We start from the raw sequence: 121,896 nt of genomic DNA, 5'->3' as shown, positions 1-121,896 counted from the left end.
GATTTGTAAGGAGAAATGTGCAAAGTGAATTATTTATAAAGTATGTACATCATTGGTGAATTTAAAGCAAAATAATACATAAATTGGGATTAAATACCTACATATTATGAAATGAAATGATTAACCGGTAGCACTTTATTTTACAGTCCTGTTCCTCATGTACATACTATGTACTTATTATAGTACTTACAATAACTATGTAATAACTAGGTACTAACCCTAAACCTACCCCCTAAACCTAACCCTACCCCATGTAGTTACCCTGTATTACCAGAACTTTCTTAGATAAATACACTGTAAGTACACTATAAGTACATGTTAGTACACGTACTGTAAAATAAAGTGCAACCGATTAACCAGGAAGATAAACACTCTGTGCCCAAGTTGAGTCTTTAACATATATTTTAATACAAATCATGGCTCTTCGCCAGTATTCAATGTTTTATCCTCTTATTTTAACACAAATTAACATCTAACATTACACAGGGAACACTTTTCCCTTAAAGACGGATAAAGACCTTTTGCACCCTACTTAAAAATTCATGAATTTTTAATGTTTTTCGATGTGAGCTAAAATGGATAAGTGGCAGAGTTTCTGAGGACAACCAGCTCTGAACTCGCAGTTTCGCCGTTTAAAGTCCGCGCATCACCCTATCTGCAATATTATGTCATCATAAGGCAGTATTCAGATTCCTTCGCAGGGTAGCTCGACTGAGGTATCATTTTAGCATTTATAATAAGCGGTCCGACAACGAACAACGTTTATTTAATATAAGGCTTTTCTAAATGCACAGTAGCCTATAACATGTATTTAACAGCATCACGAATGCAGTAGGCTATGCTGTAGTCCGGGTACCGCTTCTAGTCACTTCCTTGTCCTGCGGAGAGCAGAAAGCAGTGACGTCGGCGGACCGGTCTGCAAGGTGGCTCTAAAAGACCGCAGAGAGGAACCCGAGGAGAACCCGGAGAAACGACCCACGCCGGCGTGCGCAGACAGACCAGACACTTCATCTGTTCGGCTCGACGTGTCACGCGCGCTGAATCCTAAAAAATGTTTTGCTGTGGACCACGACGATAGGCTGGCGGTTACCAAGCGACGCTAGACCGGGAGAACAGCCGTTCCCAGCTGCCCCACGGTCTATGTGTCCGTGTCCGTGTGCGGTGCACCGGTGACCATGTCCTTGGTGAAGAAGAGTGAAGAGGATCAGCGATGGCTGCCAACGCACGTGCAGGTAACTGTGCTACGGGCCCGAGGGCTGCGCGCGAAGGGAAAACACGGTACAAGCGACGTTTACACCATCATCCAGCTGGGCAAAGAGAAATATTCCACGTGCTTAATGGAGAAGACCACGGACCCGGAATGGGGCGAGGAATGCGCGTTCGAGCTGCAGCCGGGGATCCTGGAGGAGGGAGGGCGAGACGCGTACCCACCCGGTAGTGGCGACCTGACTCTCACCGTGATGCACAGAGCTCTCATAGGACTGGATGTGTTTCTGGGCCAGGCTGTTATACCTCTGGACGAAGCCTTTCACCAGCGGAAAAGCATGAAAAATGAGTAAGTTTGCGTGTAGACAACTGTTTGGTATGTATTCGTTGTCATTATTACCAGTGTCAGTCTGAAACAACAGTTGTGGCTTTTTATTTGAATTTTAATTTAATTTTTACTTTGGTTATAGGAATGAGAATGAACATTGTGCAATTAGCCCAGTCGGATATGTCTCACTCAAGAGTGCTGCAATGTGTTCCTCTGCAGACACGCCCTCTTAAACGGGCCTGTATGTTGACAGAGGAAAGTAGGGACATTTTTCTGTGCCCTTTTCCTCAAGCCTCTTAATGGGTCGCATCTTGTCATCAAACACGCCTGATTCAACTCTTCAGCTTATTAGTAGAGGCTCCATGACCTCAACTGGGTGTGTCCCATCTGGGAGACATCCAAAATGTGTAGTGTTGGGGGGCCTCCAGTATTAGTAATGAGTAACACTTGTGTAGATGGCCTGTGTTTTACATCTGTCTGATTCAGGTTGCTAAAATTGCATACAAAGTATTGGATGTGACATTGTTTATTTGTATGAGCCGTTTAGCTTTGCTCTGTCAACTTTCTGATTATGTAAGACTAAGGCACAAGCAAGGCATACGACTTGGGTCATGTGTTTTCTCTTTAAATGTATTTTTCTCTGTTCTTCACCAACACAGTCTTTTGGCAGTTCATAGTTCATAGCATTTTGGCCAATTTGTATGAATTTGTACCATCATTCACACGGTTTTAGTACAGTCTGCTTACACTCCAGTGATGATCATGTTTAGATGGTGGATCTTCATGCTTGCTTTTTTCTAAAAAAAATATGTTTTAAAATACGAAATTGCTAGGTTTTCTCGTGAGATGAGGTTGACTTCATAGGTCTATCGATTAAGATCCATTACAAATATACAAACGAATGTTGTTCGAACCTCTTCTTTAGGTTATACTATAATCTTAGTAACTCAAAGATGGTTAAGATTGAAGTTTACTAATAAAATAAAAGTACCACACTGTTTAATTGCATTACCACTGCACCAAAAATAGTTTGCCAGTTAACATGACCTGCATGTAATGTGCAAACTCTGTTGCATTACAAACTGTTTGAAAAATCAATTTTTTATACTGACAAAGTTTATTTGCCAAATATTTAAATTAAATATTCAATGCAAAAATGTGCTTTAAAAATGGCCTTAATAAATAAACGGTTAACAGAACCTTTTTTTTTTTTTGGTTTAGAATAAAAATTAATGTCATGTTATTTTTCAGCTGCTCATTATACGATTATTAAGATATTGTTCTCCAAAAGTAACCAATAGTTTTATAGAGTGATACCAGAAGCAGCTGTGGTGCTAGATAACAGAAACCAGAAGCTAAGAATAACTCAAACTAGACATTAGATCAGACCAGTGGAGCATGACTTACACATTTCTCATCCAGACTGAGACAAAAGAAAACACATTCTTATGTTTTTCTGTAACATGCAAAGGAAAGTGTTTCAAGGTGTCTTTAACCTGTGTGTAGAGTGTTTGTGCATATATTTATGGGTCTAATTCTGAGGAAATATATTTTCCTGAGTAGCTGTGGGTGAGTGAGGCTCTATATCTAGAATCTAACACTATAGCTGTGAGAGGTTTATTCTCAGTTCACGCCCCACTTCCTGTAACAGGCAAGCAAATAAGAAATAATTTATTTGTATTATATAGAGGACCTTCAGTGATGCTCTCTATAGCTCTTTGGGTATCACTTCTGTAGAGAAATAACTGGAATTGATGTGTTTAACTTATTTGAGGAAGTCCCTTTTTTATGAGACAAGTGATACTCTGACAGGGTCAAGACTATAGGTAATGTGAGACAATTACAATTATTTTGTAACCGTGCACTGTAGTGGAAGCCTACATAATCCACCAAATTAGTGCACTACACACAGTCATTAAATGGTAGCCTGAATTAGACTGTAACTCAAATCAGTCAAATTTTAGGAAAAATCGTGATAAGTCAAAATCGCTCACACTTCTAATATATTTAGTACGCCAGTAATCCATTGCACCATTTGTAATTCACCCCAAAATAAAAATGAGCTGAAAATTTAGAAGATATAGGCTTAATAGTTAAATATAATACTTAAATAGTAAAATAAAAAATATATAAAACTTAGCACTTAATACTTAAATAGTTTCTTCATTGGAACCGATTTGGAGAAATGTATCATTTGTTTCATAAAAATATGCAGCTTTTCACTTTACAAGATGTTAATTGATTGACTGGAGTTGGGTGGATTACTTGTGGATTATTGTGATGGTTTTCTCAGCTGTTTGGACGCTAATTCTGATGGCACCCATTCACTGCAGAGGATCCATTGGCGAGCAAGCGATGTAATGGTAAATTTCCCCAAATCTGTTCCAAATCAGCGATTAATTTTTTTTGGTGAAATAACACATTAAAGATGCACTAAGGTGCAAGTGATTTTTGCCAAACCATGTTGATATTTTTGAAAGCACAAAACAAACACGCCCATACCCCAACAGGACCTTGCCCCTATTGTGATACCTCCACCCACATGTACGAACACAACCCTGGCAGTGAAGATGGCAGCTTCTGCTATTAGGGGTGTAAGAAAATAACGATACACACGAGTATCGCGGTATTTTGTTTGGCTATTCTGTATCGATTCTCAAAAATGCAATATCAATAAAAAAATTTATAAATAAAAAAATCATACAAGATTCATGGCGTTTCGGTTTGAGTTTATTTCCCGACCGCTAGATGGCAGTCTTCATCTCTGTGCAAATCCTGAGTGTCATGTCATACTAGCATAAATACGCCACTGATGTTAGCGTTATTGTAGTTAGCTGATAATAATGGAGGGTGAAAGGATTGTCCCAGTTCATGTTTCGGTGTACAAAGCTGAAGTGTGCCGTCATGTGGGCTTTTGTGGTAACGTCCACTGCGGGACTGTGGTACTCGCAGGCGGCAAGGAAGTCGACCAGAAGTTGAAGTCGGCCGGGTGCCGCCATCTTGTAGCAGAACTTCACTTGCGTTAGCATCCCATTGACCTCCCATTCATGTTGGCGTCACTTGGACAGCGAATAACTTTACATCTGAGGTGTTTAAAGACTCCAGTTGTCCAATATTTTTTTCTAAAGATACACGACAATGTATAAAGGGCTCCATTATCTTCTATGTTACATTATGGCCCCGTAGAAACAGTTTTTGTAAAAATAGGCTAATGCGTCATAACCACTCGACTCTCTGTCGCATTACCGTACAGTCAGGAGGAGTAGCTCGCAGGGAATTGACTTAATATGGCATACTGGTGTTACATTTTAAAATACTATACAAAATAATTAATCAGAATACTTACTCCTGCTCACTCACGCCAAACAACTCCCCGCTCAAGCTCACCGTCTCTGCAAGATTAACGATGGCAGTTTGCACGCACAGCTACTAGAAGATTTACATCTGGCAGACAGGTTGCTGACGTCGTCAAGCTTCGTTGGAGTGTGCATGTCAGAAACGGAAGTGCTAAAAATAGCTTAAAATGGGCTTCACTTGTCTCAATTGAGTTCCATTGGAGTTGCTGTGTCCATTTCTTTTACTGTCTATGGGTTCTCGCTCCTCTCAGTTCCGCCGCTTGCTGCGACCCTTGTGAAGAGGCTCGCTCTTCTGTTCCCGCCTGGTGGAATGACCTGTCTAACTCATTCCCAGCAGCTGAGTCCTTGGCCATCTTCAAGAATCGGATTAAAACACATCTCTTCCATCTTTATTCGACCCTCTAACTTTAGCACTCACTATTCTAATTATAATCTTAAAAAAGACCTAACACTAGCTTGCTCTGTCCTTTTTCTATTCTATCTGTTGTCTTTTCATTTATTATACAATTAACATAATAAAAAAAACTAGCTTGCTCTATTCTTTTCTATATCTGTTTTCTTTATATTTATTACATTATTTAAAAGCCCTTGCTACGTGTACTAGTGTTAAGCTAACAGAAATTTGTTATAACTTGCATATCATTGCTCTTTTGTTGATTTTGATTGCTTCCATTGTCCTCATTTGTAAGTCGCTTTGGATAAAAGCGTCTGCTAAATGACTAAATGTAAAAACCTGTCAAATCCATGTGAAAATGTTAAATATCTGTATTAATTTTGTGATACAATTGTAAACTGTGAACCTTTAAAGCAGCGTCTAATATAATATATATATATATATATATATATATATATATATATATATATATATATATATATATATATATATTCTGCTAGCACTTTAATTTATCCTCCTTTTTTCATACTGCACAAAAATTGGTTCAATAATGTTGAATGTTACAGGGACTGATTATTGCAAATGCAAATCCCACTGTGTTCTGGTTAAACACTTTTTATTTATTGCATATGGTTTGCATATGGTGGTGCATTCTTAATGACAGCTTTCCTTAGAATATATACTATTACTAAAATAAGAAATATCCCAATATCGCCTTGCTTACAGTATCGCAATGTATTGCAACATATCATCCCACAGCCCAATCTGCTATGACCCTATCTGCCGGCTGCAGCATATTCAGCCAAAAGTCAACACAGAATAGTTGTGTAGTAAAAGCAAAATAAATGTAGCTCACCTAAGAAGAAACAAAGCAACTAGAGCTGGGCGATATATCTAAAGATATGATCATGCGCATCTAGTCAGTAAATCTGGTTCCGTGATTACCACTAAATCGCCATCACCTGCTTTCAAATGGAGCTGCATTTAATAGACAGAGCTGTAGATCACTGACAAGCTACGCAATATTGTGTTCATTATTGAATTCGACATGTATTCGATAATGAACGCGTTATTGCGTAGCTTGTCAGTGATCTACGGCTCTGTTAAATGCCGCTCCATTTGAAAGCAGGTGATGGCGATTTAGTGGTAATCACGGAACCAGATTTATTGACTAGATGTGCATGATCATATCTTTAGATATCGCCCAGCCCTAAAAGCAACCTCTGCATCTGATTTCAGACCTTCTGGCTCCTTCAGTTTTCTCCATTGCTGGAAAGCTGCTCCAAAATGTATGTGGGTCCTACCTCTTGCCTGAACACAACCCTTCTTTTTAATTCTTTGTTCCTCCAAAATGTTCCTTTTTTTTGTCTGACTTCTCTCGCTATCTATAGTCGATCTGCTAATATCCGTCCAGTGCACTCACTGAGCCCTCTCTTCTCCCTACCATCACTAGACATGCCCCTTACTGCTGATTTGACCACACTGTGGTCAAACGCGTTTTTCAAATATTGCTTAGTGCCCCTTCAAGGCAGAACAAATAGCTTGTAATATTTAAGCTCTCTGTAAAGTAATGCATAATCTCATATGACGTTTACCCTTAATGATCCAATAGCTGCCTTCAAATTAGGGCTGCACGATTATTGCAAAAGTCATAATCACGATTATTTTAGTCAATATTGTAATCACGATTATTTCACATGATTTTGAGGGGGCCATATGACCAAAAGTTTATATGAATGGTTTTATTTAAAGATAGTGATACATGTCAAATATGTATTTCCTGTAAATAAGGTTGCTATGACATCTACATTGTAGAGACCAGTGAAATTAAAAACAAACTAAAAGTCCTCAAAATTATTGAAAATAATTAAACTGTCAGTAATAAAAAAGCAAATGACAAATACAATAGAATAAAAAGATAAAAATGAAACAAACTGTGCTTTAATGTTTTTTTTTTTATGTAAATCTCAAGTAGTATGATTATTAATTTTTCCTAAAGCTAAACCTTAGGTTTTTGTTAAATGTGAGCCAATATCTTCACAATTAAAAGAAACAAATACTTAAAGTTCTTCTATATATATATATATATATATATATATATATATATATATATATATATATATATATATATATATATATATTAAAAACCAAATACTTATACACTCTCTCTGTCTATATTATGAAAACTGGTAAAACAAATGAAAAATATTATAAAAGTTAAATTCCCATTAGTAATTCCACATTGCCATAGACTGTTTCTCTTTTCACACAGTAGCGATTAGTTAGTGCATTTATACAGCGACCAAAATCGCAAACAAAGTTGAGATCTTATGACAACACAGAGTGGCTGAATGATGCTTTCATTTAAATCGCTAAGCTCCAGCTTGTTTTTTTTTTTTCAGATCATCTGCAGCGGCGCTTCCACAATGAGGAGCTAGCGTTTGTGTGCGCATGGTTGCCAGATTGCTTAAAATAAGTAAAAAAAAATGTATCTATCTAACAGCGAAGCTCAGATTCGTGGGTTTTGAACTCTTGATATCTGGCAACCGCACTCATGAGAGTTCGCGTAGTAAAGTTTTTAGACGTTTGCCTTGTTATTTTGGGAAAGTATGCTTGAATTTGCTAGATTTCACAATATTGTCAAATTTTACATCGTTGTCAAAATTATTCCGATATTATCGCTAATATTCGATATATTGCCCAGCCATATAACATAATAGGTATTTTTTCATGTAATAACAGTAACTGTTTTGAAATAAGTACAAATAAGTAAATCGTGACAGATGCATACAAAAAAAAATTATTATGAAATTAATTATTAAAATTGTTATTGACAGACACAACACGGATGCAAGTTGTTTAAGTTGGGTTCGTGTTCTAGAGCTGAAAAAAAAAAAAAGAGTAAAATGTTAACAAGTGTAAATATCCACATGGTCATATATGTCTAAAGGACCAAAGTTAGTCAGTTTAAATGAGCTTATTGGTGCAGCTATTTTATCCCAACCAATACTCCTGGTCAGACACTTCTGTAAATATGTACTGTATATTTAGAGTTACAGTATGCTAAAAGTTTCTTTGCAGCTGTCGAGGCAGCTAACCAAAATTTCCATTCTTTTTCTTTTAAAGAAAATTGAGAGTTATCATTCAACAGTAAGAGAACAGGATCTTTAGGAAAACAAGTCCCAGTGACCTTGTACAGAACATCAAGCCCAAAATCTTGCACATCTGGACAATCCCAAAGCATATGCATTAACGTGCCCATCCAGGCAACCTGGCCCACAAAAATAACAATAAGGGTGTGGTGATCAACCCATAACATGTCTTATGTATGTGGTTAAATATGCCCTGTGAATAATTTTGAAATGGATGAATTGATGATTAGGATTTATGGATGCATGAAATGAACTGTTGATCCCACACTGTTTCCCATTCAATGTTTCTATTAAAGGGAGACCGTTCAGATGACCGTACCTTTGTTTGGTGAAACATTTAGTTCAATGATGGAAACCTCCTCATGACCTTTCCATCAAACATTGGTTAAATTCCTTGAATCCTTACTGGAGATATCATATCTGGAATTGTCAACAGCACGGACGTGTAATACTAAACCGGTCAACTGTATGTGTTCAGTCAGGGAGATCTTGGTCTCTTAAAATATTTTCATTATTTTTGTTGCCATTTTATTTACTTACCTGTTTTGTACTATTTTTGGATGTGCTGTGGGCTGGATGAGGGTTGGAGGGGTAGTAGTTGTTAGTTTCACTTTCTTGTAAAATTGTTTATTGTAATATTTATTCTACTTTGAAAAAATTAATAAATAATAATAAATAATTAAAAAGTTACAGTTGCTGGTCCCTGATGAGATTTCACAGGCTTTGACTCAAAGATGCTGTGCACATGTAAATGTGTGGTAATCTTTTTTTAAGATAAATATTTATTATTTCATGCTTTTTATTAAGTATAATCTCCATTTGACACAAACTCAAAGTTGTATATTAAAAAACTCTTTAGTCTGGCTCAAAAGAGTTTTGTTAATCTCAGTTATAGCAGACATCTACTCTAAATTTACTAAATACACTGAAGATTGACTCTGAAGGTTTAATATTTGCTGAAGATGTTGCTTGTGTTACTCACTTCTTGGTACCTGGTGATTTCCAGATCGTGTTGGTATATCCCCTAGTTTGTGTAGGTGTGGTGAATTGGGTAGAATGATGAATCATGTAGTTAGTGTGTGGGTTGGTATATTACCATAGTAAGACTAGATTACTCTTGACTCAGCACTGCATGATTAAAGCATTTAGTCAGATGGAAAACCGTCAGATTTTTATATACCTGGCACAAAATCTGTTTCCATCCGTTTACTGCATTTTTTGAAAGGACCACACTGTAAAAGTGCCAGTTCTGCTGGATGCAGAGGGAGTCAGGAGTCTGCTGCTTACCTCACACAGAGGTGAAATGATTGCAGTGCTGAATCAGGGGGTTATTTAGATTCATACTGGAACTAGTGGGTGTTTTGGGCTAATTGGTTTGGTGTGGTTATCATAAAAGATGCTACAAAGAAAACAAACCGTAACATGAAAAGGAAACATCGACTTGCTGACTAATTGCTTTAGGATCTTTAGATGTTCTAAGACACAGAAAGTCACAGTTTGTGCTTCACCCATCACGTTAAGATCTTCACACACAACTCTTTGAGTAAAGTTAAACAAAATATTCAGTTACTAATTTTTACTTACTAGGTTAATGTTGCTTTTTTTTCTCAGTGGAGCAGGCATTGTTCGATCACACCATTGTGCATAACTAAAAGTTTGAGTTCATTGAACATTAGGCAATTGTTTCCTTTGTTTTTAGTTTTATTGTATTTTTTTTTTTGAGTATAATATTTGATACATCTGGCTTTTAAGACTTCTATAGTGATATAGTGGGAATATGGAGCTTAATGAGGAAAAACACCTCTTAGAGACAGAAACTTTGGCTATTTATAACCAAAAATAAAGATGAAATTATGAGACATTTGATGTAAATCAGTGAGGTCTTTATAACAGACTAAAATGCATGTAAATAATTTCACTCTATATCTCCCAGTTGAAAATACAGTTGTTGTTTTTTTTTTCAAATGATTAATCGCATCCAAAATAAAAATTTGTGTTTACTTAACGTTTGTGTACTGTGTATATTTATGTATAAATGCATGTGCATATATCAAATATATACGTGTACGTTTGTATATTTACATATACATAATAAATATACACCGTACATCACAATGTGATTAATCGTGATTACAAAAAATATTAGGTGCTTAGTTTTATCAAGTTTTATTGTGGGAGGCAAAACATATAATGCAATGCAGTGATGATTGAGAGATGAACAAATAAACATCCCTTAAAAGACTGAGATATATGTCGTATATTTGAGACTCACATTTTAACATGATTTAAAAAATATATATATATATATATGGAAATGAATTAGTCAAGTTCCTTCAGTCCAGTAAATGTTACATTATTTAAACCATTAAAGATATCACAGCAAAAAGAAATAATTATTATATAGAATTATATTAAAAGGCCTTTTACTTGCTAAAATGCATAAACTATCAGTCAGATGACAGAAGACATGCAGTAGATTATGTACAACAGTTTATTCATCAAAGTTTTGATCATGCTGCTCATTTAGATTCTTACACCTTTAGATTGTCCTGCTGGCATATTTTAAGTGTGGGCATAATAGTGTTCATCTGTTGCGAATAAATTAGTGGATGGTCAATGGAACTATGCAGGAGAGAGAAAATGTATGGCATTGAAAAAATAAGGAGTGAAGGTACTTATACTCGCACCTCTATGATCACCAAAGGGCGTTCATTTTTAGATGAAGTGGCTTTGCTCTGTGTTTAACTTGAACAGAAAAAAACTATATTTATGTTAGACGTTCATGTATTACCAATGCCATTACTAATTGCAACACAACATATATAAAATATATACGCAAAACACATCCCATTGTCACTTGAATGTGATGCTACCAGCAACACAGAGCACTGCAATAATGCCAAATGTATTAGTAAATGTAAATAATTAATGGACATTCATGTGTGGGTGGATCTGCCTGTTCATCTGTTAATTGGTTAATTGTTTTCTTTTAATGTGTTGACAAAGAGCTGTTTAAACAGCCAAGTTTCTAATGATATGAAAATGTTATTACTGGTGTGTGTGTGCGTGTGTCAGGTGAAGTGCCAAGAAAAGCAATAATGCTGATGGAAGAAAGCTGACCTTCTTGTCCCAGCTCTGCTTTTGTCAGCATGTGTGAGTTTGTGTGTGAATTTGTTTGTGTTTACATAAAATAATAATAATAATAAAAAACCCTGAGTATCAGGAAATCCTCTATTTCACTTAGCCGTAAGCCCATTTGCATTGTGATCTAAGTTTGTGTATTTTCACTTGATAGAAAATGAGAACTGTACGTGTGGATGTGAATGCAGAGGAGAGGGCACTTGGCAAACCTTAGCAGCGTCAGATCAATAAATCTATTCTTCAGTCTTCAGTAGACTGACTTAGGGTTGGGCGATGTCTACCAAACTGGCATCAGACGGTGTCTACAGACTACAGTGAAACATCACGATTGACGATGGCATCGGGGGAGGGGTGAGGTGGGAGGATATCAGTTCGTTACATGGCCATTCGCCAAAACATTAAAAAATTGTAATGTTTTCTCTTTGTTCTTGGTTTCTAAATAAATGTGACTCATAGTCCAGTGCGACTTATGTTTTTTTTCCTCGTCATGACGTATTTTTAGACTGATGCGATTTATGCTTAGGTGCGACTAGTCCGAAAAATACGATATATATAAAGCCAATATTATTAATAAATAAAACAGTTCTAATATCTGCATTTGTGCATTGCTATAAAAATGAATTCTAAAATGGAGCCAATGTTAATATAAATTTGTTGTAGATACTGTGAGGCTCTCCTTTGAACCAAACCATATGATGTTTTTTTGAGGATTGTTGTCAGGATTCATACTTCTATCAAGATATGTGTCTTCCTCAGTTTAGCTTTGGTTTAAAGTTGAACTATATAAAAAATAGGGCTGTCAAATCGATTAATCGTGATTAATCGTATCTAAAATAATAGTTTGTATTTACATAATATTATGAGTTATATGATATAGTTTCTGATATACTTTAATTTGGGAATCCATCTAACGGTTTTCTTTGCTCGTTATTGTTCATAGGTGGCACCGGCTGCATTCTAAAACTGGTAAAAAGGAGAAAGAACGAGGGGAGCTTCAGCTGACCATACAGTTCACTCGGCACAACCTGACGGCCAGCATGTACGACCTTTCCATGAAGGACAAACCTCGTTCTGCTTTTGACAAGCTCAGAGAACGCATGAGAGCTAAGAAGAGCCGTGATGAAGAAGAGTCCTCTTCTGCTATCGTCCCTGGAGGATACGGAGCACTGGCACGCATGCGGGGGCGGCTGCCGAGCGATGGGGGCGGTGAGGAAGAGTACGAGGATGATGAAGGCGGGGAGGTCCGCAGGAGTAAGATGAGAAGTTTTTTTCTGCGTGGGAAGTTGAGGAAGTCTTCAGACACGCGTTCAAGCACGTCACTGGGCTCCGAGAGCAGCGAGTCTTCATCGCGGGGCGGCAGCCTCAGCCCGACGGCAGGTATCAGCGTGGTGGTCTCAGATCTGTCCAACTCTCCGAGTAACAGCAGCAATCTGACTGCAGACAACAGTCCTGGTATGCACTACAGCATTTTTTTTTTTTTTTTGTGTTCTTGTTTCAGTAAAAGTTAAACATAAAAATCAATTTCCACTGCTTTTCTTTCAGACAAACGAACCAAAAAGCTCAAATCTGGTTGACACTGAGGTTTTTACAAGTGAATGGGGTCAATCTATACATTTTCAAATACTTTGTTTTAGAAGTTGAGCCATTAAAAACTTGTTAAATTATTAGCATGCCATTTTCTTTATCATGTATGTCATGACAATGTAATGTTGTCAATCCTAAAACACTATTAACAGTTTTACAGCTCAAACGATACACATATTAAAGTGCCCATAATATGTTTATTCCGTTTGTTTTGGGGGTTTGTTAGAAGACATTTACATGATTTAAAGTTAAAGAAACAAATTAAAAACCAACTGATTTTCTTCAAAAAATAAAATCAAGGTTACCGTGAAGATTCAATATTATTTCTCAAGTGCCGCTAACTGAGCTTAAATTGCATTGAACCTAGAGAATTCACCTTTCAGATTTGATTATTATTTTTGTTTACTACTGTTTTTGCTTAATTTTTAATCAAAATGTTATAACTCAACCTTTCGGTGAAACTGCATACTTCTCTCTGCCTGGTGACATATTCTGCACTCTCCAGACATTTAGTCTGCTTAAACTCCGCCCATTCTTACAAGTTCAAATTCAGATCTGCCTCCATCCAATCAACAACTGATATACAAAATTAAATCCCCACACTACATTTTTTCTTTTACGATCATTTGTTTCACTCAGATAAATGTCAAAATATGAAAGAAAATATCTGTTGTTTCTATTTATTACATCACAAATTTAAGAAACCAATAACGCTCTTTCTCTTTCAGAGCACACAGTGGCTCCCTCACCACAGGTTTCTCCCGTCAAACATGTGATGTACGACATCAGCTTACCAGTGCCTCATTCTCTGGCATCAGAGTACGACACCACTATTCTGCTTCCTTCGGTGTGTGTGAATGGGAATCCGGTGGAAACATCTCCTCTCACTCACCACCCACCATCACTCGTATTACAGCAACCTCAGCCAGAGACAGCCAAACCAATAACTCAAAAGTCAGGTCAACCACAGGCAGCCACGCTTCCAGCTAAGCCTCAGAAAACCGATGCAACTCAACCGAAATCCCAAGAAACGCAGCCAACCAAGTCCAAGCCAAGGCCCGAGCCCCTGCTTCCAGCCCTCGGGGTGCTTCAGAAGGGCTCCTCTCTCTCCCTCTCCCTGCAGAACCTCTCTCGCCGTGGGGAAGACAAGCAGAGCGGCGGCCCTGTGGATGGCCGTCGCTGGTCCTTTGATAAACCTGGAGAGGAAGAAAAAGCCGCCATTGTAGCAGCATTAGAGCAAGCTGGAAGAGTTACAGATGAGGTGGAGATGGAAACAGTGATACCTGCTGGAGAGACACAGAGCAAGAAAAGGAAAGGCCTGTTCTCACATGGGAAAGGACCAATTGCCAGCAAAGGGGAAGGAGAACAAGCTCAACCACATGTAGAAGTCAAACATAAAGGATGGTTCAGCTCCAAGGACTCACACAGTAAACCCAGGTAAAATTATATTTGCCATATTTATGATAGAAATACTAAATAGAAGCATCAGTGTGTGTGTGTTTGTATTTGTGGTTCAGTAAGGGTGAACATTGTGACATGCAGCCAGAGATCTGGTTTCAGCATCTGCATTGCAGAGGGAGGCATTGCCTGGAAATCTGAACTCTTGAGTTGTTTCTCTTTCTCTCTCTTCCTCCCTCTTTCACACTTGTTTCCCCCTCAATACCAAGATTTGATTTCTCCGTTTTAATCAGCAAATGCTATTTTTGCATTGCAGACAGATGGATCTGAATATGTGTGGGAGTGTTTGTGTTCGCTATGAATGGGAGGAGTCAATCAGTTTAATTCTGTTATTGACCTAAACCAGTATAACTACATGATTGTTTCTGTTGTAGGTGTGTATGCTGTACGTTGTTTGGTAAATATTTTCTCTTTTCATGGGTGATGGTAGATCACACTCTGATCTATTTCTTTTATATTTTTCCTTCAGAGCTTTGGTTTGGGTTTTTGTAAAGCAGAGAAACAGCACTTTATGCTGCATCAACAGATACGATCAATCTTAAACAGATACAAGACCCCCTAGGATTTAGCAAATTCATGAAATCACTGCCTTAATTGGGAGAGCTTGCAATTATGTCACATCTTCAGTTTTTCAGCAAAAACGCAAACTAGAGGGGAAAAAGAAAGCAATATTAGCTAATTAAGATCTGTGAATTCCAGGCACATCAAATTAATCTCATGTTGAGGTTTCCTGCTGATGTCTTGGAGCAAATTCCACAGTGAGCATCATTATGTTGTACTCACTCTGTAGGGCACTTGAAGTGAGATTACTCTACTCAGAAGAGAGCAGCATTACAGCTCATATCTGCACATTTGGTTCATGTGCGAAGATATCACTGACACTTTATTTTAAAACCTATTAATTAAAAAACAGGCAAACACAACTTTTGTTTCCAGTATTGTTCTTTTGTGTCATGGGTTTTGAAATTCCAAGTAAGACCTCAGAATTTAAAATGGTAAGAAATGACCCTACTAGGGTCGTGTTGTCATAAACTGTAAAATTCTTAATTGAAATTACCGTCTTCTGCATATGTCTTCTAAGGGCGTTTTGAAAGGGATCTTGCTTACATTGGTTTGGAATGACCCTACAAAAAGCACCATATTTGAGTCGGTCAAAGATGCAAAAATGCCTTTTGGAATTTGCTTCTTGATAACTTTAAGATCAAAATTAAATACCTAGACTATGGTTTATGGTGGGAATACACAGCAAAAAGCACAAATTCTGCAAATAGCAGTGCTATTTCTTGATGCAATCATTTGAAAAAAGTCCCTTGAAATCCTGATGGCAGGAAGATAAATGTGTTATTATTTACCCATGAAATGTCCCATAACAGGCAAAATCTTTATGATTAATGACCTTTTAAAAGGATACAGATTAAACTTTGAGCTAACATAAAAACATTGAAAAAAAAAAACTAATAAAAATAACTTTTATTTTGACAGTCACCATTTAAAATGAAGTTTAGTTCACAACTATTGTTAATCTTTTCCTAAGCAACTGGCTTCTTGCATGTTTTTATTACCTCTGCGACATACAGTTCAAATGATTTCATAGAATTGTCAGAGAAGTTCCGCTACTGGAACATGTCAAATACCCCAACCATTCACATGCTCTCTTATGTTTGCTTCCTTGAAGCGAAAAGTGATTTAGTTTGTGTATGATTTTAACTATATGGGCATAGATTAGGGCTGCACGTTCTCAAGTTTTTCATTAACCGTTAACCGAGGCCCTTAGCGGTTAATACTCGGTTAACCATAGTGTGCTATAGTAACCATAACCATAGTAATTTCCGGACATTGGCCGAAAAAAAAAAAAGGAATGTCCGACAAAATTTAATCTCTCCGGTCAAATTGTCCTATTAAAACTGCCTAATAATGCCGCCCATTAACACAATCTGAATTTGAGAATAAGCCTAAAATGTATAAGGCAAAAGGTAACAAGCAGACTCCGCGGCCGCCTCGCTAAGGCTATGACTATGACTATGTTTGACACGTACAATATTTGAAAAGCGATAATTATTTATTTATTTATTTAAATTACATTTATATCTGAATTTATGTCAACCTATAGACTTTCAAATATCAAAATGTCATGAATTAATATGTATTTTTGTACAAAATGACATATAAACATATTTTCCTATTATACTTTGCCTGGAAACGCTTCCAACAAGGCGTCGGTTCTATTTCTAGCATGCACGCGTCGAGCCGCGCCTGAGCCGCGCGTCTCACGCAGGCAGTCGGCAAGCTCTAACCTGTTAACATGGGAACCGAATTAAAAACAGACACGCCACGCAGCTGAGATGCTTTCGCCACGCATCCAGTGTGTCCTGACCGGCCTAATGATGCCCGGGTGTTGGCTGTTGAGATTACAACAACGAGGTTGTACTTGAAGTATATCTAAGCACTGTATTGCAATACTTGCATTTTGCCCCATCACTCGTATTAGCCCGCTTCATATTAGAAAAATGACTTCTTCTTGTGGACATTACAAATGTCTGGGAGCGCTCTGGCGGTCTCTGGTGGTGCAAAAATGTATTACAACTAAATTCAATGCACGCCATTGACGTCACTTAACCGAGCAAAATGTTTCACTCGGTTACACAATTTTTAACGGTTAATCGGTTAACCGGTTAACCATGGACACCCCTAGCATAGATGTCAAAGTCTGTAAAAGTCTTGTTTGCTCGGCCTTTCTGCCTCTCACCTCTCCCTCTGATATAGTTGGGTGATTGTTATGGTGTTTCTATACGTTTCAAGGTAGAGCAAGTCTAGCCAGAGACTGTTCTGTTGTCTTGCATCATACTGACTTTCACATTACAAGGCATGACTACTGCATCTTTTTTCTTTGATACAGTACACAAAATGTATCAAACTGTAGTATAGTTAGGCATTATCATGTGACCTATTGTGATGTGCATATGCAGATGTTTGCCATTGTACTGTGGGAATCTACCTGACCTTTTGTGCTCTGATTTTATTCTGCTAATTTCATCATATAATATCATGCACACACACACACGCTTTATTTATTATGTTGTTTTTGTTTAAAATAGCATTGTGCACAGTTAGTACACATGCACTGGGACATCAGTCATTCTTGTCTGAAAGATTTTTCATTTTGGATGGTGAAGGTCCTTGGCCATTAGTGTGTCTCGCCATTGTTAAGGGTTTAATGGAGGTCACAGTCACTAATGGTGTACACTTTTTATACCTTCCTTTCACAGCCCCCGCTAGTGTCTCCTCAGTCAGACTCAAGTGCCTGTACAATCTGTCCCATTGTACCCTTGACCTTTAATGACCCTTCACAGAGTATGGCTGTCGAAGAACACTAATCCCTTCACTTCTCCCCCACCCCTTTTTGACAATCCATACCTCCCACACACACAGCAGAATGCTTTCTTTCAGGAGCTTTGTTCTGCTGCTCCTTTAACTCCTGATGTGCCTTCTCTCTTTAGCTCAACCCACTCACAGTGTGGCAGTACCGCCACCCTAGATTTGCTAAGGACTGGAAACGAAAAAGGACCTTCCCAAAAGGACATCCCATTTGATCCTTTAATTACTCATTTCAAGAGGCTGACAGAAAACGATGACTTTGAACATTTAGCTAAGGACAGATTGAAGTCAGAGGAGGTGAATGAAACAACAAATTTGGTTAAACCCCCTGCTATCCTTCTAAAAACAAATAATCAAGAGCTCTCAGGTGCTTTGGGTGGCTTAATGGTGTCGGATACAAATTACCCAATTGATTTTGGACAAACTGCTTCAGCAAGTACTGTAGAGACATCTAAGGAAACTGCTGCTAACACACCTCAAGTTTCAGGAAGAGATTTTAATTATATTTGCTCTAGTTCTAACCAGCCTGGCCTCACTGCTCATGGGGCGCATGGCATCCTAGAATTTGATCTTGATTCATCCGAAAACTCCTTACCTGAAAATTCCAGTTTAGAGTTTTCTGAACTGAATACACTTGCATGCCCTTATCCTGCACTGTCACCCCGCTTTAATAACGAAGACAGTGCTGATGACACAACTCTTGAAGGCCACTCAAAGAACAAACAAAATGCCAAATCCGATGTCACACAGCCAACAGTATCAGAAGCAGACACTGTTGACCTTCCTCCTAGTATCTCCTTTGAAATTTCGAAGAGGGTGTCTGTGAGTCCTGAAACATCAGAGTGGCCAGAAATGGTAGAGTTAGCTAAAGATTTTGAGTATGTGACCATCCATGGGGATCCTATGCAACTCTGTAGAGACACCGTGGAAACATCAACTTTGCCATTTGATTCCTTGGGTGGAGATCAAGACCACCAGTCTATTGAACACCATCTTTCTCCACAGGCCTACATCATTCAAAGTACTATAATACATTCCAATGAAGAATTTTGGAGATCAGATGCCTCACTCATTCAAAATGTGGTGGTAAGTGGAAAGTCCCTAGTTGAAGCCACTGAGTCTTCAGTATTCCATGTTCATTCAGAGCAGAGTTCCCTAGTATCAATTGCTCTGCCAGTGAAGAACGGAGGGAAAAGGGATGCAGTTATGGAGGCCATGCTTCAAAACGAATCAGGAAATTATCTCTTAGAGGTTGTCAGTAGTAAAGATGGCTGTCCTGAAATTGGAGACTTTGTTCCTGAGAACCTAATTGACGGTCCTCCTTTTTCAGTATTCTTAAAATCCATGTCTAATGACATGCGGGAAGACAAACAAAAAGACAGTGAATTGTCAACCAGTCTATTTACGAAAGATTACATGGTAAGTCAACTTAGCACCATAAGTGAAGAGGAAGAAATAGCACATTGTAATAGACAGGCAGTTCCTGTAGGAGATCTCCATCCCACCACTGGAATTACAACAGGGACAGGGGTGGATACATCAGATCCAAACTCACCTGATAGAGTGCTTCTTTACAGCCTGTACAAGAGTGCAGACTCAGAACAGTATCTTACTTGTGTATCTCAACAGGATTTCCAAGTGTCCCCTAGTTTAGAGCTCACACAGGAAGTGAAACCAAGACATTATCTGTCTGAGGAAGACACTTCAGAATTTGAATCCTTGCCAAACCATATTCCTAATGTTGTGTCACAAGATGACACATCTGTAAAAGGTTTACCAGAAATGGGTTGTAGGCAAGATCAGGTCATAGCACAGAAGATTATTTCTTCTCCAGAAGCCTTGGCAAAACAACAATCTCCTCTGGATGTTCTACCAAATAATTGCCTATTGGACCTCCTTCCAGAAACTCACACCTTTACACCAAAGCCAGCCTCTTTACACAATACTTCATCTGAGAACATGATTAAGTCAGATTTTGATGAAGCAATGCTACAGTGCAACCCTTCAGGGGAAATTGTTGAGAAATGTGACTTTCCCACAGATATGTCGCCAATTGTTACCTCAGAAATTATAGCAGAACTTGAGGCTCCGCTGTTAGATACAAACACATGTCTGGTACATGAGTGTAAAACCTGCCCACATGATGGATCCATTGATTTAGAATGTTTTGGGAATGTATCAGAGGACAACTTGCATTTAGTCCAGTTGACCAATTCTAATTGCTCATTAGGACAAACCTCCAGTATCACTCAGGACTTTGTCATAACTTATTCTGACCTGAAAAAAATCTTTCTACCCCAGCCAACTGAAACGCACCTTCTTCGTACTAGCAAAGTTTCTGTTGCAAACCGCGAATCTGCAGAAACCCACAATGAACTGGAACCAAATCCTAAACCAGCAGAGATTCTAGATTTAAATACTGATGTGTGGACAACTCCAGATGTTCAACATTCTGTGACACTGGTCTCATTTCCAGTGCACTGGCCCCCTTTACCCCAGCCATCAGTCCCTTTTCCCTTCGACCAGTCAACAATGGTTTCAAGGCATGATCATAATCTTAACTTTACAACATCTTTGTTCGACCTTTCACCTGTAGCTTCTTCAACACCAGATGTAGCTGTGCTGCCCCAGCTATTCCCCTTCCCTACAATTCCCCCTACCTCAATGGAGTCATTGCCATGTCCAGAATCTGCTGCTCCTCTTCCTGCTGTGCAGCCTGTGAATTCTACAGCATACAATCTTTTTCTCCAGGATAGAACACAGACATCTGGTCATCAGAGCAGGTGAGGTCTCATTTAGCTTTGCTGTAGTTTTGAGACCGGGGTTGATTCTTCAAGGTCTTGATCTTGCAGTGATTGGCACACCTGAATGTCTTCTTTTTTTATCCTTGGGCTCACAAGTCACTTTCATTCTCTTTGTAATTGTCTTCAGTGATGTTAAAAGGTAAAATCTGTAATTATTGAAACTGAAAATGTTTACTCTATGAAAATAGTGCTGATCCAACATTGAAATTTTGGCCAATGCAGATAATCGATTATTTATATTTTGCTCAAATATATTGCACAGATACCATTAAAAAGTACCATTTATTGGCTGATCGAGATAAGACCATCAATATATAGTCCATCCATGCTAGAAATGATTTTGGTGTTATACTACGTGTGGGCTAAAGCATCATAAACTGAGGTTCTACATGAATCTACCATTGACATCTTGCCAGTTTCAGTAACTACAGAGTTCCTGTTTTTGCAAATATGTGGTGTGAGGTATGTTTCTTGTGAAAATAGTGTTTCGGGGTTGGGCAAGGTGTCTTTTGGGATGTCTTATTATATGCAGCCATCAATGCACTTCTCTTCCTCTGGTTGGCAGGGGGACTCTTCCTCTTCATCCACATCTTCTCTCTTGTGTTAATTTGTTTGTGGTAGCAGCACGTCTTTTGATTTCTCTATGGACAGTCACACATAGGCTCACACTCTCTGGTGGATCATACAGTAGAGATGGGGGAGCCTCGCTTCAATTAGCAGGTGTTAACCTAGTGAGCTGTGAGTGTGTGTTGTTCAGTCCACAGGAAGCTTGCCTAAGTACATTTTTAGTTTCTATGATTTTGGGGACTTGGTTGTTTCTTTTATATTCTTTTTTTAAACTCAGTTACCCTTAATGCACTTGGTCTAAGGGGTTATGGGATGGTGACTGATCGTGTTCTTGGGATCTCTTTTCAATCAGAACTAAGGACTTTTCATGAAAACATCTTAATTGGTGTGATGCTGTGAATAAATTCCGTAGTTTATTATATTAAGCTTTCATCTTTGTTTTTAACAGTCTTCCCCATCTAATCTTGACATATCGTTGTCTTTTAGTCCACACCCAGTGAAGCCATTGACACCTCCTGACGAGAAAAGATCAGAGGGTCGCTCCGTACTTGAGAAGCTTAAATCCACCATCCACTCAGGACGAACAGGCCAGGATGCTGACAAGAAGGTACTGCATGAGTATAAAGATATAATTTTCCCACATTTACACTATCGTTAAAAAGTTTGGAGCAGCTTTTTTTATATATATATAATTTTGTAAGATTTCTCTAAAGCTGTATTTATTTGATAAAGAAAGAGTAAAAAAAAAAACAAGAAATGTGATGTAATTTTTTTATTCAGTTACTACTACTAGTACTACTCACAATAATTATTTCATTAACACGATCACAAATCAAATTGAAACCAGAAGTGACTTTTTTTATCGACTTCAAAATCTTGTCCTTCTTGTTTTAGCCACTAGTAGAAGGAGGAGGCTCGTACTATCACCTGAACCACAGCGAGCTGGTGAGTTTGCTGATCCAGCGGGATACTGAGCTCAGGCAGGAGCGGGCGGAGTACGAGAAGCGAGGGGCACTGCTGGAGAAGCGCGAGACCGAGCTAAAGAAGATGAAGGTTCTGATCAGAGATCTAGAGGATTACATCGACACGCTTCTTGTACGCATCATGGAGCAGACCCCAACTCTGCTGCAGGTGCGCTCCAAGATGAAATGATACAACAAACGACTCCACTATCCCTCCACTTATCCTGGATGGATGTCACAACCCTGCACCGCTACAGCAACCATATAAATGTAGAGAGCTATCTGGCGCTAGGTGATGGGTCTGGAGGAGAGGGTATAGATTTGGTGTTTTTAACTGTGTCCAAAAATACCTGAGTCTCTACTGGGGTACGTATGCATTGCAGGTTTGCATTGATAGTTAAAGGTCGGCACTCTGTTGCTAAACTTTAAAGCTGGTAAGCTCCATTTTGACATATGTCAGCTGATATTCATTCACTAGACATGTCTCTAAGAAACATGCCAGTCCAGCTATGTACCAAAACCACCTGTCAATCGAAAGGACGGCATGACTGTGACATCCCAGTCTTCTAGTGCTAGTGTGAATGGTTTTTAATGCACGAAGAAAAACATTGATTTATCTTTTGTTTGTTCTATTATGTTTTAACATGTAATGCTCAGCTGCTGGAACAGAGAACAAAAGAATGATTTTGAGATCACTTGAAAGTATACAAGAGAGAGAAAGCTTTAGTCGTAGAAAACAGGAAAGTGATAAAAATCAGGCAGTTTCAAATCAGCTTGTGCCTCCCTACATGTCTTCCGCACTTTACTTAAGAGCTTAAGGGTAGAGGCTCACACCAACTGACCTTCTAGCTTCGGTTTGTAGGTCAGTGTCCTTCTTCTCCCTTCCTTTGCTTGAGCCAATGCACATACATCGCTGCCAGTGCTTTCAGGTGTAATGAATAGGATCTATACTGTGTTCATTGCATATATGCCACTCTGACAAAATGCCAGATGCTGCCTTATCATACAGTATTTTCTCCATTCTGTTCTCGCTGGACTCACCACTTTTTATTAGATTATATTACAAAAGGTATGGCGGAGGAGTGTTTCAAGTTCAACTTTCCCAAGACTGTTAGGCATCGAAATGAACAAATGGATGTTAAACAGAGAACAAGAGCCATGGAAACAGCAAATGCCAGAAATGATTTGCTCTAAATTCACGTTACAGTGTTCTCAATACCACAACAGCTCTGTTAATGTTACTGTAATGTACTTCTGGTGTTTCTAAGATGTCGCCACTATCAGTGTTGCCACTGTCTGTGTACACTGTCGCACTATATGTAGATGTGTAATAGAGGCGTAGGCCGCAGCACTTTTAAACCTCGCACGAGGCATTTACAACAGTTCTTTCTCAACAGCTTAGGAAGTGCACGTAGTCAAACACAAATGTTCACCGCACAGACTAATCATCTTTTAAACACAGGATATTCATGTTGTTTCACTGCTAGTCCCTGCTAGAAAGTTCAATATCTATCAATAATATTTCTGAGAAGAAGCACTTAAGGACGTGTGTGCACTGAAGGTTTGTCTGTTAGACATTTGTTGGTGGATTAATGAATGTTCTTTTTTTTTTTTTAAGGCTTAACGTAAAAGTTTACAGTTTTTCAAGAATGTTAAATTTTAATCATGCAAATATCTATTTATGTTTTTTATTATATTTTGCTTTGTGGCCAGGTCTTTTCTCACCTTTTCGTTTGGGTGGTCTAAAGGTCTGTACAGTCCTTTAAATGCTGTTTGTGTTCATTGTGATTTCTAAAGGTCAGTAGTAATAGAAAGCAATAGATGTGAAGGCCAGGCTTTTGCTAAATTTAAGAGATTCATACTTTTCTAGGTCTAAACAGATGGAATGTACTATGAAATGTTTGCTTAGGATGCCAGTGTGTTAAACAGCAGTGTATATAAATATTAACCAACAGACACACAGCTTGCAGTCTAGTAAGAAGGTGTGTTCAAGTGCCCTTGGCTGAATGTTCTCATGAAATGTCATGAGATGTGTGTGCAGAAGAAGATTTGTATGCTTTTAATGGTGAAGATGATAATCAAAGCTACATTTGTGTGTAGTACAAACTCTGGAACTTGCAAATAAAAACTTGTGTTTACTATACTACTCTACATTTCATTTTATTTTTAGAGGTCTGGAATGTTTTCGTTTAAGGTCATTTAAAACCTTAATATATTTTTTTAAAGAATTGCAAAGTTGTAGGAAGCATCGGTACACAGCTTGATGCCTGAATCCTCATTCTTAAAACTATAATAGGCTCAATTCTTCCTCCTTAGGTGTAACTTTCAGTGGATTCCTGTCACAGTCAAGATGAGAATGGCTTAAGTTAACCTCATGCATCAAGTAGCATTTAAGCACCGAACATTATGGGTTTGTTCAGAGGAACCATTTGTTTTAGGTGCAAAATATTTGAAGTGCTTCCCCGAGGTGCTGTTTGATTGGATGTCCATGGTGTAGTTACATGGGCGTCCACTGGAGGTTGTGAAGTTTTCTTTTTATCAAATTGCCTCATCAGAAAGATGTTCAGTTGACTTTTATGGTTTGCTCTCAAGCATCTCTTCTAAGAAAAGTTCTCTGTTGATGAAATAAAGTTTTCACTTTGGGATGCATCTCTGTCTGTGTCCTTATTGGATGTGAATTCAAATTAATCAAAACTAAACCACTATTTCAACATTAGTAAATGGAGCACTAAATGTAATTGTTTTAGTTATACATTTTTCGTTTTAAATGTGGTTCAAACTAAACCCAAATGACATTTGCCTCAGTAATTAGATGACATCTTTAGCTTCCAGTCACACCATTAATCAAACAAATATGATACAAAGATATAATGCAGATTCGCTCACACTGAACTAGGTCCTTCTGATATATTTAGAGGATACTGATAGAAGAACATAATTTACAACAAAATGAATATTGCACAGCAACAAAGCTATCTGAGGAATGAATATCTTGGGTAAATACATTAGATACAAATTTTATACACTGTACAGAAACAAGGTCAAAACAATGACTAAACTGAACCACATGATATAGTTAAGGCGGCTGAAATTCGCTAATTTATTAACGAAAGGATTTTTTTAACTACTGTTTAAATGTAATTCATCACATATAACCTTTGACCTGTAGAAAAACGACATTACCCAAAATGCATCGATACGAATGACTCGTCCACACTTGAGGGAACTCTACGCAGCTTCAGAACTCAGTAAAACTGCCTCATTCACTGCATTGTGCATCTGGGACACCCCTGCCATGCCTGCATCGACTGAGTACCCTCCGTTTAGACTCGGCGAGTCTCGGTTTGATCAGGTAAACAACAGCCGGACCCAGAATGTGACACTTGCGTTTTTGTATCTGGTTGATTTCTTAAGGCTCACTGCAGACGGGATTAGAGATAAAGTGTTTCAACTGCATCGTCTGAGAAGAAATCGCCTTTTGTCGCTCAAAAGAGCTTCAGTAAGCTATATTTTCCTCGTTTAACCCAAATCAAACCCAAACAGTTCACTGCAGTGTTTGCTACTAGCTCTTCCGCCCTCACTCATTGTTTAAGTCGCATTAACAGTGACCTCTGTTGGTGAAATAACTGCTTGGGAAAAATGTGTCTAGTTTAATGTTGCTTAGAAAACGTCAAACACAGTTTTAGTGTACCGGCAGAAATACTGTAGTATAGCCTCAAACAGTGACTCATTTTAAATTCAAAATTATTAATTGTGTTCGAATTGTCCCAAAACGTCATAACCTTATGTAGCATACTTGTATTCGAAAGTATACTTTAGTGATCTTTTGAGAACCTTTTTTGATATTCTTTAGAGGTTAAATTGCTTATAAAAGACACCTTTAATTACCTCCCCTCAATTAATTATTTTCGAGCTTCAGAATCAAGTATGAAGAGAAAAAACGTCGTTAAAAACTATTTTGTGCCAAAGCTAGTTCATTAACAACACTATCCTCTGTTAAAACCATAGACTGTTAAAAAAAAAAAAAAAAAAACAGGTTAAAACGTGGAAACTGGAGCATTCACTGCGAGAAAAAAACAATTTAAACCATTTTGTATGCATTAGTGTCTCAATAACTTTAACCTCAAAGGAAGATATACTTTATTAAATAATTCATTTATTTATTTAATACCGATAATTCACATCTGCTGTTATTGCTCCAGCGGTATCGTCCTTCGTGTGTATAAAGGACCGTCTGTCAGACGTGATAAACAGATAATATGTTGCGTGCTGCTTTTGAATCTTGCATTCCTCCTTGCACACACACATTTGAACATTTTAATTGAGTTTGGAGAACTTTTTAGGTCTGCAGATCAGCCAGCAGACAGTTGGCGCGCGCGCATAATGAGGCGGACACACCTGGCGCGCGAAAACAACTGGTTTGGCCCCGGAGTCAGAGACTGCGTCAGCAGCTGACTCCCGCGTCTGGAGGATCTTTCTGGTACCTCAGAAATCATTTGGAGAATAATTTAAGCAAATTGTGAACATATGATTAATAATCATGAACATTTTAATCACGGAACTGAACTGTTCTTGTTCCACACAGACCTTCAAGACAAGAAGTAACTTAGTATTTTAGAAATTCATGAGATTCTTTTGGGAGAAATCATCATTTGCATAGACACAAATGAATAAGTAGAGTGACAAGCATAATATCAATCAACCAATAATTCAAGTGAAGTTAATTTAGTTTATACAAAAAGGGTAGTTGTAGATACAAATCAACTGAAACTAATTTTTTTTCATTGTCATCTAAAATATGTTGCTGAATAACTTAACCACACAATGCAATGTTAAACATTTAAAGATCACAACTATACTAGTAAAAAAGAAGGCATTAAATGAAATGTCTCAAAGTTGACCTCTTGTTCCACTTAATCAGTACTTACTTCTATTGTGTTTTTAAACTTAAATCTTCTCCACAAAACCAAATATGCTAGACTAGATTTTAATCTTATGAATTATCAGATGGATAAAATATATTATCTATAGAATGAAGTTGGAGTTAATATCCTCCAGGCAAGTACTGACTTTGCTGCGTTCTCTCAATTTGTTACACCTTTAATGTTAGAAAACTCTAAACAATCTTCAAACATTTAATTGATTAATTTCCTAAATCATACAATATTATGTGTGTATGGCCATGAGAGATAATTAATTTCCTTTGATAATGGAGTGCATTTTATTCTGTTTCTTAATGTTTCCCTGTTACTTTCAGGGTTCATTTTACGGCAGACTTAGACACTTCCTGGATGTGATCGACCCTCGCACGCTCTTTGTATCAGAGGTTAGCAAGAGTCTTTTGAAATGTCAAATGAATGTCAAATGAAAATCAAATGATTTGATAGTTTGTATGTAAATGCTGTTTTATGTTTGTTTGTTTGTTTTAGAAACGTTTTAATGAATGTATGAATCTCTTGGATCAGTTCAAAAATGGATCTTTGCCTCCAGGTGTGACTAATGTACAGGTAAGTTTGGGGCCCATTAAAAGGTAATTTGGGAACCCTCATTGTGTCATGTTTGCTACACTTTTTTTTTCACTATGCATCTAAGGAGAACAATTTTTGGTTCGCCAAAGAACCTTTCAGTGAACAGTTTGAAAATCACCTTTTTTCCTTAGTGTGAAGACCAATTGAATAATATAAAGAACCTTTTTTCCATTATAAAAACCTGTTTTGGAATGGCTGCCATTGATATATTAGATAAATAGGTTTCATTGATATTTACGGTTCTTTATGGAACCACAGATGTCTGTAAAGAGCCCTTTTTAAAGAGCTAATGGGCATGTGAGCAGAGGAACAAACATTCAAATGTGTTGTGTAAAGAACTTCAGTTTTCTTGGTAACTTTAGTTAGACAACAAAAAAATACTTGTAAACATTTCCCTCTTTTGCATGTTTCTCTTTTTTCCACAATAGCTTTGGGAGGCACAGAAGATTAAACAGGTGAGTGTGAACAGAGTCGAATGCCTTTTACAGGTGGCTATGATGAGAGAACCTGCTCAAATCACTCAACATCTCCGTGCGCAGTGTGACACACTCACAAGCTGTAGTTCTGTGTAGAGGTGTAATGAGAGGAGAATTACAGCTAACCTCAGCATGATAACCCTCCCATCAGCTTGCTCTCACCTCTTCTTCTCTCTCGTTTCCTCCTCTTCATCTTGTCTGCTGTCTGTGGACTCATTATGTCCTCAGGCCATCATCCATCCAGACACAGGAGAGAAGATCCCCATGCCCTTTCGCATGTCAGGTAAGGGTGTGAGTGTGTTTTCGGTGTGTGTGTGTGTCTGTGTCATGGGTGGTAAGCAGTTTTCTGCTTGTTACCAGCTCTGGAGACTGGAGTTAGGTGGTAGGGGGTCTCTCTGGACCGATCTGTTGGCAAAGGTCACACTCAGCTGGGCTCTGATTAAACCCTCTCCCTCCTGCTGTCTGGAAGTGTTGTTGGGCCACTCAGAAATAGGAGTATTTTAGTCTTCTGTTAGCACCACTATTTAAAGAGAGACCTGCCTGACAATAATGATGGCTACCTCTGAACCATGCTATCTTTTATGAGTAATGAGGATTTTATGAATGCATTAAAGGTCAGTAATAAAGTCATAATGTCATATGAGAGTCTATAATTTTGATCATTAAACCAAACATGACATGAAATGTACTTCTGTGGCCTGATCCAGCCTATTCTCCATTATTGGATCAAGGGTTCATTTTCTTCTGAAATCATCATCTTCATGTGTTGGCACGTTTCTCCTTTCCTTTTCAGGTTTTGTGCCCTTTGGTACTCCAGTGGTAGGTCACTGTATATATAAATATATTCAACTATTCCATCTTGTCCAGGCCACCGAGTGTAAACTTTAAATCACTTCTTGTAAATGACTCCTCCATTTATAGGTTGTTGGCCTTCTTTTACCCAATCAGACATTTGCTTCCACCATCTTCTGGCAGGTATGTGTCTTTTTTTTTTCTAGTCTTTACAGTTTTAAATATCAGTCTAAGCTCTGTTTACTATGAACTCGGTCTTGCTGCCTTTCTCACAGTGGCTGAACCAGAGCCACAACGCCTGTGTCAACTACTGCAACCGTAATGCAACTAAGGTGTGGTATATAAGCAATGCAATTTTGACCAGTACATATGGTGATGCATGGCATATTTGATGTAAAATTATCATTAAAATTAATGAAAAAGAAAAATAGAGCCTTGCAGGGATGATGTATTTTTGTAGGCCGACACAGAAGTTAACATCACCCTGGTTCCCTCGAGTCTTGACAAAAACCCAACAGGTTTTTTCAACTGGCTTTTACATTTTGCAGAAAATATGCTCTGATCAACAAAAGATTCTTTAATGTTGACTAATACTTTAACTGATGTTAAAAAATAAGACCTTTTTGTAAAGTGTTACCTTTTTTTGTAAGATGATATGCATGCATTATAATGAATAACACTGCTTATATAATGCGTTATATATACAGGCATCATAGAAAGTGTTACTAAATATGTCATATTAATTAGTTTTATTAAATTACAATTTGTTTTCAATGTTTTCAGCCCACGCCAATGTCAACGTTTTTCCAGGGTTACCTTGGTGCAGTCAGCAGTGCCGTTACTATAGCAGTGAGTTCACATTCGTACACAAAACTGTATTATGTCATTTGATGTGCAGAAAGAATTCTCTTATAGTCATTAAATTTTGAATTGCCATTTCCGCTAACAGAGAAAAATATTATTCATGACTTTTCTAGTATTCTATGAATTTAAATTTAATAAGCGAACTGATGGATGCGGATAGCATCAAATGAGAGCCCTTTGCTGTATTTCACATTGCTGAATTGCACATCCTTCTAGTCACGCCCCCTGTGTCCTCTAGAGCCAATTAGCTGCCCTGCTGGGTGGCAGTTTGATGCCCAGGGGCATGACAAGCAGAACCATGGTGACGACAACTACAAATGGTCCCATGCCTGTGAGAAATATGGGAGGGGGGCACTAATTAAAACTACAATCCCTCTGAAGACCCCTGCTGGGAAGGGAAGAGATGTGAATGGCTTTGCTTCTCAGATGTTTGTTAGACAGGCCTTTAACTGGAGCTCATAGAGATGACCAGAGGCTCACAAGACATGACTAGAAACAGCTTAGCATAGCCTGTCATGACCTGTCATGAAGCCCACAGGGAGTTATGTGTTTTTAAGGTCACTGAAAACAAATGTGTATTGTAACCATTACGTTTTTGACTTCATGGGTTATATTTATTATATTAGATCAGTTTAATATTTCATTTTCACTAGCCTACTGATCGGATTTCATTTGAGATTAATTTCAGGATGGATCTTATAAACATGGAACTGTCATGCTCTATGATTATGTGAGATGTCACTCTCTGGACAGATACATATATATAAAATTTGGTTGAAAGAGTTGTGCTGCTTAATATTTGTATGGAAACAGTGAAACATTATTTTTTTCAGGATGCTTTAAGAGAAAATGTAAAATAACTACATTTATTTGAAATAGTAATTTTGTTTAACATTATAAATGTTTTTACTGTCACTTTTGATAGCTTCATGTGTCCTTTCTGAATAGAACAAAAATATAAAGTTCTTTGAAAGAAAAACTATTGTGTGTATTGTGTGTCTGTATAGAGTGTGTATGTGTATAAATGTTTATTTTGAAAACACTTATTTTATTTGAAATAAATAGTGAAATTAAATGTAATTGTGTGCACAGGTGGGGCTGAATCTTCTTGTTAAAAGAGCTGAGCATTTCAGTCCAGCTACAAGAATCCTGGTCCAGAGGTTCATCCCGTTCCCTGCCGTTGGTATGTTCATGTGTGTAAGCGCAGGTTTTCTTGCATGCATTGCTTAATCTGCCTAGTTGTGTTTATGACAGAAATCAAGCATCCTGTCATGCCGTCTTGCTAAATTGCTTATTATTAAAGCATAAAACAATTGAGTAATGCACGATATTAATTAATGCATACCGTTTTCTGTCAGCTCTTTTGCTGTCTGAAAGCTCATGTCTTTGTGTTTGTAATGACACTCAATTTCTAAATGAGCATTTGTTCAGGCTTACATTAAACCGCAAGCGCTTGTTTATGGTTGAGTATTAGCGCGTTGTTTTGACTGATCCCGTTGTCAGAGGGGGCTGCTGATGAAATATTATCTCAGTGTTCCATTAGTGTTCTGGGGCTCAAACAGGTCCAGAGGGGCTGAGGGAGACTGGCCCACAACGCCTTGGGAATGCTTGGCTGTAATTAAATTGTTTTCTTCCCCCTCCCCTTTAATTAAATCAGCAGGTTCCCCCTCACCTCTCTGGGCTGGGCTAACGGGACCTCGTTAGCTCTCGGCTGCCACTCTCTAATTGGTTAATTAGGCCTAAAGTGCTCTCATTGTTAGCACTGAGTTCCCTGTCTCCAGGCCGCCATAGTGTTGTTGTTTTTGTTATTTTAGTATAGTTATAAAAAGCAATTAAAAGCAGCTAATGAAACGCAGTAGAGACAAAGTGTTCGAAATTTGCCTTTGATTTGATTTTGGATTAGCATTTATATACATTTTGAGTAAAATTCAAATTTCAGCTCAAAAGGACATCTTGAATTAGGACCTTTATAAAGCTATTTTAAGTTCAAGATGAGACGACCTAAACCAGGATGACCTCCTTCATATAAAATGTTGTATGTGTTTGTTAATGTTTCTTTGTTCTCCATTTTTGATTCTGCGTGTGTGTGTTTAATTGGCCTGGGTCTGAACCCCTCAGAGGTGAATAGCTGTTTACTCAGCCAATTAACTCATCCCCACAACACTGCAGCACTGAACACTGATAACTCACAACACACGGCCTGTAAATTAAAAATGCTTCAGGCTCTCTCTCTTTATTTCTCTCTCTTTCTCTCACACACACCCACACTAATCTCAACACATGCCGCAGATGATAATGCCAGGAAGTAAATCATTATTCTAATCATTTTTCCGCTTGTAATTGACGTGTGCACTTTGACATGACCATTTGAAACTATTTGTTTTATATCCAGTTAACCCCTCTTAGCGCCCAACATTCCAGATCAAGAATGTTTTCCAGTGTTGATTGCTTTTCATTTAATATTCACAGGCGACGACTTTCTGACACATTATTACTATTGTAATCTGTTCGTTCTGTAGTATTTTAATTATATATAACATGGGATATTGCGGAAAGATGTCACCCATCATCTAGTAAACGGTTTTTAAAATTTGTGATGTGACCACATATTTAGAAGTGCTACAAATTTTAAATGCTAAAAACTGTTTGTCAAGGTACAACCATTATTATTTTCAGAAAATGTCTATATAGCTATGTGTGTGTGTGTGAGAGAGTGATAGCGGGAGAGAGATTGTGATCTGCTTGCTTATACATTTTACTATTTTCATGATTCTCTCTCAGTGGATACAAGTAAGGAAACGTTTGGCATCAGATGGAATCGTCGTTTTAACTGCAGCTCTTCCTTCATTTAGCAAGTGCCAACGTGTGTAATGTTTTGCTGATGCGCCACACTGAGCTGTCAGAGGGCATCAGCGTACTGGACGACAAAGGCAATGTGGTGGGCACCTCAAAGATGGCTGCCAGGCATGTGAGTATATGGATCCAGTTCCAGGTGTGAGGTGAAAGGTCACTGTCAGACTTTGTGCAGTCCTATTGTGAGTTCTGATCTGATAAATGTCTTTTTGTTCAGGCACTGATGGAGACATCCCTGACACGTGTCGTGCTGCCCATGCCTGTTCTTTTGCTGCCACCTTTAATAATGGCCATACTGGAGAGGTCAGAGGATTTCTGTAAATTAGACATTTCAGACTTGAGTTATTTTTACCGCACCATCGCACAGTTTACCACAGAAATCTTTGGCATCCTTATCCTATATATCCTGGTATATTAGCATTTCACTTTGATGTGTTTAAAGAAGCAGTTCACTTAAAATTAGTTCAGCTCAATAAGATTTTTTTCTTTGAAAGAAATCAATACTTTTATTCAGCAAGGAAGCACTAAATTGATCAAAATTGGCAGTAAAGGGCTGGGTGGTATATCTAACGATATGATCATGCGCATCTAGTCTTTTTGAGTTCGGTCATTTCTGAAGGATCATATAACACTGAAAACTGGAGTGATGTCTGCTGAAAATTATATATATATATATATTAATTTAGTTAATTCAGTTTTTACTAACTTTCTTTATTAACATTCCTTTTGTATCAGATTATAAAATTCAAAATGCACATTTCTGTTGATCGACTCTTCACCAGAATTCGATGGGTTTTATGACCGATAGACTATGTCGCAACCTCCTCAAATTCTTCCTGCTCTGATTCGCAGGTGTGTGCAGCTATGTGTGTGTGTCTGTGTGTGAGCGGCAGTTAATGGTGAGTTGTCCTCTGCTATGCTGCCTGTCAGCTCACCCTCACTGGCTCTCAATGGAGCAAGAACAGGGCTGTAGGAGGGTCACTGCTTTGAGGGTGGGGCTGAGGGCCAGGGCTGTCCTTGATTAATTAGAGTGCTGAGAGGAATCTGTGTGTGTGGTGCTTAAACCTGTCAACTATCACTCTAGCTGTGTCTGAAAATGAAGACAGCTGCTTTGCTGAACAGTCAGCGTTGGTGTTTTTGCATTTAAGTAGCTAAAATGGTTTTAGTCTTGCTTTACGTGACATAACAGTGTCACATCAAATGATCTAGAATAAATTTTAAGCAAATGTTATTTAAAAAAAAAAAATAATTTAAGCTTTAGACATAACCAAGCAAATCAGTATAACAACTAGGCTTATTTGCAGATATAAATAATGTGGAATAAAAAAAAAAAAAAAAAAAAAAAAAGACATTTATGAACAATTACTTCTTTCAGATCTTATTCTTATAGGGATTAACTGCCATTAAGTCATGTAGGGATTTGTACTGTATCAAGGTTAAACATTTTTTTTGGCAATTTAAAAAATTGGAAACACTTTACTTGAAGCATTTATATAGTGCATTATAAACACATTTTTTATGCATTAATTATGCCTTGAAATGTACCTTAAAATGCATTGTATGATCTCATAAATAATTGTAAATATAATATTATAATACATTATAATACTTATCAATTAATTGTTCCATCTTTAGAAATGTTAATCCATTAAAGTAAATGACAAACTACCAATTTCAGATGTAACAAGGAATTTGCTAATATTATGATGCATTTTAACCTTGGTTACCATTAATTAGCAAAATATATAATGCATTACCTTTAAAATGCATTATACATACAGGCTTCAGGTAAAGGGTTTGATTGGTTTAGAATCACTTTTTAATTCATTTTTATACTTTGATTCCTTTTGCCATCTAATACCCACTTAAGGTTAATCTTCAAAATCACTAATAATATAATAACACTCTTAAATGTAATATTTAGCAAATCTCAAGATTTTGTATTTTTTAAGATTTTGTAAGCTAAATATATTTGTAGCATTTTAAATGTTTTTTAGTTTATATATATATATATATATATATATATATATATATATGTATATATATGTGTGTGTATGTGTGTGTGTGTGTGTGTATATATATAATATATATTTATTATTATTATTATTATTATATATATATGTTTTTTTTATAAAACTGTAATATGTGCCATTTACTGGTTATTGGGCATAACATGAAAATAAATATTGTGCATCCCTAATAGCTTAGGATACGTTTAATTTAAAGGCAGCACTGATGTTTACTATATGTCACTTCAGTTCAGCTTTGACTTCTTCATGGAACAGTGATGGATGTGTGTTGATTTATTTAGAGTAGTTGATGGACACGATAAAAGGTCTTTAACATACTTTGAGCCTTTCCCCGTTCCGTTTTCTCTCTCAAAAATACAGAAAGAGAGAGAGTGTTTCTGGTAGCTAATTAAAGCTCATCATGTGTATGTGTTGATGAAGTCATCATTAGGCAGTCGCTGCCTTCATTAAAGCAGGACTGCTCTGGAGGACTCCTGCAGAGCATGCTATCCCACAACCCCCCACACGCACCAAGGCCAGGGAGGGAGGGGGAGGTGTCAGAGAGCAATCACATACAGCAGTTTGAAAGTGTCAGCGAGTGCCTTTAATAACAAAAATGGCGGGAATGCTCCTGGATTTGGTGCATTCTGCCAATAATCCACCAATAATGTATTTTTGTGGGTGTTTGACGTTAGGCTCCCTCTGCTGCGGAAGCACCCTCGTCTCGGGCTGCCTGTTCACAGCATGGTGTGTCTCTGTGCGTTCGGCCTAGCACTGCCTGTTGCCATCAGCCTGTTCCCCCAAAACAGTCAGGTGAGCACTCGCACATGCCTCCCTCCATCCGCTCGCACTCTCCCTCTCACTTTCTCTCCGTCCCTTCTCTTTGTCTGCCATGAAGACGGTTATGGTTTAAAATGGTGTTTATTAAGCTGTTCATCCATATGGTTACTGAACTGCAGACATATGTGCTGCCAACTACTTCTATTCCTCTCCCACCCCTCCCCTCCTCCTCTCCTCTCACTCTCTCGCTCCCTCTTTACACTTTTCCGAGGGTTCCAGACGAACGCTCCCAAAAAACTCCACTCCTGTCCCCCCCCCACCTTTTCACACCCCACAGGATGTCTGTTTCAGATTCTGCCTCACACACTCACACACTCACTGCCATCTGTTTCTGAGCAAAATATTGCAAGTTTTGGCCCTGGTTTGGATATTTACCAGTGCTCGCAGCTTCATTTTAGCTTTTTATGATGGTTGAAGTGTCAGTTTTGACTGTGAAAAATGCTCCAGGCTGGAAAGACGTGGCACACTTTTAATTCTCATCTGATGAAACATTTGAAACATCCTAATGACTTAATGATTGATGTAAATGGTACTCCCACTATAGCCAAAAGATCTGAATCTTAATGTCAGTATAAAAATAAAAACACTCCGTAATCAAAACAGCAGGAATCATATGCGATGAAATTTTATGTTGCAATCTTTTCCTACCAGTTCTGTTACCACTAAGGGTGAATTAAATGAGCCTAATAGTAAGGGGTTATAATTAACGAAGCTATAAATGCTGACCACATATATGGTTATTAGCATGTTATTGCCTCTTGTGATATTTTGACCGCACCTGCTTTCTGTCTCTCAGATCCACGTGTCCGAGCTAGAGCCAGAGATCGCTGCTGCAACAGAGTGCAAGATCCTGACCTACAACAAGGGTCTTTAAGCAGTCAAAATGCAAAGCGTCATTAGAAATGTTGATTGCATCTCACTGGATTGTTCCTGCTGTGTATGAATGTGAATCCTCTCTCAGCCACACACAGAGACAGACTCACACTCACACTAATCATCCTCTTTCCATGTATTTGAACATGGAGGATTTCAGGATATTTACAGCAGTGCTATTTTGAATTTCCCTGTGTAATACTTTACATTTACATAATTATCAGCCTTCCCATTCAAACAGTTTTGTATTAACTGACTACAAATCACAGAAAATAAATGTTTACAAAGTAATTGTTTTAAATCTATAAATAAAACCATGGGTTTTTATATTTTAAACAGTTGTTGTTGTTGTTTTTTACACAGAATGCATTTGTGATATTTTCTTAAAATTCCTTTACAAACCCCAAATCATGCTCAAATTGAATGGGAATTAAATGATAATAATGAATCACCAGTAATTCCCATATGGGAAAGATGTTTAGCTTATATACAGTATTCTGTGTAAGTTATGATCTATATTACTTAATAAACCTTATTTGTTACATTTTTGTAGAACAGTGATTGTCATTATACACGTTTTATGTATTGTTTTATATTCATCCACTGTAATAATCTAAAGTGTGTGTATACACACTGTTGTTACAGAAACATTATTCTGTAACTGTTTCATATAGGTCAATACTAACTGCCCTCGCTTAGATTTTATCTACAATGACTTTTTGCATTGCTTTCGTTTTTTATTTGCACACTGCAGAAAGCACACACTCAAATACACAGTAAAATCAAATGGTTTTCTCTTTTGATTGGTTCAAGAAAATTCACCGAAATCCTTTAAAACCTTATCATAGTTAATGAATGGTAACAATGTACACATTTGTGCTTTCTTCTTTTTTCTATCCATTGGTTCTGTTGTTTTTAGATGATTGTATCTCTGCTTTTATTTGGATGTGTTTGAGTTCCTTTGGCTGGGCTGTAAAATAATTCCTTATATTTTATCGCTAGATCCATCGCTAGAATGAGGGAATGGACCTGTGTGTTTTTCTACCTGCTTGTCACGGGAACAGATCACAGTGGGCAGTAGTGAGGAGAGACGTGACATGAAGCCGCATGTAGAATCATTAACCGTGCAGGACTGCCATACACAGTTGCACAACATGCACAAGACCGCATTAATGAGGGTAAGATTAGTGCTTATACCTTCCTTTTTGTCAGCTTTTACTTTAATATCAAAATCAAGAGAACACTTGTATCACAAATCAGTTGAAAATCAGTTCACACTGCAAAATAAATTGCATTAAAAATAAATGATATGCTTTTTCACTGTAAATTATGACTTGTTCTTTTTCACTTCCAAAAAAGTACATTTAACCACATTTTGCTGTAAAATTTTATTAAGTCTCCATTAGCATATATAGTGAAGGTACTTACTATTAATCTATTAATGTTTTAATTGTCACATATGTAGTCTTTTATCATTAAAATTATGATCATTTTCACTAAGCCTTGGCAGCTACAGTTTGTACAGCCTCAAAAAAAGGAATGCACATTTGCGAACTCTTTTACATGCATTAACAAACACCCATTTATTTCTCAATCTCTTTCCTTTCACTGAGAGGAAAGAGTGCTCTTAGGGAATGCATGGAATGTGTGATGTACAGCTACAGAGGATGTGATGTGTGCACCTGCACACAGGATTGGATATCTGATGGCCTCAAAACAGTCTTTTTGCCTTCTGTCTCAATACGCTCTTGTCGTACTTGACAGTGATCCTCCGGTGTCGTCAAGTCTGTGCATTTCACTCTCACAACCCTTGCTCAAACTGCAGGCTCAGGGTCAAATGTTGAGGTGAAAGGTCACCTGCGGGTTCGTTTAACACAATCTTCCTCGGCTTCTTTTGAGAGGAAGTAAGCATGGTGAGATGAGAGGAAAATTGCCGGCAGGCGTTATCCTCTTTTCTGAGTGTGTGAGTGTGTGTGCAAACATTTAAAAAGGGTACATTATTTTTCATAGGTTAAAAACTTTTTGGGGGGAACAATAAGGTGTGAGCTGCTTGTCTCTGAAACATCTTTATTAATTATGGACATTTTTGATCATGTTTTGCTTGAAAATGAGATGAAGGAACACAAAAGAAGCTAATGTGTAAATTGGCAAACATTCGCTTTTAGTTTATAACTCCAGGAGCTGTTACAGAGAAACCAGCATACATCAGCCTGTATTTACCAGTCAGCCTACTGAATGACATCACGCAAATCACTCACACACACGCACTCATCCTGTTACACTCGAACACTCTAACACCAATTCCTACACTCCTATAGATACAGAGACCATTATTTACAGACATATACACCCTTGCCCCTATGCTGTGGGTACAGGATGGCTCAAGTTAAAACTGGCTGGTAAACTGATTCCTCACATCACTTAACCTTATTTAGTAGCTATAATTACCAAAAGATCCCACCAATTTCACCAGCATGTCTTAAAGCATTTGGAACTTTCTTTCTTTCCATTTTTTGATGAATTTAGCATGTTAGGCAACGTCATATTGAAATAAATAAATGTCCATTTTAGTAACCGACTATACAAAGAAACAACAAAATAATCAGACTCAAAAATATTGACTTGTGATAATTAACTTCATTGTTAGTTTTAAATAAGATTTCTTCCAAAAATAAAATAAAATAAAAAAGAGTGAATATATAAGATGGCTTCTTCTTAAAGGTGATGCATGTCTCAAACATTGGATAATTCCAGCAGAAGTATGTTAAACAACTATAGTGTTCAGTCCTGGGTGTAGATTACTTGCTGACCTGTTAAATTCATCCTCAATTCACAATCACCACACTCACATGGTCAGGTTCTCTGCGGTTAGGTTTAGAATCTGAGATATCATGACTAATAACATTAAATAATAGTGCTTTTCTTGGTCTTGTGTTCATTTGGGTAGTGTTTAGGTTGGTCTTAGGCGTCAGACATGACATCTATGTCCTCAGATCCACCCTGTTTGGTGGCAATTCTCCAGCGGTTAATGTGGTGGGTTCCCTTCTTCTTCTGTGTGCACTCCGGACCCTCTTCCTCCAGCTTCTGTCGCTTATACTTGGTTCTGCGGTTCTGGAACCAGACCTTCACCTGAGGGGAGCAGAAGACCATGACATCAGTCTCATAAAGGTTTTGGTGAGTATGCATAACTAGGCTGACAGTTTAGCCTGTCTGTCAATAAAGATTGTGACTGCTGCCCAGAAACACAGTTCAAACGCATTTGTGTTCTAATCGAGTCGTTTTAATGCCACAGATGACAGGGTACATGGCATTTAATTGCCTTTTTTTTGTCCATTTTAAATTTGTTTCAAAACTTGGTTGCATATCAGAAGAAATCCAAAAAAACACGAAAAAGTTATACATTTTAATTTTTTTTTTAATTAATTTAAACAAAAATTGTTCTAGTTTGATTTCTGACTTTCAATAATGGATTTCACACATTTCAAAAGAGCAGTCTATTCATAGCGCCATAAGTAGTAGCATTTGGGGAAACCAAGCACCCCTCGCAACAACACAAAAAACGATGATTTAACTTGTTTTATTTGATATATTTCTGAAGCGGTCTCCTGCGCGCTTCGCAGAATAAATTCACGAGATGCTAACTGAACCCTGGATCATTTTCCACAAAACATAGGCCTTAAGCCTAAAAATTAATTATTTAGTAATAAAAATAACAAATAGCCTTGGCTATATATATATTGGCTGTAAAAGTATATTTCTCTTGGGATTGTTGGTATACAGCAATGTTAATACTATTCTTTCTTAGATTAGTTTTTTATATATATAGTTTACAAAATTTTGTTAAATTTTACAAAAATAAGTGTGTTGTGTTGCGATATGATCAAATCATGTTAGTTGACGCTTACTTAGCCAAATTTTATTATTTGGAGGAACGCTGAGGAAATCTCACCTTGGGTTTAAACATAAATGAATATGACCATTAAAAATAAAACGTTTTCAGACTGAGCTTTACATCATTTGATCAGGGTGAATGGATTTATTCTTACTTATCTGAGCAAAGCAAGCAGGCTAGAACTCATTCCTGTCTAAAATGAAATGATATCACAGAGCGCAGTTAACAAAAGTCACCCATGACCAGCAGCGTGCTTTCAGACTCGGGTTTATTCTGTTATTGGCCCGTTTCTGGATTTAGCAAACAGCCCAAGTGTTGTTTACATTATCATTTACAGCAAAATCTCATCAGTAAAACATTTAGCATTCAAAATAAAAAAAAATATCATTATTATAGTCGTCAGTTTGACTCGTTGCACAATTTCATATCAAACGTTTAATAATAACTTTAAAAACATTTGGCCTATTATTCTTATTGTTATTATTGTTATTATTATTATAATTATTTGTGCTTTATTTATTTATTTATTTTACTCCTGGTTTCACATGAATAAATTTAACTAGTTATAACCTGTTTTTTTTCTGTTATGTGTGAAACTCTTAGCTCGACTAGGGACTTTCTCTACCGCAAGTAAAAGCTACTAAGACCATTTCACTTTTGTGCCTTTAAAAAGATTAGCTATAAAGAGATTTCAGATGGGAAAAACTGTTTTATGTGTGGGTGTGTGTGTTGTAGCACGAGTTTGCTAATGTTTACCTGAGTCTCGGATAGACTGAGGCTGTTCGCGAGCTGTTTCCGCTCGGCTCCGACCACATAGTGGTTCTTGTCGAAGGCTCGCTCGAGGCGCAGCAGCTGAGACGGAGAGAACGCGGTGCGGATCCGCTTGGGCTTCCTCGCGAACGGGCCGTGGAGTAACAGCGTGTCCTGCGAGACGTCGTTCCCTGAAATAAATAAAATAAGCAGCAACTTAATTAGTCTTTACAGTAGGCAGTTTAACCTGAATATAGACAGCAAGGGGCAGACGAAAACTGTAACCTAAGTAGGCATCATTTGAAGGGTCTCTTAATTTTCAACGAATATGAACGCCAACTAGCCTATATATCGACTTTAAAGTGTCGAAAATGTACCCCTGATTTTATGACTATTTTAACTTATATAACCTGTTTAAATAGTATTATAACTATTTTATGATTTATAGTTGTAGAATTTATTTAATAAACAAAAGCTATATTATGTCACTCCAGATTGATATGGAGTTAAAGCCTCTACACCCGTCAGAACATGATCAGTAATTCTGTAAAAAAAAAGTCTACATGTTTGATTTCATGACCGAGTAATATTTTAGGGATGTATTTACGACTCACTGAAAAATTATGAAAACAATGAGATTTTCAACAATATTTCTATATGTCTCTTCCATGGATATTGCTATCAGTTGACAATATATTTTGCTATATTTTGTCTGTCTATAAAATATAAAGTCCAAATAATTGATTAAACATTAATTAAAATCAATAGCCATGCCAAATAGTTGAGTTTTGTACTTTCTGTCATTAATGGCCATGTAATTTGCCTTTAACACCCATTACGCGTAAGTAACCTTTAACTTGATGACTGACTATAAAACAAAGAATGACAGGGTCCGTCGATTTTAAATGTTCTCAATTACAAACGTTTAACCATACAAAATCTGGCATTAATTATTAAGAATGGCCTATAGGTACTTACATAAATTTACACTCTTCTTTAAAGGTTATTATCACTGTTAGCTAATTTTTTTTTAGCTAACTAATACTGTTTTACCTTTACATTAACAATGTTCAGTTAGGGTTAGGTCTTTAGTCTTTAGACACCAGAAGAGAACAAATCATCGAATGAGCTATGAAAATAAAAGTGTGATAATGACGAGGTGTAACGAGTTCATCAGAGTAGTCATTTGTCATTAGCTCGACAGTGATAAGAAGTCGATAGTGTGGCAATAAAAATAATAATATTAGCAATAACAGAGTAATTAATTAAGAAGTAACTGTCAACTAATGAAATAGGTTATTAAAACAGTTAAAGTCATCAGGTAATCTTACGTTATTTATATGAAAATAAATCACTAACGGGATTAAGGCTAAATCCATTATTTAAACTGCATATAACTGGTGTAAAGTCTGAATTCAGGATCAAGCAATCATGTTATCAGAACTTTATAGCTATAAGCTTATACGCACATAATGCATTCATTTTTGGAGGTATGGCATTGTGCGTGGAAAGCCTATAGTATTAACTTGTGTGTGCCGCTTTAAGTATCGCCTCGGGGCATGGGCCAAAGCTGTAAGCATATCATTTGTGCATTTCATTTGCAGCTTATTCGGCGTTATTTTCCAATGCGAACTCCAAATATAAATGCATTCCTGCTTTACAGTAGTAAGTAATCTGTAGCCGCGAGCGAGCATTTATGACAATATGTCAGTAAAGTTCAGAGACACGCCAATAATACACAGAACGGGCTACTTTTACTGAACAAGAAAATCAGCCTACATGTACCTTTAAATATGCATAAGTTATTTTATTATTTTCATTTAGGTGAAAAAAAGTTGTTTAGCCGAATGCGCGGTGAACGCAAATATCCAGTTGCTTACCTTGAAACCGATGGCCAAAAAACCTGTTCCTTAAGACCCACGGATAGAAATTCAGTGGTTCACGGTGCTGCGTGCCAAAGAAATGCGGGTGCTGGATGTGTGTGCTGCCGAGCTGGTGCGGGTGCATGCTGAGAGGTGCATGGTTCACAGTCTCCGAAAACACCAGCTCGGGGTTTGGATAGAGCGCGCGGCCTGCGGGGCTTTGATACCCGTTAAGAAAACTGTCAGCAGGCGCCGTGTAGCTTAGGGCGGTAGGGCGAATAGGGTCTTCAGGTGTTAAGGGGCTTTCCTTCGCCACCAAAGACTCAATGGTAAAACAACGCTTCCCCGTTGCCGAGAACATTGTCCGTGACGGAACCAGTACAATCCAGCAGATGAAGCTCACCTTCGCGTCCTTTCACAACTCCTTTAGTGACCTCTGTCAGCAGCACTGATTTAGAAAAACATTGTAGCGAAGTCAGACATAAACGAAATACAAAACAATTTAATATTCCCTACTTTTGCCAGTTAGGCTACTGAGTAATCCATAGATCCACGAGTGTCCATAAATCATGAAAGAGAAAGTGAGAATAAAAGCTCGAGACCCATGGATTTGGATTTGAGGGACGCCACACAGTGTCATCTGAGACCTGCACTCATTGGATGAAAGCCCTTGGCGCACAGAGCTCCGGCGGTGGGCGGGTCCTTCTTCATTTGGGTCAGATAATGAACTCTATTAGTTTGATCATTCACTTCAATGGGGCTGCCTCCAACGGGTCACTTGCTACGATGTAGATATTCAAAGACTAGTTTCCTTGTCACGCGTCCAACAGTAATACGCAAGTCTTCAGAATATAGCTATATCACAATGGCTGGTCTATTCCAGCATTAATTTCGTTGTTGATTGTTGAGATGATTGCTTTTTAACGTTTCATTCAAATGTCAAGTTTCTTCAGCTATTCATAAACACAGCGACAATGGTGATAGGCCTACAGAAATAGTAAAAACGTGGATGTTTTTGTTGCTTCAATGGCTTTTTGACAAAAATAGCATTAGTTATTATTATTATTTTTTTTTTTTTTTTTTTTTTATTGAGTTGACTCACAAACCAACATCCCTGTCATATTTAATTTGAACTCTTAATAATGTTAGCAGTTAATGAGTTCTAGTAGGCTATTTATTTCCGCTTTCCATCCACCTTTTATGACGTGCATAATTTGAGTTTCAATAATAATAATAATAATAATAATAATAATAATAATCTGTCAGACTGCAAATGTATTGTTGTTGGGGAACAATAAGCAGAACATAGCCTAATGATCTTAAATTCGTCAAAGCGATGACACTTCCTTTGTCTGTATAAACCTATTACAGTCATCTTTTTAGTTTAGTCTTTAACCAGTGGCTGTTGATAATAACGAGGAGTCGCTGACCCGTTCACGCAGTAACGTATTAACTCGTTTCACTGCGTGATTTCCAGACCTGCACATTGATAAGATCTCATGTCAGGCCAGGCCTCATGCACCTGTTTCCGATCACTCAGACGGTCAGAGGACTGAGCGGGTGAATTATTGAAAATTTTCCATCTCAGTGTTTGATAAGAGTTGTGCAGGCATTGCGAAGAAGGCTTCAAGCTATAGCTCACGGCTGCCGCGCTATTAATTTACAGGCCTATGTATTATCTTGTGGGGCTGTTCAGCAACCGTTTAATGTCGTGTTTTTAAAGCTAATGATTAGGCTACATGTTTGACAGGCTCGTTAACTCCAGTGCGCATTAGAAAATCATTACAGAGTGCAGAACAACATGTTGAGCGTCAATATATAGCTATATAAAAAAGCAAAACCCCGTGAATGCGCACGGTTGTGCTTTAATTTAAGATAACCCTCTGTACACTAAAATAATGAACTAGACGTCTTCTCGTTTGTTATAATGAAAACATTAGTAGGTTCCAAGAGATTCAATTTGTTAAAGGTTCGTAGGCCTACTTTATTGTTTTCCTTTACCCAAAATTGTGCTTAGGCCTACCATTATTTGGAAGAAAAGAAATGTTTCATGCACGTCATATTTAAATTATATAGTATATTTATCAGCAGTTTGTATATACAATAAGTAATAATAGCTTACAAATTGTTGTTGTATATTTTGCTTTGTGTGTGTGTGTGTGTGTGTGTGTGCTATTGCTATATTATGTTTAAACATTGCACACAGTCTTCATCGCTGTATACAGCTGACTGTACTATTATTAATTTTAAAAGGTATTTTTATTGCTTTTAAGTCAGACAGACTATTTGTTTATTTGAATCTTTAAATTACATTCAATTACACTTAAAGTGTCCAGTACTTTTATTGTCCTTGGCATTTAGTATCTTGGTTGAACAAGTGGCAATGAATCTCTGCTGCAATGAATGAATTGGCAATGAATCTCTGCTTTTTTTGTCAGTTGTGTGATGAGTTAGAAATAAAACATGATTAAATTGTGCAATATTAGTGTAATGACTTCAAGAAATACTTAGCTGAAATGAATGTGGTATTATTCACATCCACATGCATAACAATTAGACTAATAAAATGTTTTTGTCTAATACAGTACCTGCTGAGTTTTTTACTGTACCATTAGTTGCAGATATCTTCTCAGCATTTTAGACTATGCTCAGCCTTTCTGCCAGAGCTGTGTTCATGGCATTGCATAAATGAGCAGTAAATCATAATCTGTACTGTCGCACATTTGAAATTACATTTGATATTTAATCTCGATATAATTCCTCATGAACATAAGGAATATGGAACAAACTCGTTCATACAAGCATTCTGAAAAAACTATTCATGGATCTTTATCTGTGACATACATGGACCTAAAGGATGCAATGAAGTGACAGGGAAAGAGATTGAGAGAGAAACTCCTCAACATTTCCGTCTGCCACTCTTCTCTCTTGTTCCATAATTAAGTGCTCAAGGAATCTGTAATGAATGCTAATGGGGCAACCAGCCATCTGCACAAACACAGAATTAAAAACTACCATGCTGAGAGAGAGAGAGAGAGAGAGAGAGAGGGATGGGAGGACTAGAGATAGATTTAAACCTTTCATCAAAAGGAATCATTTTAAAGGAGGCTAGGCTGTACGCAAACACCATCTCACTTTCTCTCTCCCATTTCCTGATTTGAAAACTGGGATTTCTTAAATGAAGCAGGACACAGTCAAAGATTCAGAGAGCACATGTAAAAACCAAGAGAACTTACCACTATGTCACGCATAGGGAACCCTTATGTAAGTGAGCTGTATTTGCAAAGTTTTGGACCGTGTGTTGAAGAGCTTGTTAATCATCCAAAACTACATTCATGTGATAACTATACTTAAAATATCTATTATATATTACACAATATAATATTTAATATAATATATTGTTATAATATATAATAAATATAATAAATATAAACTTTATGGAACATCTGACCATTACACCAAATGATATGGATTTCGAAATATATGGAGTTGGTCCACGCTTTCCATCTGTAACAGCTGGAAAAAGTGCCTTCCACAAACACCTTCCAATAAAGTTGGAAGCATAGCATTGCCCAAAATTTCTTGCAATGCTGAAGCATTAATATTTCCCTTCACTTAAAATAATGGGCCTAACCCCTGAAAACCTGTCCCATACCATAATCCCTCCTCTACCACACTTCCCAGTTCACACATCCGCCAAACCCAGACTCGCCCATTAACCTGCCAAGCAGAGAAGAGTATCTCCACAGAACAGGTTTCCACTGCTCCAGAGTCCATGCTTGCATGCTTTACAGAACTATATGATGTTAGACATTGTACATTGTGATGTGAGGGGGTTAGTTCACCCAAAAATGAAAATTAGCCCATGAGTTACTCACCCTGAAGGCATTAGGTGTATATGACTTTCTTCTAATATCTAAAAATATCTATATTCAAAGCGTAATAATCACTTTAATCTAGTTTGCTCCAATAGTTGTACACAGAAGCAGTTCTAGGCAGATGACGTCTGAGGTCAGTGGTGCGGGGTTTCCAATAATATACCACAGATGAAATATCTATAACAGGGATGAATTTTTACTGGAATTATTGCAAAAGTTTGCATCCTATCACATAACTGAGCTATTCATAAATGCAGACTTCATGGCTATAGGTGTTTGTTTTTATAAACCTGTGTCAATGGAGCTGATTGAAACACCTGAAATGCAATTATTGAAATAAAAAATAATTGAAACACACAAATATGTATATTTATTTAAATATATATTATTTAAATGTAAATAAATACATTTAATATACATTTAATAATATATAAATTACATTTATATGTATATTTTTATATTAATATATTTTAATATATTTACAATACAAAATATTATTTTTTTATTTATATTTATATACAATTTTTATATTAAAAATATATATAAATATATCTTAATTGTATTTAATTAAAATATAAGCAATATATTATTAAAATATGAAGCTATGTTCTTGTAAATTCTCCAAACTCTCAGATTCATGTTGTTACCCATATTTGTATAGCAAGGGACACTGTTTAGACTTCTAGCTTTGACTGACCCAAAATAATTTTACTGTTAATTTTTTTCATATTGAACATTAGTTTCTAAATGAGCTTTAGAATCCCGTTTCCCTAATTGATTAAAGATAGCCTCGACTGGAGTTTCTGTTGCTGTCCGCTGCTGCCCTCTGGTGGTAAAGAATGTGTTTTTGCATTAAACTGTTTTGTGGAGGTAGAAAGACCAAGGATATATTATAGGCATGTTTCTTAATTAGTGCGTAAAAGCATTTTGTCTTTTTGCCGTTATATTCAGAAGAACAAACATTGTATGGGAATATTATAATAATAAATATAGTTTATTTGAACACCTACACAGACCAGTGGGCTACATCTCAAATTGGTACTATACCAGTAGTTTTCATTCTGCATTGTAAAGTAAACCATTTAATATGTAAGTATATTTACATTTCTATCTTTGTACTCCACCTTTAACTTATGCAGTTAAATATAAAAGTCCACATTGAAACTAAGAGAGACCAACTAAGAAAATTTACTCAGATCTATCATCAATTCTCTTATAAAATAATTATTTGTGCCATCCCAAAGAGGCACAAAATAACTTTCACAGACTTTTACATGAACTGTTTGCTCCTGGTGCATGAACTGCCCAACTCAATCCGAGAAGTCCTTATCCATCTTCAAGAAACGGCTAAAAATGAATCTCTTTCTTCTTCGTTTGAGCCTCTAACTCTAGCACTCTCTAATCTATTTCTATGCTTACGACTTGTCTTCTTACTACTTGTCTTCTTATTTTCTTGTTTTATTTTTATAGAAAAAAAAAGACTCTTTAACACTAGCGTTCCCAATTCTTTTTCCATTCTATTTACTTGTTTTTTATTTTTATTTATAATAAAATAAAACCTTGCTATGTGTACTGCTAACCTAGTCTTGTCACAGCAAAACTGGGCACTTACATATTATTGCCATAAAAACCACTAACATATTATTGCCCTTCTTGTGGTTTTGGTTTCTTCTATGATCATCATTTAGGTCCCTTTGAACAAAAGCATCTACTAAATGTAAAAGTTTTGTAATAAGACTGTATTTTAACACATAGATTAGATTTGAAATTAGATGTTTATTGTATCATTTTACACTTGACAGTTAGAAACATTCATACCAACAAGAATAAATAAATGAATAAATATATAAATATGTTATAAATTAATCAGATAACAATTCAGCCCGTATTCGAAAAACATTTGATCTCACCACTAAGAGTTCCCCTATATAGCAGTAAATGTTTTTAGCATCTCTTTAAACCTTTTCACAAAGCTGCTGAGACAAACTTGTACCAAGGAACCCAGAGAAGTCTTCAGTGAGAGTCAGGGGCGGGGGTTGACCTCGTTGCTATGGATGATGTCAGCACGCTTACTAACTATGCCCTCAGTGATTGGCTGATAGTCGCTGTCAGAGATTTATTCATAGAAATATTTAAGAGTAAAGATAAATATTTAAAATGTAAAAATGTTGCCACATTCAAATAAAGATTTTAAAATGCAGGCTAAGTGTCACTAATTAAACAAGTATGTGTTCAGCTAATTGTCAGCATCTAATATAGGTGTGCTTCTCATAATTAGTGAATATGCATAAAAACTGCCTTTTAAATAACAGAGTAGAATAATTATGGCTAGAAGTAATCCAAACTGGACGCAAGAACAGCTGTTACTTCTTGCCCAACTGGTCAATGAAATCAAGTACATAGCCTAATCAAAGGAAAATATAGAGTTCTAAACTGAAGGTGATGCCTTTATAAAAGCTCATTATGGTCAAATATTTTAGGATTGTTTGTGACTTGGTCTTAGTGGCTAAGGAGTTCTCTTCACGTTTCACAGATTTAGGAGCTAGTTTTAGTACCAAAATGCCTTGTGAGTCCTAAATATAGGATTTGACATGCCCATTATTTTTAAGATTTTCTTTTAAAAAGGTCATGTAATGATCTTCGTTTAACTTTGAGCGCAGCTGTTTTTACATTTAATCTTTGATGCATCGTCTTAATTTCTTCAAGGAAGCTTTTAGGAGAGTCTTTTTTCCCGAGATCTTGGCGTATTTGTAGTTTTTCATCTTCAGTCCATAAGTCTTTGGTGTTATACCTTGAATCCAGCTTGTTTAGTGAGAAAAAGAAAAGAAAAAGAGAATTTGATGCCATCAGATGAGTGCAGTACAAAATGTTACAGTCATTGATGTTACAGTCATTCTAATATTGCTCAATTTAAGAATCATTCATTTTATTTAACATGTGAACTGATGTTATACATAAGTGGCTTTAAAAAACAAACAAAAATAATGATTTCCTGTAAAGCAAACTTACCTTCAATCTCTCAATAATATATTCAGTTTCGCTTAATTTGAGTTTGCCAAGGCCAGTTGCAATGCACTCCTTCAACGTAGTATTCACCTAAACAGAATGACACAACACTGTGGATTAAGCACTTATTTAGGTGGATTTATACATTCTTTATACAGCTACAGAGTTAAGGCTGCTCTATGCCTGCTCAAAATTCAGTGTAAATGTGCAATGTCAGACTAAATTATGTCACTACAGCCCCTAGTTTCAAAGTATACAATTTCATGACACCTCTAAAAAACATTAAACAGTTTGGTAAAGACATCTAAATGCCACTTCAGAAGCGTTTCTGTGCTACTTTTGTGGAGTAAAATTTGCATTAGTAATGAGGTAAGATAAAGCAAGAAAAATCACATAGAAATCAATAACTGATACAAGTCAGTTTGACTGACTGATTGCAGGTCAGTGTAAATGTAAAATAAACATGCCTTACCGAACAAGTGAAGTTTTGACATTTGCATGGTCCTTCCTGCATGAGAAAAACAGTCCACTGTTACTGCTTTATTAAAGCAGACTTGTTTTAAAGTATTGTCTGCCATTGGCACAACCATTTTGAATTTACAGTCTCAGAAAAAAAAACTTTAACTAGTACAATTTAGGCTACTAAAACATACCATCTAGAGTTAAATAAGGTACAAAGATGTACCTTTTAGCTTCTGTACCTTAGAGTACCACTCCAGTGCCAGATTTTACACTTTTGTTTATGAGAGCATAGAAATTGAAACTGCTAAGTCAAAGCAAAATTTCTTCTTTGGTGGTAAAAGGATTTGAGCTTATACAGATGGAACAATCATGCAAATGGAAAGGAAGTCAGAGCAATGCACAAATATGATACTATCTTGTGTTATTCTGATAAGCATTAGTCTGTGGTTCAACAGTATGTATGAGACCCAGCGTATTAACAGGTATCTACATGTTTCAAGTTTCAAATGCACATTCTGGAGCCCAGCAAACACTGCAAGAGCTTTAAATCAAGTACAAAATCAAATGCAGTTTGTGAGTAATTTTCTTTTTTTTTTTTTTTACCTCATTGCATTTTTCTGGGCAGTCCTGTAAATTAATGAAAGAAAGACAGATGTTTGAACATTAAGAAATGTATACATTTTAAACATCCTCAAAAGAGTCAAATTTGTAGCATGATTTTTAGTACTTACCATAAGTGTGCTATCGGGACCCAGTCTTGCTGTATTCAACATAATTTGGAAGTCTATATCGAATTCTGAAACCTGAGCAGAAAGACCGATGGCCAGCAGAAATATGAAGCATGCATAGGTATTCATTGCTCTATTTCGGAGTTGTCGTGAAGTTGTTAAGTTGTCGTGAAGTTGTCAATTGATCTGATTGATGAGTTTTCAGGGCTTCAGCTTTTAAACTCCTGAAAGAGTAAAAATTCCATAGAAGCGGGAAATCCCTGTCGTGCTGAGTACTAGTTATTTGTCATATGCCCACAAGCAGCTTTACCTAGTTACCGTATACCTGCCGCATTATCTCCTGAATCTCTCATTTTCACCTGGAAAATTTGGCAGCATCATTATGAGAATATCCTTCCAATTCTGTTTGGACACAGAAATATGACTCTGAAAGAAAGGTTATCTCTGAAAAGGGACTTTTTTCAACTAATTTACTTTTGACTACTCACAGCTTTCCTTTTTCCTCTGTGTTTAATGCAAGACTTAATACAAGATCACTATGAATTAGATTTTTTTTGAATGTGTTATAGTGTTATAGACACATTCTTAAAATTCAAAAAATAATGTTGATGCATTACAAAAATCCTGTTCCTTATATGACCAGCATGAGTGACTCACTAAATGCTAACAGATGATCGTGATGTAGCCTAAAATAAGGACAAAAATCGTGTCCACACCTGTGAAATATGAATTGAGGTACAGCAAACTTGAAATTAAAAAAGTACAGAAATTACAAAACTGATTACTGCTAGAAATAATGACTGTTTTCAAATAGGTTTCCTATCCCATCTGCCATTTGTTGGAAAGGTTTGTCCTTAACTCACATCATTGGTTGGGCCAGTGCAGCTCAGGAGGACTGATGCATAATTAAATGGTAAATGCTATGAAAAAATGTAATAATCATTCCAGTGAGAGATTAATTTACTAAATTCACATTATAAAATTATTTGTAAAGAAGGCATTCTTCTGTACAAATCCTAGTTTTGTACTTCTAATTAGTGACAGTTGGTTGATGGGCGCTTTTTATTGAGCTTCTTTTGGACTGAAGCACTGTAACACCCACCCAGTGATAGAGCTTTGAATACCCAGGACAATTTTTATATGACTCCTACTGGATTTGTCTGAAAGAAAAAAGTCATATACACCTAGGATGACTCAGGGGTGAGTAAAACACAGCCTAATTTAAATTTCTGGGTGAAGAAACCCTTTAAGTCCACTTAAGTGCGACCATTTATTTACTATTTCATGCCCTTAGGAATGAGTAGCAATAGCATCCAGTGAAATTAAAATGACAGAACTATCAGAATCTTGATAATACATGAAAGATAATAGATTCCTAATCTCCAGTTGTGCCTTCTGTGAAATTTGTTTTGTTTATTTTTTTTTTCTCCTGAGTTTTGACTATTGTGTTTGGTGAATCCGGATGACTTATCTCTGAGAGATTTATAGACAGATTGTTGCTATTATTAAGTCTTACTCTGCTCTGCTCTGAAGTACTGTTGATAACTTAATATATCACATAATAAACCGTTTTTGGCTGTTCTAAAAGTCCATTTATGATATGTGTTTGACAGAGAGCTGTGGCAGGCTGCTGGGACATGTGAAGTTAAGAGCTCTTCAGATCCTGCTGAAGTGCTAAGACAAATATTTCTGTCCAAACCAGCTGAGAGTGGAAAATACTAAAATAGGTTCCCGCTACCCTTTTATGGATTACTATGAGATTTGAGTGCAATATTAGCTTTGTTCATATCCAGAAATAACTCTTAATGCAGGAGCAGACTGTCTATTTGGAGTTCTCCTCTTACAGAAAGCGGGACACATGGGGTTATGCTTCAGTAAATCTACAGCTGTAGTGGCCCCCTACACTGGGGTTCAAAGCAGTGAATCAGGAGACCAAGCTAACAGCGCCTTCAATTTGGGACGATCCAACCTCTGCGGCCCAGGCTGCCAAGAACAAGACTGACCCTGGGGTGTGGAGCAGGAGAGCCAATCCTCCCGCCAAATGCTACCTGGAGCTAGGAGGCAAAGATACAGAGGAGCTTCAGACATCCAGGGAGGTTGAGGAAGAGGAGGACATCGTCAGAGATGAAGTGGTGGAGCTGCTGAATGTCTCTGACAGTGAGGGGAACCTGAGGAGTCAGTATCTGGACTGAGTATTGTTAATATGCAGTATAATAAGATCAAAACAGTGCAGCCATTCTGTGTGGGTTGAAAAGGAAAACTGAGTCATTGAAGAAAGATCATTCAGAAGAGACATTTTTGGACTCTGATTCATCATCATCTTAATGGTGTCAGATATGTGGTTTAAAACAGATTTCATACATAATCTTAAAAGACTTTGAGTATTATTTATATTTACAGCACATTTCTTGTACAGAACTCAGATAATTTGAACACATTTCTGTTCCTGTCAAGTCGTCCTTTTAAACATAATTCAAATACAAACCCGATTCCAAAGAAGTTGGGACACTGGGCAAATTGTGAAGGAAATTGAAAAAGGAATGGAATAATTTACAAATCTCATAAACTTATATTTTATTCACAATAGAATATAGATAACATATCAAATGTTGAAAGTGAGACATTTTGAAATGTCATGCCAAATATTGGTTCATTTTGGATTTCATGAGAGCTACACATTCCAAAAAAGTTGGGATAGATAGCAATAAGAGGCCAGAAAAGTGAGAATGTACATATAAAGACAGCTGGAGGAACAATATGCAAATTATTAGGTCAATTGGCAACATGATTGGGTATAAAAAGAGCCTCTCAGAGTTGCAGTGTCTCTCAGAAGTCAAGATGGGCAGAGGATCACCATTCCCCCAATAATGTGGCGAAAAATAGTGGAGCAATATCAGAAAGGAGTTTCTCAGATAAAAAGTGAAAAGAGTTTGAAGTTATCACTATCTACAGTGCATGATATCATCCAAAGATTCAGAGAATCTGGAACAATCTCTGTGTGTAAAGGTCAAGGCCGGAAAACCATACTGGATGCCCGTGATCTTCGGGCCCTTAGTTGGCACTGCATCACATACAGGAATGCTTCTATTTTTGAAATCCAGGTACTGAAATGGCCAGCCTGCAGTCCAGATTTTTCACCCATAGAAAACATGTGGCACATCATAAAGAGGAAGATGCGACAAAGAAGACCTAAGACAGTTTAGCAGATAGAAGCCTGTATTAGACAAAAATCTGACAACATTCCTATTCCTAAACTTGAGCAACTTGTCTCCTCAGTCTCCAGACGTTTGCAGACTGTAAAAAAAGAGAAGATGCCACACAGTGCTAAACATGGCCTTAAACAATTTAAAATCAACTTATTTTCCCCTTAAAATTATGTTTTTTTTTTCAATTTAAACATTTGATATGTCATCTATGTTGTATTCTAAATAAAATATTGAAATTTGAAACTTCCACATCATTTATTCACAATTTGTAAAGTGTCCCAACTTTTTTGGAATCGGGTTTATAATTAATAGTAAATTTAATTGAATAAGTTGTTGTGATTTTATATTTGTTTAAATAACCAGAACTTATAGAGCTATTTCCTAGATTTGTGTAAAGCAGGTTTATTTGGCAGTTAATAATGATGGGGAAAACAATGTTCCACGTAAGTCAGCTCATCTGTCACACAATGGAGTTTCTAGTGCTACTCATTATTATTCAAGGGCTCGTGAGAGATACGGCCTGGTTATAATTACTCATACAAGTATGGTTGTTTAGATGCTTAAACTAGATTACTTCTGGCTGGAAATAGATAAACCTTTTGTCTGAATAGTGACAGAATGCATGAATCACAATTTGTTGGTTACAGATAACAGGGTTTCCTTTTCTGCAACAGGAGAGATATTTTTCTTCGAAGTCAGGGGAAACCCACTGATGGCCTTTATGAACCCAAACCTGCATATTCTCTTTGGGATTTCTGTCTTACTTTCCAGACTCAGGGATGCCCTTTACATGATATTTTTATGCAATGGGTAAAACTGAATTGACTCTGAAATGAAGGAAATATATTAAAGGTATATTTGTTTAATGTTTAGAAATTACTATTTTAATAAAGACACAATATATACTGAAACATGATGACACATAGCTGTTTGTGATTCTTATAAGCCATTAATTTGACCTTACATGAACGTGTTTAATACTATTATAAGGTGTTGGACTGTTTCAAGTTTTTGTGAAGGAGGATTTGGACACAATGGAAGTAAAGATATTTTTGTCTGTATTATTATAACGTGAATATATGCTGCTGTATGGGGCTGTATTAAGTCAAAAGTCCAATTACACATATAAGAATAATCACGAAATTAGAATGTTTTTGAACACATGAACCAAAATCACAGTTTGAACTGAAAAGTTGAACTATGATGCCAGAACACGTATAAGTATATATGCATTTAACTAAATATCTATCTATAATGTGATGATTTATTACATTTACATTTACATTCATTCATTTAGCAGACACTTTTATCCAAAGTGACTTACATATGAGGACAGTGGAAGCAATAAAAAAAAATGCAATGATATATACCGGTAAGTGCTTTTAAATAATATAATAAATAAAAAGAAAATAGATAGAATACAAAAAGAATAGAGCAAGCTAGTGTTAGAGGTCTTATATATATATATATATATATATATATATATATATATATATATATATATATATATATATACACACACACACACACACACACACACACACACACACACACACACACCAGCTTGCTCTATATACATACATTGCATAATAAATGAAAAAAAAAAAAGATTAGAAAGGTAGTTCGAATTTTTTTTAAGATTAGAATGAGAATAGTGAGTGTTAACATTAGAGGGTCAAATAAAGATGGAAGAGATGTGTTTTAATCCGATTCTTGAAGATGGCTAAGGACTCAGCTGCTCGGATTGAGTTGGGGAGGTCATTCCACCAGCAGGGGACATTTAATTTAAAAGTCTGTAAAAGTGACTTTGTGCTTCTTTGGGATGGCACAATCAAGCGAAGTTCACCAGCAGAACGCAAGCTTCTAGAGGGCACATAAGTCTGAAATAACAAATTTAGGTAAAGGGGTGCAGAGCCAGGGGTAGTTTTGTAGGAAAACATCAATGCCTTGAATTTAATGGAGCAGCTATTGGTAGCTAGTGCAAATTGATAAACAGAGGTGTGACGTGTATTCTTTTTGGCTCATTAAAAAAAAAGAGTATTAAAATACTTATTAAACATTTAATAAGTGCCGTATTAAATCTACGGGACTTGATGCATTTAAGCTTCGCTATTTTAACAAAGAACAGAAAAGATAAGTCTCGACAAACTGTGTTCGCTCGGGGCTCACACTTCCTCCCAATTTGTCTCCTGTGACCTCGGTGTGTTTAGCTAATCTGTTTCATTAAGTAGCTGCAGATTTTCACTCGATCTGAACCAGTTGGGAGGAGTCTCAAACATAGGCTATGCGCTACTGCCACCTGCGTGACAAGTCAAGCAGTTCGCCATCGCCACCTGCACTCATTACTTGCCTAACTTTGACTGTCTTACAGTAGCTACCGATATAAGCGGTTGAGATAAATTAATTTAAATGTAAGTCTTTTTCTCCGTGTTTGCTGGGAATCTCCTGCTTCGCACATTATGCCCACTAAACTGTCTTGGATTTGAAATTGTTGTCGTCTAAAGCTTGTGAAAACGGATTAATGTTGCACAGGGCGTCGCATTAGCATCAAGTGCTCGCTTTAAGTAGGGCCTGGCCTCGGGCTCCTTTCAGTCCGTCTTTCAGTCAACGCGTTAGAAGTCATTGTGTTCACATACTAAACCTTTCACAAAGACACAATAGCTTGCGTGTAGTTCAAACGCTGGTGATTAATGTTAATGATCATTAGATGGAGTGCATGCACCTTTCACTGCAAATAAAATGCAAAATTGAACGTTTTTACGTTTCCACGCTAAAATACTCAAAACTAATGCTACTTTTAAACTGACTTCTTGGCTGTTTCCCACATAATATAACCTTTAAAATTGTCTTTTTGTGTAACCTGATATATTAAGGATGATATAATAATAATTAGTCTTCAATAAAATCAATGAATATAGATGCTGAAGCACAATCTAAATTGTTATTCAGTGAAAAACTACAGGCTTGCATACAAACACTTGCATGCATTACAGTCTGTGTTAAGGATTTTGCCTGTTGTTTGTGATTATTAACCAATTTCATCCCTTGATCTGAAGGTTTAAATCTGTGTTCTGAGGATGAAGGGAGCTGCTGTAACCCAAGGGGTGTTAGATAAGAGGATGATGTATCTCTGAATCAGTGAGACACTGTGCTAATACTAGCAGTGGGGGGCACACAGAGGCCCTGAAGGTGTCTTGTGGGGGTGAGAGATGACTAATTGGAATAGTGAGCTCTCCTCCCCTTTTCCTGCTGCATCTGTCCTGTGGCTTTTCCCAGGGTCCCCCTCCCTGTTGGACGTCTTGACCTACTGTGAGATTACACCAGATCACATCGCAGAAAGTCTGTCTGCACGTAAACAAATTTAGAAATCCACACACGCCTGGAAATCCGTCAAATAAAAGAGGAGAGATGGGACAGCAGTGGAAGATTGATGCACGATCCGTTTCTTGCTGTTTCAAGCGCTTTCTCTCTTTATCTTTCTTTATCAATGTACTGCATGTCGTTGAGAGCTTCCAGAAGTAGCCTACCTGTTTGGAGATGATTTAGGATTAAGGATAAGAGGTCTCATGACAGTGCTCTCATAATAAGCTTTATTCTTCTCTAAAGCTATTAATCATGTGAAATGCAACCCGTGGGCCAGTGATGAGTGCTGCAGCACAGAAATCTTCCTGCAAACTCTCATAAATAAACACACATTAATATTGTGCTAATAATGTATTTTTTTTCTTTACTCTAAGGTAAATATTTGTTGTTATTATTCCAAAATGTATGCATCATTTAATTTTGAATTATAATAATAATTATATATGTGTTCAATACAATGTCTGTGTCTTTCTATTTCAGACTTAATTTCCATTCACCTACAGGGTGAAAGAGTCCAAAAGGTCATATTATCAAAGTTTAAATCATCTGACTTCCCTTATCTTTGATCATAGTTTTCTGTTATTTTAAAGATTAAACATTATCCATTGAACAGATTCTTTGGGCTTTTCTGTATTCTTGCCCTTAAGGTTTTAACTAGATTAAAAGAGTGGAACAGAAACATTGTGATGAGTTTGTTAACTAGTGTGTTAATCAGTGTGTTCTTAGCAGGATTACAAATCAATCCTTATCAAAGCTATTAGGCCAGCCACTGCACAAAGCCGCCATGCTAACGGGCTTTAGGATGTCTTAGTCTGCTGTGGAGCAGAGACAAGAAGAAGACACAACCATGTCTAAAAGGCACTGTCTGCAATGAAGAGACACACTATGGCTCCAACAGCTGCCGTTGGAACTCAGATAAGCTCTTTTTTGACTTCTCATGCAACAAAATTCCAAATGAGTGTAATTATGTTCCTCATTTGACCTTTGAAGTTTACTTTTTTATTTTTTTTGTTAATGCTAATTTCCTATGTTTTTATTTAATTGTGATTGTGAAGGTCATTGTCTAATAAATGAAAATAATTTGTAATGTGCAAAATCAACATTATTTCACATTTGAAAGAGTGGCAAAATGCCTGAAATTGAAATGAAATAAGTCAACTGCTAAAATAATATGTACTACCTATATAATGATGCTTGTGGTTTCAATTATTTTAGCTATATGTATGAATTTGGATATTTACTCCTATCCTTGTGATCCAGTATAATGGATTATTACTGCTGAGTGAACTTTTTTATATGCATTGGTAAGCAAGTATGCCGACAGTTCCTAGTACATTTTGAAATAAATGTACCTAAATTTAACTTAAACTGAATCTGAAGATTATGCATCATAGTCAACCACAATTAGTCACTCTGTTTGATTACTAGATTGTATATAGGCTACTTGATATTGCATTTTATATACACAATATATACTTTAATGTAACCAATTATTTTTAGTTAAATACCTATGTAATTAAATGTTTTTTTCACATTTGAGACAAAATGTTTTTTAGATACCCTAAATTTTTAAATTACATTTTCACAACAAAAAACGAATTCAGTTTTAAAAATATATTCCCTTTTATTTCATCCATATACAAACGTTTTATCGAATACGAAGATACCCTTATAAGAGCAATGTGTGCATAGAAACACGTTAAATATAGGCTATATCTATTAATTAAATATGTGTACAAACAGAGAGGCCTGTTTCATCTAGAGGAAATCAAATATATACAAAAACGCTGTATAAAAATAACAGCGAGTGTGGTTTTTTCAGTCTTGAAGTGAATCCTCGATGTCAATGTCCACATCAGACTCTTCTGTGAAATCTCTCTCCTCGTCCTCCCTGCCCTGAGATCCGGGGCTCTTTGGTGGCACTGCGAGCCCCAGTTTGGCTAACTTGGCTTGTTGTTGCTCAAGACTCTGCTTTCGCCACTTGATGCGTCTGTTCTGGAACCAAACTTTAACCTGGAGTTGCAAGAAAGTTTAGTGTCTGATCTGTGTTGGCTCGATGTTTAGGCTACATTGTACCTAATATAAATACATTCATAATTCCATTTCATAACTGATGCTTATTTACCTGTGCTTCAGTGAGCTGGAGAGCAGATGCCAGAAGGAAGCGCTCGGATCCGACCATATACTGCTGCCGCGCGAACTCCTTCTCCAGTCGGGACAGTTGCTCATTGGTAAAACTTGTGCGCATTCGCTTTGATTTCCCAGCTTTGTGTTTATAGTGAGAGTGGACTGCTGCTTTAGCCAGTACGGCATCTGTGCATGAGAGAAGTCGCATTGATTAGGGCATTATAACATTGTTCTTTTATCTCAGTAAATATCTTTTAAAATACATTTATTACAGTAAATTTGTCAAACATTCATACCTTGTGCATATATAGCTCCACGGCATGTTGTCTGGTAGTTGTAAGGCGGGTAGCAGAAAACTGGATACCCATTCTGCGTCATGATACTCTGGCTGTACGCAAAGTGTGGCATTTGCGAGTACACATGCGCCGCGAATGGGACACTGGAACTCGAGCCTGGCGCTCGATTGGTGATGTTCCGATACACACTTGTTCTGTCTCTCTCCGTGTGGTCAGGCCTTGCAAGCAGAGCGTCGATTGTGAAGGATTTCCCTGTGCTCGGTTTTGATGAAGTGGCATAGTCCGGATGGAGAGGACGCACTAATTGTCCATAAGTTTGATAAGCTCTTCCAGGCATCTGCATGGCTTCTGTTTGGGTAGGTAAAAGTCCAAAAGGTGTTTAAAAGTGATCCGCAGTAGAGATGTTCTCGAACTTGTGAGGAGCGCAGTGGAATGAAGCTTGGAGAGCCAGCGGTTCTTTTATACCTGCTCAGGGGCGCGAGGTGTGAACGACCCCCAGCGCGCTTTTGTCCTTTTAAGTGGCAGATGAGTCAAACGAGCGGCTCTACAAGGGATCCAATTAACTGATGGAGTTGTAACAAGCTGAGATTGTCAAATATCCTAATGGCCCTCTGCACTACATGCCCCCGGAGGTAGCCCAGAAACACAGAGAGGGGGTCAAGAGCCGAGAGCCAGGAGGTCCAGATCTACTACAAATTCCTGCATGGCTGTGCGACACAGACACGTCCCGTGAGAGTGCACTGATGTTACCCAAATCATATTATTTGTCCTGTGAGAGTGCATTGGTGTTACCCAAATCACCTTATTTCCTGTATTCAAAGTGTACAAGCGGAACAAATTCCCTCACATTCACAGGTCAAAGAAAAGGGAAGGACAAAAAATAGCTACTACTAATCACATTACGACTCGTAGTACATCTCTATAAAGCCCGTTGCCTTGTCTTTATGACTCCAGATTCTCATAATATTTTAATCGTGGTTAATGAACCAATTCATAATTTGTGCCTCACATTGTAACACATTTCATATATTAAGTGTAGGCTAATTATTGCCTGAAAAATGGTGCCAATCTGGTAAATTCGGTGTTGCCCAACTGATTAAGAAAACGAGACGCGTTGAAACTCATTAAATCTGGCAGAAATGATTGTGATAAGTGAATGAGATTGAAACTAAGATGTTGTTATGGCGCAATAATGAGAAGATGTTTTACTGCGCAGACCACAGTAGCCTAACACTTAGGTGTTGTGGATAATGTCAGAATTGACTTCCAGTTTCAGTCTTGGGGTGTCAAATGAAAGTCGGGATAGGCGATCTCTTCTACTGTACTTCATGTAAACACATTGATCAGTTCTGTATTGCACCTTGTGCCAATTGTGTTTTTGTCAGTTTTGGTGTTGGCCGAAAATGGGAGAGGAGATTTGCCGCACCTGGGCTTCAGTTTTCTCACTCTGAGTGCGAAGCCCGCTGATTTCTCGGGCGAGTAACTGATGAGAAGCTAATCTATTATAAATTTCCGCTACAGACGTCCACTGATTATAGAGTGATACGATCTTAATACTATAACTCACTAATTTATTTAAAGTTCTTCTAACTTTAATCCATGTATAATTATCTTAATATTATTTCCGGCTTTTCACAATTATAATTAGGCTAGCTGCTGTTTAGCTACCAGAAGTAACATAAAGTAACTTAAAATAGTCACTTAACATTTTTGAATTCATTAACACTTATTTTGTCATTTGAAGTGAAAATAAAGCATGGTCAAATTTGTGTGTGCCTGGAGCATAATTCATGTCTGAACAAAGCCTGATGTTGAGGACCAGTGATGGGAGGAAATTACTTATGTAAAGAAGGAGCGATACTTGCTCTCAATTAGGACATGAAACGCTGCAGATGAAAAGCAGCGGCTTCACTAAAGGAAGTGATTTGCTTTCTAATACTGCTTTAGAACAAAGACGCGCTCTTTCAAGAGAGGATTATAGTCAGCTCTGCAAACTCTTCGTGCTCATTGCTTAAAGACAAGTCCAGTGCAGAGGACTTGCTAAAGCACAGTTAAACAGTTCTTCCTTTGACCGGCGCGTTTTCTAATTACAGAAGCGCACCTGACACCAACGCGTCTAATGAACAGCGCAAACAGCGCGCCTCTGCGCCCGGAGAAACTCGGCTTCTGACCACTTAGACCAAGATTTCCTTGTTTGTTGACATGTTTCTCTGAACGAGCTTGAAAGAAAGGCATCACGCCGCGCGAGGCGTTGTTTACATATGACCGTTTAGTCCTCACGTCTGAATCTTCAGCAAGCACATCTGGACAGCAGTGCTATACGTTTGCCCATTATTACGCGGAGCTGTCTTTTTATTATTCAAAATAAATAAATGAAGATACATTTTTGGATCTCCATTTCTTTCTTTTAACAATTGCCTTGTCTGAAAAAGAATATATTTTCAAGGATTCAAATCAAGGCTCTGATCAGGCCAAAACATGAACCTGGTGGAGTTGTACTTAATCAATTTCTTGTTAGTCTTTGCTGTGTGTGGAAAAAATAACATCTAAACATTTCTCTTGAGATTACAACTTTTGAGTTGCTTTCAGCAATATATCAAATGATTTTTCACAGTGAAGCGGCTCACCAGCAACTAAAAATGCTCCCCACATCATGATACATCTTCCTCCTTGCTTCAATGTCCTGGAGATGCTCCTGTTTTATCCTGATTCATCACTTCACACAAATCTGCTGAACCACTCAGAATCATACTTCCCAACACAATCCAATTTGGCTAATTCATATGAATGTATAGGAGCTCATTCGTTTTCTTGTGATATGCTTTTTCCTCCACTAATTGTCAAGAACATGGTTTTGTAATGTATTATTTATGATTTATTTTAGATTTCAAGGACAGAATGTGCTGCTAGGCTCTGACGTTAACCAAAATTAAGGATGAGTGCTGGTTTGTGTATTGGAGCCAGACAGAGAATACACTGATGGGCTTTTTTTGTGTTGGTGGTCCTTTTCTTAGTCGTAGTGAAGTACAGGCTGCCCCTCCTTCAACAACATCCTTTTACATTGCACCACCCAAAGCTGTCACATCAAACCTTCAATTAAAATTATTTTCTGACGTAAAATCATTGATGTGCAGAATAAGACATTAGTCTTTGAATCTTAGTTGGTTCTTTGTCATTAGTTGATCTTAAATGAGTAGAGTAGTGACTATTTATAATGCATGTAGGATAAAGTGAAACTTCTTTGCTTAGAGAAAATTTACTCTTTAAATGTATCACCTTTCTTTTCACTTATCAGGTTGTGCATCTGCTTAGGGTTTACTAGAGTGCATTATGAGTTCAACATGTAACAATTTCAGTTTACTCTTAAAGACATTCTATGTTTTACCAAAAAGTGCTATGTGTTTTATTGTTGGGATATAATGCTTAGTGTTTTATTTAGCAAGTGACATTAAGATTATTACCTCAGAGGTGAAAACTGACCAATTATCTCACCTGATTATCTCACCTCAGTCAATAGGCATCCAGATAACTTCTGTATACATGCAGTAGCGGTATAATACTGCAGAATGGACCATCTCATTTCTATTCACTCTGGTAGGAGCATCCGGGTCATCAAGGAGAAACAAGGCAAATTGGTCTATTTAACATTTACTGTTTCGAGCAGTTTGACCAGATGACCACGTAACTTACGTCTAGCTTCAATACACATTCAGCCGGGTCATGATGTGCACTGAAAAGAAATGTTTTAAATATGCTTCATCCAAAATATATATATTTTTTCAATCACATGATGTCATCTATTTTTATTTAAATATTCAAAAATAAAAATAAAATGGTTACTCCAGCAAATAATGTAACAGTTAGATCATAACTCGTTGCCACTTTTGTCTGACTTACCTGTGATTATTTTTTGTTTGCCTACATGGAAAGTGGACTTACTTTGTTGCTGTCATGTTAGATTGCATTGCAGTTTCTTCCACTTGCTCCCCTGATTGCACCTTTCCACATTTATTAGATACCTTTCAAGAGATTTATAACTTTGGACAACATTTATAATTTTTCGTTTTTACACAAGCAATTTCAACCAAGCATTAAAGTCATGATGCTTGTGCATCACACCATAGTCATGATTGTCTGTCGTCATTCTCAACAACATCTTGTATATAACATAATGTTAACAAGATAAGTGAAGTAAGAGTGAGACCTGAGATGTGAGATTAAATCACATTTGATGTTTCCCATATCATTTTTGTAGTATAAAAATAGCAGAAAGATAGTATGACACAGGATAGTTAGTAAAAATCTTGTCCCTGAGGAGAGTGAGATTTTGCGTGTGTATTCAGGCTGTCTGACACCATTTGACCCCACCTTGACTTGATGGTCCAGCATTTTCAGCAACACCCATTGCCGATTCAGATGCTTGATTTCTCTCTGTAGGGCTGCAGGGTTTAAAAACACTGGGCCGTTGTCACAATTGTTTAGGCCATGCAACTAATGTCCCATCACCCTTCCAGCTCTTTGTCTCTTTCTCGTCTGCTCATCAGGAGCCACATTAGAACATGGATAGAACTGAGGACTAATGAGACGACTTGATTGCTTTTTTGGTAAAGTAATTACTTAGAAACCAAAATCAGGAAAAATTAAATCATGTGGAGAAAATATAAATTCTTGTTTCATTTATTTATGTATTTATTTATTTTACACTTCTTTCTTTGTGCATTTTAATAATTATTAATTAGTCTGAGGAATATTTATATAGTATATCAAATATGCCAGTAGATCAGGATTTATTTGTTGCGTCTTTCACTGACCTGAATATTATAATATTATAGAATTTATTAAATGTAAATATTTAATTTAGCACACCATATATGTTTCAGTTTAGATTCATTATTACAGATTTATTACACTAATATGAGATCATTATATTGATTTTTTAATAGAAAGCTTTATTTTCAGCATCATTAATTCAGTTTTCAGTGTCACATGATCCTTCAGAAATAATTCTAATATGATGATTTGCTGCTCAAGTACTGTTTCTTATTAATATCAATCATTCAAACAGTTGTGCTGCTAAAAGTTTAAAAGAACAACATTTATTTGCAATTAAAATCTGTAACAAAAGACTTTGCTGGCACTTTTGATCAATTTATTGATATTGAAATTGAATTTCAAATTGTTCTATCACAAATCTAGTGGTCTATAAAATTGATTGTGTATATGCAGAGAAACATTCTAATCATCTATTCACAATTAACCACAAAAATGACTGCACTTAGTAACATCTTCTTTGTCCGCATATCATCCTTCAGACGGTCTAGCCATCACTTCTTGTGCTTTCTGTGTGGTTGCTTGCCATGCGGGTTTAGTCAGAGTGCTGTTCTATCCTTTATAGCTTATTACTATGTGGCCACACTACTGGTGTCGTCCTTCTCGCATCTTCTCCATGATTGGGGCGATGCCCATCCGCTTTCTGACATCTTCTTTTGTCACAAGGAGGTTCGAACCCCATTTGGGACATTGCGGTAAAGTGCTTGGATCCACTGAACGTGGGCTTCAGGCACATTTTGAATGTGTCCATTCAGGTCTCCACTGAGCACCAGGTGTTCTTCCGGGTCGATTGATCGAAGATGGGCTTCTATGCTTTCCTAGAACGTGTAATGTTGGTCATGTACCTAGTTTGCAGGGTTAACTCCCTCAGCTTTTCACTCACTTCTGACACAATTCTGGGTGGATAATTTGCTGATCACCTCCCATTACATTACATTTATTCATTTAGCAGACGCTTTTATCCAAAGCGACTTAGAGATGAAGACAGTGGAAGCAATCAAAAACAACAAAAAGAGCAATGATATAGAAGTGCTATAACAAGTCTCAGTTAGGTTAACACAGTACACAGCATAGGATTTTAAATAATATAATAAATAAAAAGAAAACAGAATTAAAAAAGAATAGAGCAAGCTAGTTAGAGGTCTTTACACACACACAATTGCATAATAAATGAAAAGAAAATAGAATACAAAAAGATTAGAAAGGTAGTTAGAATTTTTTAAAGATGAGAATTAGAATAGTGAGTGTTAACATTAGAGGGTCAAATAAAGATGGAAGAGATGTGTTTTAAGCCGATTCTTGAAGATGGCTAAGGACTCAGCTGCTCGGATTGAGTTGGGGAGGTCATTCCACCAGGAGGGAACATTTAATTTAAAAGTCTGTAAAAGTGACTTTGTGCTTCTTTGGGATGGCACAATCAAGCGACGTTCACCAGCAGAACGCAAGCTTCTAGAGGGCACAGAAGTCTGAAGTAATGAATTTAGGTAAAGGTGTGCAGAGCCAGTGGTAGTTTTGTAGGAAAACATCAATGCCTTGAATTTTATGCGAGCAGCTATTGGAAGCCAGTGCAAATTGATAAACAGAGGTGTGACGTGTATTATTTTTGGCTCATTAAAAATTAATCTTGCTGCCACGTTCTGGATTAATTGTAAAGGCTTTATAGAACCGGCTGGAAGACCTGCCAAGAGGGCATTGCAACAGTCCAGCCTGGACAGAACAAGAGCTTGAACAAGGAGTCGTGCAGCATGTTCTGAAAGAAAGGGCCTGATCGTCTTGATGTTGAATAAAGCAAATCTGCAGGATTGGACAGTTTTAGCAATGTGGTCTGAGAAAGTCAGCTGATCATCAATCATAACTCCAAGGCTTCTAGCTGTTTTTGAAGGAGTTATGGTTGATGTGCCTAACTTGATGGTGAAATTGTGATGAAGCGGTGGGTTTGCTGGAACCACAAGCGGTTCTGTCTTGGCAAGGTTGAGTTGAAGGTGATGGTCCATCATCCAGCAAGAAATGTCTGTTAGACAAGCTGAGATGCGAATAGCTACCGTCGGATCATCAGGATGGAATGAAAGGTAGAGTTGAGTGTCATCAGCATTGCAGTGATAAGAAAAGCCATGTTTCTGAATGACAGAACCATGTCATTGTAATGTCATGTCATGTCATTCCACTTCATCTCTTGGATGCACGTGATGTTGATGTGGCCTGTCTTGAAGACGTTGGTCAATTTGTGGGTTCTTCCAGTCATGGATGATTTGATGGTAACCAATTGTGGTTACCACCATCTTTGGCCCACCTTGTTCACAGGCAGGTAGCCCTCGCCAATTTCTCATGCTGTTCAGGTGATGACAACACTTATCTCCTTATATGGGGGAACACCCAGCTTGATCGTGTCCATTTAGAGCTAACATTGCATATAATGCTGCCGATGGTATCCCATGTGCCACTCCATTTGCTGTTGGGAGCCAGGGTCGCTGTTAGCTGAGCTTGACTTGTTGTTCAGCCAGTGCCACGAAGACTGGACTTGACTGGCGCTTGGACTTCATATATTATATAATCAATATAAATGTTTGATATTTTATAACCAAATCAAAGTGTACTCAGATAACAACAACAAAACTTTATACTAAAAGTGAAAAATTTTGTATATTTTTTTTTTCTATTTTTTATACAGACCTGTTATTTCATATTTTCTGATATTCTAATGTAATATTTTTCTACAAAAATAATTTCTTCCTATGTTAGACTGCTCTGCTATTGCCTGTTGGTTTATGGCCATCACAGCCTTCAATACAAGAGTTAATGTTGTTTTATGTCACACTCGGCTACATGTCTTTTTACACAGTGGTGTAAGACAGTGTGAACTTTTCACTTGAGTTGAACATAGTGACGACAGAATGTGATGTTTGGTGTAATCTCAATAAATCAATAATGGGATGTGTGATCTATCGATAGCCTGTTTCCAAGTTCCACATAGGTGGTCTTGAGGAGAAGGGGAGAGTTTATGGTGGTATTTTAGAGTGGGTAGTGAAATTATATGGGGCATTTTAGGGGGTTATTTGGGAAAGTTATGCAAGGTGACACTTTTTAATGGAGGTGAGAATTGGTGGGTTGGACTTTGACACTTGATCTGTGTTTACACTTCCTGTCACAGAGAGTGAGAGGGAGACAGTGAAAAGAGAGTAAATAGTGCCAGAACTACTGTGATCAACCCTGGACTAAGGAAAGTTGTGGATGTGTTTTGTAAACAACCTGCTATAGAGATTCAGACAACCCTACTTTAAAGAGACAGACTGTGCTCTTATTGCACACAATGCAGGCTACAGCAAAGCTACATGTCTCAACCTCATGCAGTAATAACAATGGACAGTTTATTGCCCTATTTTACAAAGCACCACAAATAATGTAGTTTTAAGAGTGAAACCTCAAGGAGAAACCTAGCTGCTAAGTAGATGTAGAAGTAGATCTTTCTAAAAGTATAAAAAAAATCAAAAGCATCACTTTTGAATAATTTAATGTGTTTGCTGAATAAAATAATCAATATATTTAATTTCTGTAAAGAACAGTAACCTCATTTGAATTAATTTTAAGTGGTAACTTACTAATTATTTTTGACATAAATTGTTTATTTATTATATTGTTTATTTTGATCTTTAAAAAGAGAAAAGTTATAAACTTAGTAGATACAAATAACATAGCTAAGTCAAGTGTAGTCAGTTTTTTGGTAGTGAAAATTATATTCACTCAAAATAAGTATCTTTTTGACTGTATAATTTTCCAAGCAGCCATCATAGAAATCCTTGCTCATGTTTGTCAAATCTCTGGCAGTCTGTAGACATCTCATGGTCTGGTTGCTAACAAACACACATAGCCGTTTCTTTACACAGATTAAATCAGTCTCCTTTAGCCTGTACTTGATGCAATGGAACAAACCATGGAGATCACCCACACAATGACACACGTGCGGTCTGGGGAAGATAGAAAAGGTTTGCGTGTTATAGCTCATTGTATAATTGTTGACTGTTCCTCACATCTCATTGTGGTGGTTTTTGGGTAAACTACAAAAACCCATTCCATTTATACTGCCCTCATGTGGTGCTGATGATTACTTGATTTAGAAGTATAGAGTGGGGTAACACATGTTGCTTTCTATTTAAAGGAGTCGTATTGTGCTTTTTCACTTTTTCAACTTTAGTTATGTCTGTAATGTTGCTGTTTGAGCATAAAAAAGATCTGCAAAGTTACAAAGCTCAAAGTTACACATTTCGTATTTCAGAAGGCGGGCCTTCATTTGATACAGGAACTATTTGAGTTCTTCATTCCAGACTGGGAGAGAGGTATTGTTCTAATGTAGAATATGTGAAAAATTATGTTTTTTGAACAACTTAGTGTGAGAACTTCTTCTAGTACACCCCCAAAACCAAATCAAGCCTTGTAAAAGAACTAGGTTAATACTTACAATCATATAATATTTGTAAAAATAAAACATAATCTTGTGGCTTGATAAAAGTTAAGAAAAGAAAAGGTTTGACAGAACATCTAGCACCTTTATTAAACACATAGGCAGATGCAATTGATGAGTAATTCATGAATGATCTGAACAAACTTAAACCAACTTTCCAACAATCAAGATCCCAGGGAACTTTATGCTCCCTTCAGTTTGCTCAGCTTTCTGATGTTTAGGTGGCTTCCATGATCACATGATTGGGTGCAAAATCCTTTATTTTTTTAGGGGAGAGTGGGGTCGAAAGTAACGTTTTCATTTTCAGTTTTTTAACGCATTTTCAGTTTTTTTATATATAAAATTAAATCAAGTTTAAATGTCAGGAGTTCCTGTCGGGACGAAAGTAACAGTTGTTACTTTTGTCCCGCTACAGTCACAAAAAGTATTTATTTTGTTCCGGTGCATGCTATATTGTGACTTTCTGTGTCTTGCATCATTTCTTACAAATGTTTATGTCATATTATACCAAAAGAATATGTCTGAGTGAGGGTCAGAAGGACAGACATAGGTCTGGTTTTATCCAGATGTTTTTGAGAGGGTGTTTCTGGACATAGAGGAACATCACTCTCTTGGCAGCTGCTACATCACATTTATATTTAGGTTTTAGCCATATCTTAGCCTTTATACCTCCACCTATGAATTTGCAGTGTTTCCAGTTGTTTTAATGCACATTTTCAATTTATGCATGAAAACAACTGGATGGAAACATATATAGGACTACTGTTACATTATGTTTAGAGTTTTTTTATTATGCTAATGTGATACAATTTTTATATTGTGCATTCTGTAGAAAAAAAATGTTTTATAAAAATACATTGAAATTGACAATAAAAAAAATACAGTCAGGTTTTAAGACATCTGATGAAACTTAAATTTAAAATGAAAATATGAAAATGTAATTTAATAATTTTTTTGCAAAGATAAAGGACAAAATATGTTTGCAGTTACTAATTAACAAGGTCACAATCAGGTATACTTAAGAAAAATAAGAGTAACAGAAAAAAATCTAGCTTATATTGTTGTGTTACTTTTGACCCACCTGTGTGTTACTTTCGTCCCAACCGATGGGGTCCAAAGTAACAATGTGCAACTTATGTTCAAAGTAAAATTATACTGAAGTCTTTCTACATTTCTACAAAATACCACCTGGTATTGTTAGACCACACTTCTGAATTACTGGCCACAGCAGAAATATATCTCTGTCTACAACATTATCTTTTAAAATGAAGTTTTTCTGAAAAATGGTACTTTCGCCCCTGCTCTCCCCTACTTTGATTTCTCTTTGTTGGTTTAGAAAAACTGTTCTTTGTACTTCACAACTGCAATTTTGGTAAAATGCTTCATTTAATAAGGCTAATTAGTATCCAAATAATTCACATTCATAGTTTTATATTTTGGCAAAGTTACTAGCAAATACTGTATCGAAAGGTTGTTTGGCATTCACTGGAAGACATTCAGACTCAAAATTTTCTATGGACTACATCTAAATCTTTTGATAGGCATAACTGAATTTGTATGAATTACCAATCACATCTAAATGTTTCAGTCAGCCAAATTGAATTTGTGTGAATTGAATTTCATTTTCATACATTAGGCCAATTGAAAAATGTAGATGTGACCAGTCACTAGAAAATATTGATATGGAGATGTTTTTAACAGGGAAAATAAAGATCACTTTTAATTTGATTTGGCACGGATGACTTTTCGGTAATAAAACTAAAATAAAATAAACTAAATAACTAAAGGACCATACCAGTGAATTAATATCTGACAATGATGCCTCATACATCTTTGTTCGTAAATCATAAATTATGTTGAAATTATTAAACTACTTGCAGTAAAATGCATTTTAAATAATGTTTACGTGGTACTCTGGTTTACCAAGGCACTTGGTTGTATGTGACATGAATGAAGGGAAAAGAGTGCATTCGAGTCTATTTTCGGAAACGATAATATTAAACGGAACAGACAGAGTTGTTACGATCTAGAGCGCCCCCTGCTCCACTCCCAGCCTCATTGCAGGCACTGCACTTTTCCGTATTCACGAGGTCCCTTGGGGGTCTCTAATGCTAAATTGCCCAAGTACTCATCTAAACTAAAGTACAAGAGTGTGCACGTGGAACCAGCTACCCAATGTAACCATGCGCTCGTGAAGAGATGCTCTACATTAATACTAGTCAATCCCAGTGACGTCACATTGGCATGCTTCTTATTGCAGCATTATAAATACATAAAGTGGTGAAATGCTCTCTCAAGCTTTTAGTATCTCTATCTGCTATATGGGAAGGCATGTAGCCTACAACAACGCAGTGCTCAAGTTAAAATAAGTTCGACTAAGTTCAACATGTGAGAAGATCTATATGATAATATAATAAACACAGACACGGTTTGAATTGAAGTCGTAATTTATCTGATCTCCCTGAAACATTAGAATCTCAAGGCACTGTCAAATCACAGCCAAGAAAACACTGGGACTGTCAGAACGCCCTATAGATGGCATCCTCAGCAAACCTGTCGGCATGCAGCAATATATTTGACAAACACCAGGTGTCATTATAGTTCACGGCACTGTGCCAGTACTGGTTTAATACCTGGACATTTACTGTCTATATTCACACATGCACATTTATTTACTCGCGATTTTGTGAAAAACTTTCAGGTTTTGGGAAGGCTTGGCTATTTTAAAAACGAATAGTTCCAACCATTTTAAATATTTCAAAATTCTAGTTTTTATTCAAATATATTAGATAGTTATTGTTTAGTATGGTTCTACATTTTAATCACATTTAGGGTAACAGTGGCCACGTAGGCCTAGATGTAAAATTGCAAAAAAAAAAAAAAATCATATCAAAAGATATTGTGCTCGTCCAGCCCCACCTCTGTGGACCTAATGGGCGTGACCTAATGAGTTATGTTTAGTGGTAGTGTTATGGCTCTACAGATGCCATGTCTAGAGATCTTATTCTAAATGACTGTTTAATTAGCGCAATAATCTTATCTTCACTGGCTGATTTGTTCAAGCATCTTATTCTATAAAAAACCATTAATCCTATAAATTCTAAAGCGGTTATACTAATGAAAAAAAACAGACGAATCATCAAATGTGCATAATTACAGTTGTATCTCAATGAATCTTGAGACATGGGACAAAACATACAGTTAAAAATACAGTTAATCAGAGATAATCACTAGCACTTTCATGTGTATCGTTTGTTTTATTTTATCAAAATGACGACAATTGAGGTGATACAACTGTCATGTGTATTTCAAAATATTACAGTGAGTCAATATTCTATTCTAAAAGTCAATAAGTTTGGTGAAACAGCTTATAAAATATACACGATAGTTCCATTCAAACTGATGGAGAAAGAGCAGACTTAAAATAAATGTTATCCTGTGGCTCCGTCTTGTGGACAACATTAGTATTACAGCCCCCCATCTTCATTTACACCTTGAGAAAAATGGCTGACAGACACTGTAACTCATTTATCATTATATCTAAATGGTACTCTGGTTCATGTCCCAAACAAAATCATGGTGCTTTGTTGAATGTGACTTGTATGGTGTGAAGTGTAGATTGCATACAAGTCTGTTTTTGGAAACAGAGTTATAAAAAAAAAAATAATAATGTTGGTCATGATCTAGAGTGCCCCCTGCTTCCCACCTTGCAGGCATTACACAACATTACGTAACTTGCACTAAACCCTCTTTGTACAAATCTAAACTAAATGATACGCTCCCCCATAACTGCCATAGCGACTGTGCACATAAAACATACTCAGTGTATGCTAACCAGCACTGTGCTCATGGAGATGCTCTGTATTTCTGTTTATAGTTCTTCACAGGATTTCGGACACATTTGTCCAGAATTACGTTACTTGTTTGCGTTCTGCGAAGTAGCAATCTGTGATTCACAGGTCAAAAGGTCTTGTGCCGAATTTCAACTTCCTGACAAATTCTAACCCTACTCCTTGAACCTGCCTAATTCTAAATTATAGTATATGTGCCCCTACTTTTGCTAACACAATCAGATAATTATGAATAAAAACGTTAGACTTCACATGCTATCAGTTTAACATCATCTATTAATAATTTTATTATAAAATAAACAATGCGAAGTGAACGAGCTGTCAATATTTAAAATAAATATCTGTTGTGGTGTTGACCGGTGTCGAGAGATATTTTTGTGTGAAATGGATGAGACAGGAGATGCACTCAAGCATACCTCTTTAACTCAACCACCCAAACTGCCACCCACCCACCCACACACACACACACACTCACACACACACACACACACACACACACACACACACACACACACACACACACACACACACACACACACACACACACACACACACACACACACACACACACACACACACACACACAAACAAAAACAAACAGCCTATATACATACTGCTGAGACTTAACAGACACCTCTCCTGATATCAGGGACGTTGTATATCATGTCAGACCATCTCTGCTTCACCTCTCTTATATCCCACAATGAATATAAACATTGACAGATAAGACCAGATGATCAATATGACAACCGCTTGTTGTGTTTGTGCATGCTCAAACACTGGAGACTGTTCATTTTTCATCTTTCTGTTATCAAAACATACCTGACAACATCAAGTTTAGATTAATTCAGTATTCAGCCTGCTGCCTCTTATTTGCAATTGTATGTTTGTTTGACACGGCTCGCTGATTTCTGAGTGCTGCTGGGGCAAAACAAGCTGACAGAGCTTAATCTAGTCAACATGTTCAGAGGTTTTCTCTTTTATCATGATTGAGTTATCAAGAGAGTTATCAAGATTTTTTCTTCTAAGATGAGTGCTTTGGTTAAGATATCGTATACAGTGCCTTTTTATTCAGGGACTTTAAGTTCACTTCAGAAACAGCAGTCAAGGGGTTATGTACCTTTATGATAGATCATTATGAAAGATTATACTGTCGTTTATGCTCAAACTAGATAACTGAAAGTTCATTGAAAATATAATTTAAGTTCAAGGTTGTTTACTGAAACTTTTAACACAAAACTGCCACTCCTTTTCTTGTCCTGGTGGTTTAAAGGAGTAGTCAACTCTCAGAATGAGAATTCTGTCATTATTTAGTCACCCTGTGCTTGTTCCAAACCAGTACGAGTTTCTTTCTTCTGTTGAACACAAAATAATATATTTTGAAAAATGTTTATATCTGAACAGTTAATGGCCACCATTGACTTCCATAGTAGGAAAAAAAAAATACTATGGAAGTCCAGTAACTGTTCTGAACAAGGGAAGTAAGTGAGAAAAGAAGTGAACTACTCCTTTAAAGTCGGCTCTTCCTAAAAACAAATCTCTGGAAATTTATTTGATTATATCGGGTTATTCTGTTCAACACTCTTCAGGACACTTAGAGGAGTGTAGATCTTAAACTGGATTTGCTTTTTTTTTTTTGGAACAACTTTACACTTTACAATGGCACGTTTACTGTAAAATGTATCAATATTAGTATTTATCAAGATTTTTTACTTAGCTTTTATTTTTATTCAGTTTTCACTTTAATTTTAGTTCACAGTTTAGTACTTTTGTAACATGCTTTTGTCTAAGTTAGTCTAAGTTATGAGGAGGAGCCGGTTCTTTTCATCCACTATTAAGAGTAAACAGCTGTTCACCTTCAGTTCTGTTCATTTTTATACAAATGTGAACTTCTCAACATACATACAATGGACGTACCATATTTTAATGTTATATACTCTTTAATGGTAGTAGCATTATTTAATTCATGACTAATGGACAACTGAAAAATTAAATTACATGCATTAAATGACAAGCATAATGAAATACTGATCAGCAGGTGGGACATGGATTGTTAATGACTGGATAAAAGCTGTTGAGCTCAGAATAACACACATATGCATTTGCAAATCGGTAATTTAAACATTCGTGTGCAAACACAGAGCTGTATTATCACCACTGATGGTCCACTTCACACACAATTACAGGCTGCTTTTGGCTGGGCTGTGCCGAGCATTTGCAAAATACCCATTTTACTGCAGAACGGCTACAACTGAATGCATTTTAAATGAGGACAATCAGTGTTTATATGCTTCACGGACCCCCACTGAAGAGCTCCGTGTCTCTTTACAAAGTGGCTGAAAGCAGTGTCACAGGCTGACTGGGGGCTTGATGAGGAAGTATTTAAGTCTTTAATTAATAAAAACCGTTTCCCATAATGCTGTTCAGCCATTCAGTTACAATTTGTGCTGTTTTAACTGTAAATTTTGATCCTGGGGAATACTCATTTCTGCATTTTAAAGTTTTAAAACACTCAACACTGATTTAGAAAAACTGAAAAATCATGTGGATGATTTTGGAATTTGATATGTGTGTATCTGACCATGTTTGCTTCTGTGGAAACTGTGAAGATATGTTATCAGATCAGAAGCAGATCCTTTTAATATTGTTGTAAACATTTCATGCTGATCTGCTGTGTCACCTTTGAACCCTTCTCACATTCTTCTGCTCCGTCCTGTGTGTTAATGTCCAGCTGTCTCTGTCTTTGATCAGCTGTATAGGCCTGTCTATTTCACCTCTTTCTTCCTCTTTCTAGCCTTGTCGTCTCCTTTCCGTCTCAGGTCTGTTAGAACCCGTTGGCCTCTATGCCTCCTTCCCAACAAACCCCCTACTCTCCTTTTTTTCTTGACGCTCTCCTCCCCCTCCTCTCTTTTGTCTCTGCTTTTTTCGTATTCCCTCCAACGCTGGCCTAAGGCTGAGTTATTTTCTCCCTGCAGGCCCATCTGTTCCCAGAAGACGCAGGAGGCAGATGTTCTTGCCCGTCCATTCTCCCCCTCTCTCTGTCTCAGTGCCTCTCTTTCATGCTGACCTGAAAGCAGTAGTTAGCAGTGGTCACTGTGTACAGAAAAAATGTATGTCAGAATATCAGAATGGACAAGACTGAGGAATATTGTTGATACATGAGGCTGTTGATACATGGGGCAACTTCTTGACCTATGTTGCTGTCAAAAGTGGATTTTAAACACCAACACCAAAGATCATGATATACTCATAGATCGATTACAAAACTATATAAGTATTCAAGGGCAGGCTCTAAGATGGTTTAGATCCTGTCCGATCTCTACAACTTTGTTTATTTAAATGGGGAGTCATCTCATTTATCACCAGTAAAATATGGAGTGCCACAAGGATCTGTCCTAGACCCTCTGCTATTTTCAATATACATGTTGCCCCTGGGTAATATTGTTAGAAAATACGGGATTAGTTTCCACTGTTATGCTGATGATACTCAACTATATGTCTCAGCGAGACCAGATGAAACTTCTAAATTATCTAAGCTAACAGAGTGTGTTAAAAATGTAAAAGATTTAAATGACCAATAATTTTCTCTTATTACATTCGAATAAGACTTATTGGACAAAAAATAAAAAAAAGTACACCAAATCTCCTAGATTAAAATCTGCAACTAGACGGATGTACTGTTACTTCCTCTACAGTCAAAAATCTGGGTGTTATATTAGACAGCAACTTGTCTTTTGAAAACCATATTTCCCATGTTACAAAAACAGCGTTCTTCCATCTTAGAAACAAGCTACGAAACGTTACCTGTTTCTGATGCAGAAAAGCTAGTTCATGCATTTATGACCTCTAGACTGGACTATTGTAACACACTTCTTGGTGGTTGTCCAGCATCTTCAATAAACAAGCTACAGGTAGTCCAAAATGCAGCAGCTAGAGTCCTTACCAGGACAAAAAATATGATCATATTATCCCAATTCGATAGTCTCTGCACTATCTTCCTATTAAGTTCTGTAACAGTTACAAATAATTATTACTTACACCCTAAATGGTTTTCCTGCGTACCTAACTATATACCAATCTTTAGTCCATCACGCTCCCTAAGGTCACAAAACGCTGGACTTTTGGTAGATCCTAGGATAGCAAAGTCCACTAAAGGAGGTAGAGCTTTTTCACATTTGGCTCCCAAACTCTGGAATAGCCTTCCTGAAAATGTTCGGGGTTCAGACACACTCTCTCTGTTTAAATCTAGATTAAAAACACATCTCTTTCGCCAAGCATTCAAATAGTTCATCGAAAACTTGAAAAAAGTTATATCTAATCAAATGTGCATTATTATTCTTTAGCTTGGGTTAAACTAATTAATTTTACTTGGTTGGAACAGCAGCTACGCTAATTATGTCTTTATTTGTTTCTCTGTTTTACCACGGGATGTAACTAGGATTTACACAAGCTCCAGTCTGGATCCAGAACACCTCAGAAGAGATGATGCTGACCCTCAGAGGACCTCAGATGATGCTTACCCTGAAACAATATACAGAACTAACAAATATTGCTACAAGTGTGATTGCATCATATAATAATTGCTCCTATCATCATCTGGTTGACTACATCTTGTTCATCATCTGGTTGACTACATCTTGTATTAATTTTACCTGAATAGTTTTATTCAGTATTACATTTTAATTTAAGATATTTTACATGTACTAAATTGCAACTTCACAATTACAAGTGTGAAAATATAAATATATGTAAATACATGAAATTCAGATTTAAATTACATTAAATGTTTTCCTTTGCCCTTAATGCTTTTTATTTACTTGTATTTTCTTAACTATTTCTATAGTTAAAATCCACTGCTTAATGTTCTGACACATTAAGCAATGCTCTTTAACCATATTTCAGAGAAAAAAGAAAATAAATCTGAAATTATATTTGAAGATGTAATAAAGTCCTACTTAAGTTGGTTAAAAGTTGTTGCATTTTAATATAAATTTAAACTATAATATATTTTATTTTCATTCTCTGGATCGAAAACTGCCTCTTTTCATTTTAATTTGACAGTTGCATGTGATAAAATGTATTTAACAGCTGTTTGACTTTGAAATCTCTACCAAAGATCATTTAATTCCCACAGATGTATTTCTTTAGTAAGTGAGGTGTGTTTGAGGAAGGTGAGTGCATTCAGTTCTTGCCTCAATGCATGTGTTAATGCAAGACCCTTTGCACCATTTGGTATTTGGGGTTGTTCCTGATGGCTCAGGGGAGGTATTGAGGCAGGTTTAACACATTAGAGCTATGCAAATGCTTATATTCACACTCAGTCATTCACTGAGGCAGTAGTCTCAAATGCGAAGCATTTAGGCCAGACCACCTGTCACATCACATGGAAGTGAAGATTCACTTCCACACAGACAAAAGCTGATATTTTAGGGGTTTCAAAGGGATTGTGTACTTTATTCTGTATACAATTTCTAGACGTTTCTGTTCTACAATTTAAGTGGATCATGGATAGAGTATACTATCTACCTTTCCAAACGAGTTCCCACTTTATTCTCTATCCAGGAAGTTCATTAAAGCAACTAAAGCAACAGACATTTTAATGGGTCAACGAACAATCACAATACATTTATAAGCTATTGTGTTGGGACCACCAGCACTTTATTCCAGCATTACATTAGTGTTAGTTCTTTAAATATAAGAAAAATATAATCAGGATTCCTTTCAGGTGTAAATGCACTTTATTTAATTTAATTCCAAGTGATTGCTTAGGACATCTTTAATTGAGCAGTGCATATTTGTTATTTCTTGTACTAACACTAATGATCTCAAGTTGTGTCAATTATTTCTCAGACCCATAGACAGCTAAAAAAAATCTAAATGTAGAGATCATATCAGTGCTGGAACAATTGTATCTTAACTGAGGCTGATCTCTCCCGCCCTGAGGAACCCCACGTGTCCCTTTGTGAATCCTCACAGCAGGAGTTTACCTGTTAGCAAACGTCAGTTTGTAAATCTGTCTGGGCAAGTTCTCTGAGATCCTTTAATACAAGCCTGTTCATCCAGTTTGACATGAGATTTTGTCCGCTGTTGTTTAGTATGAACTTATTGTGCAGTATGAGATTTCGATAACTAGAAAGCTGTTAATCTGGTATTTATGCTACATCTGATCAGACTAGCATAGGAAAAGTCACACATTTAGACTTTATTCGTTAATCCAAAATTACTTATCAATCAAAACGCACGCTACCATTTATAGTTTGGGGTCATGAGATTTTATTTTCATGCTGTTGAATGAAGTCTATTATGTTCACCAAAGTATAAAAAGTATTTATGTGAAATATAAATCTTTTGTAACATTATAAATGTCTTATTTCGATAAATTTTATGTATACTTAACTTACCAAATAAAAGCATCAGTTTCATTAAAAAAACTTACTGACTCCAGCCTTTACAGTATAGTGTTTTTTACAGATTTGTGAAACAATTTAACATTCAGAACAAACAAACACACAACATAAAAAAAAAAAAAAAAAGCAGTAAATGAGCTTTCCAATTCTGTTCCTACAGTCCCATTGTGCTAAATTTGGAGGGTTCCTACAAAAGCAGGGGAGGGTGACTGGGAGGTTATCAAGACTAACAGAAACAGGCAGGTTGTTTTGTCTTTCTAATAAGGCTGTCATGGCGTAGTTTGTGATGCATGTGTGAGGTGAGATATTGGATATTTTTTGGGGCGTGCACTGAATGGCAAGTGACTGTATGTTTTATCTCTTACAGTTTTATCTCTTTCACCATATCCTCTCCACATAGACATAGGCCAGGGAAGGAATTCTCGTATATTTTTCACAGCCTCATTTTAATTAATGTGACACTCTGACAAAAAATAAAGCTGAAGTGTCACCAGCCCAACATTACACACAAGCATATAGAATTGGCAACAAAAACTTGTTTTTGCCTTTAGTTAATGTAATTACCTTAAATGTCCGCAGTACTTCCATAGCAACTAATTTGTTTTGAGAAACATATTCATATTTTGGTCCACAGTCAGTCTGCCTAACAGTATTATTTGTCATGAAATGGAAACTAAGTTAATGTGGCTATGTAAATGCAGCCAGGTCAGAAAAAGCTGAACATTTTAGCCATTAACATTAGTGTTTTCTCTTATCTTTAGGCTAATTTAAACACTCATAGCCTCTATTTGGTATCTTTGGCTGCTTTAATATGAAAGTTGACATGCAAGCTAACCCAAGAACCTTTTGGTTTTTCTGCCTTTTTCAGGTTAAAATGTAGACATATATGAGAGAAACTATATTTTGATTTTCATATTTTTAAATCTCCTTCACTAGACTTCTCTATCAACGAATATGAGATAAGAACAAGTGAATGCATAATAAGCTTGAAACAATAGTTTAAAAATAATTTTAAAAAGGTTTAGATTGAACATTATTTAGATAGATGATGACATATCAAATCACACTTTAATTTCAACTAACGTTACCTATAAGTAAACAGAGAACTACCAGCACAAATATGTACCAATCAAAGCCGTTTTATAAGGGTTTGTTTTTGTATTAAACAAACATATAACGTTACTTCTTTGTCCACGAGATTTGAGTGGTATGTTCCGCGCCAGGACATTGGCATATGATTGGTTATCTTACAATTGAGGGCGTTACCAAGCTGCAGCTTGAACTGTTCCGCGGGAAAAAATTTCCTCGTACCACATCTATACATTTTTATCCCGCCCAATTTATCTAAACATAAACGCCATTGGATGATTTTATAGAAGCGTTGTTGTTACCTCAATGTTCATTGGATATCAGATCTGTCTGTCATTCTTTGGGCCGCCCACCTTCTCGCTGAGAACAATGCGGATAAAAGAGGAAGCTCATCTCATTGGTTGAATCAGATGTAACGGCGCTGCTCATTGGCTACTCTGATTGCCGCTTGTGGACTGCATGTTTTGAACATAAATAAGAGCTGCATTCTGCACTTTTCTTCCACAGCAGAGTTTGGAAAGGTCAGAGAGAGTGCACTCGAATCGGCAGCTCTCTGACAACAAATATCAAAGAAGATGCATTTTTAACCCCCCTTTTATCGTTGCCTTATGTAATCTGGCGTAGTTATTATGCAGAATACTGCTAGCTTTTTTCCTCAAACCTAAATAAATTCAATTTAAGCCCCTATCCTGGTTGCTGTGCGCTCGCTATCTTGACTTTCACCTACTGTCGTCTTAATCGCGCCTGGCTGGATCTTATTTTCAACAATCATCCGTTCAGAAATGGATTTTGAAATTCCTCCAGGCGACGTCAGCCCTGTAACGGAGCCGTTCAACGCCGGGCCTGAGTCCGTCCTCCGACCGCTTCGGCTCTCTCTGCCGGGGGACGGGGCGAGGGGCTCCCCCCGCGTGAAGACCCTGGCCTCCCCCGGACCCATGGCAGTGCTGTCTCCGGTGACCAACCTGGCTCTGAACCTGAATAATCTCGCTGTTCTTGGAAGGTGAGTGAAGCTAGCCTATTTTTGGACGCACGAAAAAAGTAAACAAAAGCGGAGCTACTTCCTGTAACTGTTCTCAGGCTGTTTATGACTTTTTTTTTTTACTAACTCTCGTTATCAAGGCTTGGCTTGGTTGTGCTATATTTAAGCTGTTTATATAATGATGTTATGATGCAACCCATTTCAGTTTTCTAACATCTTTGATTCGACGTTTTGATGCAGTCAATGTGAAACACCAAAGCGGAAGAAAGCTTTGCCCCTCCTGAAGATCCCGTCCTTCGCCTCTGATGCTTCATCAGATTCAGGTTAGCTTGAAAACCTGCAGGTGTTTTCCTGTAAAAACTTCAGCACTAGTAGTGATGCATCTGCCCTTGATGGTCTGCTCTATGACAAGCCGTGTCAACATTTATCGTGTTACTAACAGTTATTTATGATTTACTAGTAACATTTGAATGATGTTTGTGTGTGTACGTGTGTGTGTGTGTGTGTGTGTATATATATATATATATATATATATATATATATATATATATATATATATATATATATATATATATATTAGTGCTGTCAATCGATTAAAAAAAATTAACTAATTAATCGCACAATTTTTTAAAATTAATCGCGATTAATCGCGATTAATCGCAATTAAAAGACTGAAACTTTTTGGATATGTAAATGTAAAATGTAAATAATTAATGTAAACTCAAGACAAAGAAACTATTTAAATTCAAAATATGATTGTTTATTGGAATTTTTGTTTAACTTGTAACACAGATTTTCTCATGTAAACAACATACCTGCAATAAACCATCAATATCCTCCAAATTTACTGTTGGCTTGAAAGCCATATTTATTACAGAAATAAAAACACAGGCATGTAAGTACCATTTGAATTTCAAAACAATCAATGCCAATAATAGACAAAAATGATTTCCATGTTGAATTCTAAGTGGACTGCAAAAAAATTCCAAAGTATAGTCATTGCCAGTGCTTTAAGTGGGCCATGCACTGGTACTCAGTACCGCCACTTCCAAATATAGCTCTTGAGCGTACCGCCACCTCTCCGTGCGCCCAAAACGTGCATGTAGCGTACCGGTACGCTCATTTGGACAACTGTTTTAATAGAGGTTTTAATCTTTTACCTGCACTGCCGATTTTAAGAGCGCCCTTCACAATGCAAGCTTCCTAATTCATCCCACCCAGAGCAGAAACTACATTACCCATTCACCCTTAAGTTATACAAGTGAATAGCGCATGTGTTGCTTTTCCCACTGTTAAGTGTCAACAACTCAACGTGGCCGGAGAAGGTGTGTGAAACTCGTTGTGAGTTATACTAAAGCAAAATCTTGAGTATTTATTGTCTGATAAACATTAAAAACTGTCTGCGGAGGTTGAGTCGTCCTGCAGCCCCCGCTGGCTGTTCATTGGCTGCAGCATCTTTTTTCTAAGTTCTAAAAAAATACCGTAGACGGCAAGGCACAAATTTAGATATTCATTTATCTAATTAATCTATAGCCTATGCACAAAAACAATATGATCTTTTTGTCCCCTTTTTGTTTTAAAGCTTGATGAAGAGAGAGAGAGCAAGTTGCTGCAGCTGCAAGGACAGTGATGCACGCGCACAGGAGTGATTGACAGTTCGCGGCACTGTGTACAAAAATACTCCGCTACACAATTATTTAGTTTATTTTCGTTTAAGCTTATTAACGTTAGCGTTACAGAAAGGTCTGATTTACGCACTGTTAAAGTCATTGTTTTTTTTGTTTTTTAAACAATGACATTTGAGTTCATGATTTTAATGTTGCTGTTTCTTGTGGCAGAATGAATGAAGAGTAATGTTTCTTGTGGCAGACTGAAGAGTAATCCGGCAGAGTTTTATACTGAAACTTTCCGTCTAAAAGTCCTTCCTTGGTCTTATCCATATTTCTTTGCACGTTGAACACACATAGGCCACAACTGGAAATAAAAAAAACTGCAACCGCGTTAATTGCGTTATTTTTTTTTAACGCGTTAAATATTTCAAATTAATCGAATGCGTTAACGCGCTAATTTTGACAGCACTAATATATATATATATATATATATATATATATACACACACACACACACACACTTATTCTTTATTTACAAGTTACTAGTATCAATTCCAGTTGTCAGTGTTAAATCAATAAACATTAGTACAGGTTTATCTGTGTTTTATGTTTCTTACATATACGCGTGTGTTGTCAGGATGGCCAGTCTGACCTAATGATAAAATGTAACGGGGTGGTGATTTTAAATATTATTATTTTTAATTTTTAGAAAAAATCAAGTCCACCCCATAAACCTAACCTTCAGTGGGGTGTGAATTGTATGAAAACAGTAGAAATGTACAAATTGACAATAATTAGCCAAAACATGGTTACAAATTACCCAACAGTGTTGAAATTGTATAAATCATGAATTTAAGTTATGCTATATGGCAATAAAAATAATAAATAAATAGATAACGCTGGTAAGATGAGTGTTGCTAGTAATAATTAAGCTTTTTTTTTTGTCTTTAGAAATTGTTAAAGTATCTAATAATTAAAGCTGGACTGGGTACGAGCAATAATTGGAATGCATACTATTTGGGTATAATTGCTTACTAGAAATTAAATTAAGTGCTTCTAACAAAACCATGCTTTGGTGAAATGTTAAAGCGGTTTGCTGTACAGTGTGTGGGTGTGTGACCGGTCATACCGCTTGGAATGTGAGCAATGATCTTTATAGTTTAGCTCTGTTGTAATATTAACAGCTTATGCAGGTTTTCTCACCTGTGTCTCATCTCTGCAGGTCTTGGACAAGAGTCTCCCAGCCATTTGGACACTCTGGATGCTGAGCTGAAGTGAGTCTGATTTTTCTGTCTGTTGGTAGTCCTATATGAGATGGAGCTTGGCTTGAGGATTATAAATCTTATCTAGTCCCTGTCGTTAGCTGAACCGTACATCTGCTCAGTGTGCCTGTTTTTCATGGATGAGCTGAGCATATGCTGGCATCTATCACAGATCACAAACACAGAATCACTGGATATCTGACTTATGTGGAACTTCCTGTTATTAATCATTTAGCCCCAAAAAATTTTATTCACAAGGATGACTTTCTTTTGGGAGGCACAAAGTGAGATTTTAGGCAGAATGACATTTTTTAATTGAAGAAAAATGTATTTTGGTAAACCTTTCAAACTTGCAATGGCTCAGAATCAGATATTCTGAATAATACAGATAGTATTATTCACTCAGCATGCATGAAATCTGTGTACACCCTGGCTCTCTGGTAATCTACAGTCTTTGAGACTGGTCTCATTTCCAAGCCATTTGGTGTCAGTGGGAATCCATTTATCTGCAGCCAGGCCTACAGCTGTTTGGCTTCCTCACACATCAGTGTGTGCTGTGTGGCTCGTTCCTAAAGGTGGCTGTGTGAATAGTGGCACGCTTTTCATACCCTGTGAGAGCATGCGTCCAAAGAGAGTGGTTGTGTGTGTGTGTGTGCTATAGATCACACTTTTTAACATTTTATTTCCCCATTTTTCCTACGCCATTTAAGAGCCACACTCCTTATTTCCTCCCCCTCCAAACCAGCTTTTAATCTCTCGCCCCTGCCCCCCTTTTCCAACAAGAGAGGCTTGCAGAAGGGGTTAGCGTTGTGTGGGAATATGGTAAATTAGCCCCCCCCCCTCATTGGTTCTGCTGAGAGCTGTTTTGCATACAGGTGGGCATTGCAGTTTATTTGTTAAAGAGTCTTAAGGGAGGGGACTAGTCTAATAGAGAAATTACATGAATTGTCGTCTAGGCTAATGTTGGGTTGGGGTTGGAGGAGACTTTGAATAAACTAGGAACTGTTTAATAGCATTTTCTTTATCCTCCCAGGTTTGAGAAGGCCATGCAGGATGCCACACGAGCAGTTAATGAGTAAGTGGTCCTGCACTAGCACTACAGAGCAGAGGATGCATGTGTCTGTGAAAGCTGTTGTAGTGACTTGGGTTTAATCTAATGTTCTTTCTGTCTGTACAGAAAAATGCCCATTCGCAGGATACACTCTTTGCCAGTAAGTTTATTCTCTAGGATTGTATTGTTTCAATCAAAAGTTTGGATTTTTATGCAGTCTCCGGGGTTTGCCAAGACTGCCTTTTGGTAAAAAAAATAAATACGAAAATTTACTTCAATATATTTTAAAAAGTCATTTGGTTTCAGAAGCCATTAGTCTTTGTCATAAGACCCTTCAGAAGTCATTCTAAAATGCTTTTTCACAAGTGTTTTTACCGTCACTTTTGATTGGATTAATTGTGTCCTTTCTAATTGGGTGTTAAAAGTCTAAGTGACCCCAAACATGTTGACCAGTAGTGCAAGTATAAATGTAAGATTTTCTTTTTCTTTGTAGCTGCAGTTTTTAGGTCACAGTCCCAATTTAAAAAATAAAGAACCAGATCCCTCGCGCTATGGAGTGTGGACTCGTGCAAATGGCAGCGACAACAAAGAGAACCTGGCTGAGGTGTGTGTTTTTTGTGTTCTGTTTGTCTGGTTCTATAGGCAGTACACTGATGTATTCGTTCTCAATCAACTAGAAATTGCTTTTTGAGAGAGTGAGTTATGGGAATGATTGTGGCGTGGTGTTGGAATAACTTAGTTTTTTCTCTCATCTCTTTTACAGGAGAATTTTGAGTTCAAGAAGCCTTCCATGCCAGCATCGCGCTGTCGCATGCGGTCCACTGGAGGAACCAAGGATGCTTTTGCCTGCCGACCCAACTCTGCTCCTGCTTTAATGGTGTGTATATATATCCCTGGCAGAACCTGTAGAAAATATTTAGTTGTTAAATGTTCAGTTTTTATGGTGCTAACATGTATCTTTGGCAGAACCTGTCGAAATTTAGTTCTAAAAGGTTGAACTTTTTTAAAAGCTTGGTTCTTCCTCTATTCTCCAGCTTTCCCCGCCTTCCTCCCATCAGCCCGACTCTTCAGATGAGAGCAGTCCCTTCATATTGCGCCGCCCCTCTCTCTCCGGTCTCCATGATGAGGATGACGATGATGGCTTTTTAGAAGGACTGGATGATGTGGAGGTGACTTCAGTTTGCTTTTTCTTTATTCTTATGGTTTGTTTTTTATTTTTTTATTTTTTATTGTAAATAACCATGATGCATTTGTTTGTGTAGAATGACTCCGAGGTTCCTTTTGGAATGGACAGCCTTCTCACAGCTCCTCTGGTGGCTAAACAAAGTAGTGACAGTAATTATTCGGTATGCTGGTACCCTTTTTCTCTTTTATTTTTGTATTTATTTTTTCTGGTTATTGATATGATAGTTGACAACCAAACCCACTTTACTGCCCTTAGCCTGTTGTTCGCTGCCGTCCACGTGGGTTGTTCCGATCTCCCTCTATGCCGAACCCTGTAGGGCGTATCCAACTAAAGAGACCCGAGAGGCCACAGGATGAGAACACACCTGTCAGAGTGAAGAGGAGGCGGAGCCTGGCAGGGACCCAAGTTGCACCCACAGAGCAGGAGGATGTTATGCCTCATCAGGTCAGACCTCACTGGAAAAACATCTGCACCATAATTGGAGTTTCTAATTTGGGTCTAACTTTGATCACTTCCCCTTACAGGTTCAAAGGTCAAAGTCATTTAATCATGCACAGATCGAAAGCATGATAGATACAGATCCCAGTAATGTGATCGGAGATTTCACCAAGGTGATTAGTGCTTTTAAATAATAACAAATAATATATATATATATAAATATATGTCATATAGCATGATAAAACCAAACATTGTTTTAAAGCATTCATTTCTTTTTGAAGGCTCCTGCTCTCCCCACAGTAGAAGGAAAACACCAGGAGTTGAAATACATCACTCCAGAGATTGTAAGTTTGCACAAATTAAAATTTGGCATGTAGATTTTAAATGTAGAGCATGCCAAAACAAAAGCAGTTGTATGAGTTGTTGTATTTACAAAGTATGTGCTCTGGCACATTTCCTTTTTTTACTAACATTGTTTCCGTATTATCAGATGGTTAAAGCAATGAACGGGCAGTACAGCGATCTGGTGGAGAGGCTGTTTGTTATCGACTGCCGCTATCCTTACGAGTATGAGGGCGGCCATATTAAGGTTAGGATTTTGTTAACCCTGATGCAGTGGTACGTTGTCGTATTTGTGTGGGGCAATTTTGGCTGACTCCACTTTGTCCTCTTTTCAGGGTGCCCTTAACCTCCATCAAGAGGATGAAATTGAAGGCTTCTTTTTAAAGAATCCCATTCTCCCAGAATGTCCAGAGAAGCGTGTCCTGCTTGTTTTCCACTGTGAATTTTCATCTGAGCGCGGCCCACGGATGTGCCGTTACGTTCGACAAAGAGATCGAGATTTGAATGAGTACCCCAACCTCCATTACCCTGAACTCTATATCCTGAAGGGAGGCTACAAAGACTTTTTCCCGCTTCATAAGGTATTTGTTTTCAGAATGCAATGTCCTATTTAGGCCCCCCCCCCCCTTCCTCCTCTCTTTCCAAGTTTATAATGCATGCATTTTTCTCTGCAGTCGGTCTGTGAACCCGAGGCTTATAGGCCGATGCATCATGAAGACTTTAAAGAAGACCTGAGGAAGTTCCGCCTTAGGAGCCGCACATGGGCTGGAGAACGCAGCAAGAGAGACATGTACAGCCGTCTCAAGAATCTTTGAGGCTCATGCTTGCATTCCCTCATCATTTTACTGCCGTTACTAGCTCATATGCTGCCCTCACACATGAGACATGGCAGAGACCTGAAGACTTGTGTTTGATGGGAACCGTTGTTGGTTTTCAGGGTTTGATTTTTCTTTAGTACCACAAAGCCAGCTGAGGTTGAGAGGCTATTATGTATCTCCGCACATTTGGTTTGATTTTATCACTTTTAAACTCCTTTTTTTTTTCACCACCCTGATCTCCCTTTAGAAACACAGTTACATGTCACTGTCATTTATTACACATGCACATTTTAACTAACCTGTATTTTAACCCCTCAAGCCCCTCCCCCCCACCCTTTTTTGTTTACCGGCCTGTCCTAACTTGTGTTTCAGATTAAATAATGACTATTTTAACTTGCCACCAACCAAATATAGCACTTTTCCCCCCGGTTTTATTTGTAGTGGTGATTTCATTTCATGCATCATTTCGCCCCCCCTCTTCCTCTCGCAGGAGAACCAAGTATTACATTTGTTGTATAAATTGGTTTAAGTATTCTGAATGTCACAATTATGCTAATTATAATATGATAAAATAATGATTTTAATCTTTACCCATAATTTTTTTAGAAATGTGTAAAGCGTTCGGTTGATGATTATCATATTGCTTTGACTGTCCTATTTTGAATTTTTGGAAATTGTGAGATTTCAATTGTTTTTGGGGGGAGCTAGCAATAATTATTATTTAAAAAAAATGTCTTCACTTGTCTGACAGCTTTAACTCAGGGACCGGATCCTGAATTATCCTGCTGGTCAGCGAGTGATGACCGCATCAAAGTTTACCAAAAAGTTCTGAAGGGAGTTTTAGTTCTATTGGTTTGTAAACTAGTGACAGTTGAGAGATTCAGTTCTCACTCCCATGCAAGTGTTTTGTAAATTTCATCTTCCTGAGTGTATGTGTTTTATTGGTCCTGTGTAAATGAGAAGCTGGTTTTTGTATTCATGAATAAACTTGGAGTTTGGGGTAATAACTCTTCGCTGAATCATGCATTGATCTCTTGGATCTGTGTGCTGTTATTCACTGGACTAGGGAGTTGAGTCACCTTGAATGTGGTTAGTCAAGCACCAGCACGTGTCCCTGCACACATTTGCATTCCGAATCTCTTCCAAGGGGAGGAGCCAGCAGTTTCCCAGCCGTTCCCTAACAGCCTGGCACAGAGTCAGACCAGTTCCTGCACTAATATTTCTCTTCGGTTAATGCATAGAGCTGTTTTTGGGCACGGTTTTATCAGTGTGAGCAAACATGAAATGAAAGTTAAAAAAGAAAAATGTTTACCCCAGCTTTTACATGAGGATAGGAGAAACTAAAGAGGTATTAAGACAGACATTTAGATTTTCTGCATGCAGCTTGATTCCCACCAGACTAAATCAAATATAGGTCCTTGTGAAATATACACAATATATTGTCTTACAAAAATACATATTCTATAATGCATATCTTTAGGCACTTTTTTTTTGTTTTTTGTTTTTTAAAAAATGAGTATCCATTTTGAGAAAAAAAGAATGAAGTCTCCACTTCAGTAACACTTATGTTTAACAGGAATTTGTTAATGTTATTAACCTGATTTACACATTTTACCTGGCTGTTGATGGTACTTTCTGATTTATGGAGTGATAAAAAGAGCTATGCAAAATCACCTTTGAAATAATAACCTTTAATATGTCAACAGAATGGAGTAAGAATGTTGAACCTAGCTTTATCCGATGCTTAGATATCTTTTCTGGAAGTTAAATATGCAAATGTGTGCATATTTAAAAAAGATATTGCCTCATTCTTGTATTCAATCATCCCATTTAAAAAAACTTGTAATAGAATTTTTTTTTCATACGGTACTGTGATGAATCAACTGGGGAAAGTTATAGTGATACCTATATAGATTTTTACTCTGTGTCTTTCCTTGAAGGGATAATTCACATTCAGTTAATCGTCCCCACTGACTTCAATATAGAGGAAAAAATTAACATATGCAGATTATGCAAGTCAATGGGGACCAGCAACTGAATGTGTACAATCCCTTTAAAGTTACAACTCTTTGCAATAATGTTCTTTATTATTTTGTAAATACTACTTACATTTTACATGTACAGTCTGCTCACTGTGTAATGGCTATTCAAATTGCCTTTAAATAATTAATTCTGTATGTTATGTGTTGTGGAATCAATGTCTAATCTTTTCCTTTTTAAGTTTGAAGGCTGAAACTTCAGGCTTTGTTTTCCCCCTTTGGATATTTATTATATGTGGTTTTAGTTCAACCACAGAGAGACGGTAAAAAGTCGAATTTGAGTAAGAGGATCTTACGCATGCTGAGTTTCCATTGTCTTCGAGTTTCTGTGTTTCTGCTTTGTTAGTCTAACCTCTGAGTCTAAAAATTACCAGAATCGGCTGTAAAGCCTGGAGTATTGTAACCACATCCTATTGCTTTTGCAACAGCAAGATCTTCTGAATGTGGTCTTGGCTTTAGTTTCTGCCCACTGTCTTCCTGCATCTTCAGTAAAACCTTTTATTTCATTCATGAAGAAGCTATCAGTTTTGTCTCAGTGTTCCTTTCTTCTAGGAACGGTATTTCTTCTTTTGTCATCTCACGGTTTGTGTTGTTTGCTGGATAACAAACTGACTGAATGTGGTGTGTTTATGTGAGTTGAATGTAGCAGGAAGTGGGGGAGATGTGTGTCCTAAGTGAGCATGACTAGCAGTTGTTAAGCAAAACAGCTGTCCTTTGTGTGTGTCAAAGCGCACGTGTATGAATACGTCCAACTTAGTCTTCAGTCAATGGCACTTTGTACTTTGTTCTGTGTTTAAAACATGCTCCTTTGTTTAACATGTACACATTGGAGAATCTGTTGGGTGCAGAACTGTAAAAAGACATTTTTCTTTCTTTTTTCTTTCTTTTTTTACCTTTTGTCACTATGGTTAAAATTTTCATACTTCACAGGATCATAGATCAAACTGAGGGATGTATGTTATCTAATTAGTGACTGTAAGTTAGTATATTATGAAATTCATTCTGGATAAGTTTGAAAAACTTGGTGGTGGCATAAGAACAGTTATATGCAGCTCATAACATTTTTTGATATATTAAATTTTTCCAAAACATAAAAGTTTTGTAATACATTTCACATGCAGCCATGAGGTAACCCCACCTCCCCATCTAAATAATAATAATAATAATAAAAAAAGATGACAAGTAAAATATGACACGCAAGTAATAACATTGGCAAGACCCTTCATGGTGGGAAGACAGGTAAATAATCTAATTTGTTATACTGACAGCACAGCTAAACCACTTAATCGTTTTACCTGTTACGTATTTTTTTATTTTAGAAACTGAATCGATTTTTTATGTTAATGAATGTTTATTGCTATTGCATGTTAAAATAATTCAAATCAAGGTTTTAAATTGTATTTATGTGCGAAACATCAAAAGAAATTTTCATCAAACAGAATAAAATAATAATAATAATAATAATTTAATAAATTGGTTTAAACTTTCACCGGTCTTAGATTTGTGTTATGCTCTTGTAATCAGTCATCCAACTATCCAAGAGCGCCATCTAGAGTTAAAAAACTGGAACCGCGCGAAATCGATCAGCTGATCACAGTCATGTGATCAAATACGGAACTGTCCATGCAGAGCGAGTCAACAATGGCAGCGTGACTTTCTGACACAACTATTTTACAAAGTTTATTTTATTGCAGACACCTCGCGTCCGTGTTACAACACATCTGATAATTGTCCGTGCTTTCTTCAGGTGTTTATGATATGTCAAATCAAACATGGTGGTTTGTTTCTTGATTCACACGGTGTGTCCGGTGAGCGCTCTGTCCGCAGGCGAGTCTCGGATACTGTACGCGCGAGTGTTCGGATCGGAGACCGGGGATGGTTGTGACTTCACACCCGAGCAGCGACGACTGATGCAGAAAGAGAAACTTCACGTGGTAGCGAGGTGAGATGAACAATTTAAACCTTTCCCACCAAGCCTACTACAACTATAATTATTACATTAAATAATATTCTTTCAAATGTCCTACTATGATTATACTGATTTTTTTTTATCATCATCATCTTGTTGTTTGACTTTCTGTGGAACATAAAAGAAGATTTTTTTAATCAATATTTTTTATTAATTTCACATCAACAATTTACAGAATCAGTATAAATTTACAAGTAAACTTTCTTATCTAACCACTCTTCCACCCCCATCCCATCCTCGCTAGGCAGCAGCACTTAAATGAACCTCATTGCGAGGCGTTGAGTTGGTGTGTTAAATAAGAAAAAAGGAAAAAGACAAATGAAACAAAAAAAAATTATAAAATAAAATAAAGTACAAAAATACATAAATAACAATTCTGATAATAAATAAATTAAAATCAAGACGGGTTAAATTGTCACATTCGCATTTTCAGTCAATAAAAATAAGATATTTTGAAGAATGTTGGTTACTATTGACTTGTAGGATTGCATGCACAAAACAAAACATGTCTCAACATCTTTTATGTTCCACAGAAGAAGAAAAAAAAGTAATAAGTTTGAAAACAACATTAGGGTGAGTAAATGACAATATAATTTTATGGGTGAACTATCCAACTAATACCTAGTATCTATATTAGCAATAACTGCATTAGGTGTTGTGTCAGAATCTATGGTTACTGAATATTTTTGTACGTGTACCCATGGGAAACAATACTCCTTTTTTTCCTTGTGTCAGGCAGGTGAGGAGCGCTGTGGCTCTGAGCAGGGAGGCCTCAGGAGCTGTGTGTGTGGAGGCAGTGCTGGGTGAGGAGGCTGCAGCTCTGGGTGAAGCCGACAGCGGTGTGTTTTCCCTGGGAAGCGCAGAGCTGTTTCCCGATCAGAGTGTTGTTCTGTGGCTGGGAGTTCAGTCTCTAGCATTCACTCTGGTCTGCAGTCCACACGAGAACCTCCTGCTCGCAGAGGGAACGCTTCGTAACATTGCACGTCACTGCCTGGAGGAGCTACGTCTGCTGGGACCTGGTGCTGAGGTGAGGCTTTCTGGGACTAATCATTGTTTTATCAGGGGTGGTTAATTACAATTGCTCATATGTAGGGTTCAAGACCTAATCAAAATGAACTTAAAATGATCGAAAATGTTAGTAAAACTAACAATAACAAATCCAGCATGTTTTGTGCTCCAGCCACGAGCGAGAACTTAAATCGTGGGGCTTGTTGAGGAGAGGCGTGTTATAACTGCCACTGTTGCATCACTGAAAATGAATTATGTTCTATTGGTTTGCCGCTAATTACGTCTCTTTACCAATTACTTAATGGGAAACATATTCATCTCATGTTAAACTCATGTTTCTTTCTTATAAAACGTATTAAAATACTATAATAATGTAGCATCCAGAATTTTTCCTGTAGTATCTTGTCTGTGTGCATGCATGTACATGTGTGTGTGTGAGTTTCATGTATGTTTGCATGTTAAGCTGTTTATTGTGTGTTTGCATATGGGTGTAAAATACAGCACCAAAATTGAAATGTATCCAATAAATGGAACATGTACACTATCCATTTAAAAATGTTTTAAAAAGAAGTGTCTTATGCCCACAGAGGCTGCCTATATTTGATCTAACTTAAGAACAGTAATACTGTGAAATATTAAAATGAAAAATATCTTTTTTTTTTCTGTTTAAATATATATTTAATGTGCAATTTATTCCTGTGATGCAAAGCTGAATTTTCAGCATCATTACTTCAGTCTTCAGTGTCACATGATCCTTCAGAAAACATTCAAATAAGCAAATTTGCTGCTAAGGAAACATTTCTTACTACTATTACTGTTTTTGTTGAAACCATGATACATTTTTTGGGGATTGTTCATAAATAGAAAGTCCAAATAACATCATTTATTTAAAAAAAATCTTGCTGACCACAAACACTACATTTTAGTGTAAAAAAGTTATAATTATTGTTTGTTTGAGTGACTGTTATTTGAATGTGTTCAAGGTGTTTTCATTGTATCTTTGTGTCGATTCACGCAGCCGTGAGTATGAAAATGATTGAACAGCTGAACTTGTGTTGCACTCCTGCAATCTTATAAAGTAGTGTGAGTGTGAGTTTTTCTTGTGTGCGCTGGCCTAGTTTCTTCCCACTAATAAGACTAGCAGTGGCTACAATTGAAATGATAATAAACATCTCATTCTGTTTGAGATACACGATAAACTGTTGATTACATTGTGATCAATACCTTCACAGAAAAGCAATCCAATGAGCTCAGGGGTATTTTCGGCAGAAAAAAAAAAAAATTCTTTCCAATTACTGTATGACTAGAGCTAGAGTTGTTGTCAGACTGTGAACAAGGACACGCATTCAAAGTAAATAGGCCGACTGCCAAGCTATTGATTATTTGATGCTACCCTTTTTCTCTCTTGCTGACATAGCTGTTATTTTCAGGTACTGCTGAAAAGTGATCGAGTGGATGCATTGTTGCACAGACTGCTTCCCCATGGTCAGCTCCTCTTCCTCAACCATCGCTTTGCTTTCGCTCTGGATAAAGAGATAGCGAGCTACGTGAGCAAATGAAACCGTGTGCGTGTTGGTATAATCACGAATGTTTGCCACATATTTAGAGAGTAATATATAAACTGCCTGATAAATCCAAGATGTTCTGATTTTGGAGATTTGGAGGAACTGCTTCTCCTCTGAAGGTGTAATGCACACTGAAAATAGAAGATTTCACCCACAAAGTGTATTGTGAACTAGTTTTTCCCTTTGAGGAAACCAGAAGGCACATGCTCTAAAACTTTAATTGCAGTTTGACATCAGATTAGATGAAAAAAGAGAGAAACCACACTGAAAAAAGCAGCACAGCTTGTAAAAGCAGGGTGAGAGATTCTTTAGTAAAGCTCTTTACACATTTAATCTCTCAGGCAGAATGACTTCGGAGTACCTGATTAACTGGCCATAGATGGTCAATTGATAACATCGTTCAATGAGTTTCTTCTTAATTAAAGTCTGAATTTATATGATCATTACCGTCTGTCTGGGTCAAATATTAAACCATTGCAGTAAATCTATATCTGGCTCTCCTCTAGAGGGCAGTGTTGCATTTTATTAATTGCTAAATGTTTTGCTTCTGTTAAGTGCATGGCAATTTGAATAATCCTCTGACACTTTCATCTAAAATAATGCAATAGTTCACAGCAGTGTGTCTGCCAACAGATCTGAGATGGCTGATTGACAAGACCCAATGACGCCTTCTTATCTAGGCCAATGGAGCAATCACACAATTCCTGAAAATCCATTTTGAGCCTCTCTTTCCCCTGATTTAATAATGACGAGTTACCTCTTTCATCATGCTGCGATGGGAATGAAAGGAGGGTAAGGGTGTCCACTTCTAGTAATTGTGAGGCCAGTCATATCTCACAAGTACTGCGGTTCAGTATGTTGACTGGTGAGTGTGAAGTTTTTCTGGCTTCCTTGTGTCAGCCGATGTGTGATGGTTGGCATTCCTCTGGCATCAAGCATGTCAAGAGCCCCATTATGGCCAAACGCTCTAAAGCTGTGAAGTGCTGTTGAGACAACTTGCACTGAAAGTACCTGTAGCACATTTACATGCCCTCACAATAGCATTTGAACTGAAGTAGTCTGCTGCGGTCACAGATAACTCAAACCTCTCACAGCATTGCTGAGGATGTTATACAATTTCACATTTTCAGCTTTGAAGGTGTCTGTATATTAATATTTCTAAGTCCATTTAAAATGATAAACAGTAGTTATTCATAATCAGTTTGAGTTTTTTTGCTGCTAAGATATCCATGTAAACACTGCAGTCATATGTGAAAACAGCTTTGTGCTGCACTCACACGAGTTGTAATTGTGCTGTTGCAATATGTGCTGCACAATATGTTAAGATTTGGGGCCTTATTAAAAATGAACGTCAACACACTTTCCTTATGTTAAGCTGTTTTTGAAGCATTTGCAGAGCTGTAGGTGCTACACACTGCCATTATCAGCATAAAGTACATTTTCTGATGCTAGGAACATCAATTTAATATTGAATTATGTGGGCAGTCATTTGTTAATGAGTTTTGGTTTTCTGACATCAGGAATTCAAGGGTTTCCATTAAGTTGTCTTTTTGACTTGGTAAGGAAGATTTGTTTTTTGTTTTTTATAGGGCATGTTCATTCAAGGAGATATTGTGACCACAAATGAAACCTTAACTGTATTCATTTGTTCTCTCATTTTAAAAAGAAGGTACAAATTAATGATATGGATTCACAAATGAATGACTAGTAGTAATAGCTGAACAGCAGTAATAAATAATAGACACAGTAATAATCCTAATATACAGTTTTTTTTAAAGCATTATTGAAATGAAATGCATACTCTTGGACGAGGGAAGGGAACTGTAACATGAATTTACCTTTGAAAAAAAAGAGAGGGATGTTTGACTCATGATTTCATAAATCCCCCGCAATCCATTTAGATACAGATTAATTTATTTTGAGAGACATTTGAGTCACTCGGGAGATGAAGAAATGTATAATACAGATTCTCTTTATAACTCTTTATATTCATCTCTCAAACACATTACCCTTTTCTTTTCAAAACTGTAAATTCAAGTTGGAGGCAATTTGTCCTTATACTCCTTGGTTGTTCCAACTGCCTCAAACACCAAAATAATATTTAGTGTGTCATTAATTCCAGCAGATTCATCATTCATCACAAGAGGTTCAGAAAGCCTTGGTTTTAAATATATGCTTGCAAAACACAAACGCAGTTATTACAGAAATCATAGAGCGTTTCTTGACACATTTGGATCCACTTCAGCTGTGAAATCTGTTATTGAGCTGTCTGATGATTCCCTCCTAAATTGGGGAATATTTTTTTTCTCCCAGGTCTTGATTAGAGCCTCAAGTAATCATCTAAATTGTGCTTCAGTTTGTGCTGAGTCTCTGCATAGTAGTGTTATTACTGTCACTCTCTTTTACCCCTTCATAATAAAATATCTGGCATTTAACAGGTGTACATTTCCCTCTAGAACAACTTTTTTAAATTGAACCTTCATTATGTTAAACATTGCATTATGGCTATAATCCTGAACATAACTAAATAATATAAAACTTGCATAATCACAAATTCAGAGGAATACTTTACCTAAAAATCTAAATCTATCCAAGATTAGTTTGTTTTTTCATTTTAAAAGATTTTGAGAAATTTATCATAACATCATTTTCTCACCAATGGGTCCTCTGCAGTGAATGGGTGCCGTCAGAATGAGAGTGGAAACAGCAGATAAAAACATCACAACAATTCACAAGTATCCACAGCATTCCAGTTAATTACCATCTTGTTAAGCAAAAAGCTTTGTAAGAAACAAATCCATCAAGACATTTTCAACTTCAAACTGTTGCTTCTGGCTAAAATACGAGTCCCTTATCCATGTTGCTTTCTCCATTTTAAAAGTCTAAGTCAGGAGAGAAATGTGACCCTGGACCACAAAACCAGTCTTAAGTTGCTGGGGTATATTTTTAGCAATAGCCTAAAAAACATTGTATGGGTCAAAATTATCCATTTTTCTTTTATGCCAAAAATCCTTAGGTTATTAAGTAAAGATCATGTTCAATTTATTTTGATATTTTGTAAATTTCCTACTGTAAATATATCAAAACTATACATTTTTGATTGCTAAGAATTCATTTGGACACATTAAAGACGATTTTCTCAGTATTTAGATTTTTTTGCACCCTCAGATTCCAGATTTTCAAATATATGTATCTCAGTCAAATATTGTCGGATTCTAATACCCTATACATCAATGGAAAGCTTATTTATTTCGATTTCAGATGATGTACAAAATTTTAATTAGAAATTTACACTTAAGACTGGTTTTGTGGTCCATTGTCACAAATATGACAGATCAAGCATAATTTAAAAGGAAAAACATAGTAATATGTTGGCAAATTGTGAGGACAGTGGGATGGAATTTTTTTTTAAATGGAGCACGCATTATGGTTTATGGATTTTTATTGCAATTTGGTCAGAAGAAAATGTTTGAAGTCAGTGTTTTATTGATGGATTTGGTTATTACGAATATGCAGATGTACATTTGACAAGATGTTAACTGATAGACTGGAGTGGTGTGGATTATTGTGATGTTTTTTTTATCCGCTGTTTCGACTTTCATTCTGACGGCACCCATTCACTGCAGAGCATCCGCTGGAGAGCAAGTAACACAAAAGATCTCCAAATCTGTTCAGGTGAAACCCATCTACATCTACCTGTACATCCCAAAGGTGATTACATTTTTATTACATTTTAGTTAATATTTGAACGTTCATAAATAATCTGAGGACACTATCTATAGATATAACAACAAAACATTTTAGACATATATATGGACAAAACTTATATCTTGGGCTATATGCACATACAAAGTTATTCCGATTGAAATTCTGAAGGCACAACCTGTGCCCATGAAACAGTTTTCACATGAAATCCATGTGAAACCCCCAGTTTTGTCATTAGCTTTATAGGTTTTAATGAGCACCATGGTTCCAGGTTCCCTATTGTTTTTCTTTGCTTGTATCAGTAAATGACTGAGACATACTTACCCTGCCATTTTCTTCACAACTCCTACACACTTCCCCTGAAAGGTAGGATTTTTTTTCTTGATGTCTTTAGTTTTTTTTTAGAATAATGAGAGACAATATTCAGCATTCAAGAACAAATAAAGTAATGCAGTCAGTGTGTGTTTGAGGTTCAGACTGTCAGTCTGGGTCCACAGCTGAACTTCAAATAAAATTCATTTGAATTATGTCTCATTTCGACTCAAACTCCTGAAGACAGTGAGTGTCTTTGAATGTATCCACTGACCAGTTTTATCAATGAAAGCAAATGAGGGCATTAGGAAGACATTAGTGAAACAATTATAGAGCAGTTTTGAATGAAAAAAGTCTCCGCTGTCAGATCTTCCCACCTCCATTCCTGGTTTACTCTAGGAGTGGGATTCTGCTTTTTGTTTTTTAATGAACAGCAGGTTTTCCTTTTAGAAGGGGGAAGAAACTGAATCATTTATTCAACACTTTGAACAAAGATCTCTGCTAAGAAACACAGTTTTATGCAAACAAACAGAGAGGGTTGGAGCCGTGGCATAGCAGCTGATTTGGGAAACATAAATTTGAGTGTGGCTCTTCGCCATCATTTTCTGCCCTTTCAACACTATTTCAATATTATTGTTAATAAACATGGCAATAATAAAATATATAAACAAGAAGAACAACAAATCAACAACCAGAAAGGGAACTTATTAATGTTTTATTTGAACAGTGAGAGGAGGTTTATTAAACTCCTCTGTGCATTACAATGTCTCAGTTGTAAATTGGTGTGATTATTGTGTTTGTCAGTTGTGAAGGAATAATTGAGGAGCCCATCCAAATATTTGTTATCTATCAATGTGACTCTCAAGTGTGCTAGCATGTGTTTTGAATTGTGGCGAATTGTTTAGAAATCTTTTTCTTTCCCCACATTGACCTCATTTGAATTCTTGCTGTAAGCGGAAGATTAAACACACCATTATTGTTTGATGCATCCCGCTTGTCTCACTATTTTCTAACATTGCTAATTATACAACACATGACCTTAACATTTCTATAGATAATATGTAATTGCTAATTACAAGGACTATATCTTTATATAAAAACTTCTATTTACATGAAACGAGAAAACTGGATTATTGCTTGAAATAAATTAACAGCTAAATGATTTTTGACTCAAGTTGATTATGCTGATATGATGCTAACTGATGTTACCCAGTATTAAAGGGATAGTTCACCCGAAAATGAAAATTTGTTGTTTATCTGTTTTCCCCCAGGGCATCTGAGATGTAGGTGACTTTGTCTCTTCAGTAGAACACAAACAGAGATTTGTGAAACAAACCCTTGTTAAGCAGATACACACCCAATGTAATTTGTCTGGTGAAATGTCCCTTTAATGAATGTGAAGACCTGTTTATTTGTATCCATACAGGCTCATATGAACACAATGTTAAAAAAGACCTTTATTTGACTGAGCAGATAGACTCAAATCAGTGAAACACCCCCCCCCCACCCCATCACTGAGCATGCAGAAATCTAAGTTTCTTACCATCAATATGAAAACAGAAATCAAAGCAAAGTCATAAAACAAGTTTGCTTGTCGCAGGCTCTGATTTGACTGACAATGCAGCTTGTCATTTCAGAGTTATTTGGGGAAAACTTGTGCACAATTCATCCACAGCACAGTGCAAGTAGATTGAGAAAGTGATTGAGTGAGTCTGGAATATCTGTTTTGTTGCACTTTTGTTTTTTTCTCCAAGCCTTCAGGCATTTTATGAGGCTTTTGTCCAGTCCAAAAGTGAAGTATTCTTGCAAACCCTCGTGATATACGGCATAAACCATGGTCCAATAAATACCACTCCATAACTCTCTCTCAAAACATCTCAATCATCATTTTGACATTCCCTGAGACATGTACTTCTGCAGTTTGGACTAAACATAATCTCTTTGTCTGCAATTAAAATGTTGATTTGACACTGTTTGACTATAAAACTTAATGTAAAGATGTGTTTTCTTTTTATTTTGGCTTGTGTGATTGTGGGAATTTGGTTTAAAAATTGGGCGATTGTCAAATGCACATAGTTAAATTGTGATTAGTATTCTGTGTTTGGTGTTTAATTACTTCTCTCAGACAGTACAATTACTGATCTGGAAGTACCGGAGGAAGAGCCCCTTGGTCACACACACACACACACACACACACACACACACGTATTTTTCAGTTTGTACAAACTGATGTATTTCCAAGAGGAAAATGTAAGTTGGGACATAATGTTATCCATTGAGTATTAAATTGTAAAATATAATTTGGTTATAATAATTTAGTAGTTATAGGTATAATTAATGTTAAAACATTATTAATCGTACATGCAATTTTTGCTGAAATATAATTAAATGACATTTTCTTGTGTAAAGGGATAGTCATTTACTCATCCTCAAGTTGTTCCAAAACCTGTATCAATTTCTTTTCTCTTTTGAACATAAAAGAGTGTATATGGAAGAATGTGAGTAACCAAAGTTGATGGTCCTTTTTGACTTCCACAGAATGAAAACAAATTAAATAACATGGTAGTCAATGGGGACCAAAAACTGTTGAATTACCCACATTCTTCAAAACTATCAAAATATTTTGCACTGGAACTGGAAGTCTCATCAGTCAATTATAATATCTAAATATTTTAATTTTTAACTATTTTATTCATCCCTCCTTGAATCACCTCCTTAATGTGGTGGAGGGGTTGGAGTGCCTCAGTGACCCTGGGAGCTGTGTTGTCCGGAGCTTAAGCTCTTGGTATGGTCTTCCAAGGCAAATTGGTCCCAGAGGCCAGACAAAGCGCGATCACAAAGATGTAAGAATAACAAGGGGCCTATCTCCTTGTGGGCTCTCCACATGCAAAGAGAAATGTAGTGAACCGGTGTGATGTACAGTGATGTACAACTTACTCAGCCTGTTGCCACTGCGAAATGTAGCCTGAAAAGCTTGTATTGTAATATGTATTGTATATCCGAATCAATTTCAGATAGTAATACCAGATGAAATCGTGTGATTTTAGGTCAGTGTTTTGGCTGTTAGTCAATGAAGCTCCCAGCCGGAAGGGAATAGTAAAACGGCGGCTCAAACACTTCCGTTGGCTTCAGTGACAGCTATGTGCCTTTTTTTTCTTTCCTTAGTGTGTTGAATTAAAATTCACATTAACTGATATAAAATATTAAAAAATATATAAAAAAGTTACATTTTTAAATGTAAATTTTTTTTAAATAAGCTTATTTTCAGCTAGTTATTTCATTTTGGGCTTTTGCTACGTGTAAGAACTAAAATAACTAGAAATATTAGCCTGACTACGTCAGACTTCCTACTTCCACTCAATTTCATTTCGCTTCTGTCTACGAAGCAAAGTGAAGTAGCAGAGTCTGGTATTACCAGGCTATAGAAATATAGCAATAAGCAGCGATATGGGGTCAAGTCCCTGAAGGGGCTGTAATGCAGTGCAGAGCAGGACAAGGAAAAACAGCAGAAACTGAACGATCACGAAAAACATCTGTTTCAGAATTATAGGAAAGAATGAACAGAAGATCAAATGAAAGTGAACATAGCATGAATAAAAACATTAGTTTTTAATCCAAGAGGAATAAGGATTAGTAGGCCTACAATGCTTGACCCTGATAATAAAGTACTGAGTTCAACTGAGAATCAATTCAAAATGATGAATGTACTGCATATCTTATTTAATAGTTTCAGAGGAGGTCATTCTGAAAGGCACAATGTCTGCAACAGAAGTGACTTAAGCATCATTTACAGTACTGCCTTCCCTATACGCCAAGTACACAGTTTGTGTAGGGCTCCAATTTCCATGGGGGCACCATCAGGATTGTAAAAAAAAGAAGAAAAAAAACATTCCCTAACCGCGCTCGCAAATGCTCGCACCTCATATTTGCGGCTGAATGTTCATAACTGATGGATGGACATCTATGGCCGTGGAATAGATATCAACAATCTGGTGCAGAGAGAAGAAAAAGGAAGAAAGTAAAAAAAAAAACAAAGATAAAAATCTGTTATTAAAGTTGGCTTGACGGTGGACGTTCGATATTCACAAATTTAGGGTCCGTCTCTAAAGTTACATGCGATGTTGGTATACACGTTTCTAACGTCAATAGCATTTGAGGAGAAAGACTTGCAGTCATAAAAACAACTGTAATAGTTTTAATGTAGGGAATAAATTCACCATCACCAACGCATCTAATCTCTGACTTATCCAAGGTTTTAACACTTTAATAAAAAAATTCTTGTAGCCATGGTAACTGCAAATTAACCATGGTTTTGTTACTTCAAATAATAATTTACAAAATAAAGAAGCCTAATAATAGCCTATAATAATTTACTAAATTTTGGTGGGTTATAAAAACAGACCTAAGGCATCAATAGCCTTCAAAGAGACGTAAAATGCATTGTATTAAAAACAATGAGGCAATAATGATCGGTTAAGAACACTGTTAAAATGCGTAATGTAGGCTAATACAAAATAAACAATGACATGTAATTACAAAGGCAGCCAAAGGGTAACTGCTGCTGTTACACTTACAGAACAATCAAATCCTTGTTTAGGCTATTGGCCAAACATTTAATTCAAATATTCACGTAATCTTTCATTTTTGGTCACCTTTTTGCTATAGATGACACAGCCTTTATAATTTCTTCAACAAAAAACGTGCATATCACAACCCTTACAAAAATAAACCATGGTTTTATCATAGTAAAACTGCTTAATTTCCTTTTGCGTGATTTCTGAATGCTTGAGACTACAAAATAAATTAAAAGTCACAATAAAGTCATAGCCATAGGTAAATGTCGAGAGCTACAATTGTAATTTGTTAATAATAAAATGTATATATTTACTTTTTACATTTTGTTTTTTATTAAAGTTCTATTTTGACCCTTTTTTGTCATGGTATTTGAGGAAGAGGGGCACAACAATACAATCCTGCTTAGGGCACCCATTTGGCCAGCAGTGGGCCTGATCATCCCTTGCCACAGTACCTCTTGCAGTCTGGGCAAGTGTCACAATGAGTTTCCAACCCACAACATGAAGCATCTGGGATCCATGGTTACACATTGAGCTAGACCCTTATGCACATTCACCAGGCTGCTGAGGAGAGGTTTCAGTGTGGGAATTAATACAAAAAAGCATGAATTAATGCAAACATAGCTTAACAGTTAACTTGATAGTTGAAGAGCCACAAGTAATGATGAGTACTTAGCATGCTAACCAATTAGCATGCTAAGCTAACTAGTATATGTCCTTAAACACAGGCACGGTCAACTTCAGAGAGGTATTTCTCAGAAACGGATGCAAATTTTGGACAAAACTACAAAATTTGTAGGAGGAGTAGCAAACATAAAGTTTTTTATTTACTTAAAAATGGCGGACAGGCACATTAATGGAAAATGATAAATGAGATATCATCAGAATCATGCATTGCCCAAGGAATAAAATAATATAAAAACAACAAAATTTGGACAATGTCTTCAAAAGATTTAAGTGTTTTTGGATAAATCATTATATCCCTGTAACACTAGTTGGCACTGTGTTCAAACTTCTCAGTACCTCCAGGCCATGAATTCAGTGATGCTTACCATTTTTTGTGCCAATGTGTCAAATGGTTCAAAAGATAATCACAATTTATGATTTTTTTTAAGTTATGATTTTCTAAGTGTTCAATAGTTATTAGCAAAAATAGGCATTTTTTTCGTATCTCATAATCCATAGGTGGTGCTGTAGCCAAATTTGGCATAGACCCTCAGATGACGGTGCTGATGAATCCTACTGATTTTCATTTAGATTGATCGAAGTTTGGCAAAGATACAGCCTTTAAGCCACATTTCAGTGTTTTCCTATGTTCTCTTCATAGGGCTGCCATAGACTTCCATTGGGGAGGAATAATAATAAATGAAACGTACAACAGCAATAGGGGCTACAGCCCATGAAATATACTAACACTAAAATGTAATAGCCCTAACTAAATATACTAACACAAAAATTTTATAAATCTTTATTCCCTATGTAAAGAAAAACTAATAAAAATGACAAAAAACAAAAATCAGATATGTTTAAAATTAAAATAAAAACTGACAGACTGAACATAAGCTTCTGTTAATGCAGTATTTGTTGAGAGTTTTATTTTTAATTTTTAATAAAGTAGTGTGCTCTAGCTTGGTGGGAAATGAGACACCTCTGTTGGTGAACTTTTCTTATTTGTCTGAACATCATAGCATTTGAAGATTTATTGCATTTATTCATGTTCCCCGAGACCCCAAACTTGCATAATGAAACAGTTGTCACTGAGCACGTTTAAAATATGTTATCAAGTTGAAATTTTATTTCAGTTCTCATAAGAGTAGAAAATATAATGAACATTAAACATAAGGCCTTGGTGTCTCTGAGACCTCAAACAGAACATGGTTGTGAATTCAGATGAGTGCAGAACAGTGCTGGTCGAGGGGATGTTATGAATATCTGTGAGTGTGTTATGAATGCCTCCATATCTGTATAAGTGCAGTATCTCTGTAAACCGTAAAAGACGATGTTGATTGCTGTCACTTCTTCAGTAGCTGTTTCTTGTGACAGCGACAGGCTCATACTGAACTCTTTTCTCTGCTGGTTAAAGGAAGACAAGCATTTGGGTTTTGCTGAAACTAAACTTCAGTCATGTTTCTGATTTAAGCTGGGATCTTTCTGTACAGTTACTGGAGCAGAGTTCCTCTGGGCTCTGTATGTTTACTACTCTAGAGATGATGTCCTCGCAACTCAGGATGACATCGGTAGGGGACACAGACATACTGATTATTCATCCCTTTGTACATCAACACTCCTTCGTCATTTTTCCTTTCCATCAAGTGTGAGGGGGAGAAACAAAGATGTTGCATGGTAGACTGAAACAGAACGCTCTATTAGATGCGGATGGAGTGGCCAGGTCTTCCTCCCAGCTCATTTACTGCTCACCAAGGTACATAAACACACATACAGTACACAATGCAGGAGGAAAAAAAAAGACAGTGTGCCTGTGTGCCTGTCTTTTTGTGTGAGGAGGAGAGAGCGAGAGAATGAGAGCATGTGTGATGTTTATCGCTGAATAAATAAATCATTTTGTGATTCACAGATGGCTCACTGCAGCACTGGAAGAGGATGGCCTGTCTGGATGTGTTGGTGTGTGTGTGTGTGTGTGTGTGTGTGTTTGTCCAACTGATGTCACATTATTCCTGATGGATTTGGTTCCTGTTAGGTGACATGGAGCCATCTGGGGGATCCTGCAGTGAGTGTGTGTATATATGAAAGGTGAAACTGAGGAAAGGAGGGAATGAAAGAGAAACAAATAGCTATATCAGCTTCGAGGTGAAGTGGCTCCAAAAAGTCACAATTTAAATGCCATTATATAACATTATATAACAAAATAACAAAACCAAGTGGCAATAAAAGCAAATGAAATTTAGAAAAAGAAATACCCTTTTGCATACTGTTAAAAAGAGTACTTATTATGGAATTAATATCATTTAAAAACTGTGTATGACTAATAAACTGTGTAACTGTGGTGAGACAACCCTATCTCACGGTGAATTCGTACTAATTCGCACGATTTAACCAAGTGGCTAAATCGTACGAAATCATACGAGCTGGCTCATACGAAATCATATGATTTTGTTCATTGCATTTAATACACCCCTGTGTAACAGCGAATTCGTGCTAAATCGCACGAATGTATTAAATCGTATCATCGCATTCAAGAAGCGTTACCCAGTTCTCGTTGTCACAACATCGCGTTATTTATCAACATGTTTACGCACGCAGCACGCCACATCTCGGTGAGTAGGCTATACCAGACGGTGTTTCGATATAAAGTTCATTATATGTGCTTTATTAATCCATATCGGCTTCTAAATGTTCTCTGAATTGTATTGGAGCTGGCTCGTGCGAAATCGTACGATTGGTACATCGCATTAACACATCCCAGTGTATCAGCGAATTCGTGCTAAATCATACGAATTGTTTAAATCGTACTATATCATACGATTTTGTTCATCGCATTCAAGAAGCGTTACCCAGTTCTCGTTCGCACAAACATCGCATTATTTATCAGCAGCTTACGCATACGCACACGGCACGCCACATATGTCGGTGAGTATATACCAGGCGGTGTCTTTTTGTTCGATATAAAGTTCATTATATGTGTTTTATTAATCCAGATCGGCTTCTGAGTGTTCTCTGAATTGTATTGGTCATCAATATTACATTATTTTTGTTCAAAATAAGTTAAACCCACCCAACACATTATCAATTAATACTTCTCTATCTCTGGAGCTGTGGTGTGCCTAATTTGATGTTTGTTCTTATTTTTATGTGGTAGAGCACCCACTTTGAGCAGTTTTGGCCTAATTGATGTGCATTCTTGGATTGTTTTTTGTTTAACAAGGACACCTTAAAATAAAGTGTTACTGAAAGTGTATAATAATTTAAATATCTATCCCTGGTAAAAGTAATATCTTTAAAACACATTTATTTCATACTAAGTTTAGTTCAAATGTATTAACTCATTTACTGACATATCGCTTGAGACTTCCTCATATAAACAATAGAATTAAACTTTATTTTGAGTACTTCTTGTGTACAATTCACATTTCTTAATATGAAGCCTAAAATGTGTTTAATGTCACTATTGATGGAGATTGTATGATCTTTGAATAATATCGGCTTTTAAATGCAAGATATTTAAAGTGTACCTAAAGTAAACTTGCAACAATTCCACTTTAGCACATCTATAGTTGGACTACTTCCACACAATTAAAGTGCATTAAGTACAAGATTAGTTGTACCAATTTAGCAGCCTTTAAGTATACCAGTTAGTCAGTGTACTAAAACTACAACTGAATGGTATTTTTATTAAGAACATAAAATGTATTTGCAGTATACATAGCATGAAATAAATATATTTCAGATACCTTCTAGTATATATATTTTAACCAACTTAAATGTCTTTATTTGTATTTTCATAATTCTCATCTTTGAAATATGGTTAAAGAGTACTGCTGAATGTACTAACAAATGTGTTACTTTAATGTACTTTCTACTGAAACCTGCATGTCATATATTTAATATGCAATTATACATTTGTAACGAGAAAGTTGCACTTTTGTAAATATTTTTTAAATGTGTATTCTTTAAGCACAAAATAGATTAAAATTTTATGATATAAAACATATTGTAATGTGCAACTCTTAACTTGACATTATCACCAAGTTCATTTTTTGAAAATGTACATTTACGTGGCCTTTGATTTCATTAATATTACAGTATATTAATTTAAATAATGTAATAGATTTCATTCTATATCTCCAACTACAGTTCTAAAAAAATATGCTTTTTTTTACTCTTTATGAGAAGTGCCATGAGATTTTAAATGACCACAGAGAGTCAGGACTTCGGTTTAACTTCTCATTTGAAGGACGGTGCTATTTGCAGTATACTGTCCCCGTCACTATAGCCCTGCTGGCCTCACTAACACCTCTTCCAGCAGCAACCTAGTTTTCCCAGGAAGTCTCCCATCCAGGTACTGACCAGGCTCAACCCTGCTAGTCGGCTACCAGTCTTAAGCTACAGGTTGATATGGCTATAATTGATGGCTGAGAGCTTGTGTGTGTGTGTGTGTGTGTGTGTGTGTGTGTGTGTGTGCGTGTAAACTATCCTTGCCTGCTCAGCTCTCGCTCCCACAGCAGGGAATTATGCCCTGGTTAGCATGATTCTGTCATTGGTGTCAGCACCCAGTCTGTCTGCAATGTCACATTACTGTCACTAGAGGACATGATGGCAGAGAAGCAAAGAGAGACTCCAAATATCCTAGTCATTGAGCACAAAACATATCTCCAGACATGCATTCTCTGTCTCTGTGTATAAGTGTTTCTTTGGGTCACTGTACACTTGGAGTAATGGGAAGAACTTCTCTGAGGAAGCTCTCACTTGCTCAGTTTCGCAAGAACAGATGTGTTGAACAGCTCACAATGAGCTCTTCTGCATGTTTGTGTGAATGTTTTAAGAACAATACTGAAGAACAATATCTTTGAACGAATGTACTTTTAACTGGATACTGGAAAGTAGGGGTGCTCCGATCACGATCGGCCGATCGTTAATGCGCATCTCGTCAGTAAAGCCGGTTTTCTAATCAGCGGTTAATTTCCTTTAGGTGCGTGATTTCACATAGAGCAGCTGTTACTACACAGAGCCGTTGTTAACTGAGAAGATGCGCCAATAAACGCTGAAAATTAACCTGATTTGCGCATCTTCTTTATTAACAACGGCTCTGTGTATTAACAGCTACTCTATGTGAAATCACGCACCTGATGGAATTAACCGCTGATTAGAAAACCGGCTTTACTGACGAGATGCGCATAACGATCGGCCGATCGTGATCGGAGCACCCCTACTGGAAAGTCTGTATAAAGTAGGCCTACAAGTGCATCATGTATAGTATGTCATTTGGGACACAATCATAGATGCCACTTTAACAGCTCTTCCTAATTAACATGACATATCATCACATCTGCGACATTGGAAATACCCCTCCTTTAAATGTAATACAGCATAACAGTAGGAATCTAGAGCTGCATGAACAGTATTGAGCGCCCCCTAGTGTTGTGGATGTATAAGTGTCACTTAAATTGTAAACTGAATGTGTGGATCACATCTTGTTTTAGATCGTAAGAGTGGGCACAAGTGTAACTTGTGGAAGCCATGTGTGAGTACAGCCTGTTTTGCAGATTGATATTGCAAACATGTATTTGTTATCATATTATTTTAATTTGCATAAACATGGTGGTTTGTAGAGCAAAGAGTTTTACCATTTACTGCACTTTGTGGTTCTTATGGTTATTTACTTACAGTTGCTAATGAAACAAAAGTCTTGCAAATTCACAGAAAATAGCTTACTTTTGTTTTGCAAAATTAGGCATATACTCTGCCAGCAAAACTTCTTGGTAGCTCAAAAAGTGGTTTATTGTTTCTTACTTTAGTACAGAAAAGGCTCATACACACACACAAGCGCCAGTACAGTAATGGAGTGTAATGGTGTGTGTCTGCAAGATATTGCTCCTTCAGATTCCATTAAGCGAAAATGTGCTGATATCAGATAGCAGGGGCTGATGGGATATGTGGGTGTGGCATTGCTAGCATTGATCAAAGTACCCGCCTGTTGTTGAGCTTGAAATATAATTAATGTTAAAGGTTGGTAATTGATTTATGGCTGTGTAATGGCTGCTCTGAGGATGTATTTCCATAGTGTGAGCGCTCCTTTGCAGTGCAGGGATGCATTAAAACACAGCTGTTGTCTGGAGAGCTCTTCATTAGCCTCAAGCACATTTTAATTTCAGACTTGACCACACTCTACTGTGCAGGCATATAACACTCATGCCTTCAAAACTAAAACTTGGTTAATGTGTGTTTGGAGAGTAATTAAAAGAGCCAAGAGTGAGATGACTAATGAATTGATGATCACAAGCATCACTTCAGGTTTCATACTGAGTATGTCAATGCACTATTGTCTTCGAAATCTTAGAGGTTTTTCATTTAAATTCAGGCCAGCTATACTTCAGCACTTTCCCTGTAGCAAACAAACATACACGGCTGTTGGGTTTTACAACTATGAGTGTTGTTAATGAGACCAGACTTGGAGTGTTTTGTGCAGTATCGTATTCTGAGACGTCCATAAAACCAAGAAATAGATGATGATCATCATGATGATGTCACTCTATCTGGAACTTGATTGTGAAGAGGGAACACGGCTATTAATTACTCTGGAGTGAATGGGCTGTAGGCACGCCAGATGGTGTGACTATTCAAGTATACTGTTTGGTCTAAAGGCAGGTGTTAATATTCATGCCTCTGCATATTTCACCCAGACATGTTAGTTTAATTATGAGCCATTATTGCAGTTAAAGGGTCTTCTAAACCACATTCCTCTCCTTGCCGCCTTGCCACGGCACACACTCACAATCACAGTGGGCTCCGTAATTATGGCAAGATTACTCTCATTAACGCCCAACAGCGCTTATGCCGTGACTCGTTACGTATCCAGCCTCATGTGACACTCCTTACGTCTTCCAGCCAATGCACATTTTATCCATAGGTAATAATTACTTACCCAGTGTGAGTAAAAACACAAAAGACTTGTTTTTTTCCAAAATGCTTGCTTTGTGAATTAAAGTTAGAAAGATGGAATGATGGATTGTTTCTGTTCTGCAGTGCCAGGAGACTTTGTGACTCACCGTTGAAAAGCGCACTGGTCACTACAGAATAATCGATCATCTGTAGCAGTCTGTTACACACAATACCTGTAACTTTCTTGTTTGGCACAGTAGTGTTTTTATTTCTGATCTAGCTGGACTCTCAGGTACAGCCAGGACAGGTCCCCTGTTCCTCAGTGCTGCTATCTGTCATTAGTCCTGGAGCCTCAATTGCTGGGTAACAGTAAAAAAGTGGCCTGTAATCTAGAGCTGCATCCAAACTTTTGGACTTTTATAGTACACCATGTACTCAATTCAATGAAGCACGTCTTTGATGTCCATTGATAAAGTACACTGCACTCAAGTCTGGAAATAGCAAAGATTTTAGTGTTGGACAATATTTTGGGACAAAACTTTATTTATTGGTGTAAATGCATTAGTAACAGTTATTAGTAGAACAGCAATAGTGATTTTCTCTTTGTTTTTGCATCTAACGTGACAGTCAGACAGGGAGATTTTTACTGGATTAACCTTAGCCCAGGTTTCTTTATTGAAGATTACTGGTTCAGCACTCCTTTATGGATTGATTGAATGATTGCCAGTGAAAGTTAGTTTACATAAGACCAATCAGAATACAGTTTTGGTTTGTTTTGTTTTGAATTTATTATTAATTAAAAATGATTTATGCTGATATTGCCTAGGGTATTCTACAATTTTTAGGAGCGCTACACTACCATTCAAAATTGTGGGGTCTGTAAGATTTTTTTTTAAAGAAGATAATATATTTTCTTATATTATATTCGCTGAGGATGCATTAAATTCATTAAAAGTGACAGTAAATACATTTAGAATGTTACAAAAGATTTATATGTATTTTAAGGATTCCACAAAAATATTAAGCAACACAACTGTTTTCAAGAAATGTTTCTTGAGCATCAGTGCGCACATTCTGACACAGGGCAGGAGCCTGTGCCATCTTTTAATTGCATTGCTCTGAGTTTGCTTCTCAAGCAAGGCACACTTCTACTCAAAGTACAAGAAGAACTGAAGAAAATCAAATATAATAGTGAAGTCAGCTGTATCCAGGTGGATATAGGCCCTTATGTAGATCAGAATGTCATTCAAACTACATTGCAGTGCAGTTAGGTCTAAGGATCATCTGAAGGATCTTCATTATGTATAGAGAGCACACACGTAAGCCACACTTAAATAAAAGTACAGATATCTTACCAGAAAAGGACTATGGTAGAAGATAAAGTCACCATTTATAATATTACAATATTACAGATGGAATCTGCATCTAAAGTTGCATTTAGATAAAATATATAAATAATAAATAATGTTTTGTTTAAAACTTTTAATACTGATATTTGAAATAATGTAAACCATTTATTAAAAACAGATTCATTTAAATGGCTGATTCATTCAGGAATGATGCATTTGATTGTATGAATGAGTGAGTCACTGAATCATTCATTCAGCCAATTTAATTTGTTCAAAAAGCTGATTCATTCAATAAGGAACACTGTTGTGTGTGTGTTTCTCAGAGACGCAAAACATTGCTTTGATCTTTGTTTATAACTATTTTTAAAATTGAGCAAAATCACTTAATGCTAACCTTATAAACTTCTATAAAATCAATGTTGCATTTGTTACCATGCTGATATCTGGAGAAAAAATAGCACTCTTCGTGTGATGTAGATTAACTATTAATTAAATTATTGCTGCTGCCTACAATTTAAAATGCTTCGAATTTGATGATTCTAAATGCATTTTAATAGACTAAATCACGTAGTGTACAGTATGCATGCACTCCGTGTGTGTTTTTGTGATATACTCGATAATGTCAGATCACACATTGTTAAAACAACACTTACCATATTATCGCAGATGATATATCGCACACCCAGCCTTGACTTGAGTGGAAAATGAAATCATCCGTGGTTGTGCGAGCACTTGTTAAAGGTGTTTTTAGTAGTCTAACTGGCAAGCTTGCTTTCTTGTAGTCTGTGTTCTTCTGACTTTATTTTGTAGTAAGTAATGAATGTGCTTTGGGGAAAGGTATCAGAGTAAAAGTATACATTTAATTAGGAAATATAGTGGAGTAAAAATGAAAGTTGACCGAATAGAAACTCAAGTAATGTACAGGTTATCCCAAAAAATACTTAAAGGGATAGTTCACCCAAAAAAGAAAAGTGCACCTGCGCCGTGTGCTTTACACTTTGTGTTAGATCGTTAAAATAGGGCCCAATGTCTGAACTATTAGAACTCAGGCGCTTGAAGCGACTTCTTCTTCTTCTTGCTTTATGGCAGATTGCAGACTTATACAGTAAGTGCATTGCTGCCACCTATCTCTCAAATGGACCATTGAAACTCTATCTACAATCTCAATTAGGAGTGTCAGTGGTCCATTTGAGAGACAGGATAGTATTATTACTTTACACCACTGGTAGAGAGTGACTTTTGTTGTCCTACTTTGGCACTGAAACAAAGCAGGACATCTTTCAGAGTTTGGATATTGTTATCTGATTCAATGTGAAGTGCTAAAGAACCCACAGATCTTGTTGGCTCATCTTCTACACCAGGCCTCACAGCATCAGAATAGGTTTTTAAAGACAGTGAACGAAAGGAAGATAATGGAGAAAGTATGTAGGTGAAAGACAACTGTTTGATACCCCAATCTGTTGAATCTATCTCATTAACACTCTCATTAACAAGTTTTCTAGCACCACCAGGTTATAAATCTGTTTGTAGCCAGTAATGATCCTCATTTCACATTACTCTGCTGGTGTTTACACTTCAGCTGATCACAGTAGTAGTTTCATTACACCGTAAGCTCTCCAGCTCCACCTGTATTATCTGTTGATCCTCATTCTCCAGACCTGAAAGCCTTCCTCCTACTGTTCAGCAGGACTTTTAGGCCCACAGCTTGCTGTTGGCGAAAAGCACACAGTCTCAGTGGAGACTGCCTTTTCCACACAAAAGTTGACAAGTTGAAGTCTGTACTGTAGCCAAGTCTTATGTGGGGTTGAAGTGCTGGGATTTGGAAAGCCTCTTGTATATAGGTTATATAATAGTCAGTAAATAAGACATTTTTCCTCTGGTCTGACAGTCTACAAAGTCTATAAAACAGTGAGTGTAAACCACAGTGAAATATAATTAAAATCCCCTTGAGGTGAATGAGTTTGGGTGATCTGTGGTGAGTTTGGTAACCACAACAACTCATAGCTTGCTGTAGATTACATGTGGAAACTCCTGAGTGGCTTATATGATCACAGTCAAACAGCAAGATGATTTATATTTGGGCAGTGCATTAATTAGAATGGCTTCTGAGTTGCACAGCCGAACATGCCCCATTTCTTAAAGTTCTTACTGTGCACTGTATCTGCTTTCAGACTATAATGTTTCTATTCTGTGAGAGTCTTTCTAATTTTAAGTTTCAAAAAGAAGAGGTTCATGACACACACACACACACACACACACACACACACACACACACACACACACACACACACGCATGTTTTGTGTTTTGTGGGGTCATCCCATAGGTGTAATGGTTTTTGTAATGAAGAAACTGTATATTCTGTCGCCCTTCACCAACCCTACCCCTAACCCTAACCCTCACAGGAAACTTTGTGCATTTTTACTTTCTCAAAAAAAACCTCATTCTGTATGATTTATAAGCGTTTTGAAAAATGGGGACATGGGTTATGTCCTCATAAGTCACCCTCTCCTTGTAATACCTGTGTAATACCCATGCCATTATACAGAGTTGTGTCCTGATATGTCACAAAAACATGCCCACACACACACACACACACTGTACTTCAAGACTACATTTATTTGATAGTAAATGCAGTAAGAATAGTACAAATTAATTGTGAATTATTTAAGTTATGTGATTCATTGTTTTTATAATAATTTAATTTCATAATTTAATTATTTTAATTAATTCATTTTTATATACAAATAATTATGATTTAAAATATACATATTTAAATCTATTTTAAAATAGATTTTATTCCTTTGATGCAAAGCTGAATTTCCAGCAGACATTACCGTCTTAAGTGCCACACAAACCTCAACAAATCATTCTAATATGCTGATTTACTGATAAAACAAATTCTTAATTATTTCTGTACTTTATTTACTTTCAATCTAAAAGATTTAAAGAATTAGAAAGTAAAAAAAAAAAGGATTTGTAAATGTATTTACTGTCAATTGTAATGATTCCTTGTTAAATAAAAGATGGTTTATGTGGTTTAATTAAATCTTATTAATTCCAAACTTTTGAACGGTAGTGTATATATCGTTCAGATTGGGTTAAAGAGTTGGCAGGCTACCTCAAAGTAACAAACTCTGAAGGACATGAGGATTCAGAACATATCTTTGTGGTATTTGAGCTTTAGTCTTATCTTGTTGCTCAGCTTATTAGTATTGCACTTGTACTTCAAAGGTTGATGATGATGTAGTATGAGAACACAAGGACGCAAGACTGCATAAAATCCATATTGAGAAATAGCCTACGAGAATATGATAGAAAAGGAACAGGAAGAATCAGGGAAATTAATAAATATAATGGAAGATATGGAATATGTGGAGGAGGATTCATGGCTGGAAGAAAGTCAGAAGAAACATAGAAAAGGATCGTCAGACTAGAATGATTTTTACGTGTTTCTATACCAGCCATTCATAGCTGTGAAAGGCTGTTCATGTCCTTAAGACATATACATTTATCATGCAGCAGAAGCATATATAGAGCTTTAAAACAGCACAAGAAACTTACTTGCAGCAGTTATATAGACATTTATTCAAATTCTCTCTACAAATACTCCCTGCAAATTCTCCAGAAAAGTTTCATGCAGTTTGAACGTGTTTGAAGAAGTTGAACAACGATGATCAGAGGCCTACAATGTGAATCACAGCTCTTGGATGTCTGACAGACAGCCGTTAAGCTTCAGCCATCAGCTGCGTTCAGCTCCAGCTGCATAGCTTCTCATAGATATTCAAGCTCCCTCAGCCACCAGAGCCATCTATACTTCTATCCAAGTCATTATTTCAAACAATTCTCATTGTCCACCAGCACCTAAGCACCACTTAGACACAATTGGGTCACGGTGAAACTTTACCAGCACACAACCAGAGACCCAACTGCTAGAACACATCGATATCATTACGGCAAGATGAGGTGGGCTGATCTCTTGGGAACTGGAACCTTTTGCAAAATCAATAAAGCAGTCTGACCTGAGCTATATGTTTACATAAGGATTTATACTCTCGGCTCAGCCTCTCATAAATCCTGAATATGAGCCTGTTTGCCCCTGAAAGCGCAATGACCGAACAGCCCAACTATTTTTACTCGCCGCACTTCCCTTACTCAGCTTATGTGCCGACATCAAAGCTACAGACCTGTTCAGCAGGCATGCAGGCACTGTCTTTACTTCATTTACAACATTCTCATTCAGCATGAACAACCCACTAATATTTCAGGTACTATGTGGTATATAGGATCACATTTCACTAAAGCTCACCTTCACACCTGCAATCTATTAATGCTTTTGCAGTGATGGCAGAAAAAGAGAACAAAAGACCTTTCGGTCCAATCTCCCCAACCATCTGCCCATCAGGAGCTGGAGGTGTGAGAGAGAAAGGGGCAGTGCCAGTAACAAATCATCTGAAGGTACAAATTGCGTAATTGAGATTATGTAAAATCTGTTTCAAAACAGTCAACGTTTTTGCAAGTTTATCAAGCTGTTGGCACAGAAAAATTGCACAGTTTACTTTTAACAAGTATTGTTCATGATCTGATGATAGATGTCTTTTCCCCTTGTACATCGCTTGTCAATGACCAGAATCACAGTGCATGATAACAGGTGTCAGATCTAAGGGTATTGATAGTTAAAATTAGGAGTTTGTTGCTAAAGATAATATAAACCTAGTAGTGTAATAATACTGCCGAATATATTCAGGTCAGAAATATTAATACAGGACTACAGAAAAGTATGCGTGAGATAAATGTGTGTCATGTGATTCCATGTGATCATTACAAGGCAGTCTGCAATCTACACTGCTGTTTTAAATTTTTTAAAGTGTCTTATGATCAAAAATATGATACAACAATATTACATAATATTTTTAAAATTCAAAGGAAATGTTTTGTGCTTGAATATACCTTAAAATGTGTATTATTTCTGATGTAAAGCTGTATTCTTAGCATCATTACTACAGTCTTCATTATCACACGATCCTTCAGAGATCATTCTAATATGCTGATTTGCATCTCAAGAAACATTTCTTATTATTATCAATGTTGAAAATAATTGTGTTGCTTAATATTTCTGTGGAAACTGTGATACATATTGTTTCAGGGTTCTTTGATCGAAAAAAACAACTTAAAGAACTATATATATATATATATATATATATATATATATATATATATATATATATATATATAGTTTTTTTATGTGTGTGTGTGTGTGTACTTTTAATAATTTAAATATCTTTCTTAATAAAAGTATTACAAGCTTTGAATGGTATACAGACTGGCCACCTACAGATAATGACATTGTTTGGTCTTTTATTGATAGTGCAGATATTTAGGAAGATAGAAGAATATAGGAGAGGAGAGAGGGGAAGAGGACTGGGAAATGACCATGAGCTGGAACTGGACTTGGGTTGTTACATGCTATTGCACAGCTAACACGTCTATAGCTCAGATATACAGATTTTGTTGCAACTTTGTTGGAAAAGTCACCATGCATTGATGTGTTAGATAAATAGAATTATTTGATTATTTGCTGTGATGATAGGATTAGTAACTGTCAATGAGCAAAATAAATATAAGCAATTTTTTTTTCAGTCATTTAAATATTTTGCAGTCAGTTTTATTGAATTCATTTAATCCTCTATATCCTTTGATACCTTTGAATTTTTTTAACCCAAAAACTATAATTCTGCCAGCATTTAATCACCTTCATGCTGTTCAGAGTCCTTATAATCTTCTCTGTTCTGTTGAACAAAAAATATGTCCTTCCCATAGTGTATAAATGCATGATAATTCACAATGATAAGCTTCAAGACCAAAAGCATGAAAAAGTAACCAATATGATTTTATTGTGCCATATTCTGAGTCTTCTGAAGCCATACAATAATTAACGTGATGTACATCTTTATGGATGAAAATGTTTCCTACATTGTATGCACGCTTCCACACATTCAAATTGTGTCAGACTATTTGAGTAAATGATGAGAGTAAATAAATTGTGGGTAAACCATCCCTTTAATCCTGTCTATTAATGCCTTTAACCAATATTAAGCTTTGTAAACTTTTTTTTTTCTTTCAAATTTGCTGCTTAGTCATAATATGGGTTAAGCTGTGTGTTCACTGGATAGGATAGTCTTTGTAATCCCACTTATTTGTATGAGTGTGGCAGTTTTCCAGGTTGGCCGGGCATCCATTACAGCCTTAGGGAGGTGTGTCGTGGCCATCGGTGGAGTGGAGAGAAGCCTTGAAAAACAAAGTATGGCAATGAGACATGATGTAACTGAGTGCAGTTGAGTGAAAGAGGATGACAGAAGGCTAAAGAACAGAAGGGCACATGCACCAGGATGCAAAAACATGACTGTGACAGAAGTGTGTGGTCAAACAGGTCCATTGTGCTTCGTTAAGGACACCCTCAATTCTTGTAGTCCATTAAATGTGAATGCAGTCCTGTGCCTCGTGCATGTGTATAGTGAGAGCTGATGACTGGCTGTGCATCTGTTGTAACAGGATGAAATTCAAACTGCAGTGGAGGGTTGGACTGCATCAAGAGTCTCACATAGAAACATCATCACCATCAAACATCAGTGCGGCTGAGAGGCATGACAGTCTTGTGCTTCCGCTCTAGTCTCTGATATGAGAGCTGACAGCTTCGGCTTCGGCTTCTGCTTCCCAGCACCTAGCAACACACACAGGACTGTCTGTATCTGTGTCTATACATCTTCATTCAGGTCTAGTTTTGAAACTTTATATTAGTCGCTCACGCTCCACAGCTTGTTTATTATTAAAAGTCCTCAAAGAAAAAAATGAATGGAATGGCATGAATTATATCTTTACTGTTCCATGCCGTTATACATTCCCCGATGCAGTTTAGATGACAGCCTACATTAATTTTGGGAAATAAAATTAATAAAACTATGAGATTGTTATTGTAGATAAATTGTTATTGTTCTATGTCGTTAGGTACTCCCAAGTCTGGTTTAGATGGCAGTATGTGTTAGTCAAGTCAAGACAAGTCACCTTTATTTATATAGCGCTTTAAGGGGTGGGGGTGAAATGCTCGTTTTCACTCAATATCCTGTTAATCTTGAGTACCTATAGAGTAGTACTGCATCCTTCATAACTCCAAAAAGTCTTTAGTTTTATTATATTCATAGGAGAAAGATAGTCTGTACTGATTTTTCCCGGAAAAACACGACCGGCTGGAGGCGTGACGTGTGGGCGGAGCTAAAGAATCATGAGCGCAAGTAAGCTTTTGCGTTGAGAGCATGTGGAAGCTGTGACATTACCGTGAGGAAAAAACCATCATCCAAAACAAACCATGGCTAACAGTCAGATTCAGCGTATATTTATGATCCAGAATCAGATCCCGAGGCTGAAATTTAACAAGAGCAGCATCAGCAACGACGTCTCTATGTGGTATGTACTGAAACTGTATATATTTTGCTTAGCAGTTTTGGAAAATGACTAAGTTCCACTTTATGTCGACTTTTTTTTTCTTTTCTTTTTTTTTAAGCTGTACATGTGGAAAGTGCAGTTTGATGACAACATCGCATGTTGTTTACTTGATGTGCTTACACGCCGATAGCTAAGTTAATAACACAGAGATATTTGAAGCAGTTTTACTCACTGCATGCGGTTCCAACACACGATCGTCACCCTTTTTCGTTGGGACTGCATTATCCTTAAGAAATAAACAATGTGCAAATCCGGCGTCAAACTGGGCCTTGTTTGTAAAACAAGCATCTTCGAAATGCAGGGAACAAACAAAAACACTTGCACAACTCCGTTGATGCTCTGTAAAAATAAACTCCATCCACTGGTCCCTTAATGCTGTTTTTTTTTTTGGTAATCTGTGCAGGGTTGTCTTGCCCTGGCAACCAAAAACACACTTCTTTTGTGACATTTCGCGACGCTCTCGCTCTGATCAGTGAAGTCTGTTGTGCTCTCAGTGCTCTGCTATACGGGAGCGCACACTCTTCCGGCAGAAGTGCCTCAGGACCCATATAAGGAAATTCCGCTCCATCTAACGTCACACAGAGCCATACTCGAAAAAAACTTTCCGAAACTTGTGACAAACCGAAAGGAGTATTTTTGGAACAGAAATACTCCTTCAAACGTACAACTTAATTTTTGAAACATTGTCCATGTTTAGCATGGGAATCCAACTCTTTAACAGTGTAAAAAACTCAGTATGCATGAAATAGAATTTCACCCCCCCCTTTAAATAAAACAGATGTGTTGAAGCAACTGGAGAACATTAATTAGGAAAATAGTGTGTCAATAATGCAAAAATTATAGTTAAAGGCAGTTCATCATTGAATTCAGTGATGTCATCATGCAGCTCAGTTCAGTTTAAATAGTATCTTTGCAACATCATTTGCAATCAAGTCAACGATATCACTGTAAATGAAATTTCCCCAACTAAGCAAGTTAGAGGTGACAGCAGCAAGGAACCAAAACTCCATCGATGACAGAATGGAGAAAAAACCTTGGGAGAAACCAGGCTCAGTTGGGGGGCCAGTTCTTCTCTGACCAGACGAAACCAGCAGTTCAATTCCAGGCTGCAGCAAAGTCAGATTGTGCAGAAGAATGATCTGTTTCCTGAGGTCTTGTCCTGGTGGTCATCTGAGACAAGGTCTTTAGAGGGCATCTGTATCTGGGGCTCTAGTTGTCCTGGTGTCCTCTGTATTTCAGGGCTGTAGAGGTCCTTTCTAGGTGCCCATCCACCATCTGATTTGAATACAGACTGGATCTGGTGGCTACTGTGACCTCGGAATAAGAGAGAAACAGACTAAAATTAGCGTAGATGCCATTCTTCTAACGATGTAGCAAGTACATCGGGTGTTATGGGAAGTTTTCACAGTTCTGGTTTACCTAATTAATGCAGGCTATTAGAAGCATAATAGTGTTATGTGTAAGCCAGGTTCAAGAGATGAGTGTTTAATCTAGATTTAAACTGCAAGAGTGTGTCTGCCTCCTGAACAATGTTAGGTAGGTTATTCCAGAGTTTGGGTGCTAATTAGGAAAAGGATCTGCCGCCCACAGTTGACTTTGATATTCTAGGATTTATCAAATTACCAGAGTTTTGAGAATGCAGCAGATGTGGAAGACTATAATGCAATATGAGCTTCTTCAAATACTGAGGTGCTAAACCATTCAGGGCTTTATAAGTAATAAGCAAGATTTTAAAAATCTATACAATTTTTAATAGGGAGCCAGTGCAATGTTGACAGGACCGGTCTAATATTGTCATACTTACTGATTCTAGTAAGAACTCTAGCTGCTGCTTCTTGGACTAGCTGGAGTTTGTTTATTAAGTGTGCA

The 121,896-nt window shown here is 36.9% G+C and overlaps 6 protein-coding genes and 1 long non-coding RNA gene across 11 annotated transcripts; 5 read left to right on the top strand and 2 right to left on the bottom strand.

Moving 5' to 3' along the window:
- Window positions 1-575: 575 nt before the first annotated feature.
- Window positions 576-24,470, top strand: rab11fip5a (RAB11 family interacting protein 5a (class I)). Of its 2 annotated transcripts, XM_026278826.1 has the most exons (6): window positions 576-1,555; window positions 12,518-13,029; window positions 13,890-14,598; window positions 18,117-20,777; window positions 21,852-21,972; window positions 22,260-24,470. In XM_026278826.1, the coding sequence occupies exons 1-6, from the start codon at window positions 1,176-1,178 to the stop codon at window positions 22,515-22,517; spliced, it is 4,641 nt and encodes a 1,546-aa protein (XP_026134611.1). In that variant the 5' UTR covers window positions 576-1,175; the 3' UTR covers window positions 22,518-24,470. The 2 variants fall into 2 exon arrangements, with proteins under 2 accessions (XP_026134611.1, XP_026134612.1); XM_026278827.1 differs by lacking the exon at window positions 18,117-20,777 and having other exon boundaries at window positions 670-1,555.
- A 1,031-nt stretch (window positions 24,471-25,501) lies between these two features.
- On the top strand, window positions 25,502-37,079 carry LOC113112905 (sideroflexin-5). Of its 2 annotated transcripts, none has more exons than XM_026278825.1 (14): window positions 25,502-25,679; window positions 27,585-27,653; window positions 27,757-27,834; window positions 28,284-28,310; window positions 28,560-28,614; window positions 29,125-29,150; window positions 29,253-29,306; window positions 29,399-29,455; window positions 29,907-29,972; window positions 31,080-31,170; window positions 32,840-32,955; window positions 33,058-33,143; window positions 33,693-33,739; window positions 35,545-35,640. In XM_026278825.1, exons 1-13 carry the CDS (start codon window positions 25,530-25,532, stop codon window positions 33,724-33,726), a joined length of 909 nt encoding a protein of 302 aa, XP_026134610.1. In that variant the 5' UTR covers window positions 25,502-25,529; the 3' UTR covers window positions 33,727-33,739; window positions 35,545-35,640. The 2 variants fall into 2 exon arrangements, with proteins under 2 accessions (XP_026134610.1, XP_026134608.1); XM_026278823.1 differs by lacking the exon at window positions 33,693-33,739 and adding an exon at window positions 36,486-37,079 and having other exon boundaries at window positions 25,504-25,679; window positions 35,545-35,662.
- A 1,378-nt stretch (window positions 37,080-38,457) lies between these two features.
- On the bottom strand, window positions 38,458-43,704 carry LOC113112904 (homeobox protein EMX1). The gene is made up of 3 exons (XM_026278822.1): window positions 43,085-43,704; window positions 41,211-41,395; window positions 38,458-39,691 (listed from the first exon to the last, which is right to left on the bottom strand). Exons 1-3 carry the CDS (start codon window positions 43,425-43,427, stop codon window positions 39,524-39,526), a joined length of 696 nt encoding a protein of 231 aa, XP_026134607.1. The 5' UTR covers window positions 43,428-43,704; the 3' UTR covers window positions 38,458-39,523.
- Window positions 43,705-58,514: 14,810 nt separating this feature from the next.
- LOC113112903 (uncharacterized) lies at window positions 58,515-77,768 on the top strand. Of its 2 annotated transcripts, none has more exons than XR_003293511.1 (3): window positions 58,515-58,669; window positions 59,532-59,940; window positions 77,708-77,768. It is a non-coding gene; the product is annotated as an uncharacterized LOC113112903 (long non-coding RNA). The 2 variants fall into 2 exon arrangements; XR_003293512.1 differs by lacking the exons at window positions 58,515-58,669; window positions 77,708-77,768 and adding exons at window positions 60,349-60,488; window positions 76,245-76,631 and having other exon boundaries at window positions 59,834-59,940.
- On the bottom strand, window positions 59,309-61,477 carry LOC113112902 (homeobox protein notochord-like). Its single transcript, XM_026278821.1, has 3 exons — window positions 60,133-61,477; window positions 59,835-60,022; window positions 59,309-59,722 (listed from the first exon to the last, which is right to left on the bottom strand). Exons 1-3 carry the CDS (start codon window positions 60,473-60,475, stop codon window positions 59,528-59,530), a joined length of 726 nt encoding a protein of 241 aa, XP_026134606.1. The 5' UTR covers window positions 60,476-61,477; the 3' UTR covers window positions 59,309-59,527.
- Window positions 77,769-81,242: 3,474 nt separating the features above from the next.
- LOC113112901 (M-phase inducer phosphatase 1-like) lies at window positions 81,243-89,470 on the top strand. The gene is made up of 15 exons (XM_026278820.1): window positions 81,243-81,765; window positions 81,985-82,067; window positions 84,577-84,628; window positions 85,650-85,691; window positions 85,794-85,827; window positions 86,161-86,271; window positions 86,431-86,544; window positions 86,702-86,836; window positions 86,930-87,013; window positions 87,109-87,297; window positions 87,378-87,464; window positions 87,573-87,635; window positions 87,782-87,880; window positions 87,969-88,214; window positions 88,308-89,470. The coding sequence occupies exons 1-15, from the start codon at window positions 81,548-81,550 to the stop codon at window positions 88,446-88,448; spliced, it is 1,698 nt and encodes a 565-aa protein (XP_026134605.1). The 5' UTR covers window positions 81,243-81,547; the 3' UTR covers window positions 88,449-89,470.
- Window positions 89,471-92,094: 2,624 nt separating this feature from the next.
- On the top strand, window positions 92,095-97,467 carry LOC113112900 (AP-5 complex subunit sigma-1-like). 2 transcript variants are annotated; one of them, XM_026278819.1, is made up of 4 exons: window positions 92,095-92,432; window positions 93,195-93,486; window positions 94,898-95,030; window positions 95,666-97,467. In XM_026278819.1, the coding sequence occupies exons 1-3, from the start codon at window positions 92,263-92,265 to the stop codon at window positions 95,024-95,026; spliced, it is 591 nt and encodes a 196-aa protein (XP_026134604.1). In that variant the 5' UTR covers window positions 92,095-92,262; the 3' UTR covers window positions 95,027-95,030; window positions 95,666-97,467. The 2 variants fall into 2 exon arrangements, with proteins under 2 accessions (XP_026134604.1, XP_026134603.1); XM_026278818.1 differs by lacking the exon at window positions 95,666-97,467 and having other exon boundaries at window positions 92,096-92,432; window positions 94,898-95,537.
- The last annotated feature ends 24,429 nt before the right edge of the window (window positions 97,468-121,896 follow it).

The sequence above is a fragment of the Carassius auratus genome, chromosome 13 (genome assembly GCF_003368295.1).
Source record: "Carassius auratus strain Wakin chromosome 13, ASM336829v1, whole genome shotgun sequence".
Taxonomy (NCBI): Eukaryota; Metazoa; Chordata; class Actinopteri; order Cypriniformes; family Cyprinidae; genus Carassius; species Carassius auratus.
The sequence above is the reverse complement of the archived record's forward strand: the minus strand, read 5'-3'. Positions and strand labels throughout refer to the sequence as shown.

Excerpts from the sequence above, each read along its gene's own strand:
- rab11fip5a (XM_026278826.1), top strand. The coding sequence starts at position 1,176 with ATGTCCTTGGTGAAGAAGAGTGAAGAGGATCAGCGATGGCTGCCAACG. Across the intron at positions 14,599-18,116 it reads GACTCACACAGTAAACCCAG|CTCAACCCACTCACAGTGTG; the intron begins GTAAAATTATAT and ends TTCTCTCTTTAG. Across the intron at positions 21,973-22,259 it reads GCCAGGATGCTGACAAGAAG|CCACTAGTAGAAGGAGGAGG; the intron begins GTACTGCATGAG and ends TTCTTGTTTTAG.
- LOC113112905 (XM_026278823.1), top strand. The coding sequence starts at position 25,530 with ATGACTCGTCCACACTTGAGGGAACTCTACGCAGCTTCAGAACTCAGT. Across the intron at positions 25,680-27,584 it reads GCGAGTCTCGGTTTGATCAG|GGTTCATTTTACGGCAGACT; the intron begins GTAAACAACAGC and ends TGTTACTTTCAG. Across the intron at positions 29,973-31,079 it reads GCAGTGCCGTTACTATAGCA|GTGGGGCTGAATCTTCTTGT; the intron begins GTGAGTTCACAT and ends TTGTGTGCACAG.
- LOC113112904 (XM_026278822.1), bottom strand. The coding sequence starts at position 43,427 with ATGTTCTCGGCAACGGGGAAGCGTTGTTTTACCATTGAGTCTTTGGTG. Across the intron at positions 41,396-43,084 it reads TTTTGGCCATCGGTTTCAAG|GGAACGACGTCTCGCAGGAC; the intron begins GTAAGCAACTGG and ends TATTTATTTCAG. Across the intron at positions 39,692-41,210 it reads TCAGTCTATCCGAGACTCAG|GTGAAGGTCTGGTTCCAGAA; the intron begins GTAAACATTAGC and ends TGCTCCCCTCAG.
- LOC113112902 (XM_026278821.1), bottom strand. The coding sequence starts at position 60,475 with ATGCAGATGCCTGGAAGAGCTTATCAAACTTATGGACAATTAGTGCGT. Across the intron at positions 60,023-60,132 it reads TGGAGCTATATATGCACAAG|ATGCCGTACTGGCTAAAGCA; the intron begins GTATGAATGTTT and ends TCTCATGCACAG. Across the intron at positions 59,723-59,834 it reads TCCAGCTCACTGAAGCACAG|GTTAAAGTTTGGTTCCAGAA; the intron begins GTAAATAAGCAT and ends TTGCAACTCCAG.
- LOC113112901 (XM_026278820.1), top strand. The coding sequence starts at position 81,548 with ATGGATTTTGAAATTCCTCCAGGCGACGTCAGCCCTGTAACGGAGCCG. Across the intron at positions 86,545-86,701 it reads ACTCTGCTCCTGCTTTAATG|CTTTCCCCGCCTTCCTCCCA; the intron begins GTGTGTATATAT and ends TCTATTCTCCAG. Across the intron at positions 86,837-86,929 it reads AAGGACTGGATGATGTGGAG|AATGACTCCGAGGTTCCTTT; the intron begins GTGACTTCAGTT and ends TTGTTTGTGTAG.
- LOC113112900 (XM_026278819.1), top strand. The coding sequence starts at position 92,263 with ATGGTGGTTTGTTTCTTGATTCACACGGTGTGTCCGGTGAGCGCTCTG. Across the intron at positions 92,433-93,194 it reads AAACTTCACGTGGTAGCGAG|GCAGGTGAGGAGCGCTGTGG; the intron begins GTGAGATGAACA and ends TCCTTGTGTCAG. Across the intron at positions 93,487-94,897 it reads TGCTGGGACCTGGTGCTGAG|GTACTGCTGAAAAGTGATCG; the intron begins GTGAGGCTTTCT and ends TGTTATTTTCAG.